The 138,345-nt window shown below is 42.2% G+C and overlaps 17 protein-coding genes across 30 annotated transcripts in view; 7 read left to right on the forward strand and 10 right to left on the reverse strand.

Annotated features, from left to right (window-relative positions):
- The first annotated feature begins 3,800 nt into the window (after positions 1–3,800).
- On the forward strand, positions 3,801–27,036 carry Ae2 (Anion exchanger 2). 3 transcript variants are annotated; one of them, XM_070214516.1, is made up of 14 exons: positions 3,801–4,378; positions 11,778–12,053; positions 19,462–19,609; positions 19,668–19,932; positions 20,429–20,558; positions 20,846–21,007; positions 21,075–21,317; positions 21,383–21,523; positions 21,998–22,204; positions 23,185–23,382; positions 23,447–25,203; positions 25,274–25,468; positions 25,531–25,759; positions 25,826–27,036. In XM_070214516.1, exons 2-14 carry the CDS (start codon positions 11,976–11,978, stop codon positions 25,898–25,900), a joined length of 3,828 nt encoding a protein of 1,275 aa, XP_070070617.1. In that variant the 5' UTR covers positions 3,801–4,378; positions 11,778–11,975; the 3' UTR covers positions 25,901–27,036. The 3 variants fall into 3 exon arrangements, with proteins under 3 accessions (XP_070070617.1, XP_044251716.1, XP_070070616.1); XM_044395781.2 differs by lacking the exon at positions 21,998–22,204; XM_070214515.1 differs by lacking the exons at positions 3,801–4,378; positions 21,998–22,204 and adding an exon at positions 10,336–10,558.
- Positions 27,037–28,504: 1,468 nt separating this feature from the next.
- Positions 28,505–37,984, reverse strand: Zasp67 (Z band alternatively spliced PDZ-motif protein 67). Of its 4 annotated transcripts, XM_070215103.1 has the most exons (9): positions 37,775–37,984; positions 35,184–35,335; positions 34,163–34,594; positions 33,806–34,040; positions 32,602–33,184; positions 32,259–32,464; positions 29,721–29,776; positions 29,500–29,532; positions 28,505–29,301 (listed from the first exon to the last, which is right to left on the reverse strand). In XM_070215103.1, the coding sequence occupies exons 1-9, from the start codon at positions 37,871–37,873 to the stop codon at positions 29,133–29,135; spliced, it is 1,965 nt and encodes a 654-aa protein (XP_070071204.1). In that variant the 5' UTR covers positions 37,874–37,984; the 3' UTR covers positions 28,505–29,132. The 4 variants fall into 4 exon arrangements, with proteins under 4 accessions (XP_070071204.1, XP_070071202.1, XP_017015847.3 ...); XM_070215101.1 differs by lacking the exons at positions 29,500–29,532; positions 29,721–29,776 and adding an exon at positions 30,813–31,030 and having other exon boundaries at positions 28,510–29,301; positions 33,806–34,055; XM_017160358.3 differs by lacking the exons at positions 29,500–29,532; positions 29,721–29,776 and adding an exon at positions 30,813–31,030 and having other exon boundaries at positions 28,511–29,301.
- Positions 37,985–38,702: 718 nt separating this feature from the next.
- On the forward strand, positions 38,703–39,140 carry Ilp1 (Insulin-like peptide 1). Its single transcript, XM_017160364.3, has one exon. It carries the CDS (start codon positions 38,703–38,705, stop codon positions 39,138–39,140), a length of 438 nt encoding a protein of 145 aa, XP_017015853.3.
- Positions 39,141–39,327: 187 nt separating this feature from the next.
- Positions 39,328–50,456, forward strand: LOC108070049 (acid sphingomyelinase-like phosphodiesterase 3b). Of its 3 annotated transcripts, XM_070215010.1 has the most exons (5): positions 39,328–39,432; positions 46,515–47,212; positions 47,635–47,827; positions 48,228–48,519; positions 49,890–50,456. In XM_070215010.1, exons 1-5 carry the CDS (start codon positions 39,366–39,368, stop codon positions 50,152–50,154), a joined length of 1,515 nt encoding a protein of 504 aa, XP_070071111.1. In that variant the 5' UTR covers positions 39,328–39,365; the 3' UTR covers positions 50,155–50,456. The 3 variants fall into 3 exon arrangements, 1 of the variants encoding a protein (XP_070071111.1); XR_011418528.1 differs by lacking the exons at positions 39,328–39,432; positions 46,515–47,212; positions 47,635–47,827; positions 48,228–48,519 and adding an exon at positions 49,497–49,722 and having other exon boundaries at positions 49,890–50,029; XR_011418527.1 differs by lacking the exons at positions 39,328–39,432; positions 46,515–47,212; positions 47,635–47,827; positions 48,228–48,519 and adding an exon at positions 49,497–49,655 and having other exon boundaries at positions 49,890–50,027.
- Positions 39,814–40,554, forward strand: Ilp2 (Insulin-like peptide 2). Its single transcript, XM_017160365.3, has 2 exons — positions 39,814–40,037; positions 40,106–40,554. The coding sequence occupies exons 1-2, from the start codon at positions 39,872–39,874 to the stop codon at positions 40,345–40,347; spliced, it is 408 nt and encodes a 135-aa protein (XP_017015854.1). The 5' UTR covers positions 39,814–39,871; the 3' UTR covers positions 40,348–40,554.
- Positions 40,994–41,707, reverse strand: LOC108070039 (uncharacterized). The gene is made up of 4 exons (XM_070214345.1): positions 41,702–41,707; positions 41,438–41,587; positions 41,201–41,368; positions 40,994–41,149 (listed from the first exon to the last, which is right to left on the reverse strand). The coding sequence occupies exons 1-4, from the start codon at positions 41,705–41,707 to the stop codon at positions 40,994–40,996; spliced, it is 480 nt and encodes a 159-aa protein (XP_070070446.1).
- On the reverse strand, positions 42,075–43,762 carry Ilp3 (Insulin-like peptide 3). Its single transcript, XM_017160366.3, has 2 exons — positions 43,531–43,762; positions 42,075–42,617 (listed from the first exon to the last, which is right to left on the reverse strand). The coding sequence occupies exons 1-2, from the start codon at positions 43,706–43,708 to the stop codon at positions 42,412–42,414; spliced, it is 384 nt and encodes a 127-aa protein (XP_017015855.3). The 5' UTR covers positions 43,709–43,762; the 3' UTR covers positions 42,075–42,411.
- Ilp4 (Insulin-like peptide 4) lies at positions 45,150–45,950 on the reverse strand. 2 transcript variants are annotated; one of them, XM_017160368.3, is made up of 2 exons: positions 45,631–45,950; positions 45,150–45,574 (listed from the first exon to the last, which is right to left on the reverse strand). In XM_017160368.3, exons 1-2 carry the CDS (start codon positions 45,794–45,796, stop codon positions 45,381–45,383), a joined length of 360 nt encoding a protein of 119 aa, XP_017015857.3. In that variant the 5' UTR covers positions 45,797–45,950; the 3' UTR covers positions 45,150–45,380. The 2 variants fall into 2 exon arrangements, with proteins under 2 accessions (XP_017015857.3, XP_017015856.3); XM_017160367.3 differs by having other exon boundaries at positions 45,150–45,577.
- Positions 50,457–59,322: 8,866 nt separating the features above from the next.
- On the forward strand, positions 59,323–80,057 carry LOC108070042 (mediator of RNA polymerase II transcription subunit 12). Its single transcript, XM_070215836.1, is given in 9 exon segments — positions 59,323–59,723; positions 63,150–63,622; positions 69,634–69,732; positions 69,901–72,836; positions 75,564–75,718; positions 75,935–76,330; positions 77,361–77,829; positions 78,502–78,629; positions 78,698–80,057. Coding segments are annotated over 8 exon segments (4,392 nt in total). The 5' UTR covers positions 59,323–59,723; positions 63,150–63,503; the 3' UTR covers positions 78,788–80,057.
- On the reverse strand, positions 64,144–66,478 carry LOC108070045 (probable insulin-like peptide 5). 2 transcript variants are annotated; one of them, XM_017160354.3, is made up of 3 exons: positions 66,449–66,478; positions 64,485–64,885; positions 64,144–64,409 (listed from the first exon to the last, which is right to left on the reverse strand). In XM_017160354.3, the coding sequence occupies exons 2-3, from the start codon at positions 64,645–64,647 to the stop codon at positions 64,240–64,242; spliced, it is 333 nt and encodes a 110-aa protein (XP_017015843.3). In that variant the 5' UTR covers positions 64,648–64,885; positions 66,449–66,478; the 3' UTR covers positions 64,144–64,239. The 2 variants fall into 2 exon arrangements, with proteins under 2 accessions (XP_017015843.3, XP_070071936.1); XM_070215835.1 differs by lacking the exon at positions 66,449–66,478 and adding an exon at positions 66,145–66,193.
- LOC138912849 (probable insulin-like peptide 5) lies at positions 68,554–69,229 on the reverse strand. Its single transcript, XM_070214346.1, has 2 exons — positions 68,798–69,229; positions 68,554–68,723 (listed from the first exon to the last, which is right to left on the reverse strand). The coding sequence occupies exons 1-2, from the start codon at positions 68,958–68,960 to the stop codon at positions 68,554–68,556; spliced, it is 333 nt and encodes a 110-aa protein (XP_070070447.1). The 5' UTR covers positions 68,961–69,229.
- Positions 80,058–80,067: 10 nt separating the features above from the next.
- I-2 (protein phosphatase inhibitor-2) lies at positions 80,068–82,296 on the reverse strand. 2 transcript variants are annotated; one of them, XM_017160340.3, is made up of 5 exons: positions 82,051–82,296; positions 81,630–81,727; positions 81,386–81,553; positions 80,993–81,087; positions 80,068–80,937 (listed from the first exon to the last, which is right to left on the reverse strand). In XM_017160340.3, the coding sequence occupies exons 2-5, from the start codon at positions 81,707–81,709 to the stop codon at positions 80,657–80,659; spliced, it is 624 nt and encodes a 207-aa protein (XP_017015829.2). In that variant the 5' UTR covers positions 81,710–81,727; positions 82,051–82,296; the 3' UTR covers positions 80,068–80,656. The 2 variants fall into 2 exon arrangements, with proteins under 2 accessions (XP_017015829.2, XP_070071935.1); XM_070215834.1 differs by lacking the exon at positions 82,051–82,296 and adding an exon at positions 81,790–82,044.
- Positions 82,297–86,618: 4,322 nt separating this feature from the next.
- On the reverse strand, positions 86,619–88,273 carry Cdk8 (cyclin-dependent kinase 8). The gene is made up of 3 exons (XM_070215499.1): positions 88,220–88,273; positions 87,989–88,140; positions 86,619–87,929 (listed from the first exon to the last, which is right to left on the reverse strand). Exons 1-3 carry the CDS (start codon positions 88,238–88,240, stop codon positions 86,723–86,725), a joined length of 1,380 nt encoding a protein of 459 aa, XP_070071600.1. The 5' UTR covers positions 88,241–88,273; the 3' UTR covers positions 86,619–86,722.
- A 1,301-nt stretch (positions 88,274–89,574) lies between these two features.
- On the reverse strand, positions 89,575–107,255 carry RasGAP1 (Ras GTPase activating protein 1). The gene is made up of 5 exons (XM_044395777.2): positions 106,664–107,255; positions 94,959–96,850; positions 93,796–94,052; positions 93,126–93,321; positions 89,575–91,993 (listed from the first exon to the last, which is right to left on the reverse strand). Exons 1-5 carry the CDS (start codon positions 106,803–106,805, stop codon positions 91,001–91,003), a joined length of 3,480 nt encoding a protein of 1,159 aa, XP_044251712.2. The 5' UTR covers positions 106,806–107,255; the 3' UTR covers positions 89,575–91,000.
- A 10,116-nt stretch (positions 107,256–117,371) lies between these two features.
- On the forward strand, positions 117,372–123,098 carry LOC108062216 (uncharacterized). Its single transcript, XM_017148795.3, has 6 exons — positions 117,372–117,534; positions 117,607–118,033; positions 118,113–118,360; positions 118,420–119,013; positions 119,071–119,887; positions 120,580–123,098. The coding sequence occupies exons 1-6, from the start codon at positions 117,448–117,450 to the stop codon at positions 122,346–122,348; spliced, it is 3,942 nt and encodes a 1,313-aa protein (XP_017004284.3). The 5' UTR covers positions 117,372–117,447; the 3' UTR covers positions 122,349–123,098.
- A 1,807-nt stretch (positions 123,099–124,905) lies between these two features.
- tap (Basic helix-loop-helix neural transcription factor tap) lies at positions 124,906–126,265 on the forward strand. The gene has a single exon (XM_017148790.3). It carries the CDS (start codon positions 125,008–125,010, stop codon positions 126,154–126,156), a length of 1,149 nt encoding a protein of 382 aa, XP_017004279.3. The 5' UTR covers positions 124,906–125,007; the 3' UTR covers positions 126,157–126,265.
- Positions 126,266–133,038: 6,773 nt separating this feature from the next.
- Positions 133,039–138,345, reverse strand: part of Cad74A (cadherin 74A) — a 12,530-nt gene continuing 7,223 nt past the window's right edge. For all 4 annotated transcript variants that reach the window (XM_070215039.1, XM_017148796.3, XM_070215037.1 and 1 more), the window contains 6 exons: positions 137,539–138,345; positions 137,217–137,478; positions 135,542–137,156; positions 135,180–135,482; positions 133,977–135,118; positions 133,039–133,913 (listed from right to left, as the gene is read on the reverse strand). The exon at positions 137,539–138,345 is cut by the window's right edge and continues 691 nt beyond it. In XM_070215039.1, the coding sequence (XP_070071140.1) occupies positions 133,787–133,913; positions 133,977–135,118; positions 135,180–135,482; positions 135,542–137,156; positions 137,217–137,478; positions 137,539–138,345 (4,256 nt within the window). In that variant the 3' untranslated portion in view covers positions 133,039–133,786. The remainder of the gene's footprint in view (positions 133,914–133,976; positions 135,119–135,179; positions 135,483–135,541; positions 137,157–137,216; positions 137,479–137,538) is intronic.

Consider the following 138,345-nt stretch of genomic DNA (forward strand, 5'->3'; position numbering starts at 1 on the left):
TTGAAATTCAGTCCCCATTCAATATACACAATTAAATTCAATCAAATCCGCCCTTTGACACCGCATTCTGCAATTTTTTCCCTTTGTGTACAAATATCCGAGTGTAGGGCTATTAAAAAGCACTTTCTTATCAATGCAGGAAAAGGCAAACCGAATGAAGACCCGATGCAGGCAAAAGGTGCAAAGGAAACCGAACAATGACGGAAAACGTTGCCATTGCCAGCAGCTCAGGAGTTCAGCAACAAAGCCCTACACAACCCAAGCTCCACCGCCCACTAAGCAGAACAGGAGCCGCTGTCGGACCACCCAACCACCCACCACCCACCGAATGGCTTGGCTGAGCGTCAAGTGTCATAAAAAAATAGGAACAACACTTGCAAGCCAAAAACTAAAGTGCACGAGTTGCCCGGCCATGTGGTTCTTCACACACCACCCACCTTTCCAGTCAACTTTCTCCACCCCCTCCCACCAAACTGCCATTCACTGCCCTATTCACCGTTCACCACACTCTCCTATTACTACTAGATCCATTTTCGCTCATCTTTCAAAGGCGCAGTGTTGCGTTTGTATTTGTGGTGCCTGCAGGCAGAGAAAATAATATAATACCAGTTGATTTTATAAAATTTGTGTTCTTAAAGTTGCTTTGAAGCAATATTGATATCCTTGAAATCCTTGCGATGCGATTATATTAATCACTGCTCTGAAGCATTAAAGAAACTTTATTTATTAATTTTTAAGTAAATGTATAATAAGTAAATCAAAAGCCTTCTTTTAGTTTTATGATTTCCATTTATATTAGTAGATTGTGAAATAAGAATTTTCTTTTTATTTACTATCATTTTGAAACTAAAATTTAAATTATTTTTGATTTTGTAAATGACACATGAATGAACAAATGAACACAAATGAACATGAGGAATGAGGAATCATTCGCTTAAAAAATGTATCTTATTGAACTGAATATAGTATGTAGGTACTCAAATAATAACACTGTGCAGCATTTTGAGTGCTTTTTAAATTTACCTCGATGGATGCTATATTTTTGGATTCGTTACGAATTCCCAAGTTAAACTGCGTTTTCCAAAAAGTTCCCCGACGCAAGGATTCTTAGCAAAAGGACCTCAAAGTTCGAAAAATGCTGAAATTGGCCAACTTTGCGGAGCTCTCAGAGGCAAATGGATGCATGGTTTGATTCGATGTTAAAGTTTTTTAAAAGATACGTCCTTTATCTTTTAAACCCCATACTTAAAAAATTTTTAAGATTTTTTTTAAGGCAGAAACAAATTCTAGAAAACATAGTCAAAAAACTTAAAAACATACAGCTGCGGTCAAAATAGTAGTAGTGTTGCCGCCCTGTGTTTTAAAAGTTTGTTGTTGTAATTCATCTTCTTCTGGTGATATTGTATTGATTATAATTTTACTATTGGACTAATTGGATAAGAAAAAATTACAACATCAAACTTTTAAAAACTCAAGGCGGCAACACTGCTACTATTTTGACCGCAGCTGTATGTTTTTCAGTTTTTTGACTATGTTTTTTTGGAATTTATTTCTGCCTTAAAAAAAATCCTAAAATTATTTTATGTATGGGGTTTGAAAGATAAAGGGTGTATCTTTTAAAAAACTTTAACTTCGAACCAAGCCATGAATCCATTTGCCTCTGAGAGCTCCGTAAAGTTGGCCAATTTCAGCATTTTTCGAACTTTGAGGTCCTTTTGCTAAGAATCCTTGCGTCGGGGAACTCTTTGGAAAACGCAGTTTAACTTGGGAATTCGTAACGAATCCAAAAATATAGCATTCATCGAGGTTAATTTTTGATGCTGCATAGTGTAAATTATTTTATTATATATTTTAAATGAAATTAATAAAGATTATTTGTTATTATCCATCAATTATATAGATTTTCTCCCGGTGCTTGACAGCGGGCATATGGGTAGCTGCAAAGAAATACAAAAGAAAATATTTACAAAACTTCCATTTCCGCTTTATGTGGGCAGTATTCGCAGGAGCAGTCGGGGCAGCAGTCGAGCGGGGAAATTGAAAAAAGATAGTTTCACATAAACCCTTGGGCATTTGAACCAGCCCCCCTCCCCCTCTCCTGAACAAAACTCAAATACAAATACAAAGGCAGAGCTTGCAGGTGAGCATTCCGCTATTTCGCTTTTGGGCGACGGAAGTGAGCATTGTTAAAGTTTTGCAGGTAAATCAAATGATAAAATGAAGATGTAGCCGAGAGTCCAGCGTTGCAACAACAAGAAAAACAACCGCTGATAGCAACAGTTTTGGGACAACTCAAAAGGAGGAGAGCTTTTCACCACGACAGCGACGCCTGCGCTTGAAAGTCACTCCGTTTTGAGTGATTTTCCTTTGTTGTTTACCTTTTCCGCTTAAACGGTTGTTATCGTTCAGCGTTGCCTACTTTTAGGTTCTCTTTTTTCCTCACCATTATTATAGTCTGCTTTTAGGCTTAACTTAAATTCTCGCCTAGTATTCGTATGAGTAATATTTTTCGCTTATCAATTAATGGACTTTTAATCGTGCGAATAGTAAGAAAGGGGGAAGTGCGGTCACTCTTGACACTTTATTTATACACCTTCTTTAGCAAAGCCCTGCGGCTTGAGCCATAAATTTTCCTATCGCCACTCGATCAAAATAGCTGTCCAATCGACCATAATTAATTTGTTAAAATGACAAAAATTTCGCACCACTTTTCGGATCAATTATCAAGTGTTTGTGAATTGTAACAGTCAATAAAAAATTAATATTTTCACAACTAATGGAACTCTGACGTAGGCAGCTATCGGAAAATGCCGAATTGGAAAGTCCTGGTCTCGCTGGAAAGCTTTCTGTTTGCCCTTATCAGTGTTACCTCACCCCAAAATACACACCCATATGCTGACTGCCTTTAATCATTATTTGGCGCAATTGTACGTCATAAATTTTCAAGTATAAACCCGCAATCAAAATTATTCGACATGTAGACGTTGGTAAAAATTATGACCATCCGATCAGCTCTCATCGAGTGTCGCACAGTTCTTAACGGATCGATTGTCGCCCCTCATTTCAAATGCAAATCAATCAATTAGAGCGGCGGAGCCCGTTAATTTGCATTGCGTGAATTGCTGGGCAAATATTGGCTTTTTCAGCCAGTGCTGTTTATTTTTAGATAAAAAATCAAACGCAATGATATTAATAGATAAAGCAACCATCCAGCGGGGGGTCCGAAACGTGTCCCTGCGAAGGGTTAAACGCAGGCTGGCTGAAAAGGAGAGAGAGAGAGAGAGAGAGCGAAGAATTTCCAGAGGATTTGAGCCTGTCTGAGAAAGAGAAAGAGAGAAAGATCTTCGACGAGGAGGGTGGCACAGTGGGAAAAACATACAGTTAGTTAATACTTTTTATACATTTGAAGCGAAATTTTTGTCTTTTTGACTGCGTACCTATATAAAAAACCAAAATAACAATAGGATAGTGCTCTAAACATAAATTCTTCAGCAGAATACATGCGGTTGCCAAATGCCATTGGGACAATATAAAAATTGCGTAGCCGACATGTTCACCATTCCCGTCTGACGAAAGTTTCGTCGCGAAATGTGGTTTATGTATATATTTATTTTAGAAAACTCACGTTGATTAGGCGAAGAAAAGGTGTATCCATTAGGGCCATAGATTACCAGGGATTAATCCCACTGTGCGGGAGAGAGCGATCGGCGGCGAGGGTGGGCGCATGGCGCTCTCTTTTTCCAGCCCAGCTGTTGCGGCTCTTTTTCTCTCGGCGTCGCGGCATTCGCGTTTGCGTTTTCGATCGCTCCGGTTAAAAACGTGCTGCGCCAGGAACTGTAAATCATTACGCTCGGAAACGTGCTGCTGCTCGCACAGAAACACACAGAAACTACGGATAAAGGCGGAATATCGGGCTCGCCAAGTTCAAGTTTGCCCGAAACACAGAAAGTCGTAAAACGTAAAAAAAAACTAAAAGTAAAAAGTATAAAATACAAAGGTTCAGTTCCACCACCACCGCGCTGCTCGCACGCAACAATAACAACAAAGAAATTGGTTGCTCTTTCCTGCCAATTTTCGTGTGTGCCATTGCCTTTCCTTTATCGTCTGTTGTTTTTATCGACGCGTTCGTTCTCGCGTTCTTTCTTCTCCAGCCCAGTGCGTGAGTGTGTGTTCAGTCCCCCCATATCTTTCCCTCTGTTTGTTGTCACCCCCTCGCCAAACGAAATAAAAAACATAAAAAATCAAAATTAAAAACAAACCCTTTATGCTAATCAATGAGCTGTGTCTGAGGCACAGTGGAAAATTTTCGAGTTTCGCAAAGCGGCGACGTCATCAGTGGTCGCTATTGTTGTTGTTGGCGCCCGTGGCCGAGTAAAAGGTAAAAAGTAAAAAGTAAAAGAATACTTCAAGTACGTGTCAATTATAAAATTCACTTCGGTCTGCCGTTCTTGTTGTTGTGTCTGGCGGCTATTTTCGTGCGAAAGATCTTTAAATTGTGGATATTTTGACTTTTCTGTCGCATTTCCCACACAGCAAGAAAAAGTTGGATTTATTTAAGATCACTTTCAAAAACAATGCTGTTTTCGTATTTACTTTTTCATTGTATAATTAATATTTTTGCATACCTCTAACCAGATTCTTTAAACAATTAAATCAAATATGAAGTACAAATAAAACCTTTTGTTAGCAAATTGACAACACTTTTTATGTTATCCAATTTCTTATATAACCGTCCCCTACCTTATTTTTCTCCGTGTAAGAATAAACATTTACTGGGCTTTTTCGCAGTTGGAAAAGTGTCAAAGAAAATGCGAAATTTACTCGGCGGCAAAACAATCAGGGAACTAAATAGTGCTAAATACTGTTTGCCGGCCCGCTGTTGGCTAAGAACTTTTTGGCCCCGATTTTCAATTGCTGGCGGACAAATTATTAAGCAGTCAGAAGAGATAAATCAAGTCAGGTCCGAGAGCAACTGCAGCATGTGACTTTGAAACTCTCTGGAAACTGGTTCTATTTTGGACCTCTGGCCAGGGGCGGTGTGGGTTTATTTTTTTTGTTCTTGATTTTTTGCCTTTTTTGTTTTTGTTTTTGTATTTGTTCGACAAGCAAAGCTAACACAGTTTCAGTTGTACCGGGCACGTAGTGCCACGTTCTGTGCTGCCCTCTCTCTCTCTCTTTCCCCATCTGCCTTTTCCTCCCCTTTCTCCACCTTCAATACCGCCTGTTTGTCTTCCATTCCCCGCGGCGCTTTATGCTAAGTTTGTCTGCTTTTTATGCAAATTTTGCAGAAACAACAAGAGAAACAACAGGGGCAAAAAGCACCAAAACTCTACTTTGGGGGAATTTCTGCTATCAGCACTGAGTGTGCTCGAAGTCCCCCGTTGGACCCCTATTTGAACCCCCTCGGCAGCCCCGCGCTCTCTTTTTGCACAGCACGTGAATAGCTGGCTGCACTTTCTCGCCTGCACTCGCAGAAAATAAAACGGATTGTTTCTAAATATTTTTTTTAAGTCTATATAACTTTTGTTTTATTATTTATTATTTTCATGTATTAATATATGGAATATTTCCATTAACTTTAATACAACATAATCTTAAATCATCTTAAAAATTTATGATCTTACTTAATCACGAGATAATCCATAAAAATGTATTTCCCTGGCAATATTCATACTCTAAAGTTCATTCATATTTTTACATATATATGGAAATGTTTAAAATCGTTTTATATGTTAGTTGAATTCAAGTTTTTAGGAATTCAAAAAGTCATATACTACTGATAAGGACTAAATCGATATCGCAATAAACTACGCAATGAATTCCCACTTTCGGTGATATTTTTTTGCTGTGTGGAAAATATTTGCTCTCGACACCCTCCCGCTCTAACCGCCCCCTGCCCCGCCCACGAAGTTTCAACTGGTGAGTAATGGCTCAATAATTTGGCTTTCCCCCGCTCCGCCCCCTTTCTGCAACATCTATGCTGCAGTCGCGACCCGCACACGATAAACACACAATGTTAACTAGAATTTGTTTATCTCGACTGGGGTGGTTGTTTTTTTTTGCCGTTCTTGCTGTTTTCTGGTATTGTTCTTGTCTGATATTTAACCAAAATGTATCATGACGCTTAAAGTTGGGTTTTATTGTTATTGCCGCTTCTGCCGTGGCTGTAATTGTTGCTTTGCACTTTTGTTTACACAACTTGTGGCGAATCTGTTGTTGTAATTTTGCGTTTTTCGAGAGTAGTATTTATTGTTCCTGTGAAACGATACACAGAACTTGCAGTGGCCAGCAAATTGAAGTATTTAATAACAATAGCCGATATGGAGGAAGCATCGTGGCTAAAGACACTGGCGTAGACAAAGGGCGTAAGGTGATCCTCAATAAATAAACATAGGTAACTAAAGATTATAATAAACCATTTCTTCATTTCAAATTCGTAAGAATTTAATAACAGATATTTCTTATTTAATATTTGTATTTTGAAGCATTTGAAAGTATGGATCTAAATACTTTCATAAATATTTTTATTTTACAACCTATATAACTATAAATTTAAAACAAACAAACAAACCCGCAGGAGATTAAAATATTTTGTTTTAATATTTAGTTAAAACTTGAAACTTATTCATACGGTACGACCCCCTTATAGATAAGGCATTTCGTCACGCTCAAAAATCTTTATGAATCATTAAAGCAAAATCGCCGACAACGGCTGGAATGGTTAATAATCAGCTCAGGCGCATCGTTTCGTTCTGGATATGACAAAGATACCGACTCCCCTTTTGCAACGGCCATGTCCGCTATTGATATATGAACTTGTGTAGGCATTCTCGGGGAGTGATTTACAAAAACAAAGGAAAACAAACTTCTGCTGACTAGGTTTCGGTTAAGAACCGCTGATGCCATCTGTGGCGATTTCCGAAGAAAACCATATACTCTTGGGAAAATAGCTAGTATTTTTAAAACAGCTGACGAATAGTGCTTATCGGGTGAAGGAAATAAAACCAAATTGCGGGGAGAAGCAATTGTCTGGGTGTTATGATTATATAAGCACATTCATGTGCGGTTAGTCAAAACCCTCGCAACGGTCGTCGATCTATGGGTTGTTCAGTTAGTAGATCGCTTAGTCATAAATAGAACTGCAGTACCCTAATTAAGGTTTGGTTTTACACTTGCAGTTGGAATTGCATTTCAGCCTTTTCGTATTTTTAGACGTTGTGTGTGCGGTGGTGCGTTGCCAAATGTTTTCATTCCGTTTCAAATGTCGTGCTTTGAATGGAATTGATTTCAAGTGCTTTGAACCTTTGAACAAACGAACACTGTCGATCATAAATCCTTCAAGGCCCCACAATATTGTCACTCAAGTGGAAAGTGGAAGTACGGTGCTAAACGAAAATATAAGTCGATAAGGAGGAGTTTTAAATTAATTTCTAATCGATTTTTATGAAAAAAAGTGTGCTCGCCAAATAGTATTGTTACTCGTATTTAATTTAGTTCGATAAAAATTCAATTAAATTATTTACTTATGTACTACATTAGTAAATCTATTGTGTTGGCTCACATTCAATTAATTAATGCTAATTAATTTGTATATCATTTTTATGGTTCCATGAATGCAAAGGCTTTGTGTAGTAATACACCGTAAAAGCATATGCGATAACCGCAATTATTCGGTCGTTTAGCTACTGTAAGCCGACACTACTTGATAATATGAGACTTTTAAACAGAACTCCGAATGGTAATTGACGCCTTTCAATTCAATTGTAAAGTGTAATTGTATGATTACTAACCTATTCCAATAAGTGCACTTGAACCAGCTATTTGTGTGCTTTAAGTATAGTTTATAGTAATGAATCGCACGTCGAGGGCTTGGTAATCAGTCTGGGTATCGTTGAAAACAAATATTTATGGGCCGCTAAGATTTATGACGGCACTCAAACAATGCGTTTTCAATTATCAAATATTTTAATGCACTCATATATTCGAAAATGGTATATGGGCACACTTCTGAATAATTACTGGAGTCGTCAACGACATTTTCGCAGGTATCCGTATATCTCGAGTGGTTTTAAAACATTTGACATTTATTTGTTCGAGTGGTTAGCGGCTACCGTATTGTGGAAATCGGTGGGGGTACGAGGGTAAACCCCTTTCCGGCCGAGCTGAGAAATGGAAAAGAGTCGGAGGCGCTTGAGTGCTTTCAAGTTCAATGTCAGCTGCAGTTGCAATTCCAATTCCAGTTGCAGCTGCCTTTTGCAGTGTTGACTGTTGCAATTTGGCCGACCGAATAAACCGGTTCGCAACTTGTTCGGCAGCACGTGAATGTAAATTGTGTGGCATTTCCAGCGGAGTTAGGATCCGATCCGATCCGATCCGAAAGAGCAGCTGACTGACAGAAACCGGTTGGATCTGGAAAGATTTGGCCGGCGAGAAACACAGTGTTCGATAAGGAGACGTCGCACGAGACTGGACTGATAAAACTCAAACTTTTCGACTGATTACATAAGGAGCACTTGGCTATTTAAAGCCCTCTGGGCCATTTATCATCTATCAGCAGGCGGCTAATTGACGTGTCTCTGAGGTTAAATCAAATCAATTTCGGAACACGACACATAATAGACAATTTGATAATTTATGTGGCGGCCGCACCGCAAATCCCATACATTACTGTCAATTGTTTTAATAAATTGGAGCGGAATCTGAATCGGAATCGAAATCGAAATGAATGGCTAGCCCAGTGCGATAAGAACGCTAAGGTGTAGGCGGTTCTTTTCTGATACCCGCTAACGTTTTTATACCGCTCGTACGTATATACAAACAAATAATTTAAATCAAAATTAAGTCAGACCGTCGTACGATCGATCGTTTGGCGTCATTTCGCCAGCGCACGCTAATGAACCCATAAAATTGATCACCACGTTAATTTTCCCCCCACTTTCCCCTCGCCCCATTGGAACTTTTTGGGGTTTTAAATTGTAACACCTTCGGGTTTTATGGGAACCTGCGGCCGCGCCGTTTTGTTTGCCTTTAAGTGTCTTATATATTTATAAGTTTTAAGTTGCCTCTAATTTTGATAACATGCAACTGACTGCCATCCGTCTGTTTTCCTTGTGTGTGCCATAAAATGTGTAAATTTATTTGTTTTCCCCCAGCTACGTGCACTTTATCGTAGCGAATTCGGTTAGAGTCACGCGATCGCCGATCGATCGTATCAAGAAAAGTACCAGAAAAATCAGCTGAGTTGGTCCAAACGAAAATAGCTCTAGATTTGTCTTTAGCTCTTGTGGTTTCTGTTTTTTACAAGAGATATTTCTTGATATAATTTTAATTTTCTAACGGAAGAACTAAAATTCATCATACAAAATAAAGTATAATAATATTATTGCAATTGTTAGAGAGCTTTATGTATCTTTTTCCATCTTTAAAAGTTTTTATTTTTATAGAATATAGCAACAGCAATATAGTTGATACTTTAAACGTATTACTTTTTTGCAAGACCTTTGAAATTCAAGATCTATTTTTTGTCTTACTAAGAAATAAATTATTATTTAAGTGAACAGATTCTAGTTAAAACAAATTAATCACAAAAAACACAGCGGTAAAACTTTCATTTGTGTTACAACCTCTACAAATACAAATAGTAGGGTTAAAGGCAAATATATAAGTACCAATAATAGGCGAACCAATTTAGGGATTTACCAAGCATTCCCCAGGGCGGCGAATTGATGGACTGGGTGTACAAATATTTAATCGGCAACCTTGGAAGAGCTTCCGCCCTCGTTCAGCCATTGATCAACTTTGAAATCCTTTTATTAGTTAATAGCGTTCACCGTAACATGCCACCACCCACTTTGTGCAGAGGCGAGGCAATATCAAGGTTGCCAAAAGCCAAAGTTTTGTTTGCTCAGCAACTTAACTTTAATCCATGGTCAGACGGAGGAGACACATCAGTTTGTTTTTTATCGAGGAACATATGCCAAACAAGACCGAATATCCAAGGCACATGGAACTGGAACCCCTCCCCAAAGACCAGTCACATTTTCTTACATAATCAACGCGACCAAGTGAAAATTTGTGGCTGGCGAAGAAAGAAGACAAAAAACCGTTAATGGGACGGGCTAAGTTAAGGCGCTGCGTCTAAGCACGAGACTCATGTTGGATTGTCTACGCGATATACGATACGAAGCGAAGCGCTGCTCCTCACACAGATACACAAACCCATACAAAGACGGCGGGGTTTTATTTTTGCAGTTCGTAGATACTTCGGGTGGCGGCTCACTTTCCAAGCGTTCTTGGCGGCGAAAAGAAGCTCACATAAATCAGCGCATTCGCAGCCGCAACAGGTTCACACGGCATTCGTTCGCCACGGAGCAAGCCTCGTCGGTGTCCTGAATATCGCGTATCCGCCCCAGTGGACGTACTCCCAATTCGCGTTACCAGTTTCGAAGTGTAAACCAATGGCCAGCGGTGCCTAATTGAATTTGTGTAACTTGCCTTTTGGTTTTTTCGGCCATTCTGTTGTTGTCCTGCCAGTCTGCCGGTTACTCTACCCATAAAGGTGCTTACTGAAATATTAAGGACCTTCGGACACGTAACATTTAACACTGGACTGCGGGTCTCCGCTGTCTGTTCGCTTTGTGTTTGTGTTTGTTTCGGTTGATTGCCGTTTAGGTTCAACGCTTGCCACGCCTCAAACCGAAGGGGCTGCTATCACCACAAAGGGGCGCTGCCCATTATTAACATAAATTCTGGGTTGTATTTCAGTCAGCTGTCATCGTACGTTACGAAACTATCAGAAAGATCGGCAGTTGCTCACAAAAATAAAGCAGCATTTTGTTACTTTAAAATATGAGTAATAAAGAAAAGCTCTTTATTCTAAATAAATCGGGGAATTTAAAAATATTTTTAAGCAACTAACCTCTCCTGAAAAAACAACCATAAACTGTCCGAAATTCTTCGAAGTATTTTCTTGCTCACTTAGTTATTAGAAGTACAATTCGATAAGCTGGCAATTAACCATATCGCAATCATTTGTTCTAAATTTAGGAATGTGACACAAGGCATGGTATTTAAAAAATCTATATTCTATTCTTATCCCCACCAAAATATATTTCTCATGTTGATGAAATTTTAATATTAACTTTTGATAAGCCAAGAATTGATTAAATAATTATAATATTGATAAGAAACCATTGAGATAGGTACTAAATTATTTTTTTCTTTTTAGCAGTATGAAGTTTAATTAATATTTTAGAACTGAGAACAATATTTTAGCTGTTAGAAAATTGATGAAAATATTTTGAAAATATTTGTAAGGGATAAAACCACTTGTTTTTTTAAGTGTATGGGTTTTCACTGAAAACGGAGATGCAGATCGTTAAGTGAGCGATCTGAGTGGCAAAGAATACCGCCTTGGGGCGTCGATTGCGCCACTTTCATGCCCCCCGAGTCCCGAATAATAATTGAGTGCTCAAATAACGCAAATTGATCACGAGCCGTCAACGAAAGTCGCGTGCTTCACCGACCCCGCCCCCCTCCGATGCCCTAACTATGCGTGTGGCTGCCATTTAACTTTAATTGAGTCGCGTCGAATGGTTTTTATTGCGCTCGATACTTATATATTTTTGTGCGGCATCGCCTTCAATTGGCCTCCTTGGGCAGTGACAAAAAAAGCAACAGTCGAAATTGTTTATTAATGAAATTGCGTTCCAAGCACCCGCTTCTGTTTGTTCGACTGTTTTTTTCTGTATCTCTTAATTTTTGTTTCTCAATTTCAGGGCGTTGAATTCGCTGCCCCGAATGCCGAGATTCTTGGAGCATCCACAGTGGCCGCAGCAAATCACCAAGCTCACCAGCACCTCGATGCCATTGCACTGCCTGATCATCAAATAGGCAGCTTAAAACCCCCCTTAATCCTCGGATTGGACTCAAATTAAACCAAAAATCAAGAAAGCAGAGCGGACGAAACACTCAAGATGAGCTTCAGTTCGGCCAGCGGCAGGGAGAATAATGTCCGCAAATTATCCTTCCTCGGCTTCAATACCAAAAAGAAGGTGAGTGTCTTTGGAAAATAATTTAAGGTTTATAAAATTATAATTTATAAAGAAATTCATTAAAAATGGTAGCGAAAGTAATTTTATAAATATTCCATTTTGAGCTCTTAACAATTTCTTAAATAAATTAAATTAAATCAAACTATAATGTTAGTTGAAAATCTATAAATGCCAACTATACGTTTCCATAATTTGATAAGTGCATTTCCTGTGTGCAGGTAGATAGATTAACTATAAATAGTACCGCCTAATGTATTGGCTTTTGGCTGGGAAATTAATTAGGCAAATGTGGGAATGAGCTCATACTATGGCCGATGATGATCCCGATACGACTTTTACCTAGTCAAGGTTCCCTCCAAACTTATTTTTTCGTACACACATATTTCATAAAGTGAATATAACGTGCTGCTGTTGGTAGTTTTCCATTAAATAAATCACTTTTTATATGTATTTTTTTTTCGCTATTGCCAATTTGTGAATAATTCATTCGCAAGCCCGCACGGTAATGTCAAGTAATTGTTATTGATTTTTTTGTGGCTTGTGTTATTTCTCCGTTGTTTACTTTTCTACACATTTCCGCAGTGTGTCAGTTGTTTTGGGCACACCGGCATATGCCCGCCAGCTACCAAGTGACACAATTTAGAAACCAGTTTCCAGCAAATCGATCTCGGTTTCAGTTTCAATTTCAATTTCAATTTCGATTTCAGATTGGGTTTCGTGTGCGAGTACTCGGCACAGTAGATCACAGTGCCTGCCTAATCATGCATTCATTCATGCGAAAGTGCTGCTTTTGTGCTCGAATTTTTGCCAGCATTACGTATACGCCGTGTGGTGCTGGGGGGCGACAACAAGTTGTCAGCTTAAAGGCTAAACGCTAAACGCGTCGAAATAAACGCATTTTAATTGTGCAACTGGCAGCCGACAGTTGGCAATAACGGTAACAGGAAGCTAGTTAGACATTCAGCATTCAAATGAAGCGCACACACTAGACCTACACGTACTCACTACACACATTTAGCGAACACAGAACGGGAAATCGATATTCGTGGTCAAGGCTGCCGCGTTGTGGCACTCACTCTGGCATTGACAATGAAAAGTAATCGTAATAGTTCAGCGGAATTGTAATCGCCATCAATTCATTGACACCTGGCCGGGTGAAAGCATCAAGTTGCACTTGCCGTGGGAGCAGCAACCTCCATTAGCTTAATTGCAGCACAAAGTATGCCATGATTTAGGAGCAACATTAAAAATATAAAACCTAGAAAGTATTATATAGCATTCATATATACAGAAATAATATGAATATTTGTAGGTACTGTTTACTTTTTTTATTCATAAAGAAGATTACTTTTATTAAATCGTAGAATCTATTTTTTAAACCGAGAATATAAACATTCATAAAAAGACAAAAAAGGACGAAAAGTTGTATGTGCAAAAACATGGTAAAAATCTTTTGAAAAGTTTTATTTCAGTATACTTAGTAAATATTTTTGTTGATGTTTTTGGGGAATGGTTGTGTTTCAAATAATAAGAATAATTTTGTTGCGATAAATTTGTCTCTTTTTAATGCTGTTTGTTGTTGCTCATCATAATTTCCGGTAATAAAATGATTGATTTATAGTCAGTCATCAAAATTTGTTGTTCTACCAAAGGATAGGGCCCCCATTTGTTTAATATTTATTACAAATAGCAACAATCGATCAATTACTAGTCGTGTCATCCATTTAGGGGTAATGGTTCTACATAATTCATCTCCCCCGAGGGGATCCTATCATCTTGAGCTGCACTGTACTGTCACATAACTCAATTAGCCATTACAACTCGCCTGTTATCGCTAATTACCCAAAATATACACACACATACGTGGGTGGCCAGCTAATGACCATTAATGTACTGGCTTGCTGTTCAAAGTGCCATCAAGTGAATAGATTTTTGTGCATGGCGAAAAAAGCTTTTTCATTTTTATTTTTGCACAAAACAAAACCACCCCTGCATTCGTCGCTGGCCCATAAACGTTGGCCATACACAAAACACTAAGTGTTGGCCTTGAGCGGCCTTGACCATCAACGGGAGGTCCTGTGAGCGCAAAAGCTTTGCCATTAATTATGCACTAGTGGGGAAAGCGACGAAATACAAAAATGCTGAGCATACGAAGCTTTTCGCCTGCTGCTAGCCAAAGCTTTTTGGCGAAAACTGCATTCCGATTTACGTCAGCAGCAGCATATCCTGGGGGGTGGTGGCTGCGGAGGTGGCATAGTAAAGCCCGCCCGCCGTTGTGGCCCTGAGAATCAGCTGAGCGTGGCCGAAACGCTGCAGCGCTGCCAGCTGAGCGGCCTGTTCTACCGTTATACGCGCGCCTTAACCCACGCCTGCGCAATGGGTCAGAAAATCAGGTAACAGCAGCAGCAGCAGGCAGCAGCCACAAGCCATGGCCCCTCATTTGCTGGGCAGCCTTCCCAGACAACGGAACAGGCTCGAATTTTTTGGACCTAATATAAAATTACCATAATTCGCGGGTCAAAGTGCAACAGGCAAAGGGATTTGCGAAAAATAACTATTACCCAACCTGTGAACGTGTTGAAAGTTTTTTGCAACATTAATTCGAACATCCGAAACTGGGAGCCCTCAAGGTAAAGCGAAAAACTTGTGAAACTTGTTTGATCTATAACGTTAATCAAAAACGCACGGAAAGTTGGCTAGCACACAAACTTTTCAAGAGCACACAACCTTGAAAATTGTTTCAAAAGAGCCCCCCTGCACACACACATAGACACACCGACCGAAAGGAGAAAATGGGAAAAACCCATAGACATACAAATTTGGTCCTTTTCTTCTTTTTATAAAATTATAGTCGAAAAGTTGGCAGCTGGGCACAACAAGTGAGTTGGCCATTTGTGGGGCCCACAGGCAACCAAACTCAGAGATCTCTGCCATACACATACATAAATGTAAGTTTGTATTTTCCGGAGGAAATTCGTTTTGGGTGTTGCATACTTTTTGGGGCAATAAAACGGCTGAGCGGCAGTGAAAAACACAGAAATGTTCCCGAAATGTTACCCCAAGCGACAGGAGTCAAGCTCCCTGAACTCACACGTGTGTCTGCGGTCACAAATGTATCTGTATATCTGTATCCTATGTGCATATACATATACATTTCAAGGTGTCCTTTGTGTGCGGCATCTTAAAAATTACCTATAATAACCGAGTTTCATTTCGGTTTGCCGGATTGATGAATGATTGAGTGCTTGAATGGGATTTTGCGGTTTCGTGTTTCCAATTTGTCTGCATTATAAAAACGTTGTGAATTATTTAGCAGTTCATGCATTATTTATACCGACTCACACCTGTGTGGAAAACAGAGGTATTCACTTTGCTGAAGTTTTCCTTCAAGGTGGGAAAGTTGGGAGGGGTTTAATTTAAGTTTCGTACGAATTCCGGTTATTTGAAAGTTACATAAGCCGCTTAGTTTTATAGTTAGCAGTTCGGAGGTAGGTTTTTTAAGTTTTCAAGTGAAAATTAAATCAATTTAAGAATATTATTAAACATTTTGTTAATAGTTTTTGCTTAATCAAAACAGACAGCTTTCCATTTTCCATAGTATTTTATATTTGGTTATTAAGATTTTCCCCTCTATAAGCAAAACCATTAAATGTAAAGTTCCTATAAAATTCCCCACATTATCCGGAATATTTTCTATTCACTTCCGGCCGCAGGATAATAAATAGAGCAGGCCTCAGCTATTTATTGCTGAACGCACACACACTCTTACTCTCACCCGCACACGAACACAATGCCATCGACTGACCTTGAAGTATGCAACACTTTTCTATCGAGAGAGGCTATAGTGAATGTGTGGATATGGCCGTTCAGAGGGTGAGCCGCATTGTCAGCATGATTTCCCATCACTAGATTACGTTTACGACGCTTTAACGCCTTTGCCTTTGCCTCCGCCCAATGACCAGTTTAACCTTTCGCACGTGTCCGTCTCGTCGTGCCCCCTGACCCCTGAGACCTGACCCCTTACCCCCCTCACCCCGACCGATGTCCTGTACCCACTTTTCCGCTTTTCCCGTCACTCTTGTGCTTGTGCGAGCATTTCCGCTGCGGAATTCGCATTAAATTAACACAGATACACAAAAGCACACACACCACTGTGCGCGGGCTGACAGTCGGACAAAAACGTTATAGAAGCATCGTTAATTTGTGCAAACAAAAAAAAAAATAACGTCTATAATAAAGAAAAACCTAACTGCGTAGCGAAAGCGGAGCAGGAAAAATCAACCAAATTATGCACAGGCCGTGGAAAAAATTCGACAGCTGCAAACAAATAAAAAGTTTTATGTACTCGTGCATAAATATATCCAACTCAAAGTCAGAAGTTAAATGTAAAATTAAACGGTTTATGTTTTCGCGCAAGTCCAGTGCCCAGCAATTTAAGGTTTTTATGGGCTACAAAATATATAAAATATTCAATAGTAAAATAATGAAAATATATAAGTTTTGGGCAGATTTATATTTAGATAGATATTATTTTAATTTCTAATTTACAATATTGACTGAATAATTGGGTAATCAAATGTTTTACCTGCTTTTAAGGGTAATACAAACTTTACCAATTTCCAGGTTTCCCCTTTTATCCTGTCATTTTTTCCTTCGACTTTCTTTTGGCAACTCACAACAGTTTTCCAATAAATACAAAGTTATACGCGATACGTCCCACAAGACTAACTTTTAATCTGCTGTGCGGGCCAAGTGTAAAAACTTATTCGCCGGCGATGACAACAACAGTTGGCAACTCGCAAAATCTTAACAAGTTTCGCTTTAGCCGCAATTCGATTCAATTTGGCAAGTTGGGCAAAAAGTTGCTTAGGCCACGAGCATCTAACTTGGTTATGACTCGTAAGTCACGTGCCGCCGCTCGCCTGCCGCCTCGCAGATGTCAAATCACATCAGAAGCACTCCGCGAACTCAGCCCCAACTTATTGTTGCCCCAACTTGGAGTGGGCTTCTGAGCTGCTTACATGCACGCCAGCTTTATGGGCGAACTTATGGCATAACTGTGACTGTGACTGCACACAACGCTTGCCAACCGACTAGGTGCACTGAGTTCTTGGGAGGTTTTGGGCGAGAAAAAAACATAAAAAGCAGATGTCAAGGTATGTTATGCAAATTGAAAGGAAAACGCTGTGAAAGTCAGGAGGCGGAAGGAATTTCTAAAACACGAAAAACCGCTGAGACGAACTTAGAGATTTTTGTTTGCGTTATAAAACTTTAAAGACCAAATTAATTTAAAATTTAATTTTAAAAATTCTCTTTATAAACTAAATTAAAATATACCTAAAAATTATAAAAATAGACATTTTTATCAGAAAAATATTGTAAAACCCAAATATTTGATAAAGTGCGGTTCTAAATATAAAACACAAATACTTTGGGCACACCGTTAGGAGACCTATTAATTTTAGATTTTTATTTTTCATAAAAATACTACCTTATTCTCCACCAAATTCTCGTTCTGGATGATCTCATTGGGCTTCTATTTCTCTGGCTAGCTACTGTGTGCATTTGAGATAGGAGTACGACCCGTGCATATTCATTTGGCTCCGCTCCGTGCCCTAAACAAACAACAACGAAAATTGACAGCTCAGACGGCTGGTGGGCGGGGCAATGGGCGTGGCAGGTCGGGGGGTTTGGGGCCCAAACATACCATCGATTATTTTTGATAAGCGCCGTTGACATACTGCATAAAGTGCGACGCTCGGTTAGAACGTTGCTTACCTGAAGAGTGGGTGGTATGTGGGTGGTTTGTGAGTTGTGGGCTGGGAGGACTTATGTAGCTGGCTTGTAGCCACATTATGATGGGCATCAAGCTAATGGCTGAATGACAAAATACTTTTACTGCCTGCCTGTTCGTATCTGTAAATCAGCAATGCCAACAACTTCATAATGAATACCAAAAGCGGCATTAGTATCAAAGTCATTATGGGACAACTTAGTGTTTATCGATTAATTAACGTAACATGGCGCGTTACGCCTGAGCTTATCACATGCAAACGCCACCCACAAACGCCACCCACAAAATCCACCCACTGGGGTCGCACACAGACACTTGGTCGTTGGTCTTCCTTTCCCGGTCGGTGGACACATTGACGTTCCCACGTGCAGGCTCTCAGCGTTATTAAATTTTTTCTATTTATAAACACAAACTGAAACTCTGTTTGCCTTTGTTTCTGTTGCCGCCCTTATCTGCCCCCGGCTTATCAGGAAGTGAATGTAATTGTCAAGGATACGCTAGCCCAGTGTATTAAAGTTGGCATCAAATATTCAACGGCTGCAGACCTGCAGACCTGTAGACCTGACTGGGAATCGGCAGTCCTTCGGGTGCCCGAGGGGCCAAATCGCATTTAGTTAATTCCATTTGCATTTATGTACCTACATCTGAGCATACGATAATTTTCATGTTGACGTAGTAAACAAAACTGGGAAAACACTCCAGTAACTAAAGCCCCCATTAAAGCTGAAAATACCTGGCAAAATATGTTGACTGACTGTGGGCAAAGTGTGAATATATATTTGAGGTTTTCATTATCAAGCAAATAAAATAGAAAATTTATTCAAAATGGTTTAGGTTTCATGTATTTTGTAATAAAAAGTTTTTAAATTTCCTAGGAGAACATGTTAATTTTTTTTTAGAAATTATTTTATTTCTGGGAAATACAACTTTTTGAAATAGATTTTCGCAGAAATCAATCTTCATTGCATCAATGAAGAATCAAAATTGAATTCCCTGCAACCTTTCCTGTGATTTTCAATAAACAATTTGAGATTTTTCCTACATTTGTAATCTGATAGCCACACAACAATTGCGAGTAATTGGGTTTACTAGTTTCTCGCTCGAGGCAAAGAAATATGCATATATTGTTCTTCTGCCAGATGATGTTGATATTGATGTTAATGATTGGAAGAAGTGCGCAATCAATGCCTTCGTCACTATGAAAATCAATTGAGATCGATTGAAAGCAATTAAGAACGACGCCCAGAGAATCCAGTTTGATTTTCAACAACAAATGTCTGGGATATTATGGTGGAATGTTCAGTTCCTAAAGGTTCTTATTGCGTACGTTCGCACTTGCTGGTAGATGATTAATGTCCGCACAGAGACGTCTGCTCCCCAATTCTGCTCGCCCCTCTGAGTGCTTTCCGCAGATCGTCAACATGTCGAAAGACTCGTGACGACGAACAATAATGCTGCGAGTCACATGACTTGTCTGACTTTGTTTTTCCTATAGATTCTTAATTGAAAAGTATTTGCGCCAGCTTGACTCATGCACAACGTGACCAAACGCATAAAAACAATTGAGTAACGACAATTTGTATTTATACCTTTTCGGTTTTCCCTTCTTTGCAGTCCGGCAATGAGGATCCCGACGAGGTGCTGCTGGACTCGGAAATGGACAAGGTCTTTGCCGGCACCAGTTCACGCAAAGACAAGTTCGATGTAAACACCTTCCAGGACAACTCCCAGCTGCCCATTGGATCCCGCAAAAAGAACAGCAGTATGTGGTTTTATGGTGAGATTTACATGGATGTGCTTTAATTTTGGTTTACCTACAGTCCGCACAAACGATCTGAACATCGAGGAGGACTCGGAGTACGAGAGCCAAACGGAGCCCTTGAACAATGCACAAAACTACGATGACATCCCCGAGGACTTTCCCTTAGTGTCGGAGAGAGCCGGACACGGTGATCACTCGGACAACTCGGTGGACGAGAAGCACGTCCAGTTCGGCGGCAAGAAGAAGATCGTCGTCACGCCGCCCAGTTTGAGTTATGATGAACAGCCCACGGATCAATCGCACGAACGTAAACGCAGAAGAAGGTAAAGATAGCAGCTAGTTAAGTTTTATTTAGTTTTATAGCTGAAAATATATTCAGAGAGTCTCACAGACAACACTGCGTATAAGTAATTTGTGCTGAGTGGACTGACAGTCTACCAGAAGACATGACGTGTATTTTATTTTCTTTCAAATATCTTTTATGCATCCAAAAAAATCGATATGAAACGTAGATCGATTTTACATAATGTAATATCAATTTAAACTTAATATGCGGCCCGTAAATTCGATATGCTCGAAATAAGTACTTCATGTTAAAACGATATGCCGTTCACGATTTTTTTGTGTGTGGTTTATATTTTGATTAATTATTAAAAATGTATTAAAAATAAAATTCAGTTTGTATATAAGGTTTTTCTTAAAACTTAAGGTAAAGAAAAATGAATTACGAAATCATAATCATAATACTATTTTCCTAAATAGGTTTTTTAACAAATATAAAAAGTACAACAAATAATTAAATTCAAATTCTCCTTACAGCCGCCATCAGTATTATAGACAACGTAAATTCTCACATCAGGACAGCGTGGAAGCCAAAAACAAGCTCGAGGAAAACGGTGATGCAGGTGCGCGTCGCATCTCTGTGCAGCCTGAGGACACGGCACTGGAGGTAGGGCCCCCTTAGACTCACTCTGAGTAGCAATCGATTCCTTCCGAGAACCCCAACCTCAACTAACAACTAGCTCAGATCATCTAACTAAACTAGCTATTATGTGTCTCTCCAACTCTCATTGCTAACCCACAAAACATACGGATTCACCTGTAGACAAATGGCCAAATGCCGGCTAAACAGGTTGACCATCTTATCCTCGGCCGTGCCCTTAGCCCCAAAAAAATAGCTCCTGATTAAAGCCCCAATGTTCTAGATCTAATCCTTTGATTTTACCCCCCTTTTAGGAGGCTGATCTCAACGAGCTGAGATCACATCGTTCTGACGACCCGCGAGCCCTGCGCCGCCACAAGATCCATCACTCATCCATCAAGTTGCGCGAATTGCCGCAGATTACAATTTCCCCCTTCACCAACAAGAAGCCCGAGGTGGACCATAGTCCTCATGAGGTCAGTATAAGGATCTTAATAATATATTCCTATTTTAATTGACTTGAATATCATTTTTTATAAACAGATCTTTGTGCAACTGGACGAGCTTACGGGCGTGGGCGAGGATCGCGAATGGAAGGAGACGGCCCGCTGGATCAAGTATGAGGAGGATGTGGAGGAGGGCTCCGATCGGTGGGGCAAGCCCCATGTTGCCTCCCTCTCCTTCCACTCGCTGCTCAATTTGCGTCGCTGCCTGGAAACGGGCGTTGTCCTGCTCGATCTCAACGAGAAGGACCTGCCCGCGGTGGCCTATCGCGTGGTAGAACAGGTAAAACCGCTTAAAAGTATTTTATTATATTAATCTAAAATTAATTTTATTATTCTCCCTTTTAGATGGTGATCGAGGACCTGATCGACATCAATGACAAGCCCTCGGTGATGCGTTCGCTGCTCCTGCGCCATCGTCATGTCAACGAGCACCAAGGTGTGCTGCCCTTCACCAAGCGGAAGTACAACAGCTACACCAGCCTGCAGGTGAGATCATCTCCTCCTCGCCCACTAAGCTCATCCAAATGGTTTCGTTAACACCTCTGTGTCATTCTAATATCGTTATATCATCCAACCATTTATCTATTGACATCTCGTGTGCCTGTTCGCTATAAATAATTGGCTTTCAGTGACAATTGTGACAAAAGTTTGTTAATTTCCATGATCGTGGCCATTATTCTCTTGTCTATTTCTGCCATCTCATGACTCACAACTCTCGTACACCAACATCAACAACAATAATAACAATAACTACGACATCAACAACAACAGCAACTTATACCCAAATCGGTAATGAATAGCCAAATTGTATATAGACATGATCGTACAGATATCTTATAAAACGCCGCTTTGTGTATCTCTTGAAATTCTTTCTTTTCTGTACGTTTACTGATTTTTTTTCGCCACAAACAAAAACCGAAAAAAAAAACACAAACTCCTCTTGCACCCCGAAAACAACAGTTTCTTTGGATGGGTGCGGACTCGTCCCACCAGCAGTTCCAGCAGCAGCAGGCTCAGCAGCCACCTCGCAACTTGGCCAAGGCCAGGAGGAGCATCTGCGTCACCTCCAGTGCTCCGCCCACGGCGGCGATGCTGAACGTGGCCACGGCCACCGCAGCAGCGGCAGCGATTGATCACCGTCGCCACTCCACGATGTCCTACCTGGGTGTAATAAACTAGAACCCCCTAAAAGCACTCCTCCCCGCGTACCCCGCTCCTAGAGCCAGGGAATGAAACGAAGGATTAGGAATGGTCTAGCCTGTGATTTTAAATAAAAGGGAGAGGATCCTATTCACAGCAAATAAAGTTCAGGGAGAAATATCCTGATTTTACAAGACTCAAAAGCCACAAGAGATTTGGGTATTTTTCCCTAAACTAGGGAGCTTTAAGACATATAAATTCTATCTTTAAAAATTCTCTGTTTAAATCATTATATGATCAGCAGTTTAAATTCTTTATCCAATATACTGTAGCCTCTTTATTATAGGTCAAAAATTGGAAATGTTATTAGATCAAAATATCATTATGAAAAAAAAAAATTCCATCTCTTGAGAGATTAGATTCAATAAAATATTTAATTTATTTGTTGGTTTTATCCCTATGCGGCAAGACTAGGTCTTATAAATTATTACATCGGTCACTTTGAATAAAATAAGTTGATGTAGAATAATATTTATAAAGCTTTAAATAAATGTTAAAAATGTACTTTTCTGTAAGAAGTATCATTATAATGTTTCATTCCCTGGTGCAAAAGCAGCCGAACTGCGCTTATAGAACTCGCGATGTTTCTTTTTAGCCCCACCACGTTTTAGCCCAGTTCCGTAGCCCTTCTCCCCCTTTAGATCCACTGTTTTTATGTGTGCTCTCCACCTCCACGATTGGCAAGTTCTCAATTGTGATTGTGATTGTGTTGTTCAAGTACCTTAGATCCCTTCCACTCGCTACTCTAAACTCTTCTGCTGACTAGACCGCACTCTGTTCTACTATATATACCGATTTAGTTCAGTTGCACGACCTTTACAATATAAATATCTTGTGTTCAGTGTTTTGGCACCAGCTTTGCATGTGAAGCTTGCTTGATGTTCCCCAGTGAATAATGCAATCCTTTTGGTAGCAGTTTAATTAACATTTAACGAAATATTCCACAGAACCTGTCTGGTGGCACGGATGATAAGAAGATCAAGATCATGCCGGCCAACGAGATTGGAGGCAGCAAGCGCAGCAATGAGCTGAAGATCGACATGAAGGACGACATGTACTCCTCGTCGCAGGAGGATCTCAAGAAGCTGCAGAATGACACGATCCTCAAGAGGATTCCAGCGGGTGCTGAGGCCACCACTGTGCTGGTACGTAGAAGTCTCTGGTTATACTATGAACCCTCGTATTTATAAATGATTTTCTCTTCCCAAGGTTGGTGCCGTGGAGTTCCTGGAGCAGCCCACCATTGCCTTTGTCCGTTTGTCGGAGGGTGTCCTTATGCCCACACTGACCGAGGTTCCTGTCCCGGTGCGATTCATGTTTGTGCTCCTGGGACCGCGTAACTTCGACCTGGACTACCATGAAGTGGGTCGTTCCATCTCCACGCTGATGGCCAACGAGCACTTCCACTCGATTGCCTACAAGGCTGACGATCGCAAGGATCTGCTGTCGGCCATCAATGAGTTCCTCGATGATTCCATTGTCCTGCCGCCCGGTAATTGGGATCGCCACGACCTCTTGCCCTTCGAGGAGTTGAAGGCCAAGAAGGATTGGATCCGTACGCGAAAGATCAAGGCGCTGCAGGTGAAGCGAGACAGCGAGATGATCAAGATCGGCAAGGATGAGGAGAAGGCGTTGCTGGAGAAGCAAACGCTGGGAGCCATTGGATTCACGATTGGCGGAGGCGATGGCGGCGGAGATGGAGGATCAGACGATGATGATGGAGGCAAGAAGAAGAAGCCTGGTCCACTGGAGAAGACCGGACGCCTGTGGGGTGGACTGAGGAACGATCTGAAGCGTCGAATGCCCATGTACAAGAGCGACATACTGGATGGCCTGAACACGGAAACCCTGGCGGCCACCATCTTTATGTACTTTGCCTGCCTCTCGACCGCCATCACGTTCGGAGGTCTCGTTTCCGCCAAGACGAACAGCTGGATTGGCATCTCGGAGACGCTGATCTCGTGCTCCCTGGTGGGCATTGTCTTCCATTGTCTGTCCTGCCAGCCGCTCGTGATTATCGGCACCACGGGACCGCTGCTGCTCTTCGACGAGGCTTTGATGGTGTTTTGTACGAAAAATGAATTCGATTTCCTGGCGCTGAGGGTCTATGTCGGTGTGTGGCTAATTATAATAGCCCTGACGGTCTCCGCCTTCGAGGGCAGTGTGTATGTGCGCCTGCTGACGAGATTCACCCAGGAGATCTTCTCGGCGCTGATCACGCTCATCTATATTGTGGAGACGTTTATGAAACTGATTTCGATCTACAAGGAGAATCCCCTGCTGGCTGATTATAATTTGCCCCCACCGACGCTGGTTGCCCACGATCATGCCACCAATGGAAGCCTCTTCAATGCGACCGCTGGTGTGGCAGCAAACCTTACCCAGCTGGTCTTCTCGAACATCTCGACGACGGCCATGCCGATGGGTCCGCAACCCTTGCCAAAGAATCAGCCCAACACGGCTCTATTCTGCACCATCCTCACGCTGGCCACCTTTGTGGTCGCCTACTACCTGAAGCTCTTCCGCAACTCACACTTTCTGGGCCGCAATGCTCGTCGGGCACTCGGCGACTTTGGTGTGCCCATCTCCATTGCCATTTTCGTGCTGGTCGACTACATGGTGCCGGCTGTGTACACGGAGAAGCTGGTGGTTCCGGAGGGCCTGTCGCCCAGCGATCCCTCCAAGCGGGGCTGGTACATCGGCTTCGATACCTCCTCCACTTGGATTCCGTTCGCCTGTGTGGTGCCCGCCCTGCTCGTTTACATTCTGATCTTTATGGAGTCGCAGATCTCGGAGCTGATTGTGGACAAGCCAGACCGTGGATTGAAGAAGGGTTCCGGCCTGCATTGGGACATTGTGCTGCTGTGCCTGCTCAACTGCGCCTGCGGACTGTTTGGAATGCCCTGGCATTGCGCCGCCACTGTGAGATCGGTGACCCACGTGTCCTCCGTCACCATTATGTCACGGTGAGCTTGGAGTTTGGAGTTTTATTCCAAAAAATATAGATTACTAATATAAATAAATTTGTTTAATCAGCACCCATGCCCCTGGTGAGTCGCCCAGGATCGTTGATGTGAAGGAGCAGCGCCTGTCTGGATTCTTTGTCTGCCTGATGATTGGTCTCTCGGTGCTGATGTCTCCGCTCCTGCGACTCATTCCCATGGCCGTGCTCTTCGGAGTCTTTCTGTACATGGGTGTGGCCTCCATGAGTGGAGTGCAGCTATTCGAGCGGTAGGATTTTAGACTTCAAATTTCAAGAATCTTATAATTTATCTATTTATTTTATGCCACAGAATAAGACTGTATTTCATGCCGGTCAAGCATTATCCTCCCACGCCTTATGTGAAGCGTTTGCGTCCCTGGAAGCTGCATCTGTTTACCACCATCCAGGTGCTGTGCCTCGTACTCCTGTGGACCGTCAAGTCATCCCAGTTCTCGCTGGCCTTCCCCTTCTTCCTGATCATGATGGTGCCCATTCGGCAGAACCTGACGAAGCTCTATAAGCCGGAGGAAATGCAAGCGGTAATAAATTAAAACTTAAATCTTAAGTTAACAAATTTAATTAATTCGCACTTAATTATTTTCCAGTTGGATGGCAGCGAGATGAAGAAGAACGACGACGATGAGCCCGATTTCTATGAACAAACCAACATACCAGCCTAGGATTGGTTCGTTTGGAACTTAATTAGTCTTAGATTGAAAGTATTAAAGCCAAGCCACGTTTTACGATGGCCCCAAAAACAAGAAAATAACAATAGCAAAAGCAAAGAAAAACAAAACTAAAACAATACAAACACAAATACGATATATTTGTTGCGAAATTCTGGTGTGAAAGCGTTAACGAACTACCTGCAATTAGTATTTAGAGACAAAAGCCGCAAACACACACCTGAACTACCCGGGGCATATATATATGCGATATACATATTTGTATAATATATGCGGGGCATGCACCTTGTGATTTTGTAGGCGAATTGAGCTGCAGAAGAAGGCGGAATCGTGTACCTAAATTGCAACTGAAATCAAGAGACAAATTAGATTATTAGCCAGATTGACTTGGAGGAGCAGAGAACAAAAGCATATTTTTGAGGCCAACAGAATCAGTTGATGGTTTAACAAGTTGGAAATCGTTACCTCTGACTTGTCAGGACTAGACAAATATCCTTCCGACGGAAAGGAGGAGAGTCACAAATTTGCATCACACACAAAGAAAACCAACGAGAGGAACAAATTATTTATTCAGTTGGAAGTTCGCATGTATTATTAGCAATAATTGCATTTGCATATACACAAAACTATTATAAACTTGGCTTAGACCTATCAAATCGAAGCAATCCCAGCGTGGAAAACTAAGAGAGCCCCATAAACTATTTACCTTCAACTGGCGTAGTGATAATTAGTGTCAAACACACACAAAAACCCCCCTCTTAGATCGAACGAACAATTGTTTATAACAAAATCGTTGTAAGCTCTTCAGCCGGAGTTGTCTTTTAAAGTGAATTCTCCGCGCCTGAAGTGGCCGCTGTAAGTTTGCCTTCTTTGTATTTGTAGTCAGATAATTGAAACACATGAAACACACAAATAAGTCCACACAAAACACACATTGTACTTATACATGACTATGTTATATATATACACCCGCATATACTGTTTAGTAAGTTCAAAGATTATTCGTTCGGAGCTGAGAGCCTAACCCAAACTATTTTTATGTAACTTGTATGTATGAACTTGTACTTACTTCTAAGTAGTTGTTGTCTAGTATTGTTTATTCCAATTCAAATAAAATTTAAAAATCAAAATAGTTGTTTTACTTTTCGACTGATGTTTATGTGGGGATAGGATTTTCTCCACTGAAATATGAAAATGAAAATTAAAAGGGGTATTTTGTCAAATATTAAAATTAGATTACTTTGAAAACGGTAAACCTTTCTTATCACATATTCACTTCTTGTAGGTATATTTTTTTTCTTCTTCCGTTTCATAGATTTCCTCAGGGCAATTAACATCTAATTTTAAGGCTGGGAGAATTATAAATGCTATCCAATTATATGGCAAACTAAACCCTTTTAAACCATTCCAATCGAATTAGGGACTTCAAAGCGTTTCCCGTAGCTTAGTGTAAATGGCGCTTGGCAATTAAGCATACAAATTAGCCGAGTCAAACTTTTAGCCAACAAGTTGAACAAATCTTAATTTTATTTCCGACATTCCGGCATTTTCACCTTTCGCGACCCGAAAGGACCTGCCCTGCCCCAACCTCGAGTGGTTTGCCCCCCGGGCAGCTGGACGCTCGCTCATGGGGGAATTTTCGGCTCAAAGCTCAACGGGGAAAGGCTCTCGGAAAAGCGCTCAAAAGCTGTTTGCCACTCGAAAAGCTGTCCCAAAGAATCCCCGAACTCGACTCGAAGCGCAGCCTGTGGCCAGTGCAATGATAAGGGCAAGTCGCCTCTGACAGTCCAAGACGAGCGTCCATGAGCATCGCACTCCTCGGGATAACGACTCCGGGATTTGTAGAATCTCCAAAGTCCCGAAAATACGCGAAGAGCCGTACTCGTACTCCGTACTCCCTGTACATCCGCATTAAGTTGGCGCGTTTTTATTGCTCCGGCGAAAAGAAAAGTGTCTCATCATTCCGGCTGCTCTGCAAGCAATGTGTTTTGTCTGTGGGGCAAGTGAAATGTGCGCATCGCATCCGCTCGTCCCGGTTTCCATCATAACGTGACAACAATTTTGATTTGGCTGTGGCGCGAGTGTTTGTGCCGTAACTAAATACGGGTTTATTGTGGTTCTCGAGCTGCTACTGCTGCCAGTTTGCCATTTGCCATTTTGCCATGTCATTTGCCACTTTTTTGTTGCCACCCAATTCATTTGCCATAATAAATGCAAATTCGAAGAGCTTGTCACCCACACACAGCACACAAAAACATACGCAAACACACATAAGCACACACACTCTCAAAGGCAGCGCGCTGTGTTTGTGCGAAAGAAAATTGCAACAGCCAGCGCCTGAGGATATGCTACAGAAATGCACGACACATTACACATACGCCTTGTTGCACACAAATTATGTAATATCGCATTAGGCGACCCCGCTCGACAATGGCAGCGTACTCGGCTTCTGCTTCTGTTGGCATATTGATGGTTGCGATGTTTTTACTCGCTGAGCTTCTTAAGCGATTATCGAAGCCAATTTGGGTATCAATTTAAATATTCGCTTCTGCATCCTAGGAGTTCAATGAGCACATCAATTCAATCTCGACCTCTCCAAAACAAACTGAAGCTTTCTTAACATATGGTTTTGTATATTTTAACAGAAATGTATTTCTCTATTCTAGGACATGTTGTTTATTAAGCGTACTAAAAGTCAGCAGAGAAGCGTTTTAAAGTCGGGATAAAATGGTTTTAAATTTAGTTTTAGCATTTCGCAGGGGACATATTAAAGCCGCAATTATTATTCTCTGCTTACGTCCACCCTGCACTTATCTCATTTATTATTTATATCCATTCTTATGTGATGATTGATTGGCTATTAATTCATGGCAAAAAAATAAATCTTGACTTGAGCAAATACTACAGAAATTGGCTACGTCAAAGTACACACAAAGTAGACAGTTGAATTTATTTTATTGATTTGAAAAATGTATTATTAAATCAGGATTAAATATTTTGCAGTATCCCACAAAAAATAATCTTCTTTTAATGTTGCCAACAATGTAACTAAAATCAGAGATTCAATTTAAATAATAACTTATTTAAATCGAATTTCGTGAGTTGCTAATCCCTAATCGCTTCTCTGCCGAATCCTAGTACTTTTCCTAATGGTACAGCTTCTTTTTCTCCGTGTAGCCATGGGATTGGCTTGAGATTGGGGTGGGTGGGTGTTGCTGGAGCACTCCTACGATTGCAGTGACTGGCGAATATCGGACTCGGCGGCCACCAGCGGAGCACGCACCTCGATGCCACGCACGGGCGCCCTGTCCAGATGCGGATTGAGATACTTGTACACCTCGCTGCGATTCAGATCGATTTTGCGCTCCGGCTTCTGGTACTTCATGAAGTTGACCCTGCGAATGGCCAAGGAGCCGCTGTTAAATTGGAATTGCGATTGCTGCAACTGGGGAATGAAACGCCATGGTATGGCCATGGTATGGTATCGAGTGGAATGCAGTGCTCCTCCCGGGGGAAAAACGGGGAGGCAGCGCACAAACATATGCATGCAATGAACCGGAGAACATAAGAAAACGTCCAATGTGACAACTTACTTTTGCATGGTCAGGCCGAGACCCTGCAGCTCCCTGGCGAATCGAATCGAGGGACCGTCGAGAGCAGTCCGTTTTCCCCCATTGGTTAAGTACAAGACAAGGGCGGGCAAATACACACAGCAAAAGCAAAGAAAAGTTGTTAGCCTCATTAAAGAGTCGAGAAGTGAGGGAAGTTCGGGATTCGGAATTGGGGAATTGGGGTTCAGGAAAAAAAAACTTACCTGAAGCGCTGGCGTGTTATATGCTCGCCATTGAACAAACGATTCCAAAATGCAATCTACAATGAAAATCAAGAGGCAAAGAGCGAGGAGAAAAGATATCCAAGAGCAAAGGCGGCATGCATAAAGAACTCAACCGGAACGGAGGAGGAAAGTCAAATCAACTGCAGGCCTTGTGACAGGACACACAGAGCATACAGACGGATGAAAAGGCGAATGCGAATGCGAATGCGAATCGGGATGAGTATGGCAATGCACAATGGGTCTCGTAATGCTAACGATAATGCCAACGATAATCATAATGAGAGTGCTAGGTGCTACGTATACATGGGGTTTCTGGTACATAGCATCCGGGGCACTTCATCAGGCGAAACCAAATGAAACACTACCTGGAATCGTAGCCCAGCAATGGACTTTCGTATGGGCAGCTGCTAATGCGCAAATTTATGGTGCAGTGGACGATGTAAGGAGTCGAGGCGAGTGGCCATGGAAAAGTGAAGAAGTGAAGAAAATGAATGCCTGGGATGAGCTAACGTTATGCTTTTCAGTGGAGTGTCTGCGGGAGCACTGAGCAAAATAATCACCAAAAGTATATATCTTTTATTTTTTAGTATTTTGAAATTTAGAAAATGGATAGATAGTTTTACAACGCAAGAAATATTTTTTAAGTGCTTAATCTTTAAAGGAATTTAATTAAAGAAATTGTAAAATGCAAAACACACAAATCAATTTCCATAAAATGTTTCTTTTCTCTTCAGTAGCATTTTCCTTTTATTATTCTGGCCGTCAGAGAAATCTTTACAAAATTAAAAACAATAGTCCTTCTACTATTTCCCAAAAGGGTGCTGTCAAGCTTTCTATTATTTTTAAATACTTAGAAAATGGATTTGCTTTAAATGTTAGATAGATAGATTTTGGTGTTTTCTTTTTCTCGGTGCGAGTGTTTGCTCTGTGGGCAAAGCAGAGCGATGACATGAGATGAGATGAGAGCCTGACCACGGCAAACATGGCCAAACATTGCCAACTAGCCGCAATAATCAGGGGGGTTTGTATAGTGGGAATAGATGTGGTGCTGGGGGATGGGGATCTACCCACCCGAGAGTGCTGCCCGTGATGAGCTCCGCCTGGGCGCTCAGGGTCTCGGCAATGAACTCATCGTTGTAGGCATCCTTGGGACGGTACCAACGCCGACCGCCCGGAAGGACCAAAGGACGCTCCGAGGATGGGACCAATGGCCCAAAGGCCCGCTTCGACCGCCGGGGATTGTTTTTGCGCACCAAATGCTCCTCGAGCTCCTCAATGACATCGTGTCTCTAGCAAAACCAAACAGACGGGCGGAAAGTGCACACGCCCAGGGGGTAAAAAAAAGATGAGGGCCATGGTTAAGGGGGGAGGGTGGTTAGGGAAAAAGAGACGAAACAATGTTGAAGGGCTTTCCACTTGGTGCCTACTAATTGTCTTTTGGTTTCTGCATTTTTCCCCTGCCGCTGCCAGGGCTTTATTCGTTATTCAACTAGAGAACCATCTTGGGCACAACGCTACAAATAACTTGCTGTTGGCAATTTATCAAAATTTAAACTCGATTAAAGCTAACTAACTACGTTTGGAAGCGCACATTATGCTGCAAGTAGAAAAAGACAAAAACCAAATGGCATTTTAGTTAATTTGATTTGTGGACACGGACGTTGAGGCGAAGACAGGATGAGGGGCGGGGGAGGAAGGTAAAGGGGGGTCAGATCCGCAAAAGCTCGAGATGGAGAGAAGGTCCAGCTGCCCGCAGCTGGATAATATGGCTCAGAGCATGTCGGGATAAAAACTGACTTCGGAACTCAACCGAATAGTTTGATGCCTTGCAGAAAGTCTTTCTTTCTTGTTTCTGGGCGAGAAGGCTCCTTATAAAAGCTTTAGCTGCTATCTCAATAGAAATAAATCAGGCAGTTGAGTATTTTTTGGGACTGTAATGCGTTAAGGACATCTAAGCTAAAATATATGTATTTTGCATTTATTTTTTAAAATTACTCAAAAATATTTTCTAAATAATAATATTTAAATTATTCAAAACTATTTTCCAAATAATAACATTTAATATTGAGCCATAAGAAAATAATAAGACAGCATCTGATCTCTTCCTAAACTTTGCCAATATAAAGTCCATCATCTAGTAATACTATTTTAATATATATCTCATAAGCCTGCACTTTTCTACCTTCCTAACTTTGCTAATATAAATTCCATCAACAAGTGTTAATATTTAATACCCAGCAAATCATCTAGGAGATGAAACATCCACTATTAAAGAGGTGGTAGAATATTTTTCTGCCCCATCACTCAGACAATGAAACATTTCCCATAAAGCGGCCCGCCTAATCCTGTTGCTCTAAATAGTTTGCCACGAATCCGACTCGCAGGTAGGGAAACAGACCGACCGACCGACCGACCCAGGCTCTAATGCCATTAAAACCTGGTAGACCCAACTCATGACAGCCTAATTACATTAACTGCCCTGCCAGGGATTTCATTTCGCCATGGCTGCGAACTCACCTTCTGCTTCTTGAAGCTCTGCTCCTCGGACAACGGCTCCTGCTCCTTCTCCTTCTCCAGATCCTTTTTCTTGTCCTTGGCCAGGCGATTGTCGTCAGTGGAGCGCGATATTTCCGCCACTTCCCGGTCATTGGCATCGCATCTATCCTCATTACTCTCACATGGCCCCAGTGGGTTGTCAGTCCCAGATATGGATATGTCCTTGCCTGCAGGACATTCAAAGAGAGGGGAAAGAGATAGGGGAAGTGCGGCGGGGTTTTGGGGTTTTAGTGGAAAGGATATACGCAAAAGTGCGCCATTAGAGAAATTTAATTACTGTCGACCTGGGCATAGTTTTTTGCACCTGCATCCTCCGTTTCGCCTGCGGTGTTGGTGGTCACTTCCCCTTCCCCTTCCTCGGCTCTTTCATCGATTTGCGGCAGCTGAGCTTCCGGCGAGAGCTTCTCCTGCTCCTGCTGCTGCTGCAGCTTGAAGGTGGGCACCAATTCGGCCAGCTGCTTGGTCACCGCGTCCAGGGTCGACTGTATGGTGGAGGGCAGGGACGAGAGGGCGGCCAGTTGTCTTTGCACATCAGCCAACTGGCGTTCCAGGGCCAGCTCCTCTTCGCTTTTGGGCGAAGTACTGGGCTCAGCCGGAGGGGTTGCCTCCGAAGCCTCGGAAGCGCCTGGAGAGTCCGGCTCCGTTGGGACCTGGACCTCCTCCGCCTCGCAAACCTCCTTGGGCACATCGGCTTTCTCCGGCTGCTCGTCCGGCAGCTCGCTCTCCGGTAGTTGCTCCAAATTCGGCACCTCGCTGTCTGTCGGCAGTGGCTCCTCATCCTTCTCGGGCTCCGGTTCGGTTGACTCCACCTCCTCCGGAACTGGCTCCTCCTGCTTCTCCTCCTCTTTGGGCGGTGTGGTCTCCTTTGGCGCCGGTTTAGCTTCCGGCTGTCACACGTAAACACAAATTAACTTCTGATCCCGACAGCAAACAATGCACTCAGAGAAAAATTATCCTTGAGTATGGTTATTTTTTTATGGTCTTTTAAATGTTTTAAAGCTCATTAAAGCTTAGCTTTTATCAAAAATAAATAGAATAATAAAAAAGGACTTACGTTTTACAGTAATCTAGCTCAAATATTTATTTACAATGAAAGTCATTCAAGGAATTTTAATAAGTAGTTCAGTATTACTTAGAAATGTTTACATTTTATGTTTTAAATTTGTTTTTTAATCAAACGTCTATATAATTTAGCTGTCATAGGAACGATCAAAAATGGATCGGAAAATATAAAGCAAATAACTCAAGATACAATCTTATTTAACATGGTTTTTGGAATACGATTTTAATTGCGATATATGAGTTTAGGACTCAAAACTTTGACTTGCCAAAGCTAGTTTCCGATTTTGTTTTTTAGAAACATTTGCTTTCCCTTAGCGTAACTTTTTCTCTGAGTGCTTATAAGCCCTAAGCATCCTTGTTAGCCAGGGTTTTTGGGGAAATATGTTCGCTTTGAAGGTGGTTTTTCTCTGAGTACATTCAGCATACGTTAGGGCTACTCAACTCACCATGGGTGATTTTTCCCGAGGCGCCGACTTGACAATCGTCACCTTGTAGGCATTGGCCGCCCGCCTTTCGGCCTCCAGCGATTGCTTGCTCTTGGGCACCGGACGATTGGGACGCTGCAGGAAGGTGGACCACTGGCGGTTCTCCTTGTCCTTCTCCAGCTTCGTCTTGGTCACCTCCTCGTTGAGCGAGCGCAGGACATCGCTGGACATGCAGACGCCGGGCTTGGGGAAGATCCTATAGAAATTGACGCTATCATATGGAAGCGGTTAAAAGAGCTCGCCAGTTGATGGGGAATCACTCCCATGAGTGGCGAGTGGAGGGAAGCGGGGAAATGAGCGAAATTGAATGCTACGCACCCGAGGACATTGTGCTCCTTGAGCACCTCCGACTCGCCGGACAGCACGGCTGCAATTTCCTCCTCCACCAGCTTAATTTCCTGCCTTTCGGACAGCGCCGAGCACGGGCGATCGGGCAAATCGGGCAAGTAGAGACCTTCTTGTGCCTCAGCTGGCACAGCCCCGCGATTGTCTTCCGAATGCACTTCCGACAGGGCTTGGCGACATTCCGCCAGGACGTCCACGTCCACAGAAGGCACCGTAATGGGGGCGAATTCCCTGGGAGGCGGGACGAATGGCTCCGGTTCCGGAGTTCGTGCATTTGTGGCTTCCGTCAGCTGGGACAGCGATGGAGTCGGCGATGGGGAAACGAATGGCGTCGGTGACTTGGTCAACGAACCCTCGCTCGTGGGAAACCTCTTCAGGCACTCGTAGGCGTCCTCCTCGTTCTCCCTGCAAGTGGATCAGTGCCGAAAAAATGAGCAGAATTCATGAAAATATAAGTAGTAACAATGCTTGGGATATCCTTCTTGGGGCTTATAATTTCAGGGACACTCTAAGATTTTTCAAAGCTGGTATCACATACATCAGAAACTATTTAACTTGAGGCTTAATTAAATTATTTTTGGTTTCTCAATGCTTACAAGGTTATCTTTTTTTAAAATAGAAGCATTTTATTAAAGCCTGAATAACATCTTGTATAAATCATCTCTAATTTTGATTAGATCTTGTTGGAAAATATTTTAAAAAAAATATATAAAATGTTCTCAAATCAAGTATTATTTTGTTTCCATCGCAAATAGATTTAACTACTGGTTTTAGAAACAGAGTACCATAAATATTTAGACAAGCCAACGTTTGTGCTTTGCGAATTCCTTGAGAACTTAGAGCTGCCGCCGCAAGGGTATTAGGAAACGTTCTTGGGTTTTTAGCCCGCTCAGCTGTGATAAATGGTCCTCGGCGGATGGTATACAAAGGAGCGTAGCACAAGGACCACGGCCAAGAAAGGACAGGAAAGGAAAGGAAAGGGCGGAAAGCTCACCGGTAGACGCCGAAGTAGAAGACGCTGCCGCTGTTCATAATGAGGCGGTGGGCCTCGTCGTGGCTGAGGGGCGTGGCAGCCGTGTCATTGATGCGCACGATGATGTCCTCGACCCGCAGTCCAGCCTCGTCAGCAATGCTGCCCTCGGTCACCTATCGTTTGAGAATGTGGACATGTTTAGATTCAGATGCGGATACCGAGCCATCCGAGAGATACGGATGCCCCGTGCCAGCGGATAAATGAGTGCGAGGCCGAGATAGCCGCACAATGGATGCGATAATGGGAGAATTTCTATTAGCCAACGACGGCGACGTCGCGTGCTAAGTGCATAAAAATAAAACGCGCGCCAAATGTCAACAAAACAAAGACCAGAAGACCAAGAGTCCCAGACCCCAGCGCAGGCACGCACATCCAAGCGAACCGAAGACAATGCCTAAGAGGCGGGTTCCGTTTGGGGGCGATCAGAACGAGGGGTGCTCGAGAAGAAGTGGCAGCTTCAGTTAAGTGAATTACCCATGTCTAACCACTCAGATATAACAATGTTTATAATAGTTTCCGCTATGAAGAAAAATAAACTATTTACATAATTTCGTAATGGGCATAAATTGTGACTTAATAGAGTTTATTTAGATAAACCATTTTAGAATTAAACAACCATGTTTATGCTCTATTAGAATCCAAATTTACGGTGCTTTGGAATTTATTTTCCGGAAAGCCATCATGTAAAAAATCTCGTATTTAAAATTTTCATTTTCACAACTATAAATCAAAGTGAGCCCCACTTGATGACTAAAAAGTTGTGAGAACAATAACAACTAAATACAATATAAGCTTTATGGCTTTTGTGGGGTAATAAAGTACAGACGAATTGGCGCAAATTGAGCATTTAAATGGTAGGCATTAATTTAAAAATGTTATCATTTAGAGAGTGTAAATGGTTCGCAATTAGAAACAACCTATAAATGAATATGAAATTCACATTTATAGGGCGAATATCTTAAAGGTTCGCAGTATTTTATTGTATAATTCAAGTGGTTTTGTAACACTTTCGAGAGCAAATAAACGCCTTTGTTTTCGCGGCGATTGTTGTCGTTTCCGTTATGCGAAAGCCGGGCTCATAACCAGAAAGTCACGACACTCGCTGCCAAGAGGACTTAGTAATGCAAATACTGCAACCGAGCAGCCGCAAAAGGAGGCGGAAAAAAGTGGGGGAGGTGGCAATAGCAGGGAATTCACCCCCACCAAGCTGGGGGTCTTTTCTTCTCCCAGGGGTCTCTTGCATTTCACTTATGGCGGAGTCAATTTCCAGCGGTGAATTCGCAGGGCAAACACTCGACATCGACGGAGGTTGCGAATATTTATAGAACACAGGCTTAGGGCTTAGCTTGAATATACATATGTATACGGGACTGTATGAGAAGGGAGGAAGCAGAGTGAAGAGTGCTAGAATAAACAGAGGTTTTTCAAAAGATTACCGAGGATTGTTTAGTGTTTGCAGAGCCAATATACGGAGGTGTGTGTTTGCACATTTCATAAAGTCGTATGGACCCAAGCTGAAATATGTGCCTTTTGAGTTTCTTAAAGTTTACATTCTTTTAAGCCAAAGTTAAACAAAATTAAATTTAATAATATGGTGCCAATGAAATATAATTCAAGATTTTTAATTATTCTGCAAGTCAGCAATTTTGATTTATATTTTGATAGCCTGCTAATTTATTTTTTGAATTATTTACGATTTTATTAGTTTTTTATTTGTTTAAATAATCAAATGTTGAAAAACCTTACTTTTCCATCACTGTTAATGTAGGCTAATTTTCATAATTCCAATTAAAACAGAATAGAAATGATAAAGCATATTTTAAATTGATCACCGCTTTAAGTGCAAATTAAGCATAATTTGTTTATGTAAAATAAATGAAATTTTAAACAACAAAAAAATATGTATACAAAGTAGAATACAATTTATGACCTTTCTCCTTGAATGTTTATTATATGCTGCGGCTTAAATTGATTTATTCAAAACGAGAGAAATGGACTTTTAGCGGCCCTCGCATTTTGGTCATTTGTTGTGTGTGTGTTTCACAGTTTGCCAATTAAAAATCACATTTGTTTCGAATTTGCGCCGATGTTTGGCCGTTGTTGCTGCTATTGTCAACACAATGTTACAAAATGCGAATAGCGAATGGCCAAATGCAATTTATGCACATGCAACAAAGCGCGACTGCAACTGAAACACAATTAAAATTTGAATAAGTTTATTGCCGCTGCCATTATGCGGCTCATTAGCGGCAAATACATGGCGCTGTCGATTAGATAAACAAAAGACCACTGGCCTGCGAGGAATTACTTTAATTAACTAATTTGCCAATGCAGCGAATCCGAACGGACACACGCACTGCGTTACGTAATGGCAGCCGAAAAAAAGGCGTATCGAAAAACACCGAATTAATCCGCCAGGCGATTAGATATAGATAGTTGGATAGTTTTTTCCAAAACCACAAACGAAACCACACAGGTGGAGGGGCCAGGTGACACAGTTGAGGTGAGAGGGGCACTATATAGATTTCGTTCCTTTGCGAATCGGGCCTAACCTTAACCACCGTCAGCGGATAGTCGTAGTCCGCCCCGCCCACGAGTCGAAAGCCCCAGGGCACATTATCAAAGCGGCACATCTTAATGTCGACCACCATTTTCCTTGATTTATTCCGATTTTTTTGGATCTTTTCGATTTCGTTCGCGAATTTTTTTTAGGTTTCCTCGCTTTTCCGGAGCTTTTGCGGTAATGGGGGAAAACGTTTCGAGTGCAGCGCTGGCAACCAACTGTTGGCATCGCCAGGCAGCCCAACAATCGGTCGGCGATCGGAGCGATTTCGCACACTGCCTCTGCCACTGAGGAGCCTCATCGAAGCATACTTTCCACCTGGCCACGACATGCTAATGAGGCTGCCACTCTGTCAGCCGTCGAGTTGCGCCGCTCCTCCCGCGGAAATCGCTTAAATCGGGGGGCGTAATCGTAATCGCAATCGACAGCAGTCAGAGCCTCTTAGCGGCAAAGTAACAGGTTAAACGAAAGGGTTATACGGTGGGCGGAATTTTTGGAGGCGGTGATTACACTCAAACCAATTAATTGGGGAAAATATAATAGGTATACCACATAAAGTAATCGTTTCCTATCTATATAATCTATCAAGAAAAGAGGTTATTAAAATGTACTACATTAACCTTTTGAAATAATAACCGTTGCCCAGCTAGTGCGACTTTTTTTTCGTATTTTTTTAAAATCAGAAAACTTAAGAATTGAAATAACAGTGCATGGTATTTCCTTCGAATTTCAAAGAAGAACTAAAAATAGAAGCGTGCATTTTTGGGTGAAACCATGCCTGAAATATAGTTGGTAAAAGGACTTTATAGACTTTATGCAATGCAAGAAACCAAGAGGCCATTGAACTGCATTCGCTAGCAACAAATTCAGTGGTATAAATACCACTTGCAGCAAACAGCAATCAGTACAGAGCGAAGATGTTTTGCCAGGACAACGGTGCAGTTCATGGCCTCCGGCAACTGCCGCTGCTAATCGCCATCCTGACTGGAGTAGCGATGATGGTCACACCGGGCGCCAGTGGTCACCAGCTGCCCCCCGGGAACCACAAGTTGTGCGGTCCGGCCCTGTCCGATGCCATGGATGTGGTGTGTGCCCACGGCTACAACACTTTGCCACAGAAGCGGGGAGGCCTCCTATTCTCCACCACCTCCTCCTCCTCTGAGGAGGATAATGTGTGGCAATCGCTGGCCGGGGCAGGCTACTCCTTCAGTCCGCTGCTGACCAACTTGTACGGCTCCGAGGTCCTGATCAAGACGCGTCGCCACAGGAGACACATGCCCGGCGGCGTCTACGACGAGTGCTGCGTGAAGTCCTGCACCTACGAGGAGCTATCCGCCTACTGCCTGCCCAAATAGAGCACTTAACTCACTCATTAACCCAATACCCATTACCCAGCATGCATACACATACATGGCATATACATACCGACAGCATTCGTAATCCGATTCGTAATCACTTATTTATGCAGCACCAACTTTGACTAATGAATAAAAGTAGACAGTGCAAAAAGAATTTGTGTGAGCCAAGACAACCGTCAAAGGAAAAGGAAAAGTTCTAAGGAGGCGTAAATCGTTGCCAAGATGCTGGCTCCTTTCGGCTGGCTGCTCTGGCTTTTGGCCTACTCCGGCCTGGCACAGGCGCGCACTGGTAAGTACGAGGGGGGGTTCTCAACCAAGGACTCATTTGGTATTCATAAATGCAGGGCTTAGCACGGCCCGGCTGTTTATACATAAATTGTTTAATTGGCTGACAGCAGACGCCCACACTCTCCGCCCACAATTTTCCAATAGCCATTTGCATAAGTCAGCTTTGACATTGAACGAGTTTAGCCAGGCGTTAGTCCTGTGAGCCAAGAAAGGGAACTCCGAAATGCACTCATCGCAATCTAATACAATTTGACACCCTGACTTTTGAGGATAACATGTACGGGTATAAGGACCCCGACCCAGACCGAGACCCAATTTTAGAGCCCGAGGAGCTGTATAAAAGCCAGCTCCTTTGGGCCAAAAGGCATCAGTTACCTTTCGACCCGACTCGACCCCAGTTAATCCGTTCGATCGTAAAGCAGCCCAAATAACCTAAAACCATGTGCAAGCCTTTGTCCTTCATCCTGCTGTCTGCTGTGATTATCCTGGCCAGCTCCCCAGCACAGGCCAACGCAATGCGGAGTTGCGGCGAGAAGCTCATCGAAATGATGAACTACGCTTGTGAAACCTTCAATCCCGTGATTGGCCAACAGAAACGAGCAATGCGTAAGTTTTCATCAGCTTCTGGCTGTCCTGAAACCACACTCTGAACTCCCTGGTATTTTTCCTATCAGAGTCCAATGATCTGGACCTCCTCGACCCGCTGCAGTACGTTCAGAACTTCGAGGAGGACAACTCCATCTCGGAACCGGAGCCCAGTCGGCTCTTCCGCGGCAACTCCTTCGAGAGGGTCCTCAGTTCCCTGGCCGAAATCCAGCGACGCACTCGCCAGCAGGGAATTGTAAATAGGTGCTGCAAAAGTCCCTGCAGCTTTGCTGTCATCCAGGAATACTGCTCCGTACCCAAAAGCCATTAGGTTGACTGATGCTTAAAAACGACGTCCCGTTCCGAAAATTGACCGGCTCTACCTGATTATCTCTGGATCTGGTTCCAAACCAACCATGTGAATATATATTTGAAACCACGTTTTTATACAGCTTGTTGCATGTTACACTTTATGAAACGATCGTAAAACAAATAAATATATCCTGCTTTGGGCTTTAGCAAACAAATGCTGCTGAAATACCGTGTTATTAAAGCTTTGGTGGGAAAGGGGACTGTTGAAACATCATTATTTTGTAATAATTATACTTTAATAATTATATTTAATAATCAACCAAGAAATTTATTTATTACTAAACATTCGAATAATGAGTTTTCCTGTGTGTCATTAAAATCACTTTAGCACGACATTATAATACGAGAGATAAGTAGTTAAATTATGGGTATAGACCCATTATTATAAATGTTAAAATGTAAATTCCTGTTTTTATAATGAAATTATTTAACATGCGCGGATCTAAAACTTAAAGTGAATGAATATTGAACCCAACTCGACTATTGATTTTAGTGAAGTATTTATTTAAAGTAAGACCCCTAAAAATCCAAATAATTTATATTGAGGTGTAATCCAATATCCGTTCCAAAATTTAGTTGAAAGAACTTACGACTTTTAATGTTCTTCAAGATAAAGTGCCATACACTTTTATAACAGCTCGATTTATGTCATATGCGATCCAATTGCTTTCCAAATAATAATCGCCCTCGGGAAAGGGTAATACTTTTGAAAACCTGTGGTTTACAAACTCGACATTAATTTTATCAAAAAGGATATCAGCCTAAAAAATAAGAAAATCAGTTTTTTTCCAAAGGCAAAACATACTACTCACAACAAAAGGACATGTGTGATTTAGGTTTGTGTGGGTTGTCAGGAATCCATAAAAGTAATTAACTATTGGGTTAGATGCAGGATTCTGTAAAAATCTACAGGCATCCACAGTGACATTATATAAGAAAGGTCTGTATCCACTAAATCGTTTGTTCAACGAAAAGTGTACCTAATATAAAAGAGCAGAAAATTATTATTTAGGTTAATATACACTGAAGAATACTATACTCACTTTCACTTTGGTCACTGGAGTTTTAAATAAATTCACTTTTATTGAAACGTATTTGTACGTGCGATTCACCGACTTAAGAAAGCAATATTCGAAGCTATCGAACTCGTTATCCAAAGAAGTGCAATTTATATTGGTAAACTCAAACTTCGAAAGGTTCTGTGGAGTTCAGAAGTATTTAATAACGCTTAAGGATTAGTCTAAACCTTAAACAAAGACCTGATTGATTAATAATGCAAAAACAGCAAGCAGAAAAAATTTATTAAAATTTACAGACATCATGAAAGCTTGAAAACAAAGAAGATACTAAAGAGTACATATTTTATTGTTTCGTGGTGTCATTCATAACACACATTAACCGACCAATTTGTGGGGTAAATTATATTATAATAATATATTATTGACTAATTGCACCAATATGTTGTTGTTGCACGGCAATCAGCCGGAAAGTTCTTTGTGATCAAGTGGAGGTACCCAATATATTTTTTAAATAATATTAATAAAAAAACAAAATAAACCATCGATCATGTTCTCATCTGTTGCCGGCACATAGTAAAAATTCTTTATTTCCTTTTAAACTTAGCCGCCAACAGAAATCCGGCCGCTGGGACAATAAATAATTAACTGCAATGAAGACAATGAAAAATCAATGTAATACCCGTTTAATTACCAATCAAGTTGGCCAATCTGCAGCAGTTTGAATACATAATTTATTTAATAATTTATACCCAGCCGATGTATTCAGGCCATATCTACATGCATAACATCCCGTGTTCCGATTCATTTCGCGTGTCTGTCTCTGATTTCCGATCATAAATTATGCGCACACATCCCACTCGCATGTGCACATATATATTATATCCAAATCTGGATTTGAGTAAGCTTCCACAACGACTTAACAACTACGAATACGTGACTTTTAGTCCCAGGCGAATCATATCATTTCGGCAATCTTAGGTGTCGTCGGAAGGTTAATAGAAGGTTCACGTTTTGGGTTTGGGAGCACAATATCTAAGGAGTTCGTCCATGGAGCAAGACTTCAAGCAGCACTCGTCGAAGACCCCTTCCCGCAGTCGTCGTGTTTTCAGCATCTGGGCGGAACTCTCAACTAACAACCTCTCGAGAAGCGTACCGTCTTCGAAGCCCAAGCCAAGTGGTGCGGCCTCTATAAGGTTGAAGTTGACGGGATCTATGGATGTTCGGTGAAATATTATTAACATTGTAGTTAATATTTTTAATAAGATTAAACACGAATATCCGGATCAATTTTTCAATTGATTCGGCCAAAGCATTGCATTTTCTGGCTAAAAAATCAGGATCTGGGTGTGTTTTTTGCTATAACTTGGATAAAAATCGAACAAAATTAAAAAAACTCACTGTTCTAAGCAGATAACAATCTAATAAATTAATTCATGTCACTTTTCTGCCAATTTAGAAAAAATAATAATTTGGCAAAATTGTACTTTTTTTATAAGGGTTACATCATGATTTTTTGCGAAAAATTGACAAAAAAAATTAAACTTTCAGGTTTGAATGCGAATCGATAGGGAATTTAATTACGAGCTCAACGAGGTATGACATTCTATATTTGGATAATTATTTCCATTGCTTTGGCCAAAATACTGCATTTTTTGGGTGAAAAATCAGGATCTGTGTTTTTGGTAAATGTAGGATTTTTCTTTGTGTTTCTTTTTGCTATAACTTGCCCGAAAATTGTCCGAAATCAAAAAAACATTCAGTTTCGGGCAGCTGAAAATCTAAAAAATTAATCCCTGTTTCTTTTCTGCTGATTTAGAAAAAAAATATTTTGCCAATTTTTATATTTTTTATAAGGGGTAACATCAAATTTTTTGCAAAAAAAATGACGAAAATTGAAATATTTAGGTTTTAATGCCAAACGATTGGGACTGAAATTACGACCTTAGCGAGGTATGACATTCTATATTTGGATCAATATTTCCATTGTTTCGGACAAAACACTGAATTTTTTGGGTTAAAAAATATAGCATTTTTTCTTTCTTTCTAGCAATTTAACAAACTCTTCCTTGTCAGATTCCCTCTCTTAAATAAACTATCGTATCCCATTAGTGTCTTTCGCATACCCAAAGTTCGCTTAGTCATCGCGTTGAAGCCATAAACGCAGATCCGGGACAGGGCTTCGGGCAGTTTACCGCCGCACAGCTTCATGGCACACTGCGCACTGCCGATCATCAGGACTAGCAGGAGCAGGCTGGGTAGTAGGATCCTCGTGTCCCTGTTCCGCCCCATTTCGCTGCCCATGAGTGAGTGCTCTCGGATAATGTCCCTCTCTGGCGTTAATGTCTGTCTAGTGGCCCGGCCACAACTGTTTGGCTCCCGGCCATCGGCAGAGGGTTTTATACGGAGCAGAATCGGATTGGAACCGAGTTGGATGTCTGGTGCGCGCATCCAGCGTCTGAGCACTGTCAAAATGCGTTAGCCAGGGTGTCAGTTAGCACCATAGTTCGGTCTGGTTTAGTTTCTCGCCCCGGTTCGGTGTGGGTTGTTATTTATCCCTTCGTGCAGGCATGAGATGTCTGAAATGATGATGGGCCTGGGGGGTCTTACGCATATCAGCTGACGTTTGTTTACGTTCTCACCCAAGAAATAACGCACGGATCTTGATTGCTTAAAAACAAGATGACGTGCATCGAGCACCCTTCGGCAGTCGGGGGTGTTCAACAATTTTGACTTGGTGTGTCGAAACTCATCTGGAGTTCAGAAACTTTAAGCAGGAAAACTTCGTCATGTTATATTTCACAGATTTAACAAGCTTTTGCATATTGCATTAACGGACTTTTAACACAAGGATTCAAACCTCACAAATTTAATGTCATTTTAATAATTCATTTATTATCTAATTTGCACTGCCTACAATCCCTTCCAAGAGACCTATAATTACATGTTGATATGTTGAAAAATTGTACTTGAAAATATATCTAAATAGTTTTTCAACTACTAAAATTTCTAAAAATATTTCAACGAAAACAAACCTATTTCATAATTCCCTAAAATGATAAGGCAAAAACACAATTAATCAGATTTTAATAACCACTTTTGCCGCTTCTCCAAGTGAGTCGTCATTTTCCCATTCAAATGAAAACAAGAGCTAACTAATTCCATTGCTTTTAACTCGAAAACAATAACACGCCTTTGTTATCTCATTATCTTGGCTAAGTGCTCGGGTACTTTATGGTTTCCCCAAGTCCCTTTTGAAAATGATACCACGCCTGAGCCGGTGAGTCCCTGGAAATCAGGTAGACTTCTACCTGTAAGCCCTGAATTATTATCAGTGCAAATCTTTGTTTTAATACGGTTTTATCTGTGGGAAAACCCTGCTGCTGATTGGAAGTTGTTTACTTGTTTGTCCATCGGTCGATAACAAAAGTCAGGCCCAAGAAAAAAGGGAAAACGAATTCAAACCGAAACTGAAACTGAATTTGAGTGTATTCCCTCGTTCGTTTCGCCTCGGCCTTTGTTTTGCTTATTAAAATCAGAACGTCATCTAATTAAGAATTCATAATTTTCATTATTGTTCTCGGAAAACAAGGGCACCGCACGGTAGGTGCTGAATGGCAGCTGCCTGTGGGTTGCTCGCTGTTTGGGTTGTTTTGGGTGTTGATGGGCCGGGGATTCCCCATGCCGCACAGCTGGAATGCCGCCGGGCCGAAAAAACCAAGGACTTTGCTTTTATTTCTGCTGCTGCTGTTTGGAGAGTAACTTTATTTGCTTCCACTAGGAATTTACAATGAAATATTTGGGAATACGATTACGTTTATAGTTAGGTCTAAGTGTATTGAAATGAGTTGGAAATTGTCCTGCTTTTCGGGCCAATCCTGCCCCCGTGTGCCCCCTGCCGCCAATTATTTAATTATATAAATCAAATCGGGTTCATCTGGTATCTGGTGTCTGGTATCTGGAAAGATGGTGCTGATCATATGGCGCAGTAGTTCATGATATCGTCGTAGGTGCAGCCATCCTTGCAGCACTCGTGGGCAATGTTTCGTCGGTGGCGCCGCAACTTGCGTCCACTTCCGGTGGCATCCAATTGTTCCGATTCCTTTTCCTTGTCCTCCTCCTCCAGCGGCCGGAGCCTGCGGATCAGGGTTCGCACTCTATCCTTGGGCACTTCTTGAAAGTTAGTTAGATGTGCGATATAATAGAAGGGAAAGCCAGCCACTCACCATTGCTCCGCTTGAGTCTGGATGGAAAGCCCTTGATGCAAATGTGATTCAGTTCCCGTATCAAGGCGTCGCCGCACATCTTCCGACGTCCCTGGACCGGCTGCAGCAACTGCGACGTGGTGGCCACCAGGAGCAGCAGCGCCAGCCCCAATCTGATCAGGCTCATCCTGCTCGATCTTTTGCTCCTCCGTCCGTTCTCTCGCCGGGCATAAATGAAATGCCTCCAATGTCTCTGGTACTCGGTCCTATCGCGAATAGCTCTTCTTGCTCCTGGCAAACCGATCGATGGGCATGCCAAATGAAACTGATCTCTGCTCTTGGCCGGCGCTTAAAACGTCGCCTCGCTAATTGACCGACTTTGTGACTTCGCGCTTTGGGCCAGGTAGAAACCAGCTCGGCTCAGCTCAGCTCAGGTCAGTCAACCAGCCAACTGCAGGGAAATCTCCTAGGACTCCCAGGTTTTCCTTATAGCCGACCAGCCGGCGGGCAAATACCCGGGGAAATGGCCTTTCCCGGCCAGGAATTGCCCTTAGAATAAGCCAAAGTCAAAATCTAATCTCGATCCCCTGCTCACAGAAGAGAAATACATACAAAATGTTACAGGGATTTGGAAAAGAAAAAAATTAAATATTGAAATTATCAATACAGATAATCCAAATTTAATCAATTTAAAATCAAAAATAATAAAAACCGTTACTCAGCTAAAGGAAGTTCGAAGGAGATGGAGTTATGCAGTCGCCAAAGCTACTGGCGCCATCTAGCGGCTATTTCATTTTTGCTCATAACTTTTGAATGGATGGTTCGATTTTAAAATGTTCTTCTACAAAATATTAATAGTAATGCTAATTATATTTTTCTACCTATTTATACTTATTTCCTGATAGGCTTCTTCTGGCACATTAGTGACCTGCACCTGGACACATTTTACTCCACGCAAGGTGATATCTACAGGAGCTGCTGGGAGTTGGCTCGCTCGGTTTCCGGCTCAAATGCCAACAATGCGGCAACAGAGGCGCCTGGTCCCTTCGGCCACTACAACTGCGACAGTCCGTGGAGTCTGATCGAGTCCGCAGTGAAGACCATGAAGGCCAAGCAGGGAGACAATGTGGAGTTCGTCCTGTGGACCGGCGATGCCCTCTCCCATTCCGCCCAACCGCTTTCCGAGCAGAAGCAGCACGAGATCCTGCGGAATATCACCGAACTGCTGGGTCGCAGCTTCTCCTCGCAGTTCATCTTCCCGGTTTTGGGTCACGAGGACGGGAGCGGTAGCTACCGAAGATTGGGCGAACTGTGGCGCCACTGGCTGCCCTCGGAGGCCCTGGTGACCTTCGACCAGGGCGGCTACTACTCCATCGAGCAGACCAAGAGCCGCCTGCGCATCGTGGCCCTGAACACGAATTTCATGCGGCATGATTCCGATCCGGATATCAGGACATCGCACAGTCTGCGATGGCCAACGGAATATTTCACGGAGCCCAAAGCATCCGTGAGCTCAATTTCGGCTGAGGACGAACTGCTGGCGGAGCAACAGTGGCTTTGGCTGGAGGAGGTGCTCACCAAGTCCGAGGAGAAACAGGAAACGGTAGCGAAATAAAACTGATATTATTTTTACCATTTATCAATATTTTTATCCAATTTATTTTAAAGTTACATATTAATCTTTTACATATTTTAATGCAACACATTTTTAATTTAAACCCAAAAATGTATCAAATTAAGCTTAACTATGCCACAAATATTTTAATTTGATAGAAAATTTAAATTTGCCAGGCGTAACGGCTACTTTTTCCTGAAATTAACGAGATATTTAAAATCATTTTTCATACGTAAATATTCAATATTTTTATTTCCCTGCCTTTGGGCTATCACATGCCAGAAAATCCAATCGGATAGCTGGCTGCCCTTTTGATTAATTATAATATTTAATTTGCAGCAGGCAGAATTGATTTCATTTTATTCATCGGCCGGATTAAATGAACTGAAACTGTTGACTTTTGTCCCCAGGTGTATATAGTGGGCCACATGCCGCCGGGCGTTGATGAACGTCAGATGGGATCTCAGCGCAACCAGTTAACTTTCACCGAGCACAACAACCAGCGCTACCTGGAGATAGTGCGACGATTTGCCAAAGTCATCCAGGGTCAGTTCTTCGGTCACCTTCACTCGGACACCTTTCGCGTGATCTACGATGCCAAAGGTGCGGTATAGTCCTTGCCACTTACTTTAAAGTCAATCAAAATCAAAAAATATTTTCTTACAAACATTTATTTTAAATATTACAATTTTTAAAATTACCTTTAAAATATATATATAGTTATTTTTTCTAAAATTCCATTTCCAAATATTTTGTTGGTTTTATAAAAAATAAATATTTATTTATTCTATTTGTATAAGTTCCTCTATATTATATATATATTTTTTTTTTTGAAGAAAATTTTAGTATACATATTTCAACAAATCCCGAAAATTCCCAACACTTTGCAATTCAAAAGGATTTTTCCATATCCATTTTCTTGTTTAATAAATCACTGTATATATGGCCGGGGAAAAATTCGTTAAATATTGTACACAACTAACATTGTTGCTTCCGCTGGCAGGCAATCCCATTTCGTGGCTGATGATTGCCCCGTCGATTGTGCCCGGCAAGGCCGGAATCGGCTCACCGAATAATCCCGCCCTGCGGCTCTACAAGTTCGACACGGGAAGCGGCCAGGTGCTGGACTACACGCAGTTCTGGCTGGATCTGCATTTGGCCAACCGGGCCAACGAGCCCACCTGGCAGCTGGAGTACAACCTGACGCACCACTACGCCCTGCCGAATATCTCCGCCGGCGCCCTTCATAATCTCGCCGAGCATTTTTCGGACGCCGATTCCCCCTGGTTCACCAGGTGAGTTATTAGGGGCGAATTATGCCCTGGTTGATTGATCATTGGAGCTGAAAGATAGATTTGCCTGTGCAAGCGATACTTACGATGGGAAGTAATGAGTCCAGTACAAAATATGTGCATCAAATTAAGAACCTTAACTTCTTTTGAAAATGTAAATTTTTTTTGAAAAACCTAGTGCAATTATTATAGTCTCTTTCACTGTTTTATTTAGTAACGGCATAAATTAATGTCCGAAAAGAATCCACATTTTCTATAATGTAAAGCCCAAAAGCCATTTTACTTTTTGGTATTTTACGCTATATTAATCCAATATACAAAAGAAAATATTTAGAAATTAATTTATACCCAAAAAGCATTTTCCGATTAAAAGTACATATATACTTAAAAAACAAATCCCTTTTTCATTACCTGCTCCCCTCTTTAAAATACAGTTCTCACTTTACAAAGCTTGCTGGCAAAAAAAATGAAATAGTCAACTTATTTCTTTAATGTGATCAAATAAATCCATTTAAAATTGAAAATTCGCTGAAAAACTTATCACAACTAATTGTGCATTTTATTGCCAGTGCCCCAACAGTTTTTGTTGAAAGAGGTACGTTTGTTAAAAGAAATGTTTTTTTTATATAGGAAAAGTTTCTGATCTGATATTTAAATTCAAAAGCCTTTTGTTTTTTTAAACTCCCATCTGGTTATCAACTGTTTAAACAGTTAAGGAAAATGTAAGACTTAAATTCCATTGAAATCAAGGACCGTAAATAACAGTTATTTGTGATTTTTATTTTAAAAAGACTACTGTGATATTTGGTTTTAAAAGGCAAAAATAACGTTCTTTTTTCTCTTGTCCACAAAGTATATGCATTTCAAAAAAACTGAAGAGCAAATTAACTGTTATTTCTTCATGTCTATAAAGTGCATAAAAACCAGTTAAATTGTTGATTAAAACTTGTACAAATCTCAGTAGGCCTTTTAAAATAAAAATCACAAATAACTGTTATTTACGGTCCCTGATTAAAATACAATTTTAACATTCATTTACTTGGAATATAAACACCCGGAATACACGAATTTATAAGTTATTCGCACAACTGTAGAGCTTAACTGGGAATCCGTTTAGAGCAGAATTTAAGGGGACACAGGTAGACTCCTTCAATCAGGCACTCGTTGAGGAGCAGGAGGCCACCTGCCCCAGAGAAGCTGCAATATGTAAATCAAAATGAAAGATAGCGGCTGGGCTAAGAGCATTTATGAAAGCCCGGCTGGCCGGCAGTACAGGCTAAAACAAACAGGGGATTCCAAATGACACCCTTGCCCCCACTCAATGCTATTTTTTCCCCGTTTTCACTCCTTTTTCCCCTCTTCTTCCCACCCAGATACCACCGAGCCAACGACGTGCGATACGGGTCGGCCTGCCCCGGCCCCTGCAGGCTCAATCATTACTGCGCCATCACGCGCCTGGACTACGATGAGTTCCGTCTATGCCTGGAGAAGGAGCAGCTGGCGCTGCAAGGACACGCCCCCGCCGCCCGAGTGCCCACCTCGTGGAGCTGGCTGCTCGGCGTGCTCGGCGTTTTTTATGGCCTGGCCACGGGGTGGTGGGCCGGGCGATGCAACAATTGCCACATCCAGCGAATTTAAGCGTTCTCGCTTAAGCGGAACCATATCAATGTGGGGATGAGCCCCAGGATGCGCAGGCACTCAGAAAAAAATCGGAAATTGTGCGGAAATTAAATTGAATATTTAAAAAATGGATAGGTTTAAAAAAATGTAGTCCTTTAAATTATTCAGAGTTTCCTATATTTTTATTTCTTACTTATATTGTAAAAAATCAATTAGTATTAAGCAATAGTTCTCTAAAAAACAACAAGTTTCAGACATTACAATTTAAAAATACATTACAATGTCAATAAAACCAACGACATTTTCTAATTTGTTCAGAAATAAATAGGGTTTTTAAAAAATTCTGTATATGTAATGTAAAATATATCTTAAAAAATGTATTATTTAGCTCAGAATATCTCAAAAATATCATTATCATTTTTTTCATTTTTAATACATATTTTACCCTTAACCTTAAAAAAAAAGAAAACTAGGCTACCTTTTTAAGGCCGAAATTTTTTCTGAGTGTGATGATGGGAAAATAGATAGTAATGGAAATAGGACGAGAAGGAGGAGGAGGATTACTTGCGCCCGGGCTGAGCAATTCCTATATACAAGTATAGCGCTAATTTACTCTCAATTATGCTGCATACGAGCCAGTATGCGTGCCATATCGTTTGTGTGTGTGATATGATTACAAAGAAAATCGTCTCTGCATGTGTATTCGCGAATATATATGCCTCTATGTATATGTGTATTGTATGGACTTGGATATGTATATGTTTATCTGGATGTACTTATTGTATATGAAATAAACGAAAAATTTTTAATGTTACTGCCCTTGCTCAATTTATTTTTCGGCAGCGCTTCGCTTCCGCTTTCTATAAATCAAATAAAAACACCTCTTAACGAGGTAAAAAACTAGTGACGATCGCACCTTCAACATACAAAAGTTCTGATATCAACATTTGTGACGAAAAATTATTACACTCGTCATTAAATAGACTTTCTAATATTTTCTCATTCGGCCCGCCCTAGCAAACTATTCCAGCCTTTTTCCCTTTACAGGCATTTTCTATTGCAGCGTGCCGAATAAAAAAATATTAGAAAGTCTATTTAGTGACGAGTGTAATAATTTTTCGCCACAAATGTTGATATCAGAACTTTTGTATGTTGAAGGTGCGATCGTCACTAGTTTTTTACCTCGTTAAGAGGTGTTTTTATTTGATATCAGAAGTTTTTGTTTGTTTACATTTGCTCTCATAGGAGCTAATATATACATTTAAATTTAAATTGGTCAATCATAATTTGTAAGCCATTGTATTTAAACGAATTAAGTCAAAAAGGCGATGAAGTATATCAAAATACCTTTTAAACGAGTTTTAGCACATGTCTGTACCTTCAGTAGTGTTGAACTTACAAACTAACGAAATTTAGCTATTTTTAGCTTTTCCCGCTAAAGTAGCGGCTTTTTCCAAAAGTCGTAGAACAAAAGATTCCTTTATGGAACTCTTAAGTGCAAATTTACTGATTCCATGACCCCAAAATACAGTTCGTATACCCTCACACAAAATTCAATACTCAGGGAGCGTTAGTAGTTCGAGCTGGCAAAAGTGGCTATTTTCGTATAAAAATAACTTTTAAACGTGACTTTTTACAGTAATGTGTTATATACCAAAATTTAAGGAATCTCAAGGGCTATACAGTTTAAAGTTGTAAAGAAAATCGTTAGAGCCGTTTTTGAGAAAATAGCTAAAAAGTGATTTAGAAAAACAACTTTTAGCCATACATTTTAAACTATTGCATTAAGCCAATTTTACCCAAGGCAACGCGATTAGCATTTTAAATTACCTTTTTAACGAGGTGTAGCACGAGTCTGTAGCTTTGGTCGTTTAGAAACTATAAGCCGTCAAAATCTAGCTTTTTTCAATGATTTCCCGCCAAACTAGCGGGTTTTTCCAAAAGTTGTAGAACAAACGTTGTTCATATCCTGCTGCTAAGCACAGTAAAATTTAGTTCAGGATCCTAAAGCCACGATTTGATGCATACCCACAAACAAAGGGACAAATTATTTCATTTTGGGAAGAAGAAGAAAATCTTATTTTGGCTATAACTTTTGAACGGAGCGTCGGATTTTATCATATGACCCCTCATTCGACGGGAATTTTTAATAGAAAAACTACTAAAACATTGCGAGGGTGCATTTATCCCCAACGGCCCCATCAGATCCAAATTTCTAAATTTTCACTTTTACACTTTCACCGCTCTCTTTCCCAAACCAATTGATTTTCTTGAGGTCTTGGTATGCAATCCTTTAAGTTTTTGCAATACCTTTCGATTGGTGTATTACTCATTACGATCGGACTATCACAGCAGATTTTCAATTTTGCGGCTATATAATAGTAGTCGCCTTCGCACACTCTCCTGGTGCGCTTCGTCACTACATGGACTGCCGTCCATAGTGATATTTAAGCAACAAATTGTGGTGTAAATAAATGTGTTAATTTGCGCAAACAAGTCAGCAGTTAAATAAAACGATTGCAGATGTTGGCGGGGCAGGGGCGGAATGTTACGAGGGTTCCGGCTTTTTTATGGCCCAGACCATTAAACGGCGAAAACCGCATCGCAGTCGTATAAAAAAGTCATTGACAATGGCCGGGCCAAGACGAAGGAGTCATGGCCGTTTGTCTCACTATAGAGAGACATGCATATGGATGAGAGGAAATCTTCGAGGGATATTCCGAATTACCATTTCGCCGTAAATTCACCTGGAATCATTGATCATTTATGGTGGGTATGTTGCGAATCAGCAAACAATGTACTATCTGATCTAGACGTTGAAACAGAAAGTTAGATTTAGGTTAACCATGATGTAAAGTATAGTACTAAGATCCAAAAAATATTAAAATAAGTCTTAGTTTTCAACAGTTCGGTCTAGCAACTTATATAAAGAAATACATTTATTCATTTTAAATCCTTTATTTAAATCCTTTTTTATATAGTCTCACCACAGTTAAATGTTTTGGTAGCAAGAAAAAAATGTTTTTTTTTTAATATTGGCTAAAATAATTGCTCTTTTAAAGTTTGGTTCTTGGCAAAGCAATGAGCAGTAATTTCTTTTCAGAAAGAAAATATAGCTGGAAACGGGAAAGCTCCTTTCTGTTTTGATTATTGTTATGTTTTGCTTACTTGCGCTGAATATTATAATACCTTAATATTTCACAACTCGTAGCGGAAAGCAACTGCAAAAGTTCCAAAGTTTTGGTAAGTCACATAGTTCCCAAAAGTTCCATAAAGGTGCATATCAAAGTCGTTAAAGAAAATTTAAGGAGCGCTCCCCAGGCGATTTGAACTCCCGAAACCAACTTAGTTTTCCCATTCGGCGCCGAAAGATTGATATCCCAGTGCAATTATATGCATAATAGATGGGTATATCTATCTCGAAAGTCAATCCGCATGCAAATGAATGCCTTTCTGATTTGGATTTGTATTTGAATTTGATTGGGATGTTTCCAATTTAGTATCTGAGAACATGCCGCCAATGGCAACTAAGATACCTTGTATCGGACCGGAGTCATTTCATAAGTAATGCATGAGCGGCCACCCAATGACCCCCATAGCTTGTTGCACGGCCTCACCACCCACTGGCCACCCACCTCCCATCTCATGCGTGACTCTGCTACGTGATGGTCAAGTAAATTATAGGCGAAATTGAAACGGCCATCTTCGAGGCTGCGGCGCTTGGCTAGCAGTTTCCCAACTTGGCCCAAACGTCCGGAGGGAGTCTAAAGTAGTCGGCCGACAAGTCGTTGCATAATTCGAGGAGCCAGCAGGTGAAAGCCGGAGTGGTGCCACCAATAGAAGGTAAAATATAGCTTTTAAAATATCAAAAGAAAATATATCTTACCTAAATTTATCCAAAAGTCTTTTAAAATTTTGTTTACCTATTTTCTTAATAAGAAGACTACTACTTTAACAACAAGCACCGCACAGTTTAATTTATAATTTTTCCCTTATCTAAAGCAGCCTAAAGTCAAATCGTATATTAAATTATTTATTGGTCCGATGACAATGTCAAATGTAGCTTTTCTTATTTATTTTCATTCGAATTAAATGGGAATATTTGGCGACATAGTAAATATTTGTCAATAAATAATTTCACGTAGTCGATGTTTTATTTTCCCTTTCAATATAAGCCACAAGCATCAAATTATATTTGCACGGATTGGTTCAATTTGGTGTTTATTAATTAGCAAAACAAAATAGTTTGGAATACCAAATATTATTGAAAAAATAGAGGCCATATATTTTTAATTTGAGTTGAAATAATAGAAATTTATTATATTTGCCGACAGCCAAAACTATTTTCAAATGATTTAAGGAAGTGTAGCAATGTTTGAATACTTTTGAGTAATAACACACATCAGACAGTTGCCAAATGTGCAGCAGTTTGTTGTTTCGACCCTGGAGAGCCGCCAGTTGTGGCTAGAAAAGCCCCGAGTTGGCAACAACGAGCCGGTGGCAAAGAACCTGGTCCGCAGGTAACCCGAGTCCATCAAAGTTGCACTTGCACCCAGAGCCAAAGTGACAAGCACATGCCGGGACACCCGCAGTCATTAAAGTTTATTAAGAAATTCTGCCAACTCTTTTGGGGGGGAGTGTGTTTTTTGGCGAAGGGGAGTACGAAAATCTATCCATGTGCCTTTCTTGGGACCTGGACCTCCTCTTCTTGGGAAAACTCGAAGGAACTTCAACAGCAGGCGACGAAATGTTTTGGTTTTGTGGCTTTCGCAATTTGGCAAAGTTCGTTTGGATTTTAACTTGAATTGGGGTTTGCCGGCATCGGCTGGGGGCCGCTCTTCCATCTTCCATTTTCCATCATAACGCATTGGGGGCCCCCAAGGACACACACAGCCGCACGGAACTTGGCAGCCGAAATAATACACACGACTAAGCAAATACTCGGGGAAATGGTATCGCAAGGTATGGATGGTGTGCTACACGGGACAAAATGCCATTCCCAAATGAGTAATAATGCAATATCTTGGTGAATAACATATAGTTTTGGAGTAAAATAATATTATATGTATTATAAAAGCATAAATAAATACACGGAACAAAATGGTATTACCAAAGGAGTAATAATAAATTAGCTAAGCGATTATCATATAGTTTTTTAAGAAAATAAATTTTTCTGTAATATATAAACACAAGTAAGAACGTTAAACAATTTTTTTATCTTTTTTTAAAGATAAAAAAAATATTTTATATAATTTTCCTTGGTGTACGGGGCACTATATTATATGGGCACATACTCACTCGATTTTCTGTGTATCTTCTGCCTGGTTTTTGCCTCTTTTCCGCACTTGGCCATGCATATGCGATACATTATAAACACTCACCTGTTCCACTCAGCTAGCAGCAGCAGCCAAGAGCACATACTATATGGGGGGATATAAATATTTGCACATTATAGCAATGTATACACTGCTCCGCTGCGCTTTGGATTCGGATACGGATTCGGATTCGGGTTTGGATACGGATTCCTCTGCTGCCGCTGCTGCTGCTGCCGCGGCCAAAAACAATTTCAATTCTAATGTGCCATTAATCATTCACAAACATTAAACATATTATTTTTTGTTGGCTTTCTAGCGTGAAATACAGGCAGCTTAGTTGCCTGTCAGGTGCTCTGCAGCGGAGCTTTTTGTGCATGGGTTAAATTTCGCTGACAGGAGGAGGGCACAGAGGGGTTAACAGGAGGAGGGGGCGGGGCGGGACAGGTGAGAGCACAGGTGAGAGATGCCGGGAACACATTGAATGCACTAATTGTTGTGCTTGAGCGCACCGAAAGCACATGAACTTGTGAAATTGCAGAGTGCACAACAAAATACAAAATACAAAATACAAGCGCTAAGTTGTTGATTCTGCCGATTCTGCTGCTGCTTCTGCTCTTGATGGCAAAACAAAATTTCCAAAAATATAAGCAGATGAAAACTAAAAATACTCGAACCACAAACAATGAGCGGGATAACGAACAAATATCGAAACGTGTGCCAATAGACGCCTGTCTAATGCCATACTCGAATATCACACTTGAAAAAAATAGTAATTAAATAATTCTGAATAAAAAAAAAACCTAAGAAATGTTTTTTTAAATAAAATATATCACTTTTATGCTTGTGTAAACTAACGTCAAACATCATAGTCATTAAAAAGATAGTCAAGCATTGTACTAAATAGCAATTAATTTATTAATTAATTTTTAACTAAATAAAGTTTTGTAAGTTTTTATATTGAGTACGCAATACTACTATTCTATTCTACTAATTTCTTATATTAAAATTCTTTTAGTGCAAATAACCTATATTTCATTATATAGTTAGGTATTAAATCGTATTGATTAAAAAAGCCTAGGATGATTTTAAAACTGAATCTATAGTTTGGCCATTTATCTCTGTGCAGATATTTCAATTGTGTGCGGTTTCACTTCAATCGACTGCAAATAGAAAAGCAATCTAAGCCCAGCTTGTGCTGCCAAAAGTATGCTATGAAAAATATGAAACGTAAATAACTAAATATTCCGACTAGTCAGTATAACCCGGTGTTTTGCGCAGGGCATAAGAACTGCTCTCAATGGCTTTCCAAAAGAATCCAAAAATAAATGTTCAATATTTAGAAAAACATGCATATAAAAGTAGTCTTGTGTGTGTGTGCGAATAGGTGGAAAAATGTATAGTACATATATCGGATCGTTGTTTTCTTGTTAATTAGGTGGTTTAGCACACACAACCGTGTGTGTGTGTTGGGGTGCTGAATATTTATCGCTTTTCGACTAGCGCTTCTTGGCTTGAAGTGCTTTTTTTTGTTTTTCATCTTGTATTGGAGGGTAGAACCGAGGCATATGTGATTAGCCCAGTGTCCGAGGCTAATTTATAATCGGCTATGAGTGGGCGTAATTTGGTTTTTTTTTCTTTTTGGACAAGGGGAGGGTTTGGGGCCCACACACACTCGCACACACACACTCGGTGGGGTGTCATCATCTCCCATTTTCCATGGAACATATAAAAAAGCAACTAGAGCAAGAGCCACTTTTGCTGCTTTCGCGAACTTTTCCGTCGGCTCGGCGGACAGTGGCAGCGACTTGCGTTGAGCGGCGAGTAACAATAATAATTCGCACCGTGGTCGCGAACGTGGTCACCACATCAGTTCCGAGTTCCCAGTTCCCCAGATCCCCGAGTCGAATTTTCGAGTCCGGTACGCCAGTGCATCAGTGCATCAGCGACAGGTGCAGCTTTGTGTGGGCATAGTGTAATTTGTGGACTGCACGCGAGGCGCCACCGAAAACCAAAAATAAATGCCAGAAAATGTGTCACCAGCAAATAGTGGCCAACAATGCAAAAAATACGAAAATGAAAATATGAAAAACTCCCCACCGCGAACGGGCCATCAAAAATTAATTAAATAAAATGCATTAAAGGAGAGCCAACCGATATATATTCACATATATATATATTTGTGGGCTCGCGCGCTGCATTTGCAGCCAGCATCCAGCATCAGCATACACAAAAGCTAATTAGCATTTAAAGCACAATTAAAAAGTGGAGCCGTAAAGGCTGGCAAATGAAATCAACTTCAACCGCGAGAAAACCAAAAAGCCAAAAAGCGCAAAACCAAAAACTGAAAAGCCAAAATACTGAAAAACGTTTGCTGCAAGTGAAACAATTAAATGACATTTTAAGCACATTTCTTCCCATTTTCCCGTCGATTTCTATATGGACTCTTTCTGCTATTTTCGTGGGGGAAAATTGCTCCCCAAAAAACGGGGGAAAAATGTTGTGTGTTGAGCTGACATCGCTGGCGAGGACGTGGAAAGCCAAAACGAAAATCAAATAAATAAAATTAAAAAGAAACAGAAACAGAAAAATACAAAAAAAAAACAAATAAAAACGAAGAACTACACTCAAAAATAGAATATTAGAGACGTGCTGGGGAGTGCGGCAGTAAAAGTGCTGTAATAGTCGGGCCATAAGACCTGCATATACCATCTATATCTATAGATACAAATGTATCTATCCATCTTTCGCTGCCGCTGTCTCCATCTTGTCGCTCATCGACGGCGACCGAATATTTTTTATATATAATTCATTTTTTCTGCTGCTCTCTTTTCAAACTACTCGGTGTATTTGTTGTTCTTGCTGGCGGGGGGAGTGGGGGTGAAGCGGTCTAAATATGTGGCCAACTAACAGTGGCGGTCGGGAAAAAGGTGTCCCCCTGCTGTGCCAGTGAATCACCCTCAGAATTGTGGGTGTTTTAGACATTTTGCCATCCTCATCGCTTCGCTTTTGAACTTTTTAGCCTGTTAATCCCCTTTGTCTTCAATTTGAATTCAAGTCAATGCCGTCCTCCTCATCAAGGTGGTGATTCTGTTTTCGTTTTGAATACCTGCCAAATGCGCTTCAATGTATTTTAATTTAATGCCATCATTCTTGTTAATTAGGTAATAAAAGTCACCCATCCATATGTGCAAGTGCGTAAGCGGTTCGGCTTTTGCATATAAATCATTTTAATTAATTGAACTCTCGATTTCTGGCTGCGAATTTATCAATATTTTTAGTAGGAATACATTCTTGCATCTTTTGGCAACCAATTTATTGACATTATTTATTTGTTAGCTTGAGAAAACATTTATTTAAAAGTTTTTTAAGGGTTTGAAATGGAATTTTAATATATCATAGTGCATGAAAAGAATTTCATTTGTGCATTGTTCATTTTTCTCAGTTTATTAAAATTTAAAATATATATGACTGGATTGAATTATTTCATACTGATTTTCGACTTAAATAAATGGTGGAGTAATGCAGACTCTTAGAAGTTTCGGAGTAAATTTGTTCAGTGTTCGGAAACTTTTTTTTAAACCCACATTTTGATTTAATTTCAAATTATACAATTGAATTAAATATCTTTCGAAGCTCGCTTTATGATTTCTTATTTTTTTATATTTTAATATTATACTATGTTTTTGGAATCGCATTGCAATGCACTTTTTTGCGGCCGCCAGTGTGGAGGATTGTATCTGAATCCACGCACTCGCTCGTCCACGGATACAGATACATTCCGGCGATGGCGATGGCGATCCGCAGCCGCTTCTTCTTCGCGGCGGTGCCAAAGATGTGAAAATGTTGACTGATGAAACGGAATACAAGAAAATAAAAAGGAAAAACAAAAACAAAAGCCAAAGCTAAAGGCGCCGCCACCGATGATCATTGCGTAAAGTTTATCGTTTTTGCCGCTGCTTCGCTTCTGTTGCTGTTTCATTTTCAGTTTCAGTTTCAGTTGGCCGATGGTGCGCTTACAAAACGCCGGTTGTCGGCGGACGCGTTCGCTTTCGCGCTCCTCCAAAACCGAAATCCCCGGCAGACCCCGCACACTCGGATACTCACTCACCCACTCACTCACACTCACTTAATTTTGGGGGCGGTGAAAGTGCAACTGGAAAGTGCAGCGGAGGGGCGGGGCACTTAGGGGGTTCAGGGGCAGCACTCTGGAGCGAACTTTGGCAATTGGCTGGCGGTATTTTTGGATTAAGCAGCGCCAAATTGTAACAGACGGTAAGCACCCACATTAAACCAAATAAGTACGTATTTCTCTCAGTGTGCTTGTACGCGTGTATGTGTGTTTACACTTAAGCCAGCCCGTGTGCGTGTGTTTATTTTGCGAATATTAGTGTGCTTAAGTGCAGCGCCCACCACCCACTTCTAAACCGAAAACAAGTGGCGTGCACAGAAAACAAATTAGCTTCAATTATACTTCAGTTTTTTAAGCTAATTATGCTGAAGCATTCGCCATTTCCCGCTTAAATTTATGATAATAACAATAATTAATAATCGGGCTTTCACCTTCAACTGAAAAAATTTCTATATCGATTTTGAATATCGTATTTATTATTTTGTAAAGGTTAGAATCAACTTAGAACAGTGAGAAATAAAAGTTTGATATCAATTACTTCTGACATTATCAGGCTTATCAAATGCATTTTATACCAATTTCTCACACTAGATGCTCAAATTGCACCCGTTTAATGAAATATTTTTGCTTTTGCGTAGAAGCAAAATGAAATATTCAAGCAATTCAACAAAAACGAGAGCTGCCGTGGCACAATGCTGAATTTAAATAATTAAATCAGCAAAAACATGGCAGGCAAAATCAACAGCTTTCATCCAGTTTCGGGATTTGGGATGTGCAATCCAAGAGATCCACATACGCGTCGACACCCAGATTTGCGAAATACCTTGCCTCGACGCAAATCCAACAATATTTGCACCTGATTCCAATGCATATGTGTGCCAAAACACACACACACTCGCTCACACATTTAGCTACCATTATAGTTTATATAGCACTTTCAAAAAGACACACCCACACATGCCATGGAGTCGAACCGATGGCTATGGCAGCTATGATAATGATGTCGATGCCAAAATAAAGACACTGAAAAATGAATAGGGGAGAAATGTTAATTAGGTTATGGGGAAGACGTCATACACTCACCTTAGGAATGCGATATAAATAACTAGGTACACCTGTTTCCTAAAAAAATGAGATCACAAGAAATTCTTTAAAAATATTTATTTGCAAGTAAAGATTTTGTTATAAGTAAAAACTATTTTGCTTGCCAAAGCTAATTATATATTAAAACAAAATATTACTTTACAACTCATCAAGTTCTGAAAAGTTAAAAAAAGTATATTTTTTTTAAACAAAGTAAAAATCAAATAAAAGTGTAACATTTCAACTTCAAACTGAAATCGCACCTATGTATAACAGAAGCGTTCCCAAGGCAAAACACACTCAAATATTTTTGTTAAACCTATAACATATTGAGTAATTGCAGAAAAATATTATTTAAAAATTTAGCCCAAGGCGAAACTGTGTGACATATTGGTTGATTGACTGTTGCCAGGGCGAAAAAGATTTTTAAAATAAACATTGTACTTTTTACAATGACTCTCCCTCTGTCATTTGAAAGCCCGAAACAATTTGTTAAAACAAATGAAGTGGAAAACTCTTGGCTTTGCGACTCTGTTGTAATTTAAATGTACACATGTCCCGGGGCTGGTAATTTGTTTCGAAGAAGAGTATTGAAAGAGTTGCTGCAAATGTGGGTGGGCTGGCATATGGTATATGGCAAATAGCAAATGGCAGAGCGTTATGTTTTGTATGGAACACCCACTCCTCTCATTCGTTCATGCTCATTTTGCTTTTTTTGAAACATTATTTTTGCACGAATTTTTTATGCAAATTCCCTTACAATTCCTGTGCTAAGTACACAGAGTGCAGCACGCACCTGTTTGTGTATCTGTGTGTGGGTTAGCTGCGAGTGTGTGAGTGGGGTGTTGGGTGTGTGTGCGTGTGTTTGTATGAGTTTTGTGTTAAACTTTAATTGGGACATCAAGTGGCAAGCTCTTGTTGCTGCTGGCTCTTTTTCTCCCCCTCTCTCTTTCTGTTTCGCTGCTTTCCTGCCTTTTGTGTGTAATTTGCATAATATTTTATTAAATGTTGATTAATTTGTGCGATTCTTGGTCCGCTTCCGTTGGCCCAGTCAGAATATTGCGTGCTTACGGGGGCAGCAGCTGTGGCAGCTGCAACACAGCAGCAACAGCAGACGCACGGCAGCAACAGCAACAGCAGCAAGCAGCAATTAAAAGGCATAAAATGCGAGCAAACACAAAAATACTTCATTACGATTATTTCAAGTATCTTTTATTGCATTTTCCATCTACCATTTACCCATACCCTTCCCCTTTCCCCTTCCCCTGTGATTTTCTCGAAATGACGCAAATCTAAATAATGGTATCTTTTCCTCACAGCTGCTAATTTTATTTGAGGTGACACACAAGGCGGGAATTTCAAAATAGAGACATCGAGAGAGCCCGAGTGTGTGTGGAAAATATGAGTGTGGCGAAAAAACAAAAATTGAGCACATTTCAATATTTTCGCCGTTGTCTTTGGCTCTATTTTTAGGCCAACGCACAAATAGCAAGACAACACAAATCTGAAAGTCTGAACACACAAAAATATTAGAATTTTTGTTTTGCCAGCCAGGCGGTGCTCAAATTAGTTTAAGATACATTTCTAAATGTGACAGTAGTGAGTGAGTGTCTCAGGAAATTGGAAAAATAAATACTAAACGTGCTATTGTATATTTTCGATATTTCGCACGAATTTCAACATTTGTAATTTGTTAGCAACAGCTGTAAAATCGAAAGGAATTTCTATAGCTAGTGGCATTTAAATTATTCCAGTCCGCAATTGAGTGCCTTATAAAATGGAACATTCATATGTATCATTAGTTTTTGGATGGCATTAAAGTGTTATATATAGATCGTTGACATTGAAGTGTCTGTGCTGCTGGAAATATTTCTAAAATTATTTCGCTCTTACTCGAAAACTTTTATGAGTCTCCCAGTTTTTGTTTTGCGTTTATAATTAGACTTTTATACGTGCATATAGGAATTAGTGATTTGTTATACAAGGCTAAAAGAAATATCAAATAAAAACGTTTTGCTTGCCATTAAACACAAAACAATTTTATTCGGCATTTGTAAAAGAAAATTACATTTGCAGGTTTTTTATTAGGCGTTGAAATATTAATCAACATCCTGTCGATAAAAAAATCAAACGTATAAAAACGTTAAATTTAGTGTATTTGATTTAAAATTGCATTATTAAAGTGAACTTAAGCCATAGGTTTAAAAGTCGATTGTAAACTATAATTACTGTCCATAACATCTTTATTAGAATTAAAGTTCAACACACAATAAAATTAAAAATGTGTTAATTAAGTTAATTAGTTATTTTACCATCCAAATAGCTTGCAAAGAAGTCGAGACCTTAATATGAGCCCTATGAAAATCATAAAAGGCCGCCATTGAAACCTAATCGCATTATACGCCTCTTTCAATTAACTCCCGTTCGAATTAAGCTTCCACTTACCTCATTATCTCATTCAATTTTGTTTTGCATTTCAATTACAGAACGAACAACGACCGACAATTAACGATTAACATTAAGTCCATCTGAAGTAGGATTCTTTTTTAAGCCGCCCACTTACTGCCGGCAAGGAAGAACAACAAAAGAACACCGATAGGCAGAATAAAGTCGAGTAGAAAATTTTAAAAAATATTTTTATCCGCAATATTTTTTTGAAAAACTTTCGAAGACATCCGAAGTAGAAGTTGCACACAGAGAGCTCCGAGGCAAACAAAGTCAGCCAAGACGGAATCGAAGTTAAACATTTGAAAGGAGCAACTTGAGTCCGCAGGAAGAAGCAGTCCAGAAAGGATACACATACATATATATATCTATATCTATACGTACATATATATAAAATGGCCGCCCTACAACGGAAGCTGGTGCACAAGCAGTTCAACTCGCCCATGGGCCTCTATTCCCAGGAGAACGTGAAGGCCACCTTGAACCGCGAGCTGAAAGCCTTCGGCGGCGAGGGGTGAGTACCAGGAAAAAAATTAAAAAATAAGTAAGAAAAAAATGAAATGAACGCTTCCCTGTGTGCCCAAGCGAAATGATTATCATACATTTAAATGCATAATTTCATAAAATAGATGAAAGCAGCCAGCTGGGGAAGAGTGGTCGTAAAAGGTTCGGTGGGGTAATTGCGTTTGCTTTCCGCTTAGTCGAGGTATATAATTCATAGTAAAGCTTCTAGTCACTGTCAGCGAATTAAATAGTTACGAATTAGCCTTTGTGGAAAGCCAAACAAGCCAAGTAAAGCCTTTCATTAATCCCATATATTTTATATGAGGCTGGGATCTTAAAATATACCAAAAACCAGATGTCCTCCTAATAATATATTTAATGCCTTTGCAGTGCTGAACTGTAATTGAATTATATTAAGTAATAATTTTTTTTCAAATTTGTTCTTTATGTTCTTGAGAAATGAAAATCGTAAATTAAATCTAACTCAATTCCCCCATCAAAGATTTTACATAAAAAGTGTTTTCAATTGCGCTCGTATATATATTTATTCATATTTTATAATCAAAACGTAATATATATTGTATATATTGATGGATCAGGTCTCGTAACAAACTATTGGGAGTACTCCTATTTGCAGTAGGACTTTAGCGTATTAAAAGAGCACGATTTACGGCAACACTGGTCCACAATTCCCCGAAAGTCGCGTCGCAATCCAGTCAGCGAGTTTATCCCGTTATTGTGGGATTCGGAGACCGCATCGGCGTCACCTCCATCCGCCATCACATAATCAAAAATCACTATAAATGATAAAACCCACGGAAAAGAGAGAGTTCGTGCTGTTTTAAAAACCAAAAAAAACCGCCAATACTCACTGGAGTCCCGCTTTTGGTACATTCCGGCCACTCCATTGGGGCACATCATCAGCACCAACTCGGTGAGATCGGGTCCACACGCCTGGTGCCAGCTGAATGCCTCCGCCGATTCCAGGAGCGGGATCAGGAGCAGGAGCAACGGCATCACGGATCGGAACATCATGGTTGTGCTGGATTTGCTGCTGAAAAGGATCTGATGCACTTTCCGCCGCTGTTAGCCATTTTTATATCCTTCGGCGCACTTCCACTTGTCGGAACTGATTAGTCTTTTGGGGTCAGCGTGGGTCGAAAACGACTTGCTAATTTTCAATGTCAGGACATCGAGGAATGCTGCCATTAATTTATGCCCATGGCTTAGCATAACTCTGCGATTAATAGGATGCACCGAGGGGTGGCGGAATCTATAAATAATATCGCAAATTTAAATTTAGAAGCTTTTTGAGTAACTTTAAATGGCCAATTATTAACAGAAAGAAAATAGCGAAAAGGAGGTCTAAAAATTGAGATAAATAGTGAAATATTATTGTTGTACCCAAATAACACTATGCAGCATCAAAAATTAACCTCGATGAATGCTATATTTTTGGATTCGTTACGAATTCCCAAGTTAAACTGCGTTTTCCAAAGAGTTCCCCGACGCAAGGATTCTTAGAAAAAGGACCTCAAAGTTCGAAGAGTGCTGAAATTGACCAACTTTGCGGAGCTCTCAGAGGCAAATGGATGCATGGCTTGGTTCGAAGCTAAAGTTTTTTAAAAGATACACCCTTTATCTTTCAAACCCCATACATAAAATAATTTTAGGATTTTTTTTAAGGCAGAAATAAATTCCAAAAAACATAGTCAAAAAACTGAAAAACATACAGCTGCGGTAAAAATAGTAGCAGTGTTGCCGCCTTGTGTTTTTAAAAGTTTGATGTTGTAATTTTTTCTTATCCAATTAGTCTAATAGTAAAATTATAATCAATACAATATTACCAGGAAAAGATCAATTACAACAACAAACTTTTAAATACACAGGGCGGCAACACTACTACCATTTTGACCGCAGCTGTATACTTTTATGTTTTTTGACTATGTTTTCTAGAATTTGTTTCTGCCTTCAAAAAAATCCTAAAAATTTTTTAAGTATGAAGTTTAAAAGATAAAGGGCGTATCTTTTAAAAAACTTTAACATCGAATCAAACCATGCATCCATTTGCCTCTGAGAGCTCCGCAAAGTTGGCCAATTTCAGCATTTTTCGAACTTTGAGGTCCTTTTGCTAAGAATCCTTGCGTCGGGGAACTTTTTGGAAAACGCAGTTTACCTTGGGAATTCGTAACGAATCCAAAAATATAGCATCCATCGAGGTAAATTTAAAAAGCACTAAAAATGCTGCACAGTGTAATTTTTATGAGGCTGGGTTCTTAAAATAAACCAAAAACCAGATGTCCTGTTAATGAATTTATTTATTTTATATTTAAAAGATTTTTTTATTGATTGCATATTAATATTTTTTCTTTATAATGGGTCTTAGGAAATGGAAACTGTAAATTAACCAAGGAGTAAGTTAAGATAATACTTAACTAAGAGGCATAAGCTGTTTTATTTAAGCCAACATCTTAAGAAACTCTATTCACATTTTTTTTTAAATAAAACTGGAAGTCTTTTGGTAACACAAACCCCATCAAAAGCCTCCAACGCTGCTTGTTCTATTTTGACAGATACAAAATCCGCTGCCACAAAACAGGTGCACAAAACACATTAATTAGTGGGCGGCCAGGGGGATTAAATGGGGGGAAGCCCTTCACTTTGTGCATTGCAGCGCGACTGCAGCGCCGACCGAGGCAGCGGCAGAGGAGAGAGCAGCGACTGCAACTGCTGCCAATTTGTTGTGACACACAGATATACACGGAGATACTCGAAAACACGATGAGGACAAAAACAACCTTTACAATTAAATGCTTTGACGTTTAATTGTAATTACCAAAAAGCTTTATAAGCAGCACACGGCGACGCGTATCTCAGCGATGCTTTTCAGACTTGAATTTATTTGTAGCTGCTGCTGTTGTCGCCACAACAACACTATATATGTGTATCTCTCCCATTGTTGTTTGCAATTGTTGTTTGAATAAACCGGCCTCAGCACACCTCGCCTCACCTAACCGATCCGATCCGCCAGAAAGATACAGATATAGTGGTGATCTGCTCTGATGAGCAAAAACTTTAAGTGCCTTTCAGTTATTCGGTGACTATGCGTGCGACAAAACGTGTTCAACTGCAACGGAGTCTTTAAATTTAATTACCAAAGCCCAAAAACTGAGCGCTGAAAACTGAAAACTGAAAACTTTCAATCGCATATTCGCGCGTGAGTGTGCGTAACGTGTTTTCCCGCATTAGGGAGTAACTTTTCCAAAAACAGCTGAGCCAAGGCTTCGCACAACTTAAAACTTCGAAAATAAAATGTACGTGTAGCGGGAGCATCCCCGAAGATACTTTTTATATAACGCCAGTCGAGTGTAAAAGAGAAAAAAGGACCATTTAGAAGCATAAACTTGATCTTAGGATGCTTCAAGAGATCACAAAATGCATCCACTAATTTTTAAGATATTTTTATATCCAAAATATTTAAAACAATAAAAATCATGGAGGATTAAATTGTTAGATTAATATAAACAAATTATGTCGATCATAAATATAAAATATCAGACAAAAGTAACATCGCTAAGAGCAAATAAAAATTATTTAAAATATTTTCTCATGGTAAACAAACCTTTTCCAATAATTCCAAATGGTGTTAAATTTCAAAAATTTCATAAAAATGTTGTAAATCATTAAAATAACCATTCGTTTCTGCGTGTGTAAAGTAATTAAAAATAATTCAAGACGTCAGCGGGTCGATGAGTCACTCGCCAGCGATAGTGCACTGATTTAATGCAACAGAATCGAAAAAGAACAACTAAAACAATGTCAACAAACAAGCGGCAGGCGTCTAGCCAAAAGCTGTGAGGCATCTCTTGACTTATGCCCATCGGTGAATCACAGGGAAATCGCACAGTTAACCGATGAGCCGCAAAAATAAAATAATTTAAAAACTGTTCAACCAATTACAATTAGTAATTATAATCATCAGACGCCACTAAACGAATATTTTGGCAAATATTTGACGAAACCACAATCGAAATCCAATGAATTGAATTTCTCTTTATTTCTGAGCAAATATTTGCTTGCGGCAAATGAGGTTGTCACAATGTTTGCCATTGCTTGAAATTAATCAACTAATTAATGTTGACGCCGACCGACGTGAGTGATTTTATTTTGAAGGGACTCTTCAAAGAGGTCAATGTCAAAACTAATGGGAAACGGTTTTCATTTGCTTTAAAATTCTGTAGAAGCTTAAAGCTTTGGTATTATCTCCGGACTTTGTTGTCCATAAATTCTTTAAGGTCTTATCTCAGCAGGCACATTTTCTTAGCTTAAATATTTCTGTTTGTTATCTTTGAGGAAGGCAAAACATTTCAGGCAGATTAAGATGATGCGTTGCGAGCAAAACATTTCAAGCAAATTATAATTAAAGTTGAGAACTCTTTTTGGCAGCTTAAAGAAAATCGCCAGGCAAGCGTAATGCATATTTTTGTTTGTGCGAAATTTCCACCCAACTTGCTGCGATTCAAATCAAAATTCGCTTTTACTTGCGCTCAAAGAGCAAATTTTGTACCATATACACAGCTGCATTGAGATAATGGCGGTGGGCTTATGAAAATGGCTTAAAAATATATTTCATCAGGAATTTATATTTTTTTGATCCTTGCCGATTTTAAATTTGTTCAAGTTACACGTTTTTGTCAAAACCTGCTTGCTTTCGATTCAAATCACAGTTAAATCTAATAGAATTTTCATCAAACCGAAGAACTTTAAATTGTTGGTCAGAAAAATAAATTAAACAATATTATTCTTTCATCAACGATTTTTCTTAAAAATATTTTTTAACTGCGCTCGTATATTTATTTACTTTTATAATAATATAATCAAAACATAATGTAGTATATACATTGATGGATCAGGTCTCGTAGGAAAATATTAGAAGTACTCCTATTTGCAGTAGGACATTAGTGTATTATAAGCGCACGGTTTCCGGCAGCACTGGTCCACAATTCCCCGAAAGTCTCGTCGCAATCCAGTCAGTGAGTTCATCCGGCCATTGTGGGATTCGGAGACCGCATCGGCGTCACCTCCATCCGCCATTACATAATCAAAAATCGCTATAAATGATAAAACCCACCAAAAAGAGTGAGTTCGTGCTGTTCTGAAAACCCAAAGAACCGCCAATACTCACTGGAGTCTCGCTTTTGGTACATTCCGGCCACTCCATTGGGGCACATCATCAGCACCAACTCGGTGAGATCGGGTCCACAGGCCTGGTGCCAGCTAAATGCCTCCGCCGATTCCAGCAGCGGGATCAGAAGCAGGAGCAACGGCATCACGGATCGGAACATCATGGTTATGCTGGATTGGCTGCTGGAAAGGATCTGATGCACTTTCCGCCGCTTTCAGCCATTTTTATATCCTTCGGCGCACTTCCACTTGTCGGAACTGATTAGTCTTTTGGGGTCAGCGTGGGTCGAAAACGACTTGCTAATTTTCAATGTCAGGACATCGAGGAATGCTGCCCATGGCTTAGCATAACTTTGCGATTACTAGGATGCACCAAGGGGTGGCGGAATCTATAAACAATTTCGCATATTTACATTTAGAACACTTTAATTAGACATTTATTGGGCCTCACACTTTTATTATTATCCCACCAATTATTAACTGAAAGATAAATACAAAATGAAAGAAGTGAAATATATAAAGTGTATCTAAATAAACTGTAAAATAAATAAACGAGGGGAAGGACATTACAAAATATATTACTTTGAGTTGTACAGTATTTCGAATAATTAAAAATAAACTACAGTAATTAAATTAAAATGTAATACATTTATATTTAATTTCCTGTTCAGTGAGTACTTTTAATTGAAATTCAAATGCTAATTAAAAGTTTGCGCCAACGCAAAGCAGTGGAAGCAGTTCAAGCAGTGCATGGCGCGAAATTCAAAATGCTCTTTAAACTATTCGCCTTATATATAGACTTCAGCTAAATGCTTTGTTATTTTTTATTCTTTCTAGGATTGAAGTCGACGACCAAATCTCGAAGCCCCTGAACTTGGCCAACTCGGCCGTTCTGCGCGCCGTCGAAGAGGAAGAACAACAAGCCAAATCTGGTAAGATAAAACAACTATTTGTTAGTTTGTTGCCCGTGCGTGTTTATCAAATGTTGCCGCAAACATAAAGAAACAGTGTGAAAACATTCAACAAAACAGGCCCTCTAAGTCCCATTGTCCATTGTCCAATATTGGTGTTATTTTCCAGATAAAATTTCAGTAAATTATGGGGCTTGCCCCGCTAAGATTTCTACCCCAGTGAAAGGCGGAGTCGCCAGCGTCACCGTGGCGATGGGGATGCACTGCATCACACGCTGCACCAGCAGCTGCTGGACCAGATCAAAACGGACTACCTCAGCCACCAGCAGGACATCACCATCGATCGGGACACGGTGCTCAAAATCAACCGTTTGGCCACCAAGAGGCATCTGCTCAAGCGGGATCACAGCTGGCCGCCAGCGGAGCAGGATCAGCTGGTTATCACTTCCGATCAGGCTCATCCGGTCGCCTGTAGTCCCTCGCACAGTATTGAGGCTCTGAGGGAGAAGTTCCAGAGTCCCACCAGGATTGTGGAGCCAACGGCCAAGCAGGTGAGAGAGCAGCGACTTCGAGATGGTGGTGGCTCTGGCTCCAAGGAGAGATCTAAAACCCCCCAAAGGGTTGAGCTCTCGGAGGTTTTCCATCAAACCCCCCTATCGAAGGGCTTTTCCGCTCCCGAAACCAAAGCAGCCGACGTGGACTTGGGTCTGGTGGCGCCACGCTGCGAATACTACGAGCAGTTGGCAAACAAACGGCCCAGCACTCCCACCACCCTGCCCACTCCAGTGACCCCATATCGTCCGAGGCCGAAGCGACAGGCCTACTCCCTGGATCGCGGACGTTCCCGCAAGCGGACAGTGGGTGCCGCGCCGGAACTTCCACCGCCCAAGCCACGAACACCCCAGAAGGTGCCAAAGGTGCAGCGCAGATGCATCAAGATGGCCACCGAGGTGAAGATCTCCTACGACAGCGAGGAGGAGCCCCATTCCGGCCAAGAGGTGGACTTGGAGACCTTGCCGCTGCCACTGCCGCCGACGCCAGCTGCCGTGGGTCTCAAATCAAGTCAAGCGAAGACAGGGGGCCAAGCGATAATTGACAGCCTGGCAGTTAAGCAGCAGCAGCAGATGGCTCTGGCTTTGGCCACAAATGGGAGCAAACCAAATCCCAGTCCCTTGGCCAACACTCGCATTGTGCCCGTTCGCGTGGAATCGTCGACGGATCCGGTGAAGCTGAGTGCCCAGCAGATCTACGACGACGCCTGTTCGTATCTGCAGGATCAGCAGGAGATGGAGGAGGAGAGTCCCACCTATGTGAGTGCCACCAGTGGCATCAAGTTGCTCCAGCGGCAGGCGAGTAGTACGCCAGGAACTCCCATTCCAACGCCACCTCCTCCTCCGCCGCCGCCTGTGATGCGCACCAAGTCTGGCCAGGATTCGCTGGCCAGGGAGAAGCTGACGAGAAGACAGGGCGGCATCTACCGACTGGAAACGGAGAAGGAGAAACAGCACGAGGCCCATGTGGAGATTGCCCAGCTGGAGGCGAAATATGCCCACATACAGCAGTCCATAGCGGAGCACCTGCTCCAGATCGATGCGTATATGGAGAATGCCAAGCAGGCGCTGCAGAGGAGTGCCCAGACCACACCAGCACCCACTCCTCCCCCTCCTCCCCCTCCGCCACCTGCCAGACCCATTAGTTCGGCATCCAACGAATCCTGGGACATCTTCGCCCATCGCCAGTCGCCCATTTTGGCCGTGGAGAGTCCACTGCAGGCCATCCTCCGCCAGATTTACACCCGGGCAGCTGGATTGCCCACGAGGCTCTCCAAAGAGATTAAGGAGGAGACCGCCGCCGGTGTCCAGGAGGAGGAGGAGGAGTCCCTCACCGAAAACGTGCCCATTGTGGAGCGGGCACTGGAGGATCTGCACAAGATTGCCGTGGCGCTGGAGCGAAAACCGGAGACCGCGGAGCACACAGAACACGTAAAACTCCGCACAACGCCAGCTGTCATTCAAGCCGAGCACGTAGTCATCAAGGACGAGGCGGAGGAGGAGGAGGAGGAAGTCGAGGACATGGAGTACAGACACGTATCGGATGTAATTGCCAACTATGAGCAGTTGGCCAAAAAGGAGTTCGAGGAGTGGCAGGAGGAGCAGGTGGTTCCAGCCAAAACAGAGCTACGAAAGGCCATCGAAGAGCAGCTGGCCAAAAAGGAGTTGAGGGAGAAGGATGAGAAACAGGATTCAATTGAGAAACCTCTGACCGGAAAGGAGAGTGAAAAGGCTCTGGAAACAGATCCTCCAATAGACGTAGATAAATCCTGCCTCCATGAGGATTCCTCCACCTACTGCCCAGTTTGCGATGAGCTGCGCTGCTCCCCGAATAACTGGGGTAAACTCAACAAAGCGGACCAGTGGCGCATTGCCAATCTGCACAACGAACCGCTGCGGAACTACAAGGCCACCTATGAGATTCGGAGTCCCTACATTTCGCGCCAGATCTCCTGGGAGGATGCCCAGTCGGCCAAGGAGACTGCCTCGCCCGAGAAGCTGCAGCGTCAGCGGAGTTTTGTGGAGATCGTGACCACGCCAGCTCCGGATTCCAAGCCTCCATCGCCACCGCCGCCGCCGCCTCCTCCACCGAAGCAGATGAACCGAAGCCTCCAACCGGAAACGGAAACGGAAAAGGATATAGCCTGGGAGCGCAGTCGTTCGCCCAGTCCGCTGCCATCTCGCAAGTATCCTGCACCACTCATCGAAGCCCCACAGCGTTCCAGCTCACCATATGGTCTGAATCCCGTCCAGGCGAGGGCCACACCGTCACCAGTTAATCCTCCGGCGAAATTCTCGCATGTTCCCCAGATGGAAGGCCATAATATCGGACTCCTGGTGAAAACGGCCACGGAGCCACTGCAGCAGAGCATGTCGGCATCCTCCTCAATGCTGGCTGCCACGCCCCCGGCCACGCCCCGTTCTGCGGCCCAGCCCTCGCCCTTCGAATTCCCCAGTCTCGAGTCCGGGGAACAGCACAAATTCCGATCCCTCGCCTCCTTCGACGATGTGCAGCGAGATTTCAGCGTCAGCCGATCCTTCGATAATGTCTCGCCACGCCCATATTTGGGCATTGAAGGTGCGTGATCAGCCCACCGATTTCTGTATCTAAATATCGGTATATAAATGTGTGTTTCAAGGTGTGTTCTCCCCCCACTTTGTTATATATTAATCCCAACATTTTTTGTGTGACTCAGTGGGTCTTGAATCACGAGCACTTAGGGATTATTCTTTGGGGAAAGATCTTAGTCTTGCCAGCCAAATGATTCAGGTTTTAAGTTCTTCACTACTTATATATTGAAATTAAATTATAATGTATTTGTTTTCAAATGCAAATATTGAATTTATCATAAAAATTACTTAATTTATCATCGTGCTATTTTAAAACTATTTTTTTATCAGTCAGTATGAGTATTTATTTTTTTTTATAGGTAAATCACATGCTTCTATTTTAGAATTATATTGCCCATCTTATCCGCTGACTTATGTCACCGGAATTCGTTGCCAATGGATAATTTAGTTATATAGATTATCTCGGCGCCCTGAAAAAACGGTTAATCTCTTCGATTCAGTTCTTACAATAATCAAAAAAACTGTAATACATATATGCGAACATGTGTAGATGTCTATAAAACATATTTTGATTGTATTTCGTACCCAAAATCTCAAATTAATTGTCTTAAGCATGCACAAATGACTCCAATTTTTTGTATTTATCTGTGACGTTTGGCGGTCATCAAAACGAATTTGTTGCGTGGCTAACGAGCAGACCATTCTTATTATATCAAATAATTGCCAATGAATACATGGGCGTTCATATGGGATATATGGTGATATGGCGGGTAAATAGATGCAGGCCTGCGAGTTACAAGTTTGCTAATAATTTTAATGAGCCAACTTTTGTCGTACACCTGTGTGAATACGTTTAAAAACAGATTTGTTTTAGTTCGCCCAAGATGACAGCCGTTTAAATTTAGCCACCGCGGTCTTCGCTGGCTTTGAGTCACAGACTACTTATATCTGCTATGGCCACAAGATAGATGATAGATAGTTAGTTGGCTGGGATCAGACGATATCCGCAAGATAGATGGGTGTGTGCGCCCACTTGATTTGCCGCTCGCCCACAACAAATCGCCATAACAATAAACAGTAGGTTGGCCACTTGGGAATCCTATAGAGATCTGGGCAAAGAACCGCGAATATGTGCGACTGTATCGTCCATATCTATAGGTATATATAGATAGCTGCGGCAGACACCTTGAGATCGTCTGCCGTGAGTGAGCGAGTCGGCACGATGATGATCAGTATTTCAAGGTGCGGCCCACAAATCACACAAAAATCGAAGGTGTAAACAATGCCAGGAGTTGGCTGCCTCCCAGTGGAGGACCCCTGATCAAGATCAGCATACTTAGCAGACCCTCGCGGCATATATATGTTTGCATCTCGGAATATCTTTGTGTCTCACCCTCTCTCAGAGAAGTCTTTACTTTGGCGGATCTCAGATCTCAGATCTCGCAAATACGAAAGTCCAACGCCGAATGTGTGGGTTGGAACCCACACGAGTGCCAATGTTTCTACATCTTGGCTACGCTGGCTAACAATAATTTCCTCTGCATTTCTCTGGCTCCTCACTTAGTAGCATACATCGAAGGCAAACATATCGCAGCGCGAACGATCAACGAATTAGCAAATAGAAATAGCCAATAGCTATAATAGAAAATAGAAATTAAATTGGGCAAACGCACGCGAATTGAATCGAATCGAATTGAGTTAAATTTTATTGAACAACATTCAAAAAACGAAAAACCCATCGCCGCGTTAGCCGAATCATTTTTTTTCTGATTTTTCAACGATATCGATCCGAAGGATAAACGAAACGCGCGCCGATCTGCAAAATAGAGCCTAAAAAGAGCCATAAATCAGAGAAATCGAAATTCGAAATACGAAATTCGCGAAACGGTGGTGTTCCCATCAGCAGTCTCTCCAAATATCGAATTCAATTGATTGCACCTCGGGGTTATATAACGCTCTTCTCGACTTTCTGCGAGCGGACAAGTCAAAAAATAGCCGCAAAAAACAAACATATACATCTTTGTATATAAGTGTATTTGTTATTTTTGATATCTATACGAGAATATTTTTATTCTTACGCAAAGGCCCGATCCGCCAAATAGATAGATAGATAGATAGCTCTAGATAGAGAAAAGAGAGAGCAATATACACATATAACCATGGTCGCTCAGTGGAAAATCATCAACGAGAACTACAAAAATCTGGAGGGTAAACACAATTTTCACACTATATATCACACACAATATTGCCGATCCCTCACGAGCCGATTCATTCCGAGCCCATTTTGAGCGCACAATGTTGCTGGTGCAGCGGCAACATGTTGCCGCGTTGCACGTACATCCTCATCATCCCCATCACCCCATGAGTAATGTCAAATTCTTAGCTTTCGACTCGTTCTCATCGTCTAAATTTAGACGCAATGACAGCCGTGTATGATTTGCAGAATCTACACCCTCCTCCCCAAATTCCGCCTCCTTTGTTCGCACATTGCATTCAGCCATTCCGATGGCTATAATTTTAATTGGCTTAAATCATTTTCAAATTGTTTCGCTAGCACTGGCCAGAATGCGATGCAATGTGCAGTCCAAGGTTATAGTGACGCCCACGTTTTGGCCGCATTTTGTTGAATGTTTTTGCACGGCAGCTGCATTTTCAGCAGCTGCATCGGCCGATGGTCGTAAAAAAGAATTCCGAGTATTTATCGTTACCTTTTTTCTCTCTCTCTTTGATTCAGGCTACAAGCGTGTGGCCTGGCCACCGGCCTCGGAGGAGCGGATCATCCGGGAGTTCACCCCCCAGCCCCAAACCCAGAGTCCCGCCCCGGGCTCCGGGGGCTACTATCCGCAGGCTCAGGCTCAGGCCCACCTACCCGCTACTGCCCCACCCCAGGTAATTTCCCAAAAACCCCCCCCTTTGACCGATGAATTGTACATACTACATATATAGTCAAGTTAACGTACGTACGTCGAGTGTAAATATAATTGTACCCGCCACACCGCCACAATTCCGTATCTCATTCGGTGAGGCATAAAGCCATGTACATAGCATTTGGAAGTCCCAACACACCGCCCATCTCCCGCACCTAACCACACTGACAACTTGCAGGGTCCCATTTATAACAACGTCCAGCCACGCACCACCCAACCACCACAAAGTGTCTACGCACCAGCACCGCAACCCGCCTCCAACACAGATAGTTATCCACAACAGGAGCAGCAGCAACCTGTGCAGTACACACAGGCCCAGTTCAATCGGCAGAGGTCGAGGGAACCCGTCCAGGTTCCGGCTCCATCTCCAGACCCCGCGTCCGATCGCAATGGCTATGCCCATCCCAACTATCAGCCGAACTATCCGCAGGAGCAGCCAGGCGGTGGCTGGAAGCATATCGGTGCCCCGCTGCCCAAGTCGCGCAGTGATTATACCGCCGCCGGAGGAGCCTATCCTCCCTTCCAGGGATCCCCACAGCAGCAGCAGCAGCAGCCATCCTATCAGCAGCCGCAGGTATAATCACTGTACTTGGTCCTGGTCGGATTGGATCCAGGCTTTTGGCTAAATTGCACTGCGGCTGTGATCTTCTCTGTCTCCTGCCATCGTTGATCTCCTATCTTAGATGCTTTCCTTTCTTCTACCTTAGTCATTTACTAAACCCCTCTATCTTTCTTTTACTAAACAAGTCTATCATATAATTATTTCAGACACTTACTAATCCTTTTCTCTCACTAAACATCTATAAGGTCCCTATACCCGTTTTAACTTTTATCTTAGAAATAACCTGTGTTCCAATCTTATAAACTTACTAAACAAATTTACTACTTTAATTACATTTAAAAATCTACATGTGACTTTCCTTGATATTATTATTATTTTCAATTTGATCCTAAAACATTTCATTTACATATTATGCTTTATTTATAAAAAAAAAATTTGAAAAACGATTTAAAAATATCCTACGACTTTAAAGTATATTAGAATTAGTTTAGAAGTTTAGTGGCTTTTTAATAGAGCAAATGGATTCAAAACCATTGATTACGATGGGAATTCAGTTTAAATTCAGTCTAAATTCATTTTATTAAATGATAAAAATATAAAAATTCCTTAATTTAAGTGTCTATTGAATTGTGCAAGATCGAATCACACTTTCAAAATTCTGTTAGTATTTTTGTACTCACTCGATTTTGCATGCTGAAATCTTAACTAATCGCTGTTTATATGCAAATACTTACTCAACCACTAGCTTATACTGCTTTTGCTTCTTTCTCTGCGACTTTCAGCTGTAAACTGCGCATAAAACTTAAGCCATACCTAACTCAAAACTTAACCTCCCGCCCTCTAACTGAGTTCTTCTGTCTATCTCTATCTCCAACATATTCTATCTGTCTGTCTACATCCAATGTGAATGTGTCGTATGCACCTCCCAACCAACAAAACAAACACCACACATCAATGAAATCAAACCATAACCTGTGATCGAAACCCATGACAAACATGCATGTTGGCACCACCAAAAACCACTGCACCACCGGTTGAACAGCAGCAGCAGCAGTACGGTGCTCCGTCTTACGATGGCCACCAGCAGCAACCTGCAACACAATGGCAACAGCAGCAACAGCAACAGGTGCCACAACAGCAATATCAGCCCCAGGTTCAGGCTCCCTACCAGCCACCACAGTGGAACCAACAGCAGCAGCAGCAGCATCAGCCATCGTACCAGTCTTCACCGTACCAGCAGCAGCAACAACAACAGCAGTCATCCTATTACCCACAGCAAAACGGTGGCTCGACCTTTGCTCAACCCCAATACAATTCTTATTCGCAGCCCCAGGTGCCGTACTCGCAGGATCAGACCGATCTGCAGCAGCAGCAGCATCCTGGAGCCTTCGCCGGCCAGGATAGCTACCGGGGCGCCAGTCCCGGGATTATCACCCTGCGCAAGGAGGCACCAGTCAGCCAGCAGCCTGCGCCAGTCTACACTTCGCAGCCTGCCGCCGTCAGCTATCAGGGTGAGTCAGGGGATTGAACTATAAAAAAAAAATTATTTAATTTACTGAAGATGTGATATTCTTAATTCTGAAATATGGAATACTCCTAGCAAAAACCTTATAAAGATATTTTTTATGATATGAATGAATTAATTATTTTCAAACTAAATATAATATTTAGATCAGGGGTGCTCATTCCTATGACACACGAGCACAATTATTTTTGTAATAGCACTAAGCATACGGCAGTGCACTCGCAATGCTTGCCTATGCACACCCCGAGTCCTCTTTGTGTCGCTGTCCTTAATGGATAAGAGCGAGCCAGGCCAACAACAAATTCCATTGAAGTTTTTTTTCTCCTCAACTCACCATGCAAAGTGTTGTTGTCTTTTTCATGACTGTGTGGGACTTGTTACTCGCGTGCGTGTGTTTTTCCTTTAATGGTGTTTGTAACTGCACTACCATAAGGCAGTTTTGATAGATTTAGATACTCCCTCGACTATATTTTCGGTTTATTTGTCTCAATCTAAGAAAAAAGTTTTTGAAAGGGAGTTTTTTTTAAATTTCAAAAATAGATTAACAATCAAATTACAACCTCTTGGTAATTATATTCCAAGATCTTAATTACTTCTGGTCACTGGATACTGGTCTACAGAAAACATTATTTAACAAAACTTATTTGCAATATTCCAGGAGGCAGCAAATTGCGCGGAGATTTGAAATGGCCACCACCGGAGTACAAGGAGGCAGCGGCTCGCGAGAACGAGGAACGTCGCCAGTTGGCGTTGGGCCCCGTCTGCCGTCCCAGGAGAATCAACCGGGTAGGATTTTGTGCCCCCCCAAAGACCAAGGTTATTCCGATACTAATATACACATATTTACCATCCAGGACTACACACCCTTCTTTGCCAAACACCAGTTGAACAACGGCTATCCCAGCTACAAGGTGCCACCCGGCACCCAGCACATGTTCGGTTAAGTCGAGAAGGGAAATTTTAAGATGCACAGAACAACAGCAGAAAATTCAATGGAACCCACTTCATAATAATACTGAAAACGATCATGTATATGTTACTAAAACGAATCACTAACGAACCAAACAATATATAGGATATATACAATTGTTATACTAATCTTAATTGACCACTAACGACGCCATATATATACATATGTTACGAAACGAACCCATGATAGGTGAATGCAATACTACAGCAGGTGTCACTCCATCCCATGAGTCATCATCGGAATTTTCTGAATAATGGATGCTTGCTGAATTTTCGAACAGCAGGCACCCATTGAAGATGATTAAGATGGTGATGATTAGTGGGAATGGAACCCTGATCCGGATGCCCAAACGGGGCGATGGATAACGATATTCTCTATGTACCCATACTATATACACATATTTGGAGCATGTGCATATAGTATGGCTAAGATAGCAGAGCAGTGTTAGATTATAAGATGATTGTTAAACTGTTAACTAGCTAATGAAATGGAAACGATGCGACCCAAGACGGAAACTGATAATGAGATTGAACCTTGTCTTAGACCTAAGAGCACTACTAATCTATTTATTGTGAGCATATTCTATTTAACGGAGATCCTGTGCGGCGATGGGCTCTTTGATGGACTCTTCGGAACCATCCACTAATTGTAAATTGTATAATGATGGGTTCTTGGACCAAATGGCCAATCCTTTGGAGCAGTCTGCACAGGATTCTCAATGTTTACTGTTTGAGTTTGCATGCTTTTTGCTTAAATCTATACTATATGCACATATATATATTTACTTTGACATTGTTAAACTGCAAATTATAAAAAACCGTCAATTATCCCGCTAAGTAAGTTATACAAGAGAAGAGGCAATCAGGCCGAAAAAAATCTGTGAGTTCCCAAAATGCCATTCAAGGATATTTAAAATCAACGAGCTCGTTCGATCCCCCAAAAAGCCCAGTTAGCCCCGACCATCCGCTCAAGATCGGCATTCCAGTTCGCCAGCTGACCCCAGGCAATAATATGAGGATGCCTTTGCCTGCTGGACGAGCAGCGGCGGACTCAGTGCCCGGATCTTGACGGATGGACCAGGGATGTGGCCGGGACGAGGTCGAGAACGAGCCGAACAACTCTCAGACTTTACCGATTACTATGACCAGCAATGTCTATACCCAACTACACTACGATGTATAACTAATATGAAATGAGAAACTAAATAAACGGCAAGTTTTGAATACTCGCGACGAGAAGAACTATTTCCGCAGGTTTTCAATTGGGTTCTGGGCTCTCTTTATTGAAACGTTCGCATTCGATGGCTAAAACTTAATAGTAATCATAATAGTATCGTATTAATAAATAACTAAACGTAAGGCCAAATCAACTTCAACGCTAGTTACAACAAGTAATCCCTTATGTGGCACTGGGCATCCAATCAAATTAAATGCTGCGAACGGGAGACTTGGACCGAAAAGGGGAGGCCATATTGATATCAATTTAAAAGACTTTTTTGTTTAACTACATTTGCAACAGTACGCTACGGCTGAGTTATATTTGCACGGTTTGTGTTGTAAAATCAATTTGCAACCAGTAATGCATTGGCTTATCGGCTGTGTTTACTACTCGATGACGAACCTCCTTGGCGACGGTTTGTTTTTCGTGTTTAGATGGGGTTGATTCAACTAATCATGAGTGCTCCCCGCCACTCTGCTAATCAGCATCCACTTCTCACTCCGCGCGCGCACAGCACTTGATATAATAGAATTTCGTTAGTTCATTGTTTGGATGAGCGGCCCTCAGAATCGTCCATTGTCCGCTAGGTAAACATTAGTGATTGATTGATGGGTTGATATTGCTTCTAGTTGTTCGATGGCTCCAGGTCCATGTTGTTGTGGCCGGCGCTGGTGGACGAGGATGTGGGTGAGTCGGCTTTGGCGCTCGATTTTTTCGCCGAACTGCTCGCAAAGCGGCCGGAGGTGGAAGCGCCCTGTGCCGAGCCCGAGGGCCGGCTGTCCGCGCCCTTGTCCCCGTCCTCGTCGTCGTCGTCGTCCTCCTCCTGGATCAGCTTCCGTGCCAGCTTGACGGCCTCGAACTCGCGGTAGTGGGCCTTGCGACGTCGCTCGAATTCGCGCCGTCGTTCTGCAACCCAAGTACATGAGATATGTTTGCAATCTGAGTGGTTCATGGCACTTACGTCGCTCCTCTTCGCTCAGCGGCTGGTCGTCGCCGGAGGAGCCCTCGTCCTCGATGCTGTCCGTCGACTGTTGTGTGTTGGCCGCTATGCGGAGTCTGCAAGAAATGGAATAGTTAAACTATTGTTGGAAAAAATAAATGATAGTGTTTTCATTAATGTCCTTAATTTTTAACAATGCGAAATATGAATTGAAATATTTGCCTCACATTCTGTAAGTATGCCATTATCAATGATTATTTAATCAGTAAATGATAGGACATTAAACAATTACGTTCTCAATTAAGATGCTTGTGAACTGCGCACTAAAGACGCATTTTCTGGTTAAGGTATAATAGTCCCATCAATTCTCAAATGAAAAACACTAAGCAAACACAGTTTGAAAGGCTCCCATACTTCTCCACGAGCAGCTCCGTGTCCAGTTCGTCCCTATTATCCCCGAAGGACTCCGTGTAGTTGTAAGGCGTTTTGGGCTCATCGATTTTCATATGTCCGTAGTCCTTGTCGGCCGGATGGAAGGTCTGCATCACGTTCAGCTCATCGAACTTGGCACTTTTGCGAAAACTGTTTTGGGAGAATCAGCGGGGAATTGCAGGTGAGAAGGGCTCCCAACTGGCGTGCTATTATTAGATGACCTCACCTGGCGCCCGACTTGTCGAAGCTGCGCGACGTCTTGAGGATGCCCTTGCAGGGCAGCTGTGGGCTGGGTTGGTTTTGCATCCTGGGGATCTGCGTTACCTGTAGGAGCGGGCGAAGACCAGAATTTCATTTAGTTGCGGTCAGTGCACGCGCATAATTACGTCAGGTGCTTGCGAGTCGCTGCTGCTGCTGCTACTGCTGCTGCTGCTGCTGGACAATCGTGAATCACGGCGGCAGTAGCCGAAGAGGCACTGAAATCGCGACGTTCGCCAGATTATAATGGCACAGGTCGCGGCGAGACCTCGTGCCCTTGGCGGGGTCGCCAGTGCCACCCAGTGGGTGGTGGCCAGAATGGCCAGCAGTCCGCCAGCAACGCCCAGTTGGCCAGCCGACGCCTCCGCCTCCATCTACGTTCCACTTACTTGTCTATTTCGCCTGTTAATTTTGCAACTGCAACTGCAATTTGGAGTGCAATCTACGCCTCAATCTTCGGGAGTCGCCAGCCGGGCGGGGTTGATCTCAATTTGGGTAACGTCGAATTTGGCTCTTGGCGGAATACTAGCCAACTGCTATTAACTTAATTCCTACTTTCTTTCGCAAAACAAATGGCATCCGGTAAAAATATTCTAACAAATTACAAATACTAGAGCTGGCAAACGATGGCCGTATCGATTAATTATTCTTATCGATGTTGCTGTTTTCAATCATCGATTGCATATCGATGTTTTTCTATGCTCTAAAATGAATACCCCAGATGGGGAAGAACTTGCTCAGAATTTTAGCACAGACTCAAACCAATTAAGCTATATTTCAGGTTTCAAAATGCTAGGCCATACTGATTTTAATGGAATAATATATACTTCGCTACTCATCTTTGCGGTACCTCACTTGGGCTAAGCTTTAAAAAATCGTAGGCTCAGATGACACATTAAATTTTTAGCGTCTATTTATTGTGACAATTTTTCATTTGTGTGAGTTTAAAGAAGTGCAAGCGGGTCAGGATTAATATGATATCACGCCTTTATTATTGGTGTTAGTGGTAGAGCAGCCAAAAATATTTGATTCTTTCTCGCGCTCGTTTAAAGTCCCGATAAAGAAAAATTGCCACAATAAATTGACGTTAAAAATTGAATGTGTCATCTGAGCCTTAGCAATTGTTGTAAATGCAATTTAAATTGCACTTCCTTTAGATGAGTAACGGGTATCTGATAGTCGAGGCACTCGACTATAGCATTCTCTCTTGTTAATATTTGGTTGATACTTTGGAATATAACAAAAGGATTAATTTTGAAAGGCAGTGTCGATCGGATATTTTGAAAGCACCCCCGCTCTCTTTATCTCCAACTCCCGCTCCAACTCTCCGCTCCGCTTTGGAGCGCTCGAGCTTGGTTCAAGTAAATTGAATTGAACCTTTAAAGTGTTTGTGCGCGTTTTTGTGTCGTAAGATTTTTGTCGTTTTTTTAATCAATATTTTCCTCGTTTTTTTGTCGTTTAATTCACCATGCCGCTCAGGTAAGTTTTAGTTTTATTTAATTTAGGAAGAAAGGAAGATTCGGCCAGCCGAAGCTTATATACCCTTGGCGATCATAGCTATTAACTTACAAAAACATTAAACTTAGATTTACTTGGCATTCCATTTTAAAATTAAACGGGTTGCACTTTTTATTGCTCAATTGTGTATAACCCAATCATCGCCTCAGCGCCAGCAAAAGCAAGCATTGCAGGAATCTGCAGCAGCCGCCTCCTGGTCCGGGTATAATGATCTGAAAGTGTATATATGCTTCGGATGGCCTTCTTGTTTATTTATTGATATTATTATTTTTATTTGTATTATTTTAGGCTAAGGACCCCTGCCCGGCCGGTGGAGGCTGCGCCGGAGGATGACGACGCGCCGGGGGCTGGGGACGCGCCGGAGGCTGGGGACGCGCCGGCGGCCCCAGCCGGGCCGGTGGACCCAGCACCGGCGCGTAACTTGAGACTGCCCAGGTGGGTTTATCTCAGGTGGGACCCGACCGACCCCCCCCCTCGAATTTATTCGAGATTTTCGCTCAGCTTTTCGAAGAGTGGAGAAGAGGCTGGCCGCCGTAATGGCGGCTCTCACTGACTCTGATCGGGAGGGTCCTAACCGGTGAGGCCTGCCTCACCTTTTCGGTGAGTGATAAAGTCAAGAATTTCGTATATCTTCGAATATTCATTATTCCTAGACCAAGTATATAATAAAGTACGGGATACAGTAACCATCGATCACATAGCCGCGGTTTTCGTCTCTCACGAGAATTTGCTCTGCAGAGGTTTCAAAACGTCATTCGTGCACGTTCATTGTGTGTTTTTTTTTGTGTTTTTTATTTGTACCAGAGCTCTGGGTTTTCCAGAGCCGAGAGGGCGCAGGCATGAGTGGGTATTGCTTTATTCCTTTTAAATTATTTTTTAAAATCTTTTTATGATTTAATTAATAGGAATAAGGTTATTAAAAAATAAAACATAAAACATAGGCGCGCATTTTGTGTCTTTTTGCTCGTACACGTTTTTCGCAAGTGCATTCACCTGCGCTAGATAGAGACGTAAGATGTGCTAGGCAGAATTGAAAGTTCTAGAAAGCCTCTTCTAGAAAGAGATCCCTGGGTAAAAGTCGAGCGTCGAAAAACATATAAGAAGGCATATTTCTATTAAGTTGTTTAGCTGAGTAACGGGTAGCTAATAGTCGAGGCACTCGACTATAGCGTTCTCTCTTGTTTTGATTGCGTATAACTTTTTAATGTATGGTCCGATTTGAAAAATGTCTTCTACATTTCGATAGGTATAAATATACACAACAAAATTGTGGGTGATTGTGGGCGTTAGAGGGGGCGTGGCGCTCGGCTGAAATAAACTTGCGCTGCGTAGGAAGCCCAAGAATATGTGTGGAAAATCTCAACCTTGTAGCTTTTGTAGTTTCCGAGATCTCAGCGTTCATACGGACAGACGGACTGACGGACATGGCTAGATTGACTCGGCTAGTGACCCTGATCAAGAATATATATACTTTATGGGGTCGGAAACGCTTCCTTCTAGCTGTTACATACTTTTGCACGAATACAATATACCCTTTTACTCTACGAGTAAAGGGACTGAAAGTGTATATAAGCTTCGGATGGCCTTCTTGTTTATTTATTGATATTATTATTTTTATTTGTATTATTTTAGGCTAAGGACCCCTGCCCGGCCGGTGGAGGCTGCGCCGGAGGATGACGACGCGCCGGGGGCTGGGGACGCGCCGAAGGCTGGGGACGCGCCGGAGGCTGGGGACGCTCCGGCGGCCCCAGCCGGGCCGGTGGACCCAGCACCGGCGTATAACTTGAGACTGCCCAGGTGGGTATATCTCCGGTGGGACGCGACCGACCCCCCTTCGAATTTATTCGAGATTTTCGAACAGCTTTTCGAAGAGTGGAGGGGGGCAGAATCAGAGGCTGGCCAGGCTGCGCGCCGTAATGGCCCTTTTCGATGACTCTGATCGGAAGGGTCCTAACGGGTGAGGCCTGCCGGGCCGGTGGACCCAGCACCGGCGTATAACTTGAGACTGCCCAGGTGGGTATATCTCCGGTGGGACGCGACCGACCCCCCCTTCGAATTTATTCGAGATTTTCGAACAGCTTTTCGAAGAGTGGAGGGGGGGCAGAATCAGAGGCTGGCCAGGCTGCGCGCCGTAATGGCCCTTTTCGATGACTCTGATCGGGAGGGTCCTAACGGGTGAGGCCTGCCGGGCCGGTGGACCCAGCACCGGCGTATAACTTAAGGCTGCCCAGGCGGGTATGGCATTTTATATCCGTAGTGATATACTGCAAGGAGCGGTGGGTGCTTCTGCGGGGGTCTTTCAGAAAGTCCGAGAGTGACCCCCGCCACTATAGTGCCCATAGGGAGGAGCTAGAATTCCTTCGGCGGCACATAAGGGAATTAATTGGATCTGGTTGCCCAGGTAAAGGCCCACCCGTGCCTGTACCAGAGCTCTGGGTTTTCCAGAGCCGAGAGGGCGCAGGCATGGGTGGGTATTGCTTTATTCCTTTTAAATTATTTTTTTCAAATCTTTTTATGATTTAATTATTAGGAATAAGGTTATTAAAAAATAAAACATAAAACATAGGCACCCTCCACGTGTGGCTGAGTGCGTATCATTTTATTTAACACGTGTTCACTATCATTGAAAGAGATGATGCGTGCGACAGCACGATTGAAAAATGAAAGACTTTCAAAGATCGCTAGAGAGTGACACTTCTTCGATATATCCTATCCTCATAGCTGCTATCGCACATATATCGATATATATTTCACACAACCGAAAGACAGCGAAGACAAAAACCAAATTTTACGATGCAAGTGGTGTACAAAACCGATTGGCAGCCCCATTTTGAATTTAAAATTACGTATTTTTTATATGTGCCGAGCAAATTATAATTATGTTCAAAGCACCGAAACCTTCTAAACTAGAGATGCAAAAAAAACAGAATTTTAAAAATCCGTTATGGTTGGACAAATTAGTAATGGAAAAATCAAGTCAAGCCCGTCAGATACCTTATACTTTGTTAATCAATTCCAAAATATTAATATACGACTGAAGATGGCGAGTTTTTTATCGTTATTTTGCGAATTCAAGGCCCACATCTAAAAGTCAGACTGTTTTAGGCAGCCAGCAACATAAACTAAAAGATTTCCCTATTTAGAAAATGTATTTTTTGACTAATTCTAACATTTTCCATGATTTTTTTAAAAAAATTATTGTATATATAAAAAGTTTTAGGTTTAAATGCAAATCGATCAGGAAAAAAACACGATTTATGACGATTTTATGATTTATGATTTTTTGCGAAATATTGTCCACAATAAAAAGTTCTATGTTTGAATGCTTATTAAACATGTCGGCTAAAAAATGATTGTTTTAATTTAGATCAAAGTACCTGTGCTGCGATCCTAAGGAGTACGATACGCCAAACTGGATAAACAAATAAAAGGACATATGTTACACTTTACTTGCTTGTATTTGTTACGCGCTAAAGTCATTAAATACTTAGAAGGCTAAGGAGTAGTGGGAGTGGTAGAAAAAATGCAGCATTTATCAGTCTCTCAGTTGAAGCGCTGTTGGAAATTTTGCTGCTGGCTGAACATCATCTGTTGCTGCTGTTGCTGTTGTTGCTGCTGCTGCGCCTGCTGCTGCTGGTGGTGGAAGTCTTGCTGGTTGCCAGCTCCGGACAATCTGACTCTCTTGGCATTCGGTTCGGCATTCATTTGCTGCTGCTGTTGTTGCTGCTGCTGTTGCTGTTGTTGCTGCTGCTGCTGCTGCTGCTGGCGCTTGTTGTCCGTCTTGTCCTCCTGGTCGTCGTCGGTAAGGAACTCGCGCTTGGGATACGGTATGGGGCAGCCGGCGAACACGTCCTGCGTGGGCTGCGGATCCTCCTGGAAGTACTGATCCTGCATTGCCTGCTCGGAGGTGATGCGCTTGTTGGGGTCCATCAGCAGCAGTTTCTGCAGCAGGTGGAAGGCCTTGCTGTCTGGCTTGATCTTGTGCCTTTCCATGTATTTGGCCAGCGAGCAGGTGGAGTAGGTGGAGCGCTTGAAGTCCTTGGTCAGCGTGTGATGTTCCGGCATCTTCTTGATATCCTCCCAGTCCTTGTCCTGCGGAAAGCCCATCACGTTGAAGATGCGGTCCAGTTGATCGTGGTGATACGGATTGCTGGTCTTGATGTCCTCCTGGCGGCAGTGAAAGATGGGCTCCGAGGTGAGTAGCTCGGCGAAAATGCAGCCAATAGCCCAGATGTCGATGGCCTTGGTGTAGTGACGAGCTCCGAGCAGCAGTTCTGGGGCACGATACCAAAAGGTGACCACCACCGGATCCAGGTCCGCCAGAGGTTTCAGCGGGGCATTGAAGAGTCGGGCGAAACCCATGTCGGCGATCTTTACGCGTCCCCTCTCGTTGCCATCGCCCATCACAAGGATGTTGGCGGGCTTCAGATCGCGATGCAACACCCAGTTACTGTGCAGATAGTGAATCCCATCCAGGATCTGGTACAGCAGGCTCTTCACCATGCCCCGGGGAACGACCACCTGCTTCTTGGTGGCCTTGGCCGCCCGATGGAACTTGATTATGTGCCACAGGTCGTGCTCCGCGTAGTCGATCAGCAGGAACACCTTGCGGTCGTTGTGCGACAGGAACACCCGGATGAGGGTTATCACGTTCTGGTGCTTCAGTTCGCGCAGCAGTGCTATCTCGCGGCAGGCGGACATGGACAAGCCAGTGCCGTCGATCTGTTTCAGGGCATACTCCTTGCCATCGCTGTGGCATAGAAATTATATTTGTAAGTATTCATGGGACTTCGTAGATGACCAGCTCACCTCGTCTCCTTCCACTTGGCCTTGTAGACGTGGCCGTAGGTTCCGCGCCCCACCTTGCAGCCCTCGTAGTTGAACAAGTCCTCCACCTTTGTGCGCTCAATCTGCGTTTTCATCTTGAAGTCGTAGTCCATTTTGCATAAAAGGTTTGCAAACTGCAAAATTCCGAAATTGTTTATAAACTCGGATGCCGCCAGTCAGCTGTCCGCCGATAAACGATAACAAACAGCTCACCAGAGATGGAAACAAAGCCATTTACACGCTAGATCTGGCCGTTTTAGCTAGCTAGCCTGTTTATAAATTACTAAATAAAAAAAAATAAACTAAGGAATCTTCCTTTGTTGATTTTTTTTATTAAGTAAGTAAAGCAAGTAAAATAAATACCTATAGTGTATATAGTTTATAGGAGCCATAAGATATTATGGTCTAATCCGACACATGTACTCCTGCAATAGAAAAACAAGCTTTGGGAAAAATTCCATTGCGATAGCTTTTTAGAAAATGTATTCTTTGACTAATTTTAACATTTTCCATGATTTTTTTGAAAAAATTATTGTATATATAAAAAGTTTTAGGTTTAAATGCAAATCGATCAGGAAAAAAACCATGATTTTTGATTTTACTAAAAATTGTCAACAATAAAAAGTTCTATGTTTGAAAGCTTATTAAACATGTCGGCTAAAAAATGATTGTTTTAATTTAGATCATTTTCTTTTATATTTGTGTGAGTAATTTGCACTGGGCAGCTCATCGATGTGTGTGTGCAGACCGCTGTTCTACGTTATACATGTGAGAGCAGCGCGGCGGCAGAACAAAACCTTATGCTCACTTAATAGGGCGCTGCCGACCGCTGATTTAGATCAAAGTACCTGTGCTGCGATCCTAAGGAGTACGATACGCCAAACTGGATAAACAAATTAGAGGACATATGTTACACTTTACTTGCTTTTATTTGTTACGCGCTAAAGTCATTAAATACTTAGAAGGCTAAGGAGTAGTGGGAGTGGTAGAAAAAATGCTGCATTTATCAGCGCTGTTGGAAATTTTGCTGCTTGTTGAACATCATCTATTGCTGCTGCTGTGGATTCCACACACCCTGTAGAACCCACCCAACCCACATAAAACGCAGTCAAATATATGCAACTATTTATTTATTTATACATAAAAGTCGATTTAATTTATTTTTTTTTACAAAAAATAGGGGATTTTTTTCGTTTTCTGTTCCATTTGAAACCAACACAGAAATTTTTCTTGAGACTTGTGAGAATAATTTAGTTAGCATTTTGCTGGGTAAAAATAAAAGTAGGTTACTCGTCGAATAGTTTTACCTTTTCATTTTTTTGGAATAAAATTGCTTATCGAATAATTGTCACAATACGAATAAAAATATTCAACAGCTTTAACTCACTATAAATGTATCGCAAATACGCATCAATATCAATCAACTAACGCACACGACCAATTCAATTACCATATCGTAAGATATCACAACAGTATACCAGATATTCCTAAAGCACGAGAATGAGGTACTATACTGGGAGGGGATAAGATAAACGATAGCCAAACCAAAATAAAACAAAATAAAAATATCCATTGGCGATACGCTTTATTTTTCGCTAGAAAATATATCTAGATGTGTATATTTTCTATTCTTTGTACCAACAACTTATTAGCTAGGCGTGGTAAAGTTAAACTAAAGTTAAGTTTTTAAAATGCAACTAAAAGTGAAAATGAACCAAAGAAATTAAATTCATAGCAACATCTCGTCGTCTTTCTCCGTTTCGTATCTCTATGTACATCATGCAGATATTATAATTAAGAAATGCACAAAATATTGGAATGCATAAACAAAAGGCTATATGATTAAACGCGGCGGAGGAAGACACTTTTTTATGCGATCGATGAACAATGAACTAAATATGGCAAAAATAAGATTATTTAACATAGTTTCTAGATGTGTAATTAATATTGGAAGAGCTTTGGAAACAAATCGGTGGAAGTAAGTCGAAGCTAACCAAATTGTTAACAATTTACTTGTTTTTCGTTTAAGTTTAACATGAAATTAAATGCATTTAATAAATATTCGTGTGCGTGTTCAATGCATATATGTATGTGTGTGTATATGGAAAATGGAAGTAAATTTGTGCTTAACAATAATTTTTGTTTGTATTCTACAATTTGCCGAATACGTATCGTGTGTTTAACATTAGCTGTATGACAGTTATAAAAAGAAATATACATTGTAGATGTATGTTTTTTGTTGCTTTTCGCAGTTTTTGTTTTTTGTATATAGCGTTCACATTTTTTAGAATTATTTGTTTTTTGTCTGTGCCGCCTGTGGGCAACACGGCTAGATTGGGTAATTTTTAGAAATTTTCGCTACTCCTAAAATAACTGGTATAATGTAGTAATTATTACACATGCACATATAGAGAAATATATACGCGTGCATTTTCTATTTACATTGTTTTATTTCGGTACTCAACTAGCGCCGGTAAATAACCTAGGCTAGGCTTTATAAAATCTTAGCAATTGTTAAGTTTTTAGTAGATTAGGCTTATAAAGTTATCAGTTTTTAGTGGTTCTCTGCCTTCTTTGCGCTCTCTCACACAAGAGTCGAAATGCTCTTCCGTATTGGGTGTTTTGTTTGCGTATATAAATAATGTTAGCGCATACAAAAAATAAATAGGCTTATTACTTATAAATATAAATATTTTAGATTTCGTTTCCTTTTTTCATTTTATCTTGTTGCTGGCGGTACCGAAAATATCTGGTGTACAAAAATCTGTTAATTGATAAACTTAGTCTAGACCTTCACAACGTTAGATTCTTAAAAACATAAATATCATACAAAAAAACACAAAGCTAGCACTTAAAACGGTTTGTACAGCAGCATCCCCTGGTCGGGGGCTTCTCCTCGGTATCCAAGATATCCAAGCTGCCATGATAATGCGTACTCCCTTACCTGGTCGTGATGATGGCCCGCGGCAAGGCGAATACGCACAGCCTTGGACGCTAATAAATCGGCGGAGCTGGCTGCGATGATGAGGTGGTACTGGGCGGTGCAGCCACCACACTAGAGGTTGTGGACGATGGGCTGGAGGAAGAGGCATTGCCGCAGTTGTTGTTGTTCAAGTTATTATTGTGACGCTGCAATTGGTGGCTGCGCAGCGGCTGAAATTGCGACTGTTGCTGCTGTAGCGGTTGCTGCTGATGTTGCTGCTGCTGTTGGAATTGCAACCTCTGCTGCTGGTGCTGCAAGTTGTGGAGATAGTAGGCGTTCATATTGCTCGTGGCTGGCTGATAGGGATACGCCCGAACATTCTGCATTTGCGGCAGCACAGGCTGCGGCTGGAACTGCTGGAGTTGCTGCTGCTGCTGCTGCTGTTGGTGTTGCTGCTGTTGATGATGCTGCTGATTCAGCTGGCCGGCGGCTCGCATCATGTGCCAATAGTTGTCATCGCCGATCGGAGCCTGTCTGCTGCCGTACTTCAGTTGTCGCGTTATGCCCTGCTTGTAGTCCCGATGATCCCGATCGATGGCGAACGCCTTCTCTCTCAGTTTCTCAATCGTTCGCTTGAACTCCGCGAAGGCCTGTGGTGAATGTTTTTGCAAATCCGTGGCCAGCGGCACCAAAGGGTTGTGCTGCTGGTGTTGCGTCTGCGGCAGATGCTGGTGGTAGGTGAGCGGATCTAACAGAGAATCCAGCACACTCATGTTCGACATGATCAGCGTGTGGATGCGCTGCAGATCGAGCGGTGGATCCAGGGCCGTTACCAAATCCATCTGGAAGTAGTCCATCTCCTTGTCCGACACGTTCTTGCAGCCAGGGGAATTCTCATCCGAGCGGCCGCAGCAGCTGTAGAAGCCACTGACAAAGGCCGAGGGATGGAAGTACTGCATCCGGATGGAGTTCATCAGACAGATCTTGTGCAGCAGGTCGAACCACTCGCGTTCCTCCACGCAGTTCGTTGTTTGCACAATCAGCGAGCGATCGTTGTGCACAATCTGTGGGAGAAGAGGCGAAAGTAAATCTTAGTCTCATCTTTGTGCAATTAACATAAATTCTGTGCGCGCCGCAATTGCAAAACAATCGCGCCCAAGTGAAATCGCTGGCTGAGACAATTCCCACATCTTGACTGAGATATAAAAAAAAACAAACGTAACGCCAAGAAATCGCACCCACGATGACGATTCTCTTCTGCGTCGGCTGCAGATTTTTCTAGGTTTTGGAATTTCCCTTTTTGTCTTACTACCTCGAATGGCAATAACAATAGCGTACGCAAAGCGAGCCTCCGCCAGCTCATCTGCATAATAATGCAAATTATTTTTAATTGCCGCAACTTGTCATTTTCCACACAAAACTCGGGCAGAGTGAGTGATTAGTGAAAGTTTATCGGGCAACTGAGATTCGGTTTTCACTATGGCACTGGATGGGCCTGCTGCTGCCATCGATTAGGAGCCACAGATACACGCCCACACAGCCAAATATCTTAGCCATGAGACGGAGGCAGTGGTGGCCAATATTAATGATTTTCAGATGTAAGTTTACACTAATTTAGTTGAGTGAGAAAATAAAGAAAGCTGGACGATGAGAATTTACTTGAATAAGTAAAAGCATTTGACGTTCAATATTTAACAAAAGGACTAATATAAAAAATTGGTTTTATGATCAAAACATCGAATTTTTTTACTATTTACAGCTAAAAAAAAAATATCGACAGTTTTGTATTTCTCGATATTTAATTCCAATCTTCAATATTATCGAATCGATATTTTCAAAATATAGGAGATATCGATAATTTTTGATCCTTATGGCCCACTTTAAAACAATTTAAAGCAGATGATTATTAATTAATTAAATGTGCAAAACTCGACAAAAAAGAACTAAGATTTCCTTAGTTTTTCTTCTTTTAACCTACACTGCACCACCACAAAGTTTGCAACCAACCAGGTGGCCTGTAAAAGCAGCTAAACTCTCATCACTGCCCGGAGGTGTGTGGGCTTTGGCTGCCTATTTATAGAGGTGGCGCGGATCGCGCGTTTCCGGCACACTGCTCGTGTGCATTATTCGCTGCAACCAGAGGCGCATGGGGCATACCAGCCCCCCAATTCAAATCGAAGCACATCGAATGCTCACCTTAAAGCAGTTCTGCATCTTGAAGCTCTTGTCCTTCAGCTGCTCCACGCTGGCGATCTCCTGGAGCGGTATATCACAGATGGGTTGTTTGCCCTTCGACTTGGCGTAGCTGAGCGAGTGGGTGGTGAGGCGGAAGTAGCGCTGTTTGAACTGCCGGCCGAAGCGCTTCCGGGATGTGGGGTACTTGGTCATCATGCTGCAGGGAAGGAGAGCAAAGAAAGCGGGATCTTAGCAACTGCCCTTCGAGTGCTCGCACTCAGATCTCTGTTCTTGTCTCAGGTGCATAGTATACGCCACTTGGAACAAAAACTGAGCTAATTGTTCAACAAATTACAAGCAATTTCTCTTACCCCTCGCTAGACGTTAGTATAGATTTAATGTGTGATGAATAAGTGTGATTTTTGTGTGATGGGATGTTGATTGTGTGATGTATTGGGCGTGGTGGATTGATTTTGATTTATTATTTGATATTTTTTTGTTAAAGCAGCGCGCGGAAAAGAAGAGAAAGACAAAGAAAGTTTCGGTATTAGAATAAAACGAAGCGTAATCAACCAAATGTCTTGGGTGGGATATGCCAAATCTATAGAATAGGGTTTATAGAGGGAGCATTGCACAGTCCACCAATCTAGAGGCTATAGGGAAATTCCTCAAAGTAAATTTCTCAACTTACCCCTCTTTAAGTAATACTGGTTGCAGTGGCGTCGCCGACGCCGCCGGATGAACGCTGCTGCTCGCCTGACTGGGCGTGGAGATGACCTCCAGAAAGTGCTTTACCGCATCCACGTGCTGCTCCGTGCAGAACTTCTTGTACAGCTCGACGGTGAACTCTTCCTTGCATGTCTGCTGCGACGACCGGGAGCTGACCAGGTTACCCAGCGATTGGATCGTCTTGGAGATTAGGGTCAGCGTGCGACTCGTCTGGGCATCCTGTGAATAAGGAAATAGTAATATAATGTTTTAAATTGTATGGGTATTATATGGGTATAAAAATAAAATAAAATAATAATATTTAAAAAATAATAATAATAAAAATAAAAACATAAATGAATTACTCAATGGTCATGCTTGAACATGAGAGCTTAAGGGGGGAGATACATATAGAACTGTTTTTTTTGCAAGTTTTTTGTCATTTTTTTAACTAATAAGGAATTGTGCTGGGATTTCGTAACTTGGCATGTTGATTACATTGTTCTTTTATAATTTTAAACAATTTTTATTTCGTTTTTATCTTTTAAAATGGCGGCCGTGGGAATTATTTTGTCAGGCTATATTAAAAACAAGAGAGAACGCTATAGTCGCGTTGGTGTCCCGACTATCTAATACCCGTCACTCAGCTAAAGCGAGTGCGAACGCTGTACTCGGGTTGGTGTCCCGACTAATAATCGTAACTCAGCTAAAGGAAGTGCGAGGGAGATAGATATATAAGCAATTTTGATTGCGTATAACTTTTTAATGAATGGTCCGATTTGAAAAATGTCTTCTACATTTCTATAGGTATAAATATACACAACAAAACTGCATTTATACTTCTCGGAAATCTTTAAAGGTGTGGCCGCCAGACCCATTTTAAAATCGTTAGTGGGCGATTGTGGGCGTGGCGCTCGGCTAAAAATAAACTTGCGCTGCGTAGAAAGCCCAAGAATATGTGTGGGAAATCTCAACCTTCTAGCTTTTGTTGTTTCCGAGATCTCAGCGTTCATACGGACGGACAGACAGACGGACATGGCTAGATCGACTCGGCTAGAGACCCCGATCAAGAAACGCTTCCTTCTAGCTGTTACATACTTTTGCACGAATACAATATACCCTTTTACTCTACTAGAATCTACTTACCAGGCGCTCGGTAGTCAGGTCGAAGAGCTTGGGTCCCAGAATCGCCGGAGCAAAGAAGCGCAGGAAGATGAAGCCGGACACCACGGAGTAGCGCACCTCTCGATTGCTGGGGAAATGCTTACCCGCACACTCGCGCAGGTCGTGGAAGATCTGACAGAGAACCTTGGGACAGCGGTCAGCACTCTTTGTGATCGCCTCAAAAACCCGCTCCACATAGTCCTGCAGATTGTGCAGGTTCGTGTCCACCGCAGAACGATCTTTGATCTTGCTGGGATCGATCTCGCATGGTTTCTTTTCGGCAACGATCTGCGATAAAACGGGACGCAGTGTCTGATGAAGGTAGTGCAGGCCAGACAACCGCATCGCCTCGTCCATCATCTTGGAGACCAGCGTGTTTCCCCGGAAGATGGTCGTGGGGTCTGTCAGATGGGAGATCTCGTGGTCCGCCAGCGCCTTGATGATCGGCGCAATGCGTTCCGTGTGCGTGAAGAGACGCACCAGCGGCTGGGCCACCTCCGTCTTGCCCGAGACCAGCTCGCCGAGGATCGACACGGCCGACACGGTGATGGGTCGCTGATCCACTGACTCTAGGAGCAGGTTCAGCAGGTCATCGTAGGTGGCCAGCGGGAAGACATGATCGGCGGTGTAGTTTAGATTGAGACGCAGCGATCCGATGGTCGAGTCCACGCTCAGTCTCGTTCCCGGGGGCGTGGCACATGAGCGGGGCGTGGCGTTTAGCGAGCGGGAACTGTGCGTTATGGAGCGGGGCTGCAGATAATACCAGGCCGATGGGGAAACCGCCTGCTGCTCCTGCTTATTGAGCATTGGCAGCCGCACTTCGCCGAGGAACACTTTATCGGACATCGCTCCATGGGCATCGTGCCAAATGCTCACCACTATCTCCACCAGATCCGCTCCGCCCAGCGGGTATATGGCGTAGCCCTTGTTGGCCGAGGATTCTAGGGAACCGGTGCTCTTGTTACTCGCTGTGGTGTTTGTGCTGCCCGCTTCGGCATCGATATGGAGATCAAAGTACATGGCCTCGTCGAACTCCGGATCAACGGTCTTCTTGCGCTGCTTGGTCCGTCGCGTCACCTGCTGCTTGTTGCTGTAGTGGGCGGTGCAGACCACAAAGGGATCGCAGGTGCCCTGCTTCTTGGCGAGATCCACACAGGCTGGCACTTTGATGGTCACGCCAACGAATCTCCCGTGTGACTTCCAATTGGCCAGCTGATCCGACGACGTGGACGTGGTATTGATGGTCGGGAAGTGTGTCTGTGTCTGAGATGGAGGATGATGCACGTGACCAAAGAGACCGGCGGCTCGGGTTTTCAGGGTCATGGCCGCCGAGGAAGAGGCCGCCGCCCTCTGAATGTTGCTCAGTTCGCTATTCTCCTTGTAATCGTTCAAATGCGCCCGCTGCTGGTGGCTATGGTGGCTGTTGTGGTGGTGCGGCAGGTGCTGGTGGTGCGGCAGTGTGTGCTGGCCCAGATCTATGCTCTCCGAAAGAGACTGCGTCTGTTGGGCTTCCGCAAACGACACCTCCACATTGGCCATGCCCTGAACCTCCGAGTCCTGGTCCACTGGCCGCAGCGAGAACCAATGGTCCTTGTGATTGTACATGTGCAGCTCCTCCCGCTTAATGGCTATCTTGCCAATGGGCTTGTCCTGCTTCATGTCCCGATCCCACAGGTAGATGGAGAGATAGCGAAAGCGACGGGGGATCTTGAACTGGTGCTCCTCGCCGAAGAACGGCGTTAGTGTGCGTTCGATGGTGGGTGTGCGGCAGATCTCCTCCTGGTCCAATGCAATTGTGCAGTAGACATCGCGGGTGCCCTGTGTGCTGCAGCTGGTGTTGGCGGCATTGCGACTGCTCAGATTCTTAGCTTCGCCTGGAATTTTGATAAAAAAGATATAGAGGTGAATTAGCAATTAAATTGATATTGTAATAATAAATATTAAAGTACACCCAATACCTTATATATTCACAATTCATCAAACTTAACGAATAAACCCCCTCAGTAATTGTTTGTTGGTATAGATTACGGCCTTTCTTCAAGGTGAAATACATTAACTCAAGATTAAGTATTTATCAAAAGTGGCGTGGACTATTTGTGAAGAAAGTACAAATCTGTTTACTGATTGAGACTTGATAAGTTTCTAGGAATAAAACAAAAACCCAATGATTTGCTTTACTGGCTGACGAAAGACCAAAACACCGACTTTCGCCCAACCGGAAAGACAACTAGCGGCTATCAGACATGGATTAACATAAATTAATATAATATTATCCCCCCTTTCGGTATCAGTTGATGCTTGGCCTTGACACCTGCCAACTGCTGCTGTAAAGGCTGTAAAAAAGGCACAATCTATCCATTACACCATATATTCCAGCGGGCTCTTTTGATTTCCGAAAACGGTCAGCGGACGTGACTTCCTGTGCGAGTGCGTCGATGCCTCTATATATATTGTATTGTGCACCGATGGATGGTGGTCGCAATCTATTTTGGATGCTCCACCACCTGGGGCACAACAAATACAAACTTATACAAACAACATTCGCAGTGGCTGGCGCTTGGCTAGACTCCAAACGTTAACAATAAACGGCAGGCCTTGATAAGCGCAAAGGGTGAAGGCGCTGCTCACAAGGCAAGTACTATAAAGTTGCTCAATGAAAGAAATTAGTGGCAGTCGAGCGGAAATATAATAAGTGCACACATGTGCCGGCATCTGTGTCTGTATTTGTATGGCAAATTTGGTTTTGCCCCGTTTCTTACAGTCAAACTTCCATGACTAACAACCAATTTTTATCATGGGTTCATGATTTAAGTTAGCTTTGAAGAAAATCCGTTATCATTCTTAAAAACAATAAATATTTCAAGCAATAAATGTACAATCACATAAATATATTAGGAAATTATAATATTTTCATTGGATTAATTGACTATTTCATGGGTTTAGATATTGTAACTATTTTATTCGATATTTTGTCTAATGGAATTTTGATCGGATATTGAAAAAACAAAAAAAAATATTAGGATATCTTAATATTTTCAATGGATTAAGTGACTAAGCCCACGAGTTAAGGTAATGTAACTATTTTATTAGATATTTTGACTAATGGAATTTTAATCGGATTTTGAATTACTTTTTTTTTACGTTTGTAGAATCCCAGTATTTTATGTTATTGGTGCCAATACAATTTAGGAATATTAAAGAGTTACGATCTTTAGAGTTATAGAAGTTTGACTGTAGTTAAAGTTTGTTGTTCATTGAGCTGTGGGGAGTGCCCCGCCACGTTTTCCGCCCCTGTTGACACAGCTGGGCAGTGGGCAATGTGAGCAATGTGGGCTATGTGAGCTGGAGGTGAGCTATAGCTTCGTTTTTTCATTACACACTTATATTCAGCTATCACCTAGCGACTATCAATGGGGTTATTCGTTGTGTGATTGTGTGTGTGTGTGGTGTGGGGCTCGAGTATCTGTGTGTTGGCAAAACAACGGCACTTTTCACAATCACAATCGCATGCTCTCACACTCTCTCGCTGTGCGTTTGTCGTAGAAACAAGAAACCCGCGATAACAAAGACATTCGTTTTCCTTTTCCCAAGTGTGAGTGTGTGGTTTTTTCTTTCATGAATGAAAAACCCCGCAAACAGAAGCACATTTTATATGCAAAGCAAAGTAAAGTAAAGCAAGGCAATCGACAATCGGCAAAAAGCCAGAAAACAAACACAAAACGTCAAATGACGAAAAACAAGAGCTTTTTTTTCGGAGGAGAAAAGCAAAACAGTAAATTTCATTCATAAAATAATAGTGGTAGTATTAATGGGAGAAAGAGAAAGAGGAAGAGAGACGGGGGAAACCCGGCGCAAAAAGTGTTGAAATTTTTGCGTTTCTGTGACGTTTATAATTTATTTATGTGTGGTTTTTATGGCTTTGCCTCGTCATTGGCTGCCCCACTGAATGTTTTTATTACTCGTTTCGTTTTCGTTTTGAATACCCTTGCAGAGGGTCTTATAATATTGTTCCCAAGTTAGAAATTCATTCGCTTTCTGTACGATTTACTTGCTAAATCGAGATTATTCAACATTATACTTGATTTTAAATTTTTCATATCATTACAATATTATAGCTACCATAAGAATTAATAAATCATATAAAGGGTAACTAAATATCGACTTGACTAAGCTATCTTGCCTTCTGGATTTTTTTGGCGACTGCCATGCAAAGCAGCCAGACAATCAAAGTTTTCTAAATTTAATGACATAATCGGTGGAATTTCTATAGATTTCGCTTACTCACAGACAGAATGAAAGAGCGATAAGGGGGAAAATGCAAAGCGACTTTCATGGAATCGAACGAGCCCCCATAGAGAATGGCGAAGCTATAGTCTATCCATTCCGTTTAGATATGGACTGAATGTGTGCATTCTGGGTTCCATCGGTCGTAGACCGTCCGATATCCGACCTTCAGATGCATTAAGCAACAGCACACAGTCACAGTGACGGACGATCGGGTATGCATATATCATCTTACATATGCCAAACACGATAAACGGAACCAGAGCTCGATGAACTGGGAAAATCCAGAAGGTTTATGCATGGATAAAGTCAAGCGGAAGTTGGCTCATCGACTTTTTTTGGGGTGGAGGATCATTTCGGAATTTTTTTGCAATACCATGAGAACGGAAGTGGTACGATTTCTTTATTTTACAACAAAATATTAATGGGAAATCAAATAACTTCCTGAACTTTTTGATATGAAAAGTCGACCGGAAGAAGGACACTTTTTAGCAATGCATACCAAGTTCATTTATTACTTTTATAACCTCAAACGTAAGTAAATTTTTGTCAGAAAAGCAGGGAATCCAGAAAGATTTTTACATTTTAGTCATCCACCACCTACAAAACAGAATGATATTGGAGTGATTCAAAATACTTATTATAATCGCTGGTTAAGACGATTTACATTTGTTTACTACTCATTAAATGGAAGTTTTTAAAATTTCAGAACAGATCAATCCATTATCGAACACTGCTTACCCAGACTGACTGACAATAACCCAGGTCGCCGAGATTTACACCAACATCAAGAAAAACATGCGGTATGTTTCTTTCAACATTCTCAGGGGTCCCCAGAAATAGAAACATCCTGCCATGTGGCACATGGCTATGTGCCACAGACCCCAAAATAAAAATCGAAAACTTCTAAAGTCTGCACCGCTGGAAATTGCGTTTCCTCCACAACATTGACATTTGCCTTGGGGATGCGAGTGGGGGAAAATTACAACACGATCCCATTTCCACACCCATCATTATTGGGTCGAGACAGGGTCTCATTAAATGTCTGAAATTTCCATGATTTCCATTGCAGACGGAAAATTAAATTTAAAGACTTTGTAAGTAGATTTCCTTTTTCCCCCCTTTTGCTTCTCTGCACAATATGCAAATTGATTCAGTGCAGCATGAAACCCGCGCGAATTAATGAGGCGAGTGCTGCAAAAACAAAAAAAAGAAGAAAAATAAAGAAGGAAGCAGACTAGCAGACATCGCTGTAATAAATTCTAAAAAAGCAAATGAAACAAAAACCAGCCAGCAGAAGCAGACATTTATGCAAAGGAGCGGAAATAGAGATAAATTCTTGTGTATTTTTTTTCAGCTGCTTCGCCAACGGAAGGGAGATTTACACAGGCAGATCTTTGTGAATGTCTGTCCGTCTGGCTGTTTGTTTAAACGCCAGCTTCCTGCGGCCAAAATGATTGTTTGCACTTTTGGCGGAAAGGTGGGAAAAAGCCCTCGGCTTCTGTTGCATTTCCCCTGCACTCGATTCTATGGACCTGTGTGCATTATATCCCTTTAAGTGCACTTCCTTTTCCGTTGCCACTTCCTTTGGCCATAAAACCAGAAAAGGGCTCTCCTAACGTGTTCTTCCATTAGCCAGGTTGTGTAGGAAAACAGGTTTATTAAGCATCACACTAATACTAACCAATCCCGGCCTAACCACACAGAATAAAGTGGATAAATTTGGAATTGAGTATTGGGGGTTTTTAAAATTACATAGTTTACAACGGCCTGACATTTAAAAAATATAAAAGTATTCTTGGGAAATATTAGAATATGTAATTTATTTATTTAAATGCTTTTATTTATTTAGAGAAACCGAGAAACCTGAAACCAGTTTCTTGCCCTATCATTTTCCCTCCTCCCCTATATTTCTTCGTACGTGCTGATCGATTTCCGGTCTGATTACGCTTCTCATGATCATCTCACGATCTTCTCCTGTTGTGGGCAACTTTGTTTGGCTTCTGCCTTATACATTTTTATTGGCTTTTCATCAACGTCATCGACCTGGACTTTGTTTATGAACACTTTTCGCAGTACACAAGTGTATCGGAGCCCAGATGAGTAATTCCCAGTCGGATTGTCATTGCTCTCACCAGTCCAAATTCGATTCCGATTCATTGCTTTCTTCGGCTTAAATTTTCGTGTTGCCAATTTACCTTTTTGGCACTATTAACCTTCAATTGCACACATCACTCAATGTGAGCGACGCGAACGCACGACTTCCATTTCGAAATGGCCAAATTGGGCGAATGCCTATTAACACAAAAAAAAAACAAGAAAGGAAGCTAGCTTCGGCCAGCCGAAGCTTATATACCCTTGCAGATCTTTCCTATTAATTAACAAATCGCAAAAATGTTCAATTTTCTAATATTTCTCATTAATTTTCCGATCGTTCCTATGGCAGCTATATGGTATAGTCGTCCGATTTTGATCAAATTAAAATTGAAATTCGGAAATATTTAAAAAGAGTCATATCCTAGAGTCATAAAAACCAAAGAAGCTAGAATTTATTTCCTATTACTTTTCCATTAATTTTCCGATCGTTCCTATGGCAGCTATATGATATAGTAGTCCGATTTCCTAAATAATTAATTCGAAATTCAGAAATATTTAAAAAATAACATCCCCAAAAGGAGAAGGTAATATTTCAAAAAACACCGAAGCTAGAATTTTTTAAAGTTTTTTTTTCCGATTGTTCCTATGGGAGCTATAAGATATAGTTGTCCGATCCGGTCGGCTCCGACATATATACTACCTGCAATAGAAAGAAGACTTTTGCGAAAGTTTTGTCCCGATAGCTCAAAAACTGAGAGACTAGTTTGCGTAGAAACAGACAGACGGACAGACGGACAGACGGACAGACGGACGGACAGACGGACAGACGGACAGACGGACATGGCTAGATCGACTCGTCTTGTGATGCTGATCAAGAATATATATACTTTATGGGGTCGGAAACGTCTCCTTCACTGCGTTGCAAACTTCTGACTGAAATCATAATACCCTCTGCAAGGGTATAATAAATAAATAAATACAACTACAAACGCCGCTCATTAGAGGCAAGTCAACTGGCGACGACACAAAAACTCGCCTGACTTTGTGCCATAAAAATTTAATAATGATAAATACACTTTGTAAGGCGCCCACACATTTTGGCAGGCCGCTGCGAAGCAACCAAGTCAAATTGGCCTTGGCTAAAAGTGGTTTTCTATGAGGCGATAGTGGAATATATGAGCCAAGGATCAGAGGTTGACAACGTTTTGGGAACGAACTATATTATGCATTGAGTAATCATACTATAATACAAAACTATTATTTTATTTTATAAGTCATCCCAACGCTACAAGCTTCGAGCTTATAAACTCAATTAAGGTAAACATATCTATTAAGTAAGTTGATTTTAGTAAAGCTTTTGTCTCTAAAAAAACATAATTATATCGATATTATTAATTTACCGAAAAGGATTAACTTGCAAGAAAACGTATGGCAAATATCATTACTACTTAAGATAAAAAAATGGGTTGTTATATGTTATATAAGCGTAAAATAATCCAAGAATACGTTTTTGACAAAAAGAAATAAAATATAAGATTACATTAAAAAAAGTACGTCAGGAACCCTTAGCCCCGTCATAATTACACGTGGTTATGAGTTACCCCTACCCAAAAACTCCTCAGCTGGAGTAGTTTGGGCGCATCTAACGACTCCGAACGATCCCTCTTTTCCCATTAAAAACTTGTCCCCAGCCCAAGACAGTTCTTGGCCCCTGACATTTCCGTTGTTGTGCTACCTTTGAGAAGCTACCACACCAACCACAATAAACGACACTTGAAACGAGCCAGCGAAGCGCACAAATTGTGCCTCAAAATTAATCACACAGCCCGAAAAAGTGGAATAAAAACAGAATTCATTTTAATTACAAATTACAAGAGACTGATTGTGAGATGAACCCTGGAAGCAGCTCCGAAGAAGCGCCACAATAAATACAAAGAAGCAGCGTGGAGTTCAAAGCCTTGGGAGGTGGAGATCCGGACGACAACTGACCGGGGGTTCCTCAGATGCCTCTGACCCCGGCCAAAGTCAACAACATCAAAGTAAATGCGAGGAGGTCAAGCGTTAAGTCATAAAAAAGGGCCCCTAAAAAAATGGGATGGGGAAAATGGGAAATGCGCGTATGTATAACATTATAACACGCTGCTGCCTCATTGTGGAAAGTCAGAGATAAATGTTAATCATTGCAGGCAGAGTCATCAACGTCATCGTTGTCATTGCGATTGTGATTCCCCTTTCCCTGCTTATACACAGAAAGAAATTACATTTTCCCCTTGTCAACTATAATACTACTTGAAGAAGTTTAAGAAATGATTTGCATTTAATATCAACAATCATTTATATATGGACAAGGAGTCCTAACGAACCATTTTTGGAACTTCCTGAAGTTCCGAACCATTATTTCAGAAATAGAGTAAAGTTTACATTCGATATTTTTACTTGGACTTGGAATATTAATCATTCAATATCATTTGCAAAACGATCTCATTTCTTTCTGTGCTTGAAAACCACAAGAAGGCCGACTTCGACCTGAATAAAAAGTATTTTAGAATGCGCTAATTACATAAAAACCCTGGTTCTTTGGAAGCGGCAAACAAAGTTGTTGGGGCAAACCTTGCTTGGCCAATAAGCCTCCGGCCTTTGGGCTAATTAACATTGTTCCCCGGCCATATTTTCAAATGAAAATATTCCGCTTTAATTGTGGCTCAGGCTGAACAGTATATGTATTAGAAAAATGATTTAAAGACACGACCCGAGGAGAACTAATTGTCAACATCGCATTGGCTTCCAAAGAGTACGAACGAACCAGCTAGAAAAGTTCCAAGCGATCTTTGGCTCGTTCAATTGCAACCAGTTTTGGCCTAGCCAAATGGAGGGGGGTAAAAAGCGAGGTGGAAACTTGACAACCAACTGGAGAACAAGACAACACAACCGGCTTTTAATTAATTACCTTTTTTGGCCAAACTATTTATTGTTGTTACAGAGCTAAAAAGAACAAAGTCGAGTCCATGTTAACTAGATAACTCTGTTCTCGGTCTTCAAGTTCAACGAAATCTCAATTGCGTGTGGTCTGAATAGTGAGTAATTCCCCAGTAAATGTCATTGATATTCAGGGGGAGATCGGTAGTGACTCATACACCCACCATCTCTCTTTTTTCCATTTTGTCTCGTAGAAAACGAAATTTAGGTTATGCGCTAAACATTTTAATTAAGTGGAAAAGTATTACGCCAATTTCGGTCGGGGCGGAGGTTTCGTGTAGAAATCGCAACGATCAGCAAAATGGAAAGCTCCCAACAACAATAGCAACAAAAGCGAAACTCCGTGTGTAATTGAAACTGAGCACGATGTGGAAGTATTGTTATTAAGCATGCAAAGCATAATGAAGTGGAAATATGAAACTTGAGAGAAGAATGCAGGGAGTATAGTGCTTATAGCGATATTTATATGGCGGATGGGAACGAAACCGATTGGTCGGGGGTAAAACGGTGACACAGCTAATGTGCTATAATGATGCGATAATCAATGATGATTATAGGAAATGAATAACTTTTGTTCTCCAACCGTAATGAAAGCGTGTTTCTATGCCGACTCATTTGTATATTTCTTAAAAGGTAAAGGTTTTTGGGTGGAAAAGGTAATATGTTTATGAAGGGGTATTGTTTATTCTAAACGGGTTTTACCATATACCAACATTTTTACCACACTTTGCAGAATCTTTAAGGGATAAGAGGATAAATACCAAGCACAAAGGCGAACGGATGAAATGGAGGTAAAAAGGTGACAGCTAATTTGCCATAACGACCCGATAATCGAAGGAAGTGCATAACTTTCGTTCCTCAATCAGCAGAGAAACGTGTTTTAATTCATTTTTAACCAATATTGTGCCATCTTCTCCGCAGAACCCAAAAGGGCGAAAGGGGTTAAAGCTGCCGGAGGAAGAAGGGAAGTGGCGAGAGAAAGGAGGGGAGCGAAGAGGAGGCCCCGACAAAGACAGAGGCGCATGCGAAAACAATTGAAGCGTGCAAAAAGCAGCTGGGAAGGGGAATACAGAAAAAAAGAAGAAAAGCAACAGAAAAAAGCAAGAGTTTTATGGCTGAAGAAAAAGAACACCAAACCGCATCGCACGAAGGGAAACTCTGGCGATGGGAAACGGAAATCAAAAGCGGCTACAAAGTTGTTGTTGCTGCTGCTGCTGCTTTGCATATAATTTACGTTGCGAGCGTAGCAAAAGCTGCTTATGAGTTGCGAGATTGAAATTGTAAGGCGGAGGTAAAAATAAATGCGTGTGCAGGTGTGAAATTGAGATCACGGCAACCCTTTTTTCCCCGCCTGTGGTTATTCATAATTCTGTTTGGCATTCGTTTTCCCAACAGGAAATGTAAAACAACCGCAAGTTTTGTAGTTGCTCTCTCTGCCTCCAAGAACGAAATACATAGAATGGCAGAATAGCGAGAAAGAGAGAGTGTCATTCATTAATTTGACCTTTTGCCAATATATGTATGTATAGTAGGCCCATTAATCGAGGCTCTTTTCGGCTCTTGGCGCTTGTTGCTTGATAATCATTCATAAAACAGTCACCTTCGTATTGAGAAAAGTACACCGAATTCGAAAATTCCATTCATGAAAAAACCCACACATTGTATTGTTGCTGGGATCTCTCCCGTGTGCCGCCTGTGTGTGTGTGTGTGTGAGCATGCGCTGGAGCGTCACACACACACGCTTGATTTCCGATTCATTCACAAAAAGGGGCGCATTCAAAACGGTGGGGGGCGTGCGTTGGAATCGGGGGGAAACCGCGGGGGAGGGTAACCCGAATGCCGTAACATTCAGCCTGGTCATCCATTACTTTTCCAGCGGCAGCAACAACAAATGCAATTGCACTGCTGCACGAAACGAAAAAAAAAACATTAGGGAAAAGGCAAGAGAAACACACACACGCACACAGCAACACGCGAGGAAGAGCGAGACAGCATGCTCATACACTTGAACACAAAATGCATTTGCATTAACAAAAACACATTTGTTTGCTTAATTAATAGATTTCCTTGGCCTTAGACCGCACAAACTAGGATTTGCCCGTCGATTGCACTCATTATTGAGTGATTTTCTCGCCTTTTGCCCACTCTCAATGTTGTTTTCTGCACAGAAGAGGCTCCGCGGGGGAAACGGCGACGCTGCCAACATTCCAGCACACTTTGCACTGGGAAAAACGCTCGCTTCGACCCGAATTTCACACAACGTTCATGGCCCGCATGTTCTTCTACACTTTTGCAGTGTTTTCATGACATTTCGCACTCGATTTACATACCAATTTTCACTTTTAATTGCTCTTCAATGCGCACTTCGCGTGTATCGGCCATTTTGTTGTTGTTGCTGCTTGGCTCGACGGCGAGCGAGTCAATGTTGCCGTCTCGCTCGTCGTACATATAGCGCTTCTTCTTCAGCAGCATTGTGCGCCCGTTTTCATAGCAGGCAGCTGTGCGTCGTCGGCCACTATCGCTGGAACTTGCAACACGCGATTTGGAAATCTTCTTGTTTTTTTCACGGTTCTTCGGGGGTTTCGGTAATTATTTTACACTTTATCACTTTCTCCTTTTAAGTAATGCTAAAAACACTTTGCCATTGATCACGGACTGCAGCTCTGCACTTCGCTCCCCGAGCTGGGCTGACGAGAAAATGAGTCGATTTGCCGCTCACGAAATGCACTTTTCCTGTTGCTTCAGTTCGGCTGAATTATAATTATATATAATATTATATTTATAATTTTATTTTGTTTGTTGTTTTTGTCACACACTTGATGATGAATTTCACGATTACACTTCGAAATTGCGGTTTCTTGCTCCGACTTGCATAAACTTCGAGGTATTCCGCGTCCGCGACCTTCCATTAGCAGAGTATCGATTGGAATGGTTTCGTGACTGTATTAGGTAGAGGTGGAAAAATTTTTATTTTTAGTTTTATAAAAATAAGCTTTTGTAAGAAATTTCATGTCTTTCGAGTGCTGAGTGGTACGAGTCTTCGTTCTGTTGAATCTAACACGAGTCTGTTAAGCTACAGCTGCTTTGAGTGGTTTTCGTATGGCCGTTAACAGTGCGCAAGGAATGGAGTGGAAATTGCAGGGCGAAGTTAACAGTGCGCATGAATTGGAGTGGAATTTCGTGACACTGTTTTAGGTCAGTGTTGCCAGATGAAAATTTTGCTTTCCCCCTAAAAAATCAAGTTTTTCCCCTAAATTTAAAAATTTACTTAATTTCGAAAATATACAATAAAATAAGAAATAAATCAATATGGCGTTGTAGAAATGTTCAGATTGGAAAAATCTCTGTATAGTAATTTGTTGTTTAACATATATTTAATATTATATTTTGAAATACATGTATTTATATACTACAAAACGAGATCGAATTTTAAGATATCACCTCGAGAACTTCATTTGAGAAATTGGTTTTTGGAAGCACTGGATGCATGTTAAACTTAAATTCAATTATTAACCAGCAACGAAATTTTTCTGTAATCACAGTTAGAAAACTTAAAGGCGGTTTCCCAGAATCCGCCATCAGCTGGTAACACTTACACTCGATAGTATAGTGTGCAGTATTTTTTTGATATTTTTGCCATATTTAGGTAATTTATATGCGCGGCAATTTTTTAGAAAATCAAATATTCTAGTGTTTTTTTCAAAACATTTGGATAATACAATTTTCAAAAAAAACCCCTAAACTTTCCCCCTAAAAATTCTTCCCCCCTAAAATTCCCCCTAGCACGTCAAAAAACCCCTAAATCTAGTGGGAAAACCCCTGATCTGGGAACACTGTTTTAGGTAGAGGTGGAAAAACATCGATAATATTTTATTTTTAGTTTTATAAAAATAAGCTTTTGTAAGAAATTTCATGTCTTTCGAGTGCTGAGTGGTACGAGTCTTCGTTCTGTTGAATCTAACATGAGTCTGTTAAGCTACAGCTGCTTTGAGTGGTTTCGTATGGCCGTTAACAGTGCGCACGAATTGGAGTAAATTTTAGGGATGTCGAAAATATATCAAAATATCAATATATCGATATTTTTTACAAAAAAATAAATATTTTTATCGTGATATTTTTTTTGAATAATTATCATATATCATCGATTTTTTTTCACATTTTTTTGATAATTTTAAGTGGTCTCGCTTTTCATCGGGACAAGAAAAAATACATATGTGAAAGATGAGCGCCGCTAAAATTTATTTTTCGGCAAGTGAAAATGCATAGCATAGCATTCAGAATTCAAGAAAACGCGATAAAAAAAATGCGCGGGAAATACTTGACTTGAATATTATAAGTAAAAACAAAAGAAAGCAAAAATAAATATTGTTTTCTTTCATTTATTAATAAATATAAACTAAAAATTATAAAAATATAATTTAAGATCGTATGCAGGTTAATGTTTAGTGGTTATTGCTTATGCAGCTTAAAATTAAAAAAAAAAATAATAAAACAAAAATATCTGATATAGAGATATTTTTTTTCTGATATATCAAATATCATTTTGATTTTTTGTTTAAATAAAAAATATCATCGATACGATATTTTTAAATAGTAAATTTTAAAGTAGTTCTGACTAGTGATGTGAAAAACGGCGATTAGAGGTGCAGAAACATCGATGGCAACATCGATGCATCGATGTTTTACAATTTTTTAGAAACATCGATGTTTTTTGGCGACAATCGATGTTTTTTTAACATTACCAATTTCTAAGAAAAAGGCGGAAAATGTGTTTTTAATTTAAGTTTACTGTATTGTCATGATTTTAGATACTCAACTGGTGGTGTAGGATGGAAGCGGCGGTGGATTAAGCTTTTTATAATACTATCCGGTAATACTATTATGTAAATATGCTGATTACTTCAATTTTGTTGATCAATTTTGTTTAATTTTTTTTGCCGAATAAAGCTTATAAATGAACTGTATAAGTTTTTCAGTTGGGCTATATTATTCTACTGATTTATTTAAAAACAAAATAATAATAGGGGGATTACCTAAGCTGTTGAGTTGCTGAATTGTTGAATTTTGGTCAGCTGTTAATCAACTGTTTCATACAAAGTCAACTTTCAGAAATTTCAACAATTCAACAGCGTCGGGCTGTTGAAAATTTTGTTGAATTGATGAAAAGCCAGAGTTGTCACCTTTTTTTTTAAGTCGTGGCAACTTTTAACAACATTTTAGTATCAATTTAGAAAGCATATTTGTGGTTCTTTTTACCTTGGTAACACTTTTAGACAGTAACTAGCAATAATAAATCAAATTTTACATGCTTTAAGTTCTGTGAAAAGAGGTGGAGAAAAATCGATTTTTGGGAACATCGATGTTTTCGATGTATTTCTATAGGATTGGCGTATATTTGCATTGTTTTTACACATATAAAAATGAACATAAATATAAATTTGCAGAGGGTATTTTAATTTCAGCTAAAAGACGCCGAATTCACGCAATCATTTCTCGTTTTCAGCCGATTCGTGTGTGCATAAACGCCTAAAAGCGTGATTTGGTGATAAACAGATCTGGAACTCTGTATAAATTATCGACGTTGCCAGATCGCTAGAAATTGAAGGCCATTTAGAGGCTATTTCTCCACTCAGCATAAAAAGTTAGCGAAAATATTTAATTTCATATGTTATAATTGAAATCAACAAATGTTTGTAATGCAGTCTGCTCCAACGAGCATTTATTTATATAATTATCATTTAATTTATCTTTAAGATTTTCACTTTTTGATATTTAATGTAATTCTTGTTTTCACAATTTCATTGGCGGCATGAACGGAAATTTCCAAGCGGCAGTGTATGCACCCAAAATTTGTGAATGAAAACGCACACATGCGCATATAAATGGTCGCCTACACGTAAGAAAACACATGTTGCACCGGCGCCAGCAGCAGCGGAAGCAAACCGAAACCCTAAACCGAATATCGTCGGCAGGAAAAGCCTTGGGCATATGCGACATAAAAGTGCGCTATCATAACCCTTCAGTTCTGGGTGGTGACACATGACAAATTCATTAGGCCGCTAGTCCCTTAAAAGTTACTTCTCCACGATCGCGACCCTTTTTGTTTTTGTAAAATGTGTTCTGTCGTGTTTATATCTTCCAGAAGTGACTAAGAAGTGACTTCTGGACGAGAGGCGATAGAATTATCGCCTTATTTCTTTGCGGGGTAGAAGTCCCTTAGAAGTTACTTCACCACGATGTGTTCTATCGCCTTTTTATCGTCTAGAAGGTTTCGTCAGAAGTTTCTCCTTTGCGATCGCGATTCTTTTTTCGGTACTTAAATGTGTATTATCGTCTTTCTATCGCCTAGAAGTCCCTTAAAAGTTACTTCTCCACGATCGCGATCCTTTTTGTTTTTTAAATGAATTCTATCGTGTTTCTATCGTCCAGAAGTTACTAAGAAGTGACTTCTTCGCGATAATGTATACATCTACCTAGTCTGGTGAAACAAACTTGCGCTGCGTAGGAAACCCAAGAATATGCACACCCAAAAAAAAAATCCTGAGTGTCAATTTAATAACTGTGGGTTAAAATGACACTGCCCCTAGGATCAAATTTTTGGGGTCAATTTGCTCCCAAATGAGTGTCAAAAGTACACCGCGTTTTCAGAAAAATCGTATTTGATACTAAATAGTGTCATTTTGATAAAACTAGGTTCACATCGGTCCCAATAATTATCATTTTTGATTTTCGAAGTTCGAAGTTCGGCGATGTTTTACTCTAGTATCGATTTCGTTTATACTTGTCAAGAGTTCGCTCGCGCGCAAAATGGTTCAGTTGGTAAGGCGTCTGCCTCTGATGCGAGAGGTCCCCGGTTCGAAACCCAGATAAATAAGAGTAGGTAAAAAGTTTTTAAAATGCAAATATATCATTTTAAGAACAAAAATGTTAAGTTGTGTTAGATTATTGATAAAAAAAAAAAAAAATAATGGTGTTGCGAGCGGGATTCGAACCTCGTTCCGCCGAGCACAAAATAATATCAGAACCAAGCGCCTTGGCCCCTGAGCCATTCCCATATTAATTTTTGCCATGGCAGAATGGTTACAGGAGCTTTCAAGCAAATGTCAAATTTTATTTAATACTAAGAAAATGACACCGGCTAGTGGCTCTTTGACACCAAAAGGGGTCAAATTAATATTTTCGAAAGTATTAAAGTGACACCAGAATAGGGTCAATTTAATGACGTTCGGATCAAAGATTTTTTTCCACTCAATAGTGTCACATTGACACCTAAATAGGGGCATATTGATGACTACTTTTTTTTGGGTGTATAAACTATATATATTCTTGATCAGGATCACTAGACGAGTCGATCTAGCCATGTCCGTCTGCCCGTCTGTCTGTATGAACGCTGAGATCACGGAAACTATTAAAGCTAGAAGATTGACATTTTGCATGCAGATTCTAGGAGTTCCTACGCAGCGCAAGTTTGTTTCAAAAGGTTGCCACGCCCCCTCTAACGCCCACAATCGCTTGTACACGATTTTAAAAATTTCAATATTTCGGAAAAGTAAAAATGCAGTTTTATTGTGTTTATGAATACTTATCGAAATGTAGAAGAAATTTTTTAAATCGGACCATTCGTTAAAAAGTTACGGCGGATCAAAGTTTCTATCTTCATCTCCTTCGCTCTTCCTTTAGCTGAGTAACGGGTATCTGATAGTTGGGGCACCCGACTATAGCGTTCTCTCTTGTTTTTTTTAAATTTACCCCTGCATTTATAAAAGTTAGTTTAAATATTTAATATTCCGTTATATTCCAATTTCCAGCTTCCAGCTAGCGCTGATCGCAGCGGTGAAGGCCCACCCGTGCCTGTACCACAATTCTGGGTTTTCCAGATTTGAAAGGCGGCAGGCATGGGTGGGTATATCTAGACTTTTTAGGAAAACAGGCAAGTATATTTTGTATATTTTATTATCATTTATATCATCATTTTATATCCGTAGTGGCCTACTGCCGTAGAAGGTGGGAGCTCCTGCGGGCGTCTTTTAGGAAGTTCCTGAAAGACCCCCGCCACTATTGTGCCCATCGGGAGGAGCTGGAATTTCTTCGCGAGTACATAAGGTAAGTAATGTAATATTAACTATGTTAATATTAAATTGTCAATAATAAAAACCCTTTAAACCCAGCACCGGCGTATAATTTAAGACTGCCCAGGTGGGTATATCTCCGGTGGGACGCGACCGACCCCCCCTTCGAATTTATTCGAGATTTTCGAACAGCTTTTCGAAGAGTGGAGGGGGGGGCAGAGTCAGGGGCTGGCCAGGCTGCGCGCCGTAATGGCCCTTTTCGATGACTCTGATCGGGAGGGTCCTAACGGGTGAGGCCTGCCGGGCCGGTGGACCCAGCACCGGCGTCCAACCTAAGGCTGCCCAGGTGGGTACATCATCGGTAACGGGACTGAAAGTGTATATAAGCTTCGGATGGCCTTCTTGTTTATTTATTGATATTATTATTTTTATTTGTATTATTTTAGGCAGGGGTCCTTAGCCCGGCTGGTGGAAGCTGCGCCGGAGGATGACGACGCGCCGGGGGCTGGGGACGCGCCGGAGGCTGGGGATGCGCCGGAGGCTGGGGACGCTCCGGCGGCGGTTATTAAAAAATAAAACATAAAACATAGGCACCCTCCACGTGTGGCTAAGTGCGTATCATTTTATTTATCACGTGTTCACTATCATTGAAAGAGATGATGCGTGCGACAGCACGATTGAAAAATGAAAGACTTTCAAAGATCGCTAGAGAGTGACACTTCTTCCATATATTCCATCCTCATAGCTGCTATCGCACATATATCGATATATATTTCACACAACCGAAAAACAGCGAAGACAAAAACCAAATTTTACGATGAAAATTTTTTAAATCGGACCATTCGTTAAAAAGTTACGGCGGATCAAAGTTTCTATCTTCATCTCCTTCGTTCTTCCTTTAGCTGAGTAACGGGTATCTGATAGTTGGGGCACCCGACTATAGCGTTCTCTCTTGTTTTTTTTAAATTTACCCCTGCATTTATAAAAGTTAGTTTAAATATTTAATATTCCGTTATATTCCAATTTCCAGCTTCCAGCTAGCGCTGATCGCAGCGGTGAAGGCCCACCCGTGCCTGTACCACAATTCTGGGTTTTCCAGATTTGAAAGGCGGCAGGCATGGGTGGGTATATCTAGACTTTTTAGGAAAACAGGCAAGTATATTTTGTATATTTTATTATCATTTATATCATCATTTTATATCCGTAGTGGCCTACTGCCGTAGAAGGTGGGAGCTCCTGCGGGCGTCTTTTAGGAAGTTCCTGAAAGACCCCCGCCACTATTGTGCCCATCGGGAGGAGCTGGAATTTCTTCGCGAGTACATAAGGTAAGTAATGTAATATTAACTATGTTAATATTAAATTGTCAATAATAAAAACCCTTTAAACCCAGCACCGGCGTATAATTTAAGACTGCCCAGGTGGGTATATCTCCGGTGGGACGCGACCGACCCCCCCTTCGAATTTATTCGAGATTTTCGAACAGCTTTTCGAAGAGTGGAGGGGGGGGCAGAGTCAGGGGCTGGCCAGGCTGCGCGCCGTAATGGCCCTTTTCGATGACTCTGATCGGGAGGGTCCTAACGGGTGAGGCCTGCCGGGCCGGTGGACCCAGCACCGGCGTCCAACCTAAGGCTGCCCAGGTGGGTACATCATCGGTAACGGGACTGAAAGTGTATATAAGCTTCGGATGGCCTTCTTGTTTATTTATTGATATTATTATTTTTATTTGTATTATTTTAGGCAGGGGTCCTTAGCCCGGCTGGTGGAAGCTGCGCCGGAGGATGACGACGCGCCGGGGGCTGGGGACGCGCCGGAGGCTGGGGATGCGCCGGAGGCTGGGGACGCTCCGGCGGCGGTTATTAAAAAATAAAACATAAAACATAGGCACCCTCCACGTGTGGCTAAGTGCGTATCATTTTATTTATCACGTGTTCACTATCATTGAAAGAGATGATGCGTGCGACAGCACGATTGAAAAATGAAAGACTTTCAAAGATCGCTAGAGAGTGACACTTCTTCCATATATTCCATCCTCATAGCTGCTATCGCACATATATCGATATATATTTCACACAACCGAAAAACAGCGAAGACAAAAACCAAATTTTACGATGAAAATTTTTTAAATCGGACCATTCGTTAAAAAGTTACGGCGGATCAAAGTTTCTATCTTCATCTCCTTCGCTCTTCCTTTAGCTGAGTAACGGGTATCTGATAGTTGGGGCACCCGACTATAGCGTTCTCTCTTGTTTTTTTTAAATTTACCCCTGCATTTATAAAAGTTAGTTTAAATATTTAATATTCCGTTATATTCCAATTTCCAGCTTCCAGCTAGCGCTGATCGCAGCGGTGAAGGCCCACCCGTGCCTGTACCACAATTCTGGGTTTTCCAGATTTGAAAGGCGGCAGGCATGGGTGGGTATATCTAGACTTTTTAGGAAAACAGGCAAGTATATTTTGTATATTTTATTATCATTTATATCATCATTTTATATCCGTAGTGGCCTACTGCCGTAGAAGGTGGGAGCTCCTGCGGGCGTCTTTTAGGAAGTTCCTGAAAGACCCCCGCCACTATTGTGCCCATCGGGAGGAGCTGGAATTTCTTCGCGAGTACATAAGGTAAGTAATGTAATATTAACTATGTTAATATTAAATTGTCAATAATAAAAACCCTTTAAACCCAGCACCGGCGTATAATTTAAGACTGCCCAGGTGGGTATATCTCCGGTGGGACGCGACCGACCCCCCCTTCGAATTTATTCGAGATTTTCGAACAGCTTTTCGAAGAGTGGAGGGGGGGGCAGAGTCAGGGGCTGGCCAGGCTGCGCGCCGTAATGGCCCTTTTCGATGACTCTGATCGGGAGGGTCCTAACGGGTGAGGCCTGCCGGGCCGGTGGACCCAGCACCGGCGTCCAACCTAAGGCTGCCCAGGTGGGTACATCATCGGTAACGGGACTGAAAGTGTATATAAGCTTCGGATGGCCTTCTTGTTTATTTATTGATATTATTATTTTTATTTGTATTATTTTAGGCAGGGGTCCTTAGCCCGGCTGGTGGAAGCTGCGCCGGAGGATGACGACGCGCCGGGGGCTGGGGACGCGCCGGAGGCTGGGGATGCGCCGGAGGCTGGGGACGCTCCGGCGGCGGTTATTAAAAAATAAAACATAAAACATAGGCACCCTCCACGTGTGGCTAAGTGCGTATCATTTTATTTATCACGTGTTCACTATCATTGAAAGAGATGATGCGTGCGACAGCACGATTGAAAAATGAAAGACTTTCAAAGATCGCTAGAGAGTGACACTTCTTCCATATATTCCATCCTCATAGCTGCTATCGCACATATATCGATATATATTTCACACAACCGAAAAACAGCGAAGACAAAAACCAAATTTTACGATGAAAATTTTTTAAATCGGACCATTCGTTAAAAAGTTACGGCGGATCAAAGTTTCTATCTTCATCTCCTTCGCTCTTCCTTTAGCTGAGTAACGGGTATCTGATAGTTGGGGCACCCGACTATAGCGTTCTCTCTTGTTTTTTTTAAATTTACCCCTGCATTTATAAAAGTTAGTTTAAATATTTAATATTCCGTTATATTCCAATTTCCAGCTTCCAGCTAGCGCTGATCGCAGCGGTGAAGGCCCACCCGTGCCTGTACCACAATTCTGGGTTTTCCAGATTTGAAAGGCGGCAGGCATGGGTGGGTATATCTAGACTTTTTAGGAAAACAGGCAAGTATATTTTGTATATTTTATTATCATTTATATCATCATTTTATATCCGTAGTGGCCTACTGCCGTAGAAGGTGGGAGCTCCTGCGGGCGTCTTTTAGGAAGTTCCTGAAAGACCCCCGCCACTATTGTGCCCATCGGGAGGAGCTGGAATTTCTTCGCGAGTACATAAGGTAAGTAATGTAATATTAACTATGTTAATATTAAATTGTCAATAATAAAAACCCTTTAAACCCAGCACCGGCGTATAATTTAAGACTGCCCAGGTGGGTATATCTCCGGTGGGACGCGACCGACCCCCCCTTCGAATTTATTCGAGATTTTCGAACAGCTTTTCGAAGAGTGGAGGGGGGGGCAGAGTCAGGGGCTGGCCAGGCTGCGCGCCGTAATGGCCCTTTTCGATGACTCTGATCGGGAGGGTCCTAACGGGTGAGGCCTGCCGGGCCGGTGGACCCAGCACCGGCGTCCAACCTAAGGCTGCCCAGGTGGGTACATCATCGGTAACGGGACTGAAAGTGTATATAAGCTTCGGATGGCCTTCTTGTTTATTTATTGATATTATTATTTTTATTTGTATTATTTTAGGCAGGGGTCCTTAGCCCGGCTGGTGGAAGCTGCGCCGGAGGATGACGACGCGCCGGGGGCTGGGGACGCGCCGGAGGCTGGGGATGCGCCGGAGGCTGGGGACGCTCCGGCGGCGGTTATTAAAAAATAAAACATAAAACATAGGCACCCTCCACGTGTGGCTAAGTGCGTATCATTTTATTTATCACGTGTTCACTATCATTGAAAGAGATGATGCGTGCGACAGCACGATTGAAAAATGAAAGACTTTCAAAGATCGCTAGAGAGTGACACTTCTTCCATATATTCCATCCTCATAGCTGCTATCGCACATATATCGATATATATTTCACACAACCGAAAAACAGCGAAGACAAAAACCAAATTTTACGATGAAAGTGGTGTAAAAACTTGATTGGCAGCCCCCATTTTGACCGAGACCGCACTTATAACAATAAAAACTACCATCTGGCCAAAAATAATAACCATTTCAGTATTAAAAATGCCACTGAAATGCCTTTTTAAAAATATTTGGGGTATATACTAACTGCCTAGCGAATGCACCTGCCGACTTAAGCGAGTACGCACACCAAAGTTAGCGAGTGCCGCCACCAGCGCTGCCCACCTTTTGAGATCCCAGAGTTTAGTCCCATCTCTAGCGAGGAAAATAAAAATAAAGCCGGCTGAGCTGACAAACAATGAGCAGTCTCTTTTGCCCAGGGGCTGTCATGAAATAAAGGCCGAGAAATGGAAATAGTATTGCCCCAGGAAGTGCACGATGCGCAAAAGTTTCTGGACTGCGCGGAGCAGCTGGACTACGATGAGTTCTCGGCGGTGAGATATTGCGTTCTATACTTTTCCGTTTGCGATGGTCCTGATTTCAGGGGCTAAAATCTATATTTACAGAAAAGGTTTGTATTCTGCAATGGCCACAGCGATGTGGATGTGTTCGAGCTGATGGGCAACGACCGGCTGTCGCAGTTGATCTACGGGTGGGAGGTGTGCCACCTGCCCACCAGGGGATCCGAGTCCCTCGAGGATCCTGCGCTGCGACACATTGTCCTGGTTTTGGCCCACCACTCGCTGCAGATGTGGTTCAGCCAGGAGTGGAACACCTGCTCCGAGGGCCTCAAGCACCTGCTGCTCTACAGCCTGACCAAGGCGGTGCCGGCGTTCTACCAGATCGGCGACCTGGCCAACATCGACTGGGCATACATCCTGCAGTTCCAGACGAAGCCCTGGAGTCTCCCGTACCTGCAGCAGCTATTCCTCAACCTGAAGCTGAACAAACACCAGGCCATCGAGCACACTGTTCCTGTGGCGGCCGGAGAAGGTATGTGGATCGTATGTGGATCTTCACTTGGAAGATAAACGGAGGCTGCAACTTCTGTCTCCTCTTCTTTTCCCCCCAGACATTGCCTTTCTGATGCAGGAGGGCCTATCGCTGATCATCCTGCGCCTCATGCAACTCTTCAACGCTGGCAACTTTGAGGCCGTTAAACAGCTGGCGCTCCGAATGCTGGCTGCTTGGCTAAAGGCCCACGAAGGCCCAGCTGCGTCCTTTGAACGGGATCGGAGCTCAATTACCCTAGTGGGGCACCTGTACCTCTTGACTATTTTCGTGAGAGACGAAAACCGGGGCTATGTGATCGATAATTTGGTATGACGTAAAAAATAATATAATATAATAATATAATGCCTCATAAAACCATCCTCCAGATGTACAACATTCGATTCTATGCCCAGACCATGCAGGAAGCTTCAGTCTCCCAGGACATAAACTTTACACCTGCCCGACTCATTGCCCAGGTTTGCGTGCGTCTGCAACTGGGCAAGAACGGCTTCTTCGAGCAGATTGGCTTCAAGAAATTCAAGCTCAACCTGGTCACCTCCTTCGCCGTCATGCTGGAGGCCTACTCTAGCTATGTGCTGGGCAATCTCCTCATGGAGCTCCAGGCTCTCAATGAGCACGATTTCCTCGAGCACTTGCCGCAGTTCAAAGTACTAATGTATCGCTATGTGGAGGAGCGGGAAAACAGCGAGCGCTTTCTGCTAGAGGAACTTAAGAAGATGGAGAACCAGCGAAATAGCCACTTCCAGCCACATGTGGTGGAGCTGAATCTGAACTACCAGCAGCAGATATGCAAAGGCAACCGGGCGAGTAATATTGGCAACTACAAGAACTGTGACGATGACGAAAAGCCACCGCTCGAGGCGGACGAGGAGCAGGACAGGCAAATAGATCCGGTCTTCCAAAACGTACCCAATAACGAGGAGGTTTTAACCTTTGTGTATAAGCTGCTGGCGGAGCGAGTAAGTCGCGAGATCTATGCCCTTCAAACCATTGGCTAAAAATAGTTTTTATTTCAGAACTTTTCTGGCTGGAAGTTTGCCAAGATTGCGTTGCTGCTAAAGATCATTGGTCAACAGCTGAATGCCATAGAAATATGGCGCTATCATCCCGGACTAACCACCGAGTTTATGCTCGATTTGGAGCAGAAGATGTCGACGAACTATGCAGACTTGGCCAAAGTCTTCTCCGACCATGGCTTCATGGAGGCAGAGTTCTGGCTCACGGCCTTCTACCTCAACCCGATTACTTTGAACTACAACGAGGTGAGGCGTTGTTCGCGCATCAAGAAGAAGCGTCAGGAGGAGGACCACTGGCCGCCAGCTGCGTCCGCCAACAGTGTCAAGTACGAATTGCTGAGCTCCACCATCGATGTGGACGAGATTGTCACCATAACGAACCATCACGCACCAGTGGCCGACTACGATCCGGTGTACAAGTCGCTGCAGGCGCTCCGGCTGCCCCGCAGCATTATCAAGGACCTGCTGACGGTGGTCTTCCAGCCGCGGAACAAGCGCTACTCATGGGCTCTCGACTGGCACACGCTGCACGAGCGATGCCATGCGCTGCTCAAGAGTCGCGACCTCAAGAACAAATTCGTGTCCCTCAACATGGCCGAGGCGGGCGACCACTTGCAGTATCTGCAGATCGACTATGCCAAGTACCGGGATCGACCGCAGCTGGACTACGGCACCATCGAGGAGGGCTACGAGAATGCGGCCAATCTACCCGAGGCGGAGGAGGAACCCGAACCGACGCCTGCCGAAGATGAAGAGGCTGCTAAGGCCACGCAACAGAAGAAGCGGCGACCAGCTAGACGCAAGTTCTGGGATGAAGGTGAGCTACTTGCAGGCGTTGAGAGATTATTATCATCTTTTAAGGGGGGAGATACATACAGAACTTACATTTTTTCAAGTTTTTCGTAATTTTTTTTAACCAATAAGGAATTGTGCTGGGATTTCGTAACTTGGCATGGTCATTACATTGTTCTTATATAATTTTAACCAATTTTTATTTTGTTTTTATCCTTCAAAATAGCAGCCGTGGGAATTTTTTTGTCAGGCTATAATAAAAAAAAGTGAAATGTAAAAAAAGCTGCTGTGTAGGTCCGATTTTTATGAAACCAAGTTTATTTTGTTAACAAATAATGTAGAAACTGTCTGAACGTAACTTACATAGAATACCTCACAAAATGGTTGTGGCACTATTTCAAAGTCAAAAATCTATTTTTTTCATAATTTGTTTGTTGATTTTGGCTAACAAAAAATACTTAAACGTACAAATTTCTACATTAAGTAGGTTCAGACAGTGGGAAATTTTATTACAAACATTTCTATAAAAGCAGCATAATGGTCGAGGCATTACTTTTTGAGATACACGATACGCAGCTGAGGAAAACGTGGTTTTGGGAAAAAAGGTATTTAAAGTTCTATATGTATCTCCCCCCTTAAGTAATTTCAGTTTTGAGAGCACTGCGCTTCATAGATTTATTTATTGTGCAAATAATATGATTTGAAAATTCCTTCTAGTGTTCTCGGAGGACGAGGAGGAGGCTGTCTCAAGCGATTCGGAGCCCTATTACACTGGCAATGGCCGCCGCACTCGCATTAGAGCCGCAGCCATGGTGGCCAACGCTATGTTGTCCGACATGGATCGCAGTGTTCGCGGTGGCCGACGATCAAGCTCTCCAGCGTCCTCAGAAGATAAATCTGAGCCGCACCAAGAAATCGACAAGGAGCAGGAGATCAACGTTGAACCCGCAAAGCCACCATCTCCAAACGAAGCAGCCGCCAGTGACGAGAGGCGCACAATCAGCGATCTAATGGAGGCAAGGACGAAATACAGCAACGAGACCGGCGGCTTTAAGGCCTTCGCCGACATCTGGAGCTTCGAGAAGGAAGAGCTGCAGAACGTGGCCAGCGAGGGCAACAACCTGATGGAGTGCAGCTCGGTGCTCAGCAAATTCAAGAACTTTAAGTCCCTCAAGATGACGGCTGCGGCCAAGGCTCCCGTGCAGCCAACTCCACAGCCACAGCCACAACCAATGCAAAGGATGGCTCGCACAGGATCGGAAACTGAGAGTGTCAACTCCGAAACCTCAACGATGGCAACGCATGATTTTAACGATGAGAACAGCGACTATTCCCCCGGCTTAAGTAAAGACCCAACACCGTCGCCGCCACCGGACGTATGTTATACTGAAGAAATAGAGACGCTTATGACGCAGGGGGCCCAGGAAACAACTGAGTTAAGACCGGAGCCTCTGGAGAGTGAGTGCGTTACCCAGAAGCCCGAGGACACTGGTCAGGACACCAAGGAGCCTCTTGAAACTAGGCAGCTAAACGAAAGTTCTAAGGAACTGGAAGAGAAAGACCCACAAACTAGGCAGCTAAAAGAGGTCCTCGAAAGTATATCGCCTAAGGAAGAGCTGCGGGATACTGAACAGGTCACCGAGGAGCCGCAGCCCTTAGACGTTCAAAACACCAGAGAGCAAAAAGAGGAGCTTATCAGCATGGAGACAACTGAGAATACACAGCTACCTGAAGCAATTGGAACCGACACAGAAACGGACACTGCCGAGGAGTCCTTGCGGTACGATGACGCCCACCAGGAACCAGAAAGTAAACGCTTGAAAGTAGATATTTTAAACGAGGAAACCCGCCCGAATTCACCGTCAAGTGAAGCCGCGGAAAGGCAACGCCTCATCCACGAGTGTCTCACACGTCCGGCTCAAGTATGTTTGAAGAGGTTAACGGCACGGGACATCGAGAAGCTTCGCGGAGTGCGGGTGCGTATCAAGCGAACCAACATATCGGATTACTATCGCGAGCAGGCGCTGCATAAGCGAATCCGAATCGAATCGAGTCTGAGGAGCCACAGCCACTCGCACACCGAGGACAGCAATGCATCGTCGCACAGCTACGATGCCAGTAAATATGGTAGGCGTCGCTTTAAAAAGTTCGTGCACATTACATCCGACTCGCCAGCTCCTTCGCAATCGTCCACACCGTCGCCTCGGATGATCGTTAAGCCGGTCTTCAAGCACATAACATCCGATTCGTCCACAGATCTGGAGGAGGTGCCGCACGCTGCTTCCGCCCTCAGAAGACGAGGGCGCGGACGAGGTCGAGGACGAGGTGGTTCGCGACAAACACCATCCTTTCCGCCCGATGTGATCGAGCTGTCCTCGGACTCGCAGTCCTCCTCGCCAGTGCCGGAAGCCAACCATCCGATGATTCACTTTACGGATGTCATGGAGATGGATCCGCTGTACGAGGAGGCAATTGTTCCCTTCTAAAACGCCGTAGGCGTCGTTCTACGTGCTCGGAACGAATGCCGACGAGGGGTTGCAAGGAGGTTGAGCAGTGCGGAATGATGAAAATGCAGAGAGCTGGGAAAATCGAGTTTGTCTCGCTTGTTAAAACGCAATTAGCCTGGGGCACATTCGGTATTTGTGCCAGGATTCTGATGAAATTATTTTCATGTACATCTGTTTGTCCAAGTTTCCGGCTCGGTTTTTATTTGGACTGTAACGACGCCCGCGGCTCACAAAACAAAACTCTCGACCAGTTCAGGCCAACACTCAATGGGCAAAGCAAACGCATCCGCTCTTCAATTAACTGCCTAATTGATATGCATTGTGGTTGTAAAAAACCAAATTGGCTGCACGCGTCGGAGGAGCTCTTGAACGTGGATGACGACGCCGGCGACACGTGACTGTTGGTGTGAATTTTAGTGGCAATATTCTTGTATCAATAACTAAGGGGCTGGGAGTATAAAAACCGAACAGGGAAATTATGTGGCATCTAGTATGTTGGAAATTGTTAGTAGTTCTTCTTATTAGTTAGTATTAAATATGTTTAAAACTTCAATTACAATTATAAACTAGTTTTTTGTATCTAATTTGTACTACCTAGGAGTGTACTTAAGAATTTTTATTTTACTATTGTAAAATAAGAAATTATGATGAAAAATAACTTCCGCTTTGTTTCTAGTTTTTGGTTCCAAACTTGTGTGAATAAATAAATAAGGAAAAGAAAAACTTGTATTTATTGATTTGCTTTACGAAGGAACTCATGATAAATTAAAAAGTAGATAAATTAAATGCCATAAAATATTAATAAAATAATAATAAAATATTATTTATGTTTAACTTTATAAAAGATACATTAAATCTATTATTTTAACCAAATTTTAATGAAGTTATTCATTGCTAAGATCGAATAATTTTTTAAAAAAGAAACTTAATTCATGCCTATTATACAGCTATCGGAAGTTTACTAATCGGAATTACGGAATATTATCAAATTAGCACCCTTGATACTCAAGTCCCTGCTCGTGCTGGTAATTTGGGGCGACTGCCGCATATCATAACAAATCCGCACGTGGCAAATGTCGGCCACTTGAAACTGCAACCTAGATCCTTTTTCAGTCTCCTTGCCACAGATAGGAATCCACAGCGGCACACTTGGCCACTTGAGCAGTCGTTAAGACCGCGGCACGTGCCAACGCCTGGGTTTTTTTTGGGTTCTGGATCAGGAGGATGGACTGGAGAGGAGTGAGAGCTTCTGGGCGACTACACATGTTGCTTTTTCGGAAGTGGAGGCGGTATCCTGGCCACGTGCCACTAACCCGTTTAGCGACAGGCGTAAGCCCTAAACGATTATTGCGGTTTAGTGGCGAAAAGCGAAAGAGTTGCGAGTAATTGAATCGTTTGAATTGCAATCGCATTAAGCGCACGTAAATTCGATGTGGCGATAAAGTAAAATATCTGTTTATTTAGGCCACGAAATTTATATACTCTTTGTAGATACACACTCAAAATAAATGGTACCCTAAATTTAAGAAAATCGCCATTAAATTTTTTTTTTCTAAATACAAGAAAGTTATTTCTAAAACTAAGAAAATTCTTCTAAAATCAAGAAAGTTTTTTTTAAATCTAGAAAGATTTTCTTAAAGTTAGGAAATGGTTACCATGAACTAAAAACTAGAAAAAATGTCCTTAAAATTAAAAATTATTTTGTTAAAAATAGAAAGGCTAACGAAAATTATAAAATATTTTGGTAACACCTTTGCACTTGGTCAAGAAATTTACCAACAATAGTTGGTCTAAATAGATTGCTGATTAGAAAACATCTAACTAGAAATCAATTCGTACTCGGATTTTATACTTTTCTCATTTTTAGGATATTAATTATTTAAATAACATATTTGTATCATTTTATAAATATTTTCTAGGGGTTGTTTCATTTAAATTGATATAAACTTATCGAATGTTTTATCAAACTAATACAATTAATTCAATTAGCTTAATATTTACTCTCTTTTACTAAATAATCCTGACTTTATTACCCAGATGATCGTTTTTAAATCTTGTAAATTGAATAATTATTTTAGTGGTATCACCTACGATATAAAGTATTTGAATAACCACAAGGAAGGTAACGGAAAGTAGTTGTAAACTTTGATGATGTCGTCGGCGACATCGCTGATCCTCGGACTCAGACATACTTCCGATTGGCTTAGAGAGCGCCGCTCGCCAGCAGAGCGTGGAAAATGCTCGTATTTTGACTGGTAGTGCTGCCTGCAGAACGAATCTCCATCTCCAGAAGGCGCAGAAGTCCACCCCTTCCACCGGCGGTTCTGTGTGTGAGTAGGCAAAAGCCACCCCCGGGGCGGCGAGCGACAATCACGGCGCATATCTGTTGGGATTTGCGTTCGGGGTTCTACATGGCGCCGCCACGACCGACGACAATGCGCCGAGGGTTGTTGCCTGGCGGTCCGGACCCAAATCGGCGGGCTTAATGGCCGGCCGGGCACATAAAACCGGTGCTCACTCCTCGCCAGCTTTTAGTTGGTGCGGGCACGCGAAGAAACACACAGCGCTCACGGAAATCGGAAATGTGCTAAAGGATACAGGACTCGCTACAGATACAGATACAGATAAACGAGAGATCATGGCTGCCTGCTACAATGCCTATAGCGCTGGATCGCAGTCCTTTGAGTTCGACGAGGACGACGACGACGCCTCCTTCGACAGCGGCTACGAGAAGAGCTTCGAGACGGAGGCCCAGGCGCTGAGCTCCCGCCGGCGCCTGGACTTCGATGCTCCGGCGGTCCAACAGCCGTACGCCGGCGCAGCCTGGGACACCGTGCCGCTCAACTCACTGCTGGACACGAGCAGCAACCACAGCACGCGGAGCGGACGAACGCTGGTGGAGCACCTGAACAGCCGGGCTCCGACTGCCGCCAGCTTCGATCCCCCCTTGACCAGCACGCCCATGAAGTCGTCCGAGGATCCGGATGCGCCGCGACCGAAGCGCAAATATGCCGTCGGCAAGAACCGGGTGACGCGGTCGCGCAGTCCCACGCAGGTGGTCAGGATCAAGCGCTTCCGGCGGATGAAGGCCAACGACAGGGAGCGCAATCGGATGCACAACCTCAACGATGCGCTGGAGAAGCTGCGGGTCACACTGCCCTCGCTGCCCGAGGAGACGAAGCTGACGAAGATCGAGATCCTGCGCTTTGCCCACAACTACATCTTCGCCCTGGAACAGGTGCTCGAAAGTGGCGGCTCGATCAATCTGGATCTGGAGAAGCTGCAGAACTTTACGCTGAGCGGCGAGCGGATCACCAAGGAGCTGTTCGATGCGCTGTTCGTGAATCCCCAGCCCTTTCCCATGTTCGGATGCGGCAGGATGTTTCCCTATGGGCAGAATATGCCCCCTCAGCCGACGACGGTTCCTGCTCCGCCTGCAGAGCATCCGCCCGCGATGGGGGGCTTCCAGCAGGGAGTGGACTACGCGCAGCAGCCACCGGGATTCGACTTTACAGGCAGCATGCGGTTCTACCATCAACAGCAGCAGCAGACCCCTCACCATCTGCAGCATAATCCTCAGCAGGAGTCCAGCCCGCAGTTCTCGCAGGAGAAATACGATCTGTTCAGGGGCTCCTTCGATGCAGCTGCCAATCTGCACAATCCCAGACACCTGGATTCAGGGATTCATCATCAGAGCAGCTTCTACACGCAAACGCCGCCCTGGAAGGAATATCCAGAGGATCAGGGGCATCCACACGGCTACAAACAGTTTGCCCCGCAGGTGTAGCACAGTTTTTAGGGCCATCTAAGGTTTTTCAGCGTGATATACTTAAAGATTGCTGGGGATTGGCAGGAAACTTATCTAGGGGAATCCCCGAAGAGATGCACCCTTGACTTATTTTGATGGAGAGACTAAAGTAGCTTGCGGGTCTCATCTCTGGATTTCCCCCTTCTAACTTTCCTCGAATACCTCGCAATCCGTTGATATTGGTAGTAAGTGAGGCACTCAATTGACTGCTTAGATTATCACTTTAAACTAAAGCTAATCTTTGCACTCAATTAGTTTCATGTTATAGAAGGATCTTCAACAGATTAACCAATGCTGATTTACAATGAATCCAACAAACTCAATATTTCCTATTCACCTTCATTGGTTTCTTTTCTGCGGATCTCTAGTGAATATTTGAATTAAGAGTGCTTAACCTGAACATTTTCCAAAAAAGCACTCTTCTTCTCAATATATTCCCTTCACATTCTTCTTGACTGTATAGTATAAATCGGTTGTCCATATTTATTGTAAGCGGATACGTACCTTGCCATTGTAGACATATGCCTAGTTTTAGCGATCACTGAAATGTACCAGGTATTAGCCATAATTAACTGTACAATCGATTAAGTATATATGTAGGTTATGCCAGATTCTATATCAGTTATTGCAATGCAAGGAAAGCGAGCTAGTCAGGGCCAGAACTTTAAAGTGATAAGATTGAATTTCGATGTAAAGCCATAAAGATTTATTTTTGCAAATAAAGTTGACGATCAAAACGAGCCAGAAAATTGATGGGAAATGGGAAAAACGGGAGAACAAAGTCAAAAATAGTAGCCAAAGCAAACAACCCTGGGCTGCAAAGGGAATCAGTACGGATTTGAGATCCCAAACAATGGACTTAAATTCAAATAAATATTGTATATTGCAGTGCACATAAAACGAATGGCTTTGTGTGTGTGCACTGCAGCTTGTTTTTATCGTAGGGGGCATTTTTCGCCCTTACAATTCGACACGGGGTGAGTTCAAGTAGAAACTGAACTCCGTAGTCCCGAGGTTCGAACAATGGAAGATTGCCCGTCACCTGCCACACAATTACAAAACGAATGTACCAACAGCAGCGGCAGTCAGGACCGAAGGTCCTGAAACATGAGCTGTGAGCCAGTGGACCTGCATGAATGCCACTCAAATTATTTAGTTGAATGAACCGGCAAGAGTCGAGGGAAGCTGAAACTGCCTTACTGCCTAACTGCCTAACTGACTGACTGACATTTTCCGTTGCGAGAGAAGGGTGAAAAGGTGCGGAAGATGCTGCAAAGCCGGTGAGGAATTTTCCATCTCCAGCTGAGGATTACAGTAAGATTTTCCAATCTCTAACATGAGCTGTCATTATAAGAAGCCGTCACTTTAAAAGGAATTTTAAATAAGAGGCAAATTCAATACTTAATACGATACCTAATTCAATAAAAAATTTAAGTATTGAAAATTAAACCTGAAATAATTTGTGTAAAATTAGAAAATGTTCTTTTTGTTTTTCCTAGCAATACAAGAAAATGTGATTTCCAAATTAGATAAAAATTCACGTTTACTAGTTCTAAATGTTAAGTGACATCCCTTCATTATATTAAACCTAAAACATGCAGCTGCGTTGAATCGATCTAAAAATTATTTGCAAAATTTATGGCAAAAAACGTCTTCCTACAAAAATTACAATTTTTATTTGAATAATTTTCGGTTTTTAGTTTTGAGTTTGAAGAATGTTAAACTCCAATGTATATTAAAATTCAACCAGGACACTTTTTCGCATACCCATAACTTCTTCTTTGCTAATTTTTGGGGTTATAAGCAGGACTTTGCCTGTATGTCTTCCACTAAGCCGGCGTTTGTCATTTGAGCAGCTTTGTTGGAGGTGTCGGGATTTATCTTTACAATAATCATTATTATGGACCGGCATGGGTCCTGCATTCTGTTGTCCTGTTGTGTGGCAAAGGCGCAAATACGCAGCGGGTGAGCCAGCTAAGCTGCATACAATTTCCAGGACTCTCGTCGAGGGTTGAGCCTGAATCCTGGCAAGGACTGGCATCATTAGCGGACGGGGTGGCTCCGTTTCGATGGCTATCGACGGATCAATGACGACATCTCCGCCTCAGTTCCCTTCCCCGAATGCTAATGCACTGCGAGGCTGGAAAAACAATTTGGCGATGGCCATAAGGCGATAAGCAAACCAAAATGGAAACAAATTGCCATGGACATGCTAAAAGGCGCAAACACAATGGCATCTTCGGTTGCGGCAAGTGCAGGTCCTTGGAGAGCGATTCAAATGCGGTCCGATGAGACTGCACAAAGGAGATGGATCGGCTAATGGAGGAGGGTTCGACTCGCAGATACCTAACTGAATAAAATTTCTCTGATTTTCGGGGATTAGTCAACATGGAAAAAACTCAGTATCTTACTGAATAATATAATAACAGTCCCTGGCTTTCTTTGAAGTTTTTTTTTTTTTTTTATAAAATTTTTGTAATTTAATTTATTGGTAAATTTTGAGAACCCATAACTTCTTTGATATTCATAAATCTATATCTTAAAATAATATTTTTTATTAGCGAGATATACAATATATATTTTCTAAAACTGCAAATATTTCGTTTATTCTGGGTCAAAAGGTTTGATATGCATACCAAAAATAAAATCAGAGTTCAACCCTGAACTTTACAAGCATGAAATATCGAGATCATATATCACACCGTTCCAGACAACACCGTGCCAATTTGTCCTTGCCCTTTTGCGATTCCCATTTCGCAAATCGAATTTTATTTGCCGAATTGATTGTTTTACGCCTTTTTAGCAAGAAGTTGGCACACATTTTTTAACCCTTTGCCGGCGCACGTGGGTCGTTGCATCCCCAGATCCTTTGTTTATTACCCCTTTGGTCCTGATCAAACATTCGCGGCAGAGATTCGCTTTGGTGCTACAGCTACACGTTTGCTTTTTAGCGGCAAGTTGCTCGACTCGACTCGACCTTTTTGCCCATTCATTGCCCTGCTCGAATTGGTTTATCTGTGAAATCTCTGGTTGTTGTTCTTTGTGAGCCTTCCGGGGTGTGCTACCTCGTATACGTTACTGTTCCAAATAAAAATCCAGGAAGAGATGCAATGTGTGCGCTACCTTTGTCGCTTTCGAGTTGTGTGCTCATCTAACCGAAAAACATTGGATAAACAAACAGCCGCTCGAGTATTTTGTTACACTTAGTACCCGAACCCGGGACCATCGCCTATTTATTTCTCTATATATTTTGGAAGGAAGCCAATCTGTCGCATTTGTGTGCAGCGGGCCCTCGGCTGAAACTGTAAAATGTTATGCAAGCTGATTTTTAATCCGATCAGAGCGGTTTTAGTCAAATTTAAGCAGATTTATGTCACATTGTTGAGCCAGAAAGTGGTACGCAGAAAAGGGAAAACAAAACGAAAATGTTAACACATGTAAATCAAGAATCAGATAACTATATCGTGCATGCTCTTCTATTAGGCAAATCGAATTGAGATCATGTTCATGCCCACAACCGATAAGACCGGAAAATTCGATTAAGGTTGCGGAAAATATAATGAATTGAGAGCAAAAAGAAAATGCACTGGGTTTTTCAGGATATTTGTAGGTTTTGTAATTAAAGTGGGTTTTTAGAAACAAATATTGAAATTAAACAGATTGAAGAAAGAAACCTCATTAAAAACGATGTAAAAACTAAGATTCACAAAATATTGATTAAAAAGAATTATATCAAAAAATTATTGTGACATTTGTAGTAATATTTTCTTCATTACGATCTCAACTCGTGCGTAATATTTGCTTCCTTGACATTAAATTACAGTTTAAATTTCTTTGAAGAAAACAAATGGCCATACACATGAATGAATAGTAAAAGAAAGTTGTAGAATCAGTTTATCAAACAGGCTAGCACTTTTCCAACCCCCCTATATAAGAACAATATTTTATTCCAGTCACATTCTGTGACTGCGCCAAAAAAAATACACATTTCAAATATATTCCTTTTCCAAATGAATAAACTGTTAGACAAACAATACATTAAACTTTACAACTTCACACCCGCTGCCAGTGAACGCGAAACATTAACATCGGAGGAAGCACCCTTTGGCCCAGCTGAAAGTGGAAAAATCCTGGCAGCAAGGAGTGGTAGATGGTAGCTGTACCACAAACGATGAGTTGATTGTTATGCAAATGAGGTTGGCCGGCAAACCAGCAACCAGCGACCAGGACGAAATGCGAGAGCCCAACCCCAGATTTCGACTCGGATCCGGGTTCAGTTCATCAAGTGGTCATAAATTTATAGGTAGTTTGCCGAGAGCTACGAGGACGCGAGAAGCTGCCTAATTACTATGCAGCGCCATGTGCATAATGAAGCTGACATTTCTAATTTATGGTTGATATTTGTTAATTTTTTTTTCTCCGTTCTGCGTAAATTGAAACGAAAGGTTGGCACTAAAATGTCGGCAAAACAACGGTTTCATGCCCAGTTATTGTTGAATGTAAACAACGGACGCGGAGCGAGCGATTTAATGGGGGTTACGGAGGAGAAATAGGAATCCTTTCGTTGATCCTAAGCTGACGCATCCTGGTAATTCCACTTCCGGCTTAGAGCTGAAATTCGCGCGAAAATCCCGCGGTAATTCCGCCATTGTGTGGAGTTACACAAAAAAACGAGGGAAAATTCGGGAAAAACTGCGGAAAATCTTTGCAAAAATGAATTGCGAAAATTACCCCAAAATATAAATGGGAAGCCGAACTAGTAGTTAACTGCAATTACGCAACCCCTAAGTCCTTTTTTATGGCCCTGCCACCTCGACAAGCGACCGTTATGATTCCTTGCCTAACTTTCCTGCCCGGCTTTTCACTTTTTGGTATGCACGCAAGGCTTTTGACTATTTGTTGCTCGATCAGGAGAAGGAGGAGGTTCCATGGCAAAGGAAATGGCCGGGCTCATTCATTAATTGTTGGCATTGTTTGTCGGCTTGTCAGCCGGACATCTGGCTCGACACTAGCCGTCAGAGAACTGAATCTGGGGTAAAAAGTTAATTTGTGGACACCTGCCTACACACGTGATATGTGTAAGGCAAATAAAACGTTTCAAAGCCAAGTTGTGTGAATCAGATAATATCTGAAGTAATAAATGTCCTCTATAAACGTAATTTTTTGGAAATAATGTTGAAAAGATAGCATCAATGCATTTTCTTTTACTAAATCTAAGTGGTTGTACTTCCATTTATATTATGAAGACTTTATTGCTTTTAATTAATTTGTAATTTCTAGATTATTGTTATGGTAACTGAAAGTTAAAAAAAATGAATTTATTGTCAAATTTAGATTTTCCATAAGAAATTTTTCGAAATTAAAAAAATTTGAGATATTAGATTTGAAATTGCGAATTTGTATTACTATCTTGACTTACAAACATTGAAATAATCAAACGTGAAATATAATATCACCTTAAAATAACTTAAATTCTTTTTTTTTTTAGGTATTTAGTGTTATGAATTTTTGTAATAATCATAACTGGTTTCTCACTTGTAGATACCGCTAAGTTAAGTCATTGGCGCCAAAAAGGTTTATCTATTCTATCCAGTGGTATTAATTGGTGATTACCAAAATTCGAGACTTGATACTCGGCGCCATGAGTGATTTCCAAACGAGCCACTTTGACACTCGAATTTGTAGTGTGATTTATGAGGATGACACTGCCATCATCAATCACTGTTCAAGTGGAAGGTGATTTAGCAAAACACAAAAAGTGTGAGACTGCAAGGGAAACTGCAATCCAGGTTAGTTAGGCTTTATGTAAATTTCAGAGACTTTCGCTAGTAAGGGAAACAAGTTTAATTACACTCCATCTCTGGGGAGGGGGTGAGGGGCGAGCAACCCCCAAAGGTTCGCTTCAGCTAAGTTGACCCGGACAACACTTGATTCGATGTCTTGCGTTGTTGATGTTGTTTCGCTTTAAAAAGTTATAAAAATAAGTCGATGGAGAGTGGCAGCAGCAACCCCCGAGTTCATCCTGTGCACCCTTTGATTTTGGCCAGGATGCAAGGATCGGGGATCGGGGCAGGACCAGCATCATCCCCTGTTTTCCCGCCCGTTCGCTCGTTCGTTGCCAGGGGCTAATGAGCGCCGCACATTAGTTTTAACAACATTTATTATTTATGGGTTTTTCCCTCCCCCTGTCCCGCTCACCCTTGCTGCATCTGCATTGCTCTCTCTCTCACTCTGCCCGGTATATTTACTTTAGACGTTATATTTTCACTTGCCTGCATAGTGACGCAGTTCTCAAAATGAACTCAAAATGGGAGTTTGCAATTACTCTAAGCACGACAAGTTTAATTGGAATTTGGAATCCGGAGCGGCTCGTTAACAACTTGAGCCAGAATCTGATGGTACTTAAAAGCGCTCCGAAACGGGTGAAAGGATAATGCGAATTTATCTTTCAGTGGTTTGTCTAATGAAAGACTTGAAGGATTTACTTTGGGATTTACTTAGCTTGAAAAGTAAATAACTAAAAATAAATTAAAAATCCTCAATAATTATTAATAAATAGTTTGGATATTTTAAAAGGATATATATTATATTTTATTTCATCCCATGTTTTTAGAAAGTCTTCTAATACTAAATTATTTTACCCAACAAAAAAATGGTTTTTATAAATTATGTTACTCTAACTCTATTATTCCAATATGTATTTATGAATAACCAATCTATCCTAATAAATACCAACTTTAATTAATCACTCCCAATTTTTAGCCCACACCTTTATGGATTTCAGGCCATTAGTGGGGATACGATTCATTTGCATATCACTTCACACGCCCATGTGTCGGGAAAACTGAGTAAATGCTCGCGTTTTGTTTTTCACATTTTTGTAGTTAATAGAATTTATTTGCACACATGTTCACATTGGACAAACTACTTAGTCGTATATAAATATATTTACTTAATAGCGAAAGCATATGCATTCTGTTTGAAAACGGAAAACTCATTTTCGGTCGACACGCACATGGCCTTTTCTGACTTTGACTCCTGTCCTGGTCGAGGATTGGATTGCGGAGCTGGAATTGGGCTGCCTTTTGTGGCGATGTTGTTTATTCTGCACTTGTTCGACATGTTGCGGACAAATAGACGATAAGATAAATATATGTAAAAATAAATGCATTCCAGACCAGCCAAAGTACGAATGAAAACCCGCCAAATCGGTCCGGGAATCGAGCACTTCAGCACAAATGACACAAAGAACTGACTCGACTTAGGCTAACATTTCAATTGGATAATCATAATCGCTAGGCTTTATACAGTATTCATAGTTATTAACAATAGACCTAGGCTAAATGGGGCTACACGTACATACTAGATCACGCGCATAGTATGCTTAAGCTTATGGTATATGGACTGATTTGGCATTCTACCGTCTACCAATCTCTGCTAGAAAAAAGTCCCGGTTCGCAGTTGCCAAGCGGAGATCCCTTACATTATTCTAGGGATCTCCGCTGGTGCAAAGGGGTCTTGAGTCTTGGGGGCACTACTAGTCTACTAGGTTGGTGTGTTGTGGTCAGTGGTTGAACCTGGACCTTCCCGTGCAGAAGATGAGCTGCGGCTACAAGGGTCCGTAGATGGGTTCCGAGTAGAGCACGGCTGGCATGGAGTAGCTATACGAGGTGGGCGTGTGCTCCGTGGAGGCTCGCAGACTCGCCTGTAGACTCCGCTTGCTGTGACGTTTCAGCCTTTAAAAAGATAATTAACATTAGATATTAAGGTCAGGTTTAATTCTCCTAAATTAAACTTACTTCTTCTTCAAACAGCAGGCTGTGCACAGGGAAACCAAGGCAGCCAGGCCAATGAGGGCGGCCAGGAAGACCAGCCACGCCCCCGCCGAGGTGAGCATGCCCGCAAAGAGGGCCGCTGCATGGGTCCTCCTCACCGAACAGGACTCCACCTCACTAACCCCATAGGCGGCATATATATCGATGAGCTCCTGTCGCAGTTGCTGCGAGTTCATCAGCTTGTGCATCTCACTGAAGGACAACGCGGCTCCGTTCTTGAACATCTGGAAGCAGGAGCTGGTGGACGTAAAGTCCAGACTCATGTCGGGTCTGGTAAACACCTGGGTGTCCAGGACATGGAGCTCCAGTCCCAGGGGCTTCAGTTTCTTCTGCAACTGCTCCTGGAAGGGACGGATGTTGTGCTGGATTTCGTTGGGCGGCCGGGCAAAGACGAACTTCAGCAAGGATTTGTCTCGGATCACAAACACCTTGAGGTTACTGTGCGCTTGACGTCTGGGCGCCGCCGAATTGTTGGCCATCACCCGCATCAGGAAGTAGCCATCCACGTAGTCAGCAAAGGAACCTCCAGTTCGCAGCTCTCCAGTTCGATTGTTTAGGGTGAAAAGATTCTGGAGATTACCGAGGGCCAGACTGCGACTTCTCTTATAGAACTGCGGGACAAACGTGACATTCTCGATGGATAGACCAACGGGTGGAGCCTCGGCATCCGCATCGCTGGCCTTTAAAGTGGTCACCACCGTGTCGATGGGCACATTGATCCTAATGCCCACAGTGGGATCTGGTTGCTCGAACTGTGGCAGATTGTCGTCGATGTCCAGTACTCGGATGGTGATACGCAAATGCGAGGGATCGCGACGATCATAGGGGTCTCCAACAAACTTGTAGCCAGGTTCACCCAGTTTCATGCACTTGATCGTCAGGGTGAAGGACTCGACCAGCTCTCGATCGATGGGCTTCTGGGTCTTGAGTATGGCCAGGCTCTCGTTATTTCGCTCTACCGTGAACAACTGCTCGTTGTTTCCCTCAATGATCACATAATCAATGGCGGCATTCTCGCCCAGATCCTCGTCCAAAGCGGTGAAGTTGCCCACAATAGTGCCAGCCGGTTCCTCCTCTCTCACTGACATGCTCAAGGGTCCTTCGTCCTTTAAAGAAAATATTATATTTATTATTTAATGTTTTTGTGGAATCCTCCAATTTACTCACAACTTCTCGGGCGAATCTAGGTTCGTGATCATCCACATCCAGCACTGCAATCTGAAGAATTCGCGTCACCGACTGCTTGGGCTGTCCATTGTCACTCACTTCCAGCAGAATCCTGTACATGTTCTTCGTCTCTCGATCTAGGGTTTGCCTGGTTGTTATTAGTCCCGTGTGGGCATCTATGATGAAGGCTTCGGCATCTGGAGTATCTGGCAGGATGCGATATGTAATGCTTCCAGACGGAGTGTTCTCATCATCCGGATCGCTGGCAATGACTTGAAAGACTGGGGCTCCAATGACAGCGTTCTAAAATAGTTAATTTATTTAATTAGAAACATTCGATAGCTTTTTTAATAGTTACTCACCTCTGTGACATTGGCCATTTGTCCAACGCGAGGAGCCAGAAAATATGGCACTCCATCGTTGGCACTCACATCCCCGATAAATATCCGGACATCTGTGTCGGTGGATAGGGTAGGCTGCTTGGGCAGCTGGTTACCATTGTCCTGGGCCCGAACGATCAGTACGTAGGGATCGGCGCGACCTTTGCCCGTAAGATTGCGTCGCGTGGATATCAGACCACTCTTCGGATCCACCTTGAAGAGGCCATTGGCCTCGCCCTCGTTGACCAACTCGTAGCGCACCTCGCCGCCCAGACCCTCATCCGCATCCACGGCCTCCAGCTGCAGGACAAACGAATCGATTTGGGCATTTTCCGGTATCACCGTGCTGTACTTCTTCTGCGTAAACTCCGGAGCATTGTCATTCACATCGAGTACCTCGATTTGCAACTCCACCACACTCTGTTTGGCATCCGTGGGTCGACCAGGTGAATCCTCCGCCTTGATCTGCAACTGAATCCTAGGTGTTCGCTCCCTATCGATATTCTGCCCACTGGCTACGATTATCTCCCCGGTGGTATTGTTAATCTCAAAGAGCATGGCGTGCTCTCCTTGGAGCGAGTAGATGATCTTGTGGTAGCCCAAACGCTCATCCCGGGCATTGAGCACCGCATCCTTGTCCAGAGCTCTCACCCGGATCACTCGCTCGGGATGAGGTCGGTTCTCGATGATGGTGGCGCGATAGGAACTCTGCTCGAACCGCGGACTGTTATCGTTCACATTCTCCACGGTGATATTCACCCGGCTAACTGTGCTCCTCTGCCGATCGGCGCTATTGGCACGCACTTGCAGTTCAAAATCGGGACCAGTCTCACCCAAAGTCTCGTAGTCCAGCCGCTTCTTGAGGATCACCTCGCCCGTTCGCTCGGCCACCTGGAAGTAGTCCACTTGCTTGGGTTCCACCAACTCGAAACTGGTTATGGGCTGCCGCGACACCGGATCCTCGGCCTGCAGGATGAACAGCGCACTATCGATGGGCATCTCCTCCTTGATCTTCACATCGATGACGGGCCTTGAGCTAGACCAACCGGGGTTCTTGAACACGGGATTGGTGTCCTGGAAGGACTGTACATACACGGTAACCTCGGTGGCATCCACTTGACCCTCGGGATCCACCTCCGCATTGAGATCTCGCACTCCCACGGTGAAAATGATGATGGCGGCCACATCGTGACGAAGTGACCCGTTGACGAAGATCTCACCGCTTTGACTGTCCACGCGGAATGCCTCCTGCAGGCGGTAATTACTGCGATTGGCTATATTCACACCCGCTTTGGTGGTCGCCGTGACAGGACCTATTAAGCCATACTCCAATTTCGAATTGAGATCCTTGTCGATGGCCCTGACTCGAAGGACACTTTCTCCAACAGCTGTCCTCTCGGAAACATAGGCCGCATAGCTATTCTGCTCAAACTTGGGACGCTCATCATTGATGTCCTTGACATTCACATAGACTGTAGTCGTGGCTGTTTCCGGAATGGGAGTGCCCGAGTCCACGGCATTCACGATGATCTCGAAGCTGTTCATGTTCGAGTCGCGATCAATGCGGGCTTGCGGCGATACGGTTATCAAACCGGAACTGAAAGATAGATAAAAGTTATGATATAGGTGTTTTAAAAAAATAGTTAAACAAACTCACAGTTCATCAATCTCAAAGTTATCGTTGGCTCCCACAATCCTGTAGCGCAGCAGGCTGTCCAGACCATCCGGATCGTGGGCGGAAACGGAAGTGACATTAGATCCTGGAAGGGCATTCTCGGGAATGGAGACTCGATAGCTGGGCGGTCCAATGATGGGCAGGTTCTCCATATTCTGGAAGTGGCCACGAAAGATGGGTCGCTGATTTCCAGAGATGCCAACGCGTACCAAAACACGAGTGGTGTTGGACAAGGGAGGAATGCCTGAAAAGAATAACTGGCTTGATGGAAAAATATTTTTTAAGAAATAGAGAAATATCTTACCGAAATCTGTGGCCGAAACCACCAGTTCGTACTCTCCTCGTTCCGTGTCCATGGATCGCGCCGCCTTTTGGATGACAATCTCGCCCGTATCCGGCTCGATTCGGAATACATTTCCGGCAATACTATTCTCGGACACAATCGAATACCTAACCCTACCATTGCCCTGGGTGGGACCATCAGCATCGTGGGCGCGGACAAAGAACTGAGGCTCAAATAGAGCTGCACCTTCTCTAATAGTTCGACTGTACTCGCCGCTCTCGAAGCTCGGATGGTTGTCGTTGACGTCGGTGACCCCGATGAAGAGATTGGCATTCGCCTCGCGATCACCTCCGTCGATGGCCACCACTGTGAGGCTGTAGCTGCTCTGCTTTTCGTAGTCCAGGGGTTTTAGGAGGTAAAGACCTCCGGTCTCTGGATCAACATAGAAGTTGTCTGCCCCGAAACCCTTGAGCACGTAGCGCACATGTCCAAATTCTCCGGAATCCGCATCGCTGGCCTTCACATGACCGATCAAAGCGTCCACTGGAAGATTCTCGGCTGCCGTAAAACGATAGGTTCCTTGATCGAAAACCGGTGCATTGTCATTGGCATCCAGCAAGTGGATCTCTACCCGCGACTTGGCCTTCTCCACGCCCTTGACCGAAGCCACCAGATCGAATTCGAACTTGCGGAGGTCAGGATCACGGACATCGTAGTCCAAGCGACTGGCATTTAGCACCTTGACAACCACCGGTGTCCGACCTTGAGCATCCGAAGGGGAAACAGCAAACACCCCGGCGGAATTGGAGACATCCCTCAGGGAAAGCT

Source organism: Drosophila takahashii, chromosome 3L, assembly GCF_030179915.1.
Source record: "Drosophila takahashii strain IR98-3 E-12201 chromosome 3L, DtakHiC1v2, whole genome shotgun sequence".
Classification (NCBI taxonomy): Eukaryota; Metazoa; Arthropoda; class Insecta; order Diptera; family Drosophilidae; genus Drosophila; species Drosophila takahashii.

What these genes read in the sequence shown, in the direction of transcription:
- Zasp67 (XM_070215101.1), bottom strand. Translation starts at nt 37,873, where the DNA reads ATGGTGGTCGACATTAAGATGTGCCGCTTTGATAATGTGCCCTGGGGC. An exon ending in TTCTACTTCGGCGTCTACCG is followed by an intron (nt 34,595 to 35,183) that starts GTGAGCTTTCCG and finishes ATCCACTTGCAG; the next exon opens with GGAGAACGAGGAGGACGCCT. An exon ending in CTCGGGAAAAATCACCCATG is followed by an intron (nt 33,185 to 33,805) that starts GTGAGTTGAGTA and finishes TACGTGTGACAG; the next exon opens with CCGGAAGCTAAACCGGCGCC.
- Ilp4 (XM_017160367.3), bottom strand. Translation starts at nt 45,796, where the DNA reads ATGAGCCTGATCAGATTGGGGCTGGCGCTGCTGCTCCTGGTGGCCACC. An exon ending in CAGACTCAAGCGGAGCAATG is followed by an intron (nt 45,578 to 45,630) that starts GTGAGTGGCTGG and finishes CTAACTTTCAAG; the next exon opens with AAGTGCCCAAGGATAGAGTG.
- Ilp3 (XM_017160366.3), bottom strand. Translation starts at nt 43,708, where the DNA reads ATGGGCAGCGAAATGGGGCGGAACAGGGACACGAGGATCCTACTACCC. An exon ending in GATGACTAAGCGAACTTTGG is followed by an intron (nt 42,618 to 43,530) that starts GTATGCGAAAGA and finishes GAACATCCATAG; the next exon opens with ATCCCGTCAACTTCAACCTT.
- LOC108070045 (XM_017160354.3), bottom strand. Translation starts at nt 64,647, where the DNA reads ATGATGTTCCGATCCGTGATGCCGTTGCTCCTGCTCCTGATCCCGCTC. An exon ending in GTACCAAAAGCGGGACTCCA is followed by an intron (nt 64,410 to 64,484) that starts GTGAGTATTGGC and finishes TATCATTTATAG; the next exon opens with TGATTTTTGATTATGTGATG.
- tap (XM_017148790.3), top strand. Translation starts at nt 125,008, where the DNA reads ATGGCTGCCTGCTACAATGCCTATAGCGCTGGATCGCAGTCCTTTGAG.
- LOC138912849 (XM_070214346.1), bottom strand. Translation starts at nt 68,960, where the DNA reads ATGATGTTCCGATCCGTGATGCCGTTGCTCCTGCTTCTGATCCCGCTG. An exon ending in GTACCAAAAGCGAGACTCCA is followed by an intron (nt 68,724 to 68,797) that starts GTGAGTATTGGC and finishes TATCATTTATAG; the next exon opens with CGATTTTTGATTATGTAATG.
- I-2 (XM_070215834.1), bottom strand. Translation starts at nt 82,035, where the DNA reads ATGGAGGCGGAGGCGTCGGCTGGCCAACTGGGCGTTGCTGGCGGACTG. An exon ending in ACGGAGCTGCTCGTGGAGAA is followed by an intron (nt 81,088 to 81,385) that starts GTATGGGAGCCT and finishes CATTTCTTGCAG; the next exon opens with ACTCCGCATAGCGGCCAACA. An exon ending in GCTGAGCGAAGAGGAGCGAC is followed by an intron (nt 80,938 to 80,992) that starts GTAAGTGCCATG and finishes CTTGGGTTGCAG; the next exon opens with AACGACGGCGCGAATTCGAG.
- RasGAP1 (XM_044395777.2), bottom strand. Translation starts at nt 106,805, where the DNA reads ATGCTGCTGAAGAAGAAGCGCTATATGTACGACGAGCGAGACGGCAAC. An exon ending in ACCTGACTACCGAGCGCCTG is followed by an intron (nt 94,053 to 94,958) that starts GTAAGTAGATTC and finishes CCTTATTCACAG; the next exon opens with GATGCCCAGACGAGTCGCAC. An exon ending in AGATGCAGAACTGCTTTAAG is followed by an intron (nt 91,994 to 93,125) that starts GTGAGCATTCGA and finishes CTTCTCCCACAG; the next exon opens with ATTGTGCACAACGATCGCTC.
- Cdk8 (XM_070215499.1), bottom strand. Translation starts at nt 88,240, where the DNA reads ATGGCTTTGTTTCCATCTCTG. An exon ending in TGGCTTTGTTTCCATCTCTG is followed by an intron (nt 88,141 to 88,219) that starts GTGAGCTGTTTG and finishes GGAATTTTGCAG; the next exon opens with TTTGCAAACCTTTTATGCAA. An exon ending in GCCAAGTGGAAGGAGACGAG is followed by an intron (nt 87,930 to 87,988) that starts GTGAGCTGGTCA and finishes TCTATGCCACAG; the next exon opens with CGATGGCAAGGAGTATGCCC.
- LOC108062216 (XM_017148795.3), top strand. Translation starts at nt 117,448, where the DNA reads ATGGAAATAGTATTGCCCCAGGAAGTGCACGATGCGCAAAAGTTTCTG. An exon ending in TCCTGTGGCGGCCGGAGAAG is followed by an intron (nt 118,034 to 118,112) that starts GTATGTGGATCG and finishes TTTTCCCCCCAG; the next exon opens with ACATTGCCTTTCTGATGCAG. An exon ending in GCTATGTGATCGATAATTTG is followed by an intron (nt 118,361 to 118,419) that starts GTATGACGTAAA and finishes ACCATCCTCCAG; the next exon opens with ATGTACAACATTCGATTCTA.
- LOC108070039 (XM_070214345.1), bottom strand. An exon ending in TTAAAACTCCAGTGACCAAA is followed by an intron (nt 41,369 to 41,437) that starts GTGAAAGTGAGT and finishes CTTTTATATTAG; the next exon opens with GTACACTTTTCGTTGAACAA. An exon ending in ATCACACATGTCCTTTTGTT is followed by an intron (nt 41,150 to 41,200) that starts GTGAGTAGTATG and finishes CTTATTTTTTAG; the next exon opens with GCTGATATCCTTTTTGATAA.
- Ilp1 (XM_017160364.3), top strand. Translation starts at nt 38,703, where the DNA reads ATGTTTTGCCAGGACAACGGTGCAGTTCATGGCCTCCGGCAACTGCCG.
- LOC108070049 (XM_070215010.1), top strand. Translation starts at nt 39,366, where the DNA reads ATGCTGGCTCCTTTCGGCTGGCTGCTCTGGCTTTTGGCCTACTCCGGC. An exon ending in CCTGGCACAGGCGCGCACTG is followed by an intron (nt 39,433 to 46,514) that starts GTAAGTACGAGG and finishes ATTTCCTGATAG; the next exon opens with GCTTCTTCTGGCACATTAGT. An exon ending in GATTCCCCCTGGTTCACCAG is followed by an intron (nt 48,520 to 49,889) that starts GTGAGTTATTAG and finishes CTTCCCACCCAG; the next exon opens with ATACCACCGAGCCAACGACG.
- Ae2 (XM_070214516.1), top strand. Translation starts at nt 11,976, where the DNA reads ATGAGCTTCAGTTCGGCCAGCGGCAGGGAGAATAATGTCCGCAAATTA. An exon ending in GCTTCAATACCAAAAAGAAG is followed by an intron (nt 12,054 to 19,461) that starts GTGAGTGTCTTT and finishes CCTTCTTTGCAG; the next exon opens with TCCGGCAATGAGGATCCCGA. An exon ending in TGGACCATAGTCCTCATGAG is followed by an intron (nt 21,008 to 21,074) that starts GTCAGTATAAGG and finishes TTTTATAAACAG; the next exon opens with ATCTTTGTGCAACTGGACGA.
- Ilp2 (XM_017160365.3), top strand. Translation starts at nt 39,872, where the DNA reads ATGTGCAAGCCTTTGTCCTTCATCCTGCTGTCTGCTGTGATTATCCTG. An exon ending in CCAACAGAAACGAGCAATGC is followed by an intron (nt 40,038 to 40,105) that starts GTAAGTTTTCAT and finishes TTTTCCTATCAG; the next exon opens with AGTCCAATGATCTGGACCTC.